Genomic DNA, 144,179 nt, shown 5'->3' with positions numbered 1-144,179 from the left:
TGTAATGAGATGCGCAGTGTAAATGCCCCTGTAATGAGATGCGCAGTGTAAATGCCCCTGTAATGAGATGCTCAGTGTAAATTCCCCTGTAATGAGATGCGCAGTGTAAATGCCCCTGTAATGAGATGCGCAGTGTAAATGCCCCTGTAATGAGATGCGCAGTGTAAAGACCCTTGTAATGAGATGTGCAATGTAAAGGCCCCTGTAATGAGATGCGCAGTGTAAAGGCCCCTGTAATGAGATGCGCCGTGTAAAGGCCCCTGTAATGAGATGCGCCGTGTAAAGGACCCTGTAATGAGATGCGCCGTGTAAAGGCCCCTGTAATGAGATGCGCCGTGTAAAGGCCCCTGTAATGAGATGCGCAATGTAAATGCCCCTGTAATGAGATGCGCAGTGTAAATGCCCCGTAATGGGATGCCCAGTGTAAATGCCCCTTAATGAGATGCGCAGTGTAAATGCCCCTGTAATGAGATGCGCAGTGTAAATGCCCCTGTAATGACATGCGCAGTGTAAATGCCCCTGTAATGAGATGCGCAGTGTAAATGCCCCTGTAATGACATGCGCAGTGTAAATGCCCCTGTAATGAGATGCGCAGTGTAAATGCCCCTGTAATGAGATGCGCAGTGTAAATGCCCCTGTAATGAGATGCGCAGTGTAAATGCCCCTGTAATGAGATGCGCAGTGTAAATGCCCCGTAATGAGATGCGCAGTGTAAATGACCCTGTAATGAGATGCGCAGTGTAAATGCCCCTGTAATGAGATGCGCCGTGTAAATGCCCCTGTAATGAGATGCGCCGTGTAAATGCCCCTGTAATGAGATGCGCAGTGTAAATGCCCCTGTAATGAGATGCGCAGTGTAAATGCCCCTGTAATGAGATGCGCAGTGTAAATGCCCCTGTAATGAGATGCGCAGTGTAAATGCCCCTGTAATGAGATGCTCAGTGTAAATTCCCCTGTAATGAGATGCGCAGTGTAAATGCCCCTGTAATGAGATGCGCAGTGTAAAGACCCTTGTAATGAGATGCGCAATGTAAAGGCCCCTGTAATGAGATGCGCAGTGTAAAGGCCCCTGTAATGAGATGCGCTGTGTAAAGGACCCTGTAATGAGATGCGCCGTGTAAAGGCCCCTGTAATGAGATGCGCAGTGTAAATGCCTCTGTAATGAGATGCGCCGTGTAAAGGCCCCTGTAATGAGATGCGCAGTGTAAATGCCTCTGTAATGAGATGCGCAGTGTAAATGCCCCGTAATGAGATGCGCAGTGTAAATGCCCCTGTAATGAGATGCGCCGTGTAAATGCCCCTGTAATGAGATGCGCCGTGTAAATGCCCCTGTAATGAGATGCGCCGTGTAAATGCCCCTGTAATGAGATGCGCCGTGTAAATGCCCCTGTAATGAGATGCGCCGTGTAAATGCCCCTGTAATGAGATGCGCAGTGTAAATGCCCCTGTAATGAGATGCGCAGTGTAAATGCCCCTGTAATGAGATGCGCAGTGTAAATGCCCCTGTAATGAGATGCGCAGTGTAAATGCCCATGTAATGAGATGCGCAGTGTAAATGCCCCTGTAATGAGATGCGCAGTGTAAAGACCCTTGTAATGAGATGCGCAATGTAAAGGCCCCTGTAATGAGATGCGCAGTGTAAAGGCCCCTGTAATGAGATGCGCTGTGTAAAGGCCCCTGTAATGAGATGCGCCGTGTAAAGGCCCCTGTAATGAGATGTGCAATGTAAATGCCCCTGTAATGAGATGCACAGTGTAAATGCCCCGTAATGGGATGCCCAGTGTAAATGCCCCTTAATGAGATGCACAGTGTAAATGCCCTGTAATGAGATGCGCAGTGTAAATGCCCCGTAATGAGATGCACAGTGTAAATGCCCCTGTAATGACATGCGCAGTGTAAATGCCCCTGTAATGAGATGCGCAGTGTAAATGCCCCTGTAATGAGAAGCGCAGTGTAAATGCCCCTGTAATGAGATGCGCAGTGTAAATGCCACTGTAATGAGATGCGCAGTGTAAAGGCCCTTGTAATGAGATGCGCAGTGTAAAGGCCCCTGTAATGAGATGCGCAGTGTAAAGGCCCCTGTAATGAGATGTGCTGTGTAAAGGCCCCTGTAATGAGATGCGCCGTGTAAAGGCCCCTGTAATGAGATGCGCCGTGTAAAGGCCCCTCTAATGAGATGCGCCGTGTAAAGGCCCCTGTAATGAGATGCGCAATGTAAAGCCTCTGTAATGAGATGCGCAGTGTAAATGCCCCTGTAATGAGATGCGCAGTGTAAATGCCCCTGTAATGAGATGCGCAGTGTAAATGCCCCTGTAATGAGATGCGCAGTGTAAATGCCCCTGTAATAAGATGCGCAGTGTAAATGCCCCTGTAATGAGATGCGCCGTGTAAATGCCCCTGTAATGAGATGCGCAGTGTAAATGCCCCTGTAATGAGATGCGCAGTGTAAATGCCTCTGTAATGAGATGCGCAGTGTAAAGGCCCCTGTAATGAGATGCGCAGTGTAAATGCCCCTGTAATGAGATGCGCAGTGTAAATGCCCCTGTAATGAGATGCGCAGTATAAATGCCCCTGTAATGAGATGCGCAGTTTAAATGCCCCTGTAATGAGATGCGCAGTTTAAATGCCCCTGTAATGAGATGCGCAGTGTAAATGCCCCTGTAATGAGATGCGCAGTGTAAAGACCCTTGTAATGAGATGTGCAATGTAAAGGCCCCTGTAATGAGATGCGCAGTGTAAAGGCCCCTGTAATGAGATGCGCTGTGTAAAGGACCCTGTAATGAGATGCGCCGTGTAAAGGCCCCTGTAATGAGATGCGCCGTGTAAAGGCCCCTGTAATGAGATGCGCAATGTAAATGCCCCTGTGATGAGATGCGCAGTGTAAATGCCCCGTAATGGGATGCCCAGTGTAAATGCCCCTTAATGAGATGCGCAGTGTAAATGCCCCTGTAATGAGATGCGCAGTGTAAATGCCCCTGTAATGACATGCGCAGTGTATGTGCCCCTGTAATGAGATGCGCAGTGTAAATGCCCCTGTAATGAGATGCGCAGTGTAAATGCCCCTGTAATGAGATGCGCAGTGTAAATGCCCCTGTAATGAGATGCGCAGTGTAAATGCCCCGTAATGAGATGCGCAGTGTAAATGACCCTGTAATGAGATGCGCAGTGTAAATGCCCCTGTAATGAGATGCGCCGTGTAAATGCCCCTGTAATGAGATGCGCCGTGTAAATGCCCCTGTAATGAGATGCGCAGTGTAAATGCCCCTGTAATGAGATGCGCAATGTAAATGCCCCTGTAATGAGATGCGCAGTGTAAATGCCCCTGTAATGAGATGCGCAGTGTAAATGCCCCTGTAATGAGATGCGCAGTGTAAATGCCCCTGTAATGAGATGCGCAGTGTAAAGACCCTTGTAATGAGATGCGCAATGTAAAGGCCCCTGTAATGAGATGCGCAGTGTAAAGGCCCCTGTAATGAGATGCGCTGTGTAAAGGCCCCTGTAATGAGATGCGCCGTGTAAAGGACCCTGTAATGAGATGCGCCGTGTAAAGGCCCCTGTAATGAGATGCGCAGTGTAAATGCCCCTGTAATGAGATGCGCAGTGTAAATGCCCCTGTAATGAGATGCGCCGTGTAAATTCCCCTGTAATGAGATGCGCCGTGTAAATGCCCCTGTAATGAGATGCGCAGTGTAAATGCCCCTGTAATGAGATGCGCAGTGTAAATGCCCCTGTAATGAGATGCGCAGTGTAAATGCCCCTGTAATGAGATGCGCAGTGTAAATGCCCCTGTAATGAGATGCGCAGTGTAAATGCCCCTGTAATGAGATGCGCAGTGTAAATGCCCCTGTAATGAGATGCGCAGTGTAAAGACCCTTGTAATGAGATGTGCAATGTAAAGGCCCCTGTAATGAGATGCGCAGTGTAAAGGCCCCTGTAATGAGATGCGCAATGTAAATGCCCCTGTAATGAGATGCGCAGTGTAAATGCCCCTGTAATGACATGCGCAGTGTAAATGCCCCTGTAATGAGATGCGCAGTGTAAATGCCCCTGTAATGAGATGCGCAGTGTAAATGCCCCTGTAATGAGATGCGCAGTGTAAATGCCCCTGTAATGAGATGCGCAGTGTAAATGCCCCGTAATGAGATGCACAGTGTAAATGACCCTGTAATGAGATGCGCAGTGTAAATGCCCCTGTAATGAGATGCGCCGTGTAAATGCCCCTGTAATGAGATGCGCCGTGTAAATGCCCCTGTAATGAGATGCGCAGTGTAAATGCCCCTGTAATGAGATGCGCAGTGTAAATGCCCCTGTAATGAGATGCGCAGTGTAAATGCCCCTGTAATGAGATGCGCAGTGTAAATGCCCCTGTAATGAGATGCTCAGTGTAAATGCCCCTGTAATGAGATGCGCAGTGTAAATGCCCCTGTAATGAGATGCGCAGTGTAAATGCCCCTGTAATGAGATGCGCAGTGTAAAGACCCTTGTAATGAGATGCGCAATGTAAAGGCCCCTGTAATGAGATGCGCAGTGTAAAGGCCCCTGTAATGAGATGCGCTGTGTAAAGGCCCCTGTAATGAGATGCGCCGTGTAAAGGACCCTGTAATGAGATGCGCCGTGTAAAGGCCCCTGTAATGAGATGCGCCGTGTAAAGGACCCTGTAATGAGATGCGCCGTGTAAAGGCCCCTGTAATGAGATGCGCAGTGTAAATGCCTCTGTAATGAGATGCGCAGTGTAAATGCCCCGTAATGAGATGCGCAGTGTAAATGCCCCTGTAATGAGATGCGCAGTGTAAATGCCCCTGTAATGAGATGCGCCGTGTAAATGCCCCTGTAATGAGATGCGCCGTGTAAATGCCCCTGTAATGAGATGCGCAGTGTAAATGCCCCTGTAATGAGATGCGCAGTGTAAATGCCCCTGTAATGAGATGCGCAGTGTAAATGCCCCTGTAATGAGATGCGCAGTGTAAATGCCCCTGTAATGAGATGCGCAGTGTAAATGCCCCTGTAATGAGATGCGCAGTGTAAATGCCCCTGTAATGAGATGCGCAGTGTAAATGCCCCTGTAATGAGATGCGCAATGTAAAGACCCTTGTAATGAGATGCGCAATGTAAAGGCCCCTGTAATGAGATGCGCAGTGTAAAGGCCCCTGTAATGAGATGCGCAATGTAAATGCCCCTGTAATGAGATGCGCAGTGTAAATGCCCCGTAATGGGATGCCCAGTGTAAATGCCCCTTAATGAGATGCACAGTGTAAATGCCCTGTAATGAGATGCGCAGTGTAAATGCCCCGTAATGAGATGCACAGTGTAAATGCCCCTGTAATGACATGCGCAGTGTAAATGCCCCTGTAATGAGATGCGCAGTGTAAATGCCCCTGTAATGAGATGCGCAGTGTAAATGCCCCTGTAATGAGAAGCGCAGTGTAAATGCCCCTGTAATGAGATGCGCAGTGTAAATGCCACTGTAATGAGATGCGCAGTGTAAAGGCCCTTGTAATGAGATGCGCAGTGTAAAGGCCCCTGTAATGAGATGCGCAGTGTAAAGGCCCCTGTAATGAGATGTGCTGTGTAAAGGCCCCTGTAATGAGATGCGCCATGTAAAGGCCCCTGTAATGAGATGCGCCGTGTAAAGGCCCCTCTAATGAGATGCGCCGTGTAAAGGCCCCTGTAATGAGATGCGCAATGTAAAGCCCCTGTAATGAGATGCGCAGTGTAAATGCCCCGTAATGGGATGCCCAGTGTAAATGCCCTTAATGAGATGCACAGTGTAAATGCCATGTAATGAGATGCGCAGTGTAAATGCCCCGTAATGAGATGCACAGTGTAAATTCCCCTGTAATGACATGCGCAGTGTAAATGCCCCTGTAATGACATGCGCAGTGTAAATGCCCCTGTAATGACATGCGCAGTGTAAATTCCCCGTAATGAGATGCGCAGTGTAAAGGACCTTGTAATGAGATGCGCAGTGTAAATGCCCCTGTAATGAGATGCGCAGTGTAAATGCCCCTGTAATGAGATGCGCAGTGTAAATGCCCCTGTATTGAGATGCGCAGTGTAAATGCCCCTGTAATGAGATGCTCAGTGTAAATTCCCCTGTAATGAGATGCGCAGTGTAAATGCCCCTGTAATGAGATGCGCAGTGTAAATGCCCCTGTAATGAGATGCGCAGTGTAAAGACCCTTGTAATGAGATGCGCAATGTAAAGGCCCCTGTAATGAGATGCGCAGTGTAAATGCCCCGTAATGGGATGCCCAGTGTAAATGCCCTTAATGAGATGCACAGTGTAAATGCCATGTAATGAGATGCGCAGTGTAAATGCCCCGTAATGAGATGCACAGTGTAAATTCCCCTGTAATGACATGCGCAGTGTAAATGCCCCTGTAATGACATGCGCAGTGTAAATGCCCCTGTAATGACATGCGCAGTGTAAATTCCCCGTAATGAGATGCGCAGTGTAAAGGACCTTGTAATGAGATGCGCAGTGTAAATGCCCCTGTAATGAGATGCGCAGTGTAAATGCCCCTGTAATGAGATGCGCAGTGTAAATGCCCCTGTAATGAGATGCGCAGTGTAAATGCCCCTGTAATGAGATGCTCAGTGTAAATTCCCCTGTAATGAGATGCGCAGTGTAAATGCCCCTGTAATGAGATGCGCAGTGTAAATGCCCCTGTAATGAGATGCGCAGTGTAAAGACCCTTGTAATGAGATGCGCAATGTAAAGGCCCCTGTAATGAGATGCGCAGTGTAAAGGCCCCTGTAATGAGATGCGCTGTGTAAAGGCCCCTGTAATGAGATGCGCCGTGTAAAGGACCCTGTAATGAGATGCGCCGTGTAAAGGCCCCTGTAATGAGATGCGCAGTGTAAATGCCTCTGTAATGAGATGCGCAGTGTAAATGCCCCGTAATGGTATGCGCAGTGTAAATGCCCCTGTAATGAGATGCGCAGTGTAAATGCCCCTGTAATGAGATGCGCCGTGTAAATGCCCCTGTAATGAGATGCGCCGTGTAAATGCCCCTGTAATGAGATGCGCAGTGTAAATGCCCCTGTAATGAGATGCGCAGTGTAAATGCCCCTGTAATGAGATGCGCAGTGTAAATGCCCCTGTAATGAGATGCGCAGTGTAAATGCCCCTGTAATGAGATGCGCAGTGTAAATGCCCCTGTAATGAGATGCGCAGTGTAAATGCCCCTGTAATGAGATGCGCAGTGTAAATGCCCCTGTAATGAGATGCGCAGTGTAAATGCCCCTGTAATGAGATGCGCAGTGTAAAGACCCTTGTAATGAGATGCGCAATGTAAAGGCCCCTGTAATGAGATGCGCAGTGTAAAGGCCCCTGTAATGAGATGCGCAATGTAAATGCCCCTGTAATGAGATGCGCAGTGTAAATGCCCCTGTAATGACATGCGCAGTGTAAATGCCCCTGTAATGAGATGCGCAGTGTAAATGCCCCTGTAATGAGATGCGCAGTGTAAATGCCCCTGTAATGAGATGCGCAGTGTAAATGCCCTTGTAATGAGATGCGCAGTGTAAATGCCCCGTAATGAGATGCGCAGTGTAAATGACCCTGTAATGAGATGCGCAGTGTAAATGCCCCTGTAATGAGATGCGCCGTGTAAATGCCCCTGTAATGAGATGCGCCGTGTAAATGCCCCTGTAATGAGATGCGCAGTGTAAATGCCCCTGTAATGAGATGCGCAGTGTAAATGCCCCTGTAATGAGATGCGCAGTGTAAATGCCCCTGTAATGAGATGCGCAGTGTAAATGCCCCTGTAATGAGATGCGCAGTGTAAATGCCCCTGTAATGAGATGCTCAGTGTAAATTCCCCTGTAATGAGATGCGCAGTGTAAATGCCCCTGTAATGAGATGCGCAGTGTAAATGCCCCTGTAATGAGATGCGCAGTGTAAATGCCCCTGTAATGAGATGCGCAGTGTAAAGACCCTTGTAATTAGATGCGCAATGTAAAGGCCCCTGTAATGAGATGCGCAGTGTAAAGGCCCCTGTAATGAGATGCGCTGTGTAAAGGCCCCTGTAATGAGATGCGCCGTATAAAGGACCCTGTAATGAGATGCGCCGTGTAAAGGCCCCTGTAATGAGATGCGCAGTGTAAATGCCTCTGTAATGAGATGCGCAGTGTAAATGCCCCGTAATGAGATGCGCAGTGTAAATGCCCCTGTAATGAGATGCGCAGTGTAAATGCCCCTGTAATGAGATGCGCCGTGTAAATGCCCCTGTAATGAGATGCGCCGTGTAAATGCCCCTGTAATGAGATGTGCAGTGTAAATGCCCCTGTAATGAGATGCGCAGTGTAAATGCCCCTGTAATGAGATGCGCAGTGTAAATGCCCCTGTAATGAGATGCGCAGTGTAAAGACCCTTGTAATGAGATGCGCAATGTAAAGGCCCCTGTAATGAGATGCGCAGTGTAAAGGCCCCTGTAATGAGATGCGCCGTGTAAAGGCCCCTGTAATGAGATGCGCAATGTAAATGCCCCTGTAATGAGATGCGCAGTGTAAATGCCCCGTAATGGGATGCCCAGTGTAAATGCCCCTTAATGAGATGCACAGTGTAAATGCCCTGTAATGAGATGCGCAGTGTAAATGCCCCGTAATGAGATGCACAGTGTAAATGCCCCTGTAATGACATGCGCAGTGTAAATGCCCCTGTAATGAGATGCGCAGTGTAAATGCCCCTGTAATGAGATGCGCAGTGTAAATGCCCCTGTAATGAGAAGCGCAGTGTAAATGCCCCTGTAATGAGATGCGCAGTGTAAATGCCACTGTAATGAGATGCGCAGTGTAAAGGCCCTTGTAATGAGATGCGCAGTGTAAAGGCCCCTGTAATGAGATGCGCAGTGTAAAGGCCCCTGTAATGAGATGTGCTGTGTCAAGGCCCCTGTAATGAGATGCGCCATGTAAAGGCCCCTGTAATGAGATGCGCCGTGTAAAGGCCCCTCTAATGAGATGCGCCGTGTAAAGGCCCCTGTAATGAGATGCGCAATGTAAAGCCCCTGTAATGAGATGCGCAGTGTAAATGCCCCTGTAATGAGATGCGCAGTGTAAATGCCCCTGTAATGAGATGCGCAGTGTAAATGCCCCTGTAATGAGATGCGCAGTGTAAATGCCCCTGTAATGAGATGCGCAGTGTAAATGCCCCTGTAATGAGATGCGCAGTGTAAATGCCCCTGTAATGAGATGCGCAGTGTAAATGCCCCTGTAATGAGATGCGCAGTGTAAATGCCCCTGTAATGAGATGCGCAGTGTAAATGCCCCTGTAATGAGATGCGCAGTGTAAATGCCCCTGTAATGAGATGCGCAGTGTAAATGCCCCTGTAATGAGATGTGCAATGTAAAGGCCCCTGTAATGAGATGCGCAGTGTAAAGGCCCCTGTAATGAGATGCGCAATGTAAATGCCCCTGTAATGAGATGCGCAATGTAAATGCCCCTGTAATGAGATGCGCAGTGTAAATGCCCCTGTAATGACATGCGCAGTGTAAATGCCCCTGTAATGAGATGCGCAGTGTAAATGCCCCTGTAATGAGATGCGCAGTGTAAATGCCCCTGTAATGAGATGCGCAGTGTAAATGCCCCTGTAATGAGATGCGCAGTGTAAATGCCCCGTAATGAGATGCGCAGTGTAAATGACCCTGTAATGAGATGCGCAGTGTAAATGCCCCTGTAATGAGATGCGCCGTGTAAATGCCCCTGTAATGAGATGCGCCGTGTAAATGCCCCTGTAATGAGATGCGCAGTGTAAATGCCCCTGTAATGAGATGCGCAGTGTAAATGCCCCTGTAATGAGATGCGCAGTGTAAATGCCCCTGTAATGAGATGCGCAGTGTAAATGCCCCTGTAATGAGATGCTCAGTGTAAATGCCCCTGTAATGAGATGCGCAGTGTAAATGCCCCTGTAATGAGATGCGCAGTGTAAATGCCCCTGTAATGAGATGCGCAGTGTAAAGACCCTTGTAATGAGATGCGCAATGTAAAGGCCCCTGTAATGAGATGCGCAGTGTAAAGGCCCCTGTAATGAGATGCGCTGTGTAAAGGCCCCTGTAATGAGATGCGCCGTGTAAAGGACCCTGTAATGAGATGCGCCGTGTAAAGGCCCCTGTAATGAGATGCGCAGTGTAAATGCCTCTGTAATGAGATGCGCAGTGTAAATGCCCCGTAATGAGATGCGCAGTGTAAATGCCCCTGTAATGAGATGCGCAGTGTAAATGCCCCTGTAATGAGATGCGCCGTGTAAATGCCCCTGTAATGAGATGCGCCGTGTAAATGCCCCTGTAATGAGATGCGCAGTGTAAATGCCCCTGTAATGAGATGCGCAGTGTAAATGCCCCTGTAATGAGATGCGCAGTGTAAATGCCCCTGTAATGAGATGCGCAGTGTAAATGCCCCTGTAATGAGATGCGCAGTGTAAATGCCCCTGTAATGAGATGCGCAGTGTAAATGCCCCTGTAATGAGATGCGCAGTGTAAATGCCCCTGTAATGAGATGCGCAATGTAAAGACCCTTGTAATGAGATGCGCAATGTAAAGGCCCCTGTAATGAGATGCGCAGTGTAAAGGCCCCTGTAATGAGATGCGCAATGTAAATGCCCCTGTAATGAGATGCGCAGTGTAAATGCCCCGTAATGGGATGCCCAGTGTAAATGCCCCTTAATGAGATGCACAGTGTAAATGCCCTGTAATGAGATGCGCAGTGTAAATGCCCCGTAATGAGATGCACAGTGTAAATGCCCCTGTAATGACATGCGCAGTGTAAATGCCCCTGTAATGAGATGCGCAGTGTAAATGCCCCTGTAATGAGATGCGCAGTGTAAATGCCCCTGTAATGAGAAGCGCAGTGTAAATGCCCCTGTAATGAGATGCGCAGTGTAAATGCCACTGTAATGAGATGCGCAGTGTAAAGGCCCTTGTAATGAGATGCGCAGTGTAAAGGCCCCTGTAATGAGATGCGCCATGTAAAGGCCCCTGTAATGAGATGCGCCGTGTAAAGGCCCCTCTAATGAGATGCGCCGTGTAAAGGCCCCTGTAATGAGATGCGCAATGTAAAGCCCCTGTAATGAGATGCGCAGTGTAAATGCCCCGTAATGGGATGCCCAGTGTAAATGCCCTTAATGAGATGCACAGTGTAAATGCCATGTAATGAGATGCGCAGTGTAAATGCCCCGTAATGAGATGCACAGTGTAAATTCCCCTGTAATGACATGCGCAGTGTAAATGCCCCTGTAATGACATGTGCAGTGTAAATGCCCCTGTAATGACATGCGCAGTGTAAATTCCCCGTAATGAGATGCGCAGTGTAAAGGACCTTGTAATGAGATGCGCAGTGTAAATGCCCCTGTAATGAGATGCGCAGTGTAAATGCCCCTGTAATGAGATGCGCAGTGTAAATGCCCCTGTATTGAGATGCGCAGTGTAAATGCCCCTGTAATGAGATGCTCAGTGTAAATTCCCCTGTAATGAGATGCGCAGTGTAAATGCCCCTGTAATGAGATGCGCAGTGTAAATGCCCCTGTAATGAGATGCGCAGTGTAAAGACCCTTGTAATGAGATGCGCAATGTAAAGGCCCCTGTAATGAGATGCGCAGTGTAAATGCCCCGTAATGGGATGCCCAGTGTAAATGCCCTTAATGAGATGCACAGTGTAAATGCCATGTAATGAGATGCGCAGTGTAAATGCCCCGTAATGAGATGCACAGTGTAAATTCCCCTGTAATGACATGCGCAGTGTAAATGCCCCTGTAATGACATGCGCAGTGTAAATGCCCCTGTAATGACATGCGCAGTGTAAATTCCCCGTAATGAGATGCGCAGTGTAAAGGACCTTGTAATGAGATGCGCAGTGTAAATGCCCCTGTAATGAGATGCGCAGTGTAAATGCCCCTGTAATGAGATGCGCAGTGTAAATGCCCCTGTAATGAGATGCGCAGTGTAAATGCCCCTGTAATGAGATGCTCAGTGTAAATTCCCCTGTAATGAGATGCGCAGTGTAAATGCCCCTGTAATGAGATGCGCAGTGTAAATGCCCCTGTAATGAGATGCGCAGTGTAAAGACCCTTGTAATGAGATGCGCAATGTAAAGGCCCCTGTAATGAGATGCGCAGTGTAAAGGCCCCTGTAATGAGATGCGCTGTGTAAAGGCCCCTGTAATGAGATGCGCCGTGTAAAGGACCCTGTAATGAGATGCGCCGTGTAAAGGCCCCTGTAATGAGATGCGCAGTGTAAATGCCCCTGTAATGAGATGCGCAGTGTAAATGCCCCTGTAATGAGATGCGCAGTGTAAATGCCCCTGTAATGAGATGCGCAGTGTAAATGCCCCTGTAATGAGATGCTCAGTGTAAATTCCCCTGTAATGAGATGCGCAGTGTAAATGCCCCTGTAATGAGATGCGCAGTGTAAATGCCCCTGTAATGAGATGCGCAGTGTAAAGACCCTTGTAATGAGATGCGCAGTGTAAAGGCCCCTGTAATGAGATGCGCAGTGTAAAGGCCCCTGTAATGAGATGCGCTGTGTAAAGGCCCCTGTAATGAGATGCGCCGTGTAAAGGACCCTGTAATGGTATGCGCAGTGTAAATGCCCCTGTAATGAGATGCGCAGTGTAAATGCCCCTGTAATGAGATGCGCCGTGTAAATGCCCCTGTAATGAGATGCGCCGTGTAAATGCCCCTGTAATGAGATGCGCAGTGTAAATGCCCCTGTAATGAGATGCGCAGTGTAAATGCCCCTGTAATGAGATGCGCAGTGTAAATGCCCCTGTAATGAGATGCGCAGTGTAAATGCCCCTGTAATGAGATGCGCAGTGTAAATGCCCCTGTAATGAGATGCGCAGTGTAAAGACCCTTGTAATGAGATGCGCAATGTAAAGGCCCCTGTAATGAGATGCGCAGTGTAAAGGCCCCTGTAATGAGATGCGCAATGTAAATGCCCCTGTAATGAGATGCGCAGTGTAAATGCCCCTGTAATGACATGCGCAGTGTAAATGCCCCTGTAATGAGATGCGCAGTGTAAATGCCCCTGTAATGAGATGCGCAGTGTAAATGCCCCTGTAATGAGATGCGCAGTGTAAATGCCCTTGTAATGAGATGCGCAGTGTAAATGCCCCGTAATGAGATGCGCAGTGTAAATGACCCTGTAATGAGATGCGCAGTGTAAATGCCCCTGTAATGAGATGCGCCGTGTAAATGCCCCTGTAATGAGATGCGCCGTGTAAATGCCCCTGTAATGAGATGCGCAGTGTAAATGCCCCTGTAATGAGATGCGCAGTGTAAATGCCCCTGTAATGAGATGCGCAGTGTAAATGCCCCTGTAATGAGATGCGCAGTGTAAATGCCCCTGTAATGAGATGCTCAGTGTAAATTCCCCTGTAATGAGATGCGCAGTGTAAATGCCCCTGTAATGAGATGCGCAGTGTAAATGCCCCTGTAATGAGATGCGCAGTGTAAATGCCCCTGTAATGAGATGCGCAGTGTAAAGACCCCTGTAATGAGATGCGCAGTGTAAAGACCCTTGTAATGAGATGCGCAATGTAAAGGCCCCTGTAATGAGATGCGCAGTGTAAAGGCCCCTGTAATGAGATGCGCTGTGTAAAGGCCCCTGTAATGAGATGCGCCGTATAAAGGACCCTGTAATGAGATGCGCCGTGTAAAGGCCCCTGTAATGAGATGCGCAGTGTAAATGCCTCTGTAATGAGATGCGCAGTGTAAATGCCCCGTAATGAGATGCGCAGTGTAAATGCCCCTGTAATGAGATGCGCAGTGTAAATGCCCCTGTAATGAGATGCGCCGTGTAAATGCCCCTGTAATGAGATGCGCCGTGTAAATGCCCCTGTAATGAGATGTGCAGTGTAAATGCCCCTGTAATGAGATGCGCAGTGTAAATGCCCCTGTAATGAGATGCGCAGTGTAAATGCCCCTGTAATGAGATGCGCAGTGTAAAGACCCTTGTAATGAGATGCGCAATGTAAAGGCCCCTGTAATGAGATGCGCAGTGTAAAGGCCCCTGTAATGAGATGCGCTGTGTAAAGGCCCCTGTAATGAGATGCGCAGTGTAAATGCCCCTGTAATGAGATGCGCAGTGTAAAGACCCTTGTAATGAGATGCACAATGTAAAGGCCCCTGTAATGAGATGCGCAGTGTAAAGGCCCCTGTAATGAGATGCGCTGTGTAAAGGCCCCTGTAATGAGATGCGCCGTATAAAGGACCCTGTAATGAGATGCGCCGTGTAAAGGCCCCTGTAATGAGATGCGCAGTGTAAATGCCCCTGTAATGAGATGCGCAGTGTAAATGCCCCTGTAATGAGATGCGCCGTGTAAATGCCCCTGTAATGAGATGCGCCGTGTAAATGCCCCTGTAATGAGATGCGCAGTGTAAATGCCCCTGTAATGAGATGCGCAGTGTAAATGCCCCTGTAATGAGATGCGCAGTGTAAATGCCCCTGTAATGAGATGCGCAGTGTAAATGCCCCTGTAATGAGATGCGCAGTGTAAATGCCCCTGTAATGAGATGCGCAGTGTAAAGACCCTTGTAATGAGATGCGCAATGTAAAGGCCCCTGTAATGAGATGCGCAGTGTAAAGGCCCCTGTAATGAGATGCGCAATGTAAATGCCCCTGTAATGAGATGCGCAGTGTAAATGCCCCTGTAATGACATGCGCAGTGTAAATGCCCCTGTAATGAGATGCGCAGTGTAAATGCCCCTGTAATGAGATGCGCAGTGTAAATGCCCCTGTAATGAGATGCGCAGTGTAAATGCCCTTGTAATGAGATGCGCAGTGTAAATGCCCCGTAATGAGATGCGCAGTGTAAATGACCCTGTAATGAGATGCGCAGTGTAAATGCCCCTGTAATGAGATGCGCCGTGTAAATGCCCCTGTAATGAGATGCGCCGTGTAAATGCCCCTGTAATGAGATGCGCAGTGTAAATGCCCCTGTAATGAGATGCGCAGTGTAAATGCCCCTGTAATGAGATGCGCAGTGTAAATGCCCCTGTAATGAGATGCGCAGTGTAAATGCCCCTGTAATGAGATGCTCAGTGTAAATTCCCCTGTAATGAGATGCGCAGTGTAAATGCCCCTGTAATGAGATGCGCAGTGTAAATGCCCCTGTAATGAGATGCGCAGTGTAAATGCCCCTGTAATGAGATGCGCAGTGTAAAGACCCTTGTAATGAGATGCGCAATGTAAAGGCCCCTGTAATGAGATGCGCAGTGTAAAGGCCCCTGTAATGAGATGCGCTGTGTAAAGGCCCCTGTAATGAGATGCGCCGTATAAAGGACCCTGTAATGAGATGCGCCGTGTAAAGGCCCCTGTAATGAGATGCGCAGTGTAAATGCCTCTGTAATGAGATGCGCAGTGTAAATGCCCCGTAATGAGATGCGCAGTGTAAATGCCCCTGTAATGAGATGCGCAGTGTAAATGCCCCTGTAATGAGATGCGCCGTGTAAATGCCCCTGTAATGAGATGCGCCGTGTAAATGCCCCTGTAATGAGATGTGCAGTGTAAATGCCCCTGTAATGAGATGCGCAGTGTAAATGCCCCTGTAATGAGATGCGCAGTGTAAATGCCCCTGTAATGAGATGCGCAGTGTAAAGACCCTTGTAATGAGATGCGCAATGTAAAGGCCCCTGTAATGAGATGCGCAGTGTAAAGGCCCCTGTAATGAGATGCGCTGTGTAAAGGCCCCTGTAATGAGATGCGCAGTGTAAATGCCCCTGTAATGAGATGCGCAGTGTAAAGACCCTTGTAATGAGATGCGCAATGTAAAGGCCCCTGTAATGAGATGCGCAGTGTAAAGGCCCCTGTAATGAGATGCGCTGTGTAAAGGCCCCTGTAATGAGATGCGCCGTATAAAGGACCCTGTAATGAGATGCGCCGTGTAAAGGCCCCTGTAATGAGATGCGCAGTGTAAATGCCTCTGTAATGAGATGCGCAGTGTAAATGCCCCGTAATGAGATGTGCAGTGTAAATGCCCCTGTAATGAGATGCGCAGTGTAAATGCCCCTGTAATGAGATGCGCCGTGTAAATGCCCCTGTAATGAGATGCGCCGTGTAAATGCCCCTGTAATGAGATGTGCAGTGTAAATGCCCCTGTAATGAGATGCGCAGTGTAAATGCCCCTGTAATGAGATGCGCAGTGTAAATGCCCCTGTAATGAGATGCGCAGTGTAAAGACCCTTGTAATGAGATGCGCAATGTAAAGGCCCCTGTAATGAGATGCGCAGTGTAAAGGCCCCTGTAATGAGATGCGCTGTGTAAAGGCCCCTGTAATGAGATGCGCCGTGTAAAGGCCCCTGTAATGAGATGCGCAATGTAAATGCCCCTGTAATGAGATGCGCAGTGTAAATGCCCCGTAATGGGATGCCCAGTGTAAATGCCCCTTAATGAGATGCACAGTGTAAATGCCCTGTAATGAGATGCGCAGTGTAAATGCCCCGTAATGAGATGCACAGTGTAAATGCCCCTGTAATGACATGCGCAGTGTAAATGCCCCTGTAATGAGATGCGCAGTGTAAATGCCCCTGTAATGAGATGCGCAGTGTAAATGCCCCTGTAATGAGAAGCGCAGTGTAAATGCCCCTGTAATGAGATGCGCAGTGTAAATGCCACTGTAATGAGATGCGCAGTGTAAAGGCCCTTGTAATGAGATGCGCAGTGTAAAGGCCCCTGTAATGAGATGCGCAGTGTAAAGGCCCCTGTAATGAGATGTGCTGTGTCAAGGCCCCTGTAATGAGATGCGCCATGTAAAGGCCCCTGTAATGAGATGCGCCGTGTAAAGGCCCCTCTAATGAGATGCGCCGTGTAAAGGCCCCTGTAATGAGATGCGCAATGTAAAGCCCCTGTAATGAGATGCGCAGTGTAAATGCCCCTGTAATGAGATGCGCAGTGTAAATGCCCCTGTAATGAGATGCGCAGTGTAAATGCCCCTGTAATGAGATGCGCAGTGTAAATGCCCCTGTAATAAGATGCGCAGTGTAAATGCCCCTGTAATGAGATGCGCCGTGTAAATGCCCCTGTAATGAGATGCGCAGTGTAAATGCCCCTGTAATGAGATGCGCAGTGTAAATGCCCCTGTAATGAGATGCGCAGTGTAAAGGCCCCTGTAATGAGATGCGCAGTGTAAATGCCCCTGTAATGAGATGCGCAGTTTAAATGCCCCTGTAATGAGATGCGCAGTGTAAATGCCCCTGTAATGAGATGCGCAGTGTAAAGACCCTTGTAATGAGATGTGCAATGTAAAGGCCCCTGTAATGAGATGCGCAGTGTAAAGGCCCCTGTAATGAGATGCGCTGTGTAAAGGCCCCTGTAATGAGATGCGCCGTGTAAAGGACCCTGTAATGAGATGCGCCGTGTAAAGGCCCCTGTAATGAGATGCGCCGTGTAAAGGCCCCTGTAATGAGATGCGCAATGTAAATGCCCCTGTAATGAGATGCGCAGTGTAAATGCCCCGTAATGGGATGCCCAGTGTAAATGCCCCTTAATGAGATGCGCAGTGTAAATGCCCCTGTAATGAGATGCGCAGTGTAAATGCCCCTGTAATGACATGCGCAGTGTAAATGCCCCTGTAATGAGATGCGCAGTGTAAATGCCCCTGTAATGAGATGCGCAGTGTAAATGCCCCTGTAATGAGATGCGCAGTGTAAATGCCCCTGTAATGAGATGCGCAGTGTAAATGCCCCGTAATGAGATGCGCAGTGTAAATGACCCTGTAATGAGATGCGCAGTGTAAATGCCCCTGTAATGAGATGCGCCGTGTAAATGCCCCTGTAATGAGATGCGCCGTGTAAATGCCCCTGTAATGAGATGCGCAGTGTAAATGCCCCTGTAATGAGATGCGCAGTGTAAATGCCCCTGTAATGAGATGCGCAGTGTAAATGCCCCTGTAATGAGATGCGCAGTGTAAATGCCCCTGTAATGAGATGCTCAGTGTAAATTCCCCTGTAATGAGATGCGCAGTGTAAATGCCCCTGTAATGAGATGCGCAGTGTAAATGCCCCTGTAATGAGATGCGCAGTGTAAAGACCCTTGTAATGAGATGCGCAATGTAAAGGCCCCTGTAATGAGATGCGCAGTGTAAAGGCCCCTGTAATGAGATGCGCTGTGTAAAGGCCCCTGTAATGAGATGCGCCGTGTAAAGGACCCTGTAATGAGATGCGCCGTGTAAAGGCCCCTGTAATGAGATGCGCAGTGTTAATGCCTCTGTAATGAGATGCGCAGTGTAAATGCCCCGTAATGAGATGCGCAGTGTAAATGCCCCTGTAATGAGATGCGCCGTGTAAATGCCCCTGTAATGAGATGCGCTGTGTAAATGCCCCTGTAATGAGATGCGCAGTGTAAATGCCCCTGTAATGAGATGCGCAGTGTAAATGCCCCTGTAATGAGATGCGCAGTGTAAATGCCCCTGTAATGAGATGCGCAGTGTAAATGCCCCTGTAATGAGATGCGCAGTGTAAATGCCCCTGTAATGAGATGCGCAGTGTAAATGCCCCTGTAATGAGATGCGCAGTGTAAAGACCCTTGTAATTAGATGCGCAATGTAAAGGCCCCTGTAATGAGATGCGCAGTGTAAAGGCCCCTGTAATGAGATGCGCAATGTAAATGCCCCTGTAATGAGATGCGCAGTGTAAATGCCCCTGTAATGACATGCGCAGTGTAAATGCCCCTGTAATGAGATGCGCAGTGTAAATGCCCCTGTAATGAGATGCGCAGTGTAAATGCCCCTGTAATGAGATGCGCAGTGTAAATGCCCCTGTAATGAGATGCGCAGTGTAAATGCCCCGTAATGAGATGCGCAGTGTAAATGACCCTGTAATGAGATGCGCAGTGTAAAGGCCCCTGTAATGAGATGCGCTGTGTAAAGGCCCCTGTAATGAGATGCGCCGTGTAAAGGACCCTGTAATGAGATGCGCCGTGTAAAGGCCCCTGTAATGAGATGCGCCGTGTAAAGGCCCCTGTAATGAGATGCGCAATGTAAATGCCCCTGTAATGAGATGCGCAGTGTAAATGCCCCTTAATGAGATGCGCAGTGTAAATGCCCCTGTAATGAGATGCGCAGTGTAAATGCCCCTGTAATGACATGCGCAGTGTAAATGCCCCTGTAATGAGATGCGCAGTGTAAATGCCCCTGTAATGAGATGCGCAGTGTAAATGCCCCTGTAATGAGATGCGCAGTGTAAATGCCCCTGTAATGAGATGCGCAGTGTAAATGCCCCGTAATGAGATGCGCAGTGTAAATGACCCTGTAATGAGATGCGCAGTGTAAATGCCCCTGTAATGAGATGCGCCGTGTAAATGCCCCTGTAATGAGATGCGCCGTGTAAATGCCCCTGTAATGAGATGTGCAGTGTAAATGCCCCTGTAATGAGATGCGCAGTCTAAATGCCCCTGTAATGAGATGCGCAGTGTAAATGCCCCTGTAATGAGATGCGCAGTGTAAATGCCCCTGTAATGAGATGCTCAGTGTAAATTCCCCTGTAATGAGATGCGCAGTGTAAATGCCCCTGTAATGAGATGCGCAGTGTAAATGCCCCTGTAATGAGATGCGCAGTGTAAAGACCCTTGTAATGAGATGCGCAATGTAAAGGCCCCTGTAATGAGATGCGCAGTGTAAAGGCCCCTGTAATGAGATGCGCTGTGTAAAGGCCCCTGTAATGAGATGCGTCGTGTAAAGGCCCCTGTAATGAGATGCGCAGTGTAAATGCCTCTGTAATGAGATGCGCAGTGTAAATGCCCCGTAATGAGATGCGCAGTGTAAATGCCCCTGTAATGAGATGCGCAGTGTAAATGCCCCTGTAATGAGATGCGCCGTGTAAATGCCCCTGTAATGAGATGCGCCGTGTAAATGCCCCTGTAATGAGATGCGCAGTGTAAATGCCCCTGTAATGAGATGCGCAGTGTAAATGCCCCTGTAATGAGATGCGCAGTGTAAATGCCCCTGTAATGAGATGCGCAGTGTAAATGCCCCTGTAATGAGATGCGCAGTGTAAATGCCCCTGTAATGAGATGCGCAGTGTAAATGCCCCTGTAATGAGATGCGCAGTGTAAATGCCCCTGTAATGAGATGCGCAGTGTAAAGACCCTTGTAATGAGATGCGCAATGTAAAGGCCCCTGTAATGAGATGCGCAGTGTAAAGGCCCCTGTAATGAGATGCGCTGTGTAAAGGCCCCTGTAATGAGATGCGCCGTGTAAAGGCCCCTGTAATGAGATGCGCAATGTAAAGCCCCTGTAATGAGATGCGCAGTGTAAATGCCCCGTAATGGGATGCCCAGTGTAAATGCCCTTAATGAGATGCACAGTGTAAATGCCCCGTAATGAGATGCACAGTGTAAATTCCCCTGTAATGACATGCGCAGTGTAAATGCCCCTGTAATGACATGCGCAGTGTAAATGCCCCTGTAATGACATGCGCAGTGTAAATTCCCCGTAATGAGATGCGCAGTGTAAAGGACCTTGTAATGAGATGCGCAGTGTAAATGCCCCGTAATGAGCTGCACAGTGTAAATTCCCCTGTAAAGACATGCGCAGTGTAAATGCCCCTGTAATGACATGCGCAGTGTAAATGCCCCTGTAATGACATGCGCAGTGTAAATTCCCCGTAATGAGATGCGCAGTGTAAAGGACCCTGTAATGAGATGCGCAGTGTAAAAGCCCCGTAATGAGATGCGCAGTGTAAAGGCCCCTGTAATGAGATGCGCAGTGTAAATGCCCCTGTAATGAGATGCGCCGTGTAAATGCCCCTGTAATGAGATGCGCAGTGTAAATGCCCCTGTAATGAGATGCGCAGTGTAAATGCCCCTGTAATGAGATGCGCAGTGTAAAGGCCCCTGTAATGAGATGCGCAGTGTAAATGCCTCTGTAATGAGATGCGCAGTGTAAAGGCCCCTGTAATGAGATGCGCAGTGTAAATGCCCCTGTAATGAGATGCTCAGTGTAAATTCCCCAGTAATGAGATGCGCAGTGTAAATGCCCCTGTAATGAGATGCGCCGTGTAAAGGACCCTGTAATGAGATGCGCCGTGTAAAGGCCCCTGTAATGAGATGCGCAATGTAAATGCCCCTGTAATGAGATGCGCAGTATAAATGCCCCTGTAATGAGATGCGCAGTTTAAATGCCCCTGTAATGAGATGCGCAGTTTAAATGCCCCTGTAATGAGATGCGCAGTGTAAATGCCCCTGTAATGAGATGCGCAGTGTAAAGACCCTTGTAATGAGATGTGCAATGTAAAGGCCCCTGTAATGAGATGCGCAGTGTAAAGGCCCCTGTAATGAGATGCGCTGTGTAAAGGCCCCTGTAATGAGATGCGCCGTGTAAAGGACCCTGTAATGAGATGCGCCGTGTAAAGGCCCCTGTAATGAGATGCGCCGTGTAAAGGCCCCTGTAATGAGATGCGCAATGTAAATGCCCCTGTAATGAGATGCGCAGTGTAAATGCCCCGTAATGGGATGCCCAGTGTAAATGCCCCTTAATGAGATGCGCAGTGTAAATGCCCCTGTAATGAGATGCGCAGTGTAAATGCCCCTGTAATGACATGCGCAGTGTAAATGCCCCTGTAATGAGATGCGCAGTGTAAATGCCCCTGTAATGAGATGCGCAGTGTAAATGCCCCTGTAATGAGATGCGCAGTGTAAATGCCCCGTAATGAGATGCGCAGTGTAAATGACCCCGTAATGAGATGCGCAGTGTAAATGCCCCTGTAATGAGATGCGCCGTGTAAATGCCCCTGTAATGAGATGCGCCGTGTAAATGCCCCTGTAATGAGATGCGCAGTGTAAATGCCCCTGTAATGAGATGCGCAGTGTAAATGCCCCTGTAATGAGATGCGCAGTGTAAATGCCCCTGTAATGAGATGCGCAGTGTAAATGCCCCTGTAATGAGATGCGCAGTGTAAATGCCCCTGTAATGAGATGCGCAGTGTAAATGCCCCTGTAATGAGATGCGCAGTGTAAATGCCCCTGTAATGAGATGCTCAGTGTAAATTCCCCTGTAATGAGATGCGCAGTGTAAATGCCCCTGTAATGAGATGCGCAGTGTAAATGCCCCTGTAATGAGATGCGCAGTGTAAAGACCCTTGTAATGAGATGCGCAATGTAAAGGCCCCTGTAATGAGATGCGCAGTGTAAAGGCCCCTGTAATTAGATGCGCTGTGTAAAGGCCCCTGTAATGAGATGCGCCGTGTAAAGGACCCTGTAATGAGATGCGCCGTGTAAAGGCCCCTGTAATGAGATGCGCAGTGTAAATGCCCCGTAATGAGATGCGCAGTGTAAATGCCCCTGTAATGAGATGCGCTGTGTAAATGCCCCTGTAATGAGATGCGCCGTGTAAATGCCCCTGTAATGAGATGCGCCGTGTAAATGCCCCTGTAATGAGATGCGCAGTGTAAATGCCCCTGTAATGAGATGCGCAGTGTAAATGCCCCTGTAATGAGATGCGCAGTGTAAATGCCCCTGTAATGAGATGCGCAGTGTAAATGCCCCTGTAATGAGATGCGCAGTGTAAATGCCCCTGTAATGAGATGCGCAGTGTAAATGCCCCTGTAATGAGATGCGCAGTGTAAAGACCCTTGTAATGAGATGCGCAATGTAAAGGCCCCTGTAATGAGATGCGCAGTGTAAAGGCCCCTGTAATGAGATGCGCAATGTAAATGCCCCTGTAATGAGATGCGCAGTGTAAATGCCCCTGTAATGACATGCGCAGTGTAAATGCCCCTGTAATGAGATGCGCAGTGTAAATGCCCCTGTAATGAGATGCGCAGTGTAAATGCCCCTGTAATGAGATGCGCAGTGTAAATGCCCCGTAATGAGATGCGCAGTGTAAATGACCCTGTAATGAGATGCGCAGTGTAAATGCCCCTGTAATGAGATGCGCCGTGTAAATGCCCCTGTAATGAGATGCGCCGTGTAAATGCCCCTGTAATGAGATGCGCCGTGTAAATGCCCCTGTAATGAGATGCGCCGTGTAAATGCCCCTGTAATGAGATGCGCAGTGTAAATGCCCCTGTAATGAGATGCGCAGTGTAAATGCCCCTGTAATGAGATGCTCAGTGTAAATTCCCCTGTAATGAGATGCGCAGTGTAAATGCCCCTGTAATGAGATGCGCAGTGTAAATGCCCCTGTAATGAGATGCGCAGTGTAAAGACCCTTGTAATGAGATGCGCAATGTAAAGGCCCCTGTAATGAGATGCGCAGTGTAAAGGCCCCTGTAATGAGATGCGCTGTGTAAAGGCCCCTGTAATGAGATGCGCCGTGTAAAGGACCCTGTAATGAGATGCGCCGTGTAAAGGCCCCTGTAATGAGATGCGCAGTGTAAATGCCTCTGTAATGAGATGCGCAGTGTAAATGCCCCGTAATGAGATGCGCAGTGTAAATGCCTCTGTAATGAGATGCGCAGTGTAAATGCCCCTGTAATGAGATGCGCCGTGTAAATGCCCCTGTAATGAGATGCGCCGTGTAAATGCCCCTGTAATGAGATGCGCAGTGTAAATGCCCCTGTAATGAGATGCGCAGTGTAAATGCCCCTGTAATGAGATGCGCAGTGTAAATGCCCCTGTAATGAGATGCGCAGTGTAAATGCCCCTGTAATGAGATGCGCAGTGTAAATGCCCCTGTAATGAGATGCGCAGTGTAAAGACCCTTGTAATGAGATGCGCAATGTAAAGGCCCCTGTAATGAGATGCGCAGTGTAAAGGCCCCTGTAATGAGATGCGCTGTGTAAAGGCCCCTGTAATGAGATGCGCCGTGTAAAGACCCCTGTAATGAGATGCGCAATGTAAATGCCCCTGTAATGAGATGCGCAGTGTAAATGCCCCGTAATGGGATGCCCAGTGTAAATGCCCCTTAATGAGATGCACAGTGTAAATGCCCTGTAATGAGATGCGCAGTGTAAATGCCCCGTAATGAGATGCACAGTGTAAATGCCCCTGTAATGACATGCGCAGTGTAAATGCCCCTGTAATGAGATGCGCAGTGTAAATGCCCCTGTAATGAGATGCGCAGTGTAAATGCCCCTGTAATGAGAAGCGCAGTGTAAATGCCCCTGTAATGAGATGCGCAGTGTAAATGCCACTGTAATGAGATGCGCAGTGTAAAGGCCCTTGTAATGAGATGCGCAGTGTAAAGGCCCCTGTAATGAGATGCGCAGTGTAAAGGCCCCTGTAATGAGATGTGCTGTGTAAAGGCCCCTGTAATGAGATGCGCCATGTAAAGGCCCCTGTAATGAGATGCGCCGTGTAAAGGCCCCTGTAATGAGATGCGCAATGTAAAGCCCCTGTAATGAGATGCGCAGTGTAAATGCCCCTGTAATGAGATGCGCAGTGTAAATGCCCCTGTAATGAGATGCGCAGTGTAAATGCCCCTGTAATGAGATGCGCAGTGTAAATGCCCCTGTAATAAGATGCGCAGTGTTAATGCCCCTGTAATGAGATGCGCCGTGTAAATGCCCCTGTAATGAGATGCGCAGTGTAAATGCCCCTGTAATGAGATGCGCAGTGTAAATGCCCCGTAATGGGATGCCCAGTGTAAATGCCCCTTAATGAGATGCACAGTGTAAATGCCCTGTAATGAGATGCGCAGTGTAAATGCCCCGTAATGAGATGCACAGTGTAAATGCCCCTGTAATGACATGCGCAGTGTAAATGCCCCTGTAATGAGATGCGCAGTGTAAATGCCCCTGTAATGAGATGCGCAGTGTAAATGCCCCTGTAATGAGAAGCGCAGTGTAAATGCCCCTGTAATGAGATGCGCAGTGTAAATGCCACTGTAATGAGATGCGCAGTGTAAAGGCCCTTGTAATGAGATGCGCAGTGTAAAGGCCCCTGTAATGAGATGCGCAGTGTAAAGGCCCCTGTAATGAGATGTGCTGTGTAAAGGCCCCTGTAATGAGATGCGCCATGTAAAGGCCCCTGTAATGAGATGCGCCGTGTAAAGGCCCCTCTAATGAGATGCGCCGTGTAAAGGCCCCTGTAATGAGATGCGCAATGTAAAGCCCCTGTAATGAGATGCGCAGTGTAAATGCCCCTGTAATGAGATGCGCCATGTAAAGGCCCCTGTAATGAGATGCGCCGTGTAAAGGCCCCTCTAATGAGATGCGCCGTGTAAAGGCCCCTGTAATGAGATGCGCAATGTAAAGCCCCTGTAATGAGATGCGCAGTGTAAATGCCCCTGTAATGAGATGCGCAGTGTAAATGCCCCTGTAATGAGATGCGCAGTGTAAATGCCCCTGTAATGAGATGCGCAGTGTAAATGCCCCTGTAATAAGATGCGCAGTGTAAATGCCCCTGTAATGAGATGCGCCGTGTAAATGCCCCTGTAATGAGATGCGCAGTGTAAATGCCCCTGTAATGAGATGCGCAGTGTAAATGCCCCTGTAATGAGATGCTCAGTGTAAATTCCCCTGTAATGAGATGCGCAGTGTAAATGCCCCTGTAATGAGATGCGCAGTGTAAATGCCCCTGTAATGAGATGCGCAGTGTAAAGACCCTTGTAATGAGATGCGCAATGTAAAGGCCCCTGTAATGAGATGCGCAGTGTAAAGGCCCCTGTAATGAGATGCGCCGTGTAAAGGCCCCTGTAATGAGATGCGCCGTGTAAAGGACCCTGTAATGAGATGCGCCGTGTAAAGGCTCCTGTAATGAGATGCGCAGTGTAAATGCCTCTGTAATGAGATGCGCAGTGTAAATGCCCCGTAATGAGATGCGCAGTGTAAATGCCCCTGTAATGAGATGCGCAGTGTAAATGCCCCTGTAATGAGATGCGCCGTGTAAATGCCCCTGTAATGAGATGCGCCGTGTAAATGCCCCTGTAATGAGATGCGCAGTGTAAATGCCCCGTAATGAGATGCGCAGTGTAAATGCCCCTGTAATGAGATGCGCAGTGTAAATGCCCCTGTAATGAGATGCGCAGTGTAAATGCCCCTGTAATGAGATGCGCAGTGTAAATGCCCCTGTAATGAGATGCCCAGTGTAAATGCCCCTGTAATGAGATGCACAGTGTAAATGCCCCGTAATGAGATGCGCAGTGTAAAGGACCCTGTAATGAGATGCGCAGTGTAAATGCCCCTGTAATGAGATGTGCAGTGTAAATGCCCCTGTAATGAGATGCGCAGTGTAAATGCCCCTGTAATGAGATGCGCAGTGTAAATGCCCCTGTAATGAGATGCGCAGTGTAAATGCCCCTGTTATGAGATGCGCAGTTTAAATGCCCCTGTAATGAGATGCGCAGTGTAAATGCCACTTTAATGAGATGCGCAGTGTAAAGACCCTTGTAATGAGATGCGCAATGTAAAGGCCCCTGTAATGAGATGCGCAGTGTAAAGGCCCCTGTAATGAGATGCGCTGTGTAAAGGCCCCTGTAATGAGATGCGCCGTGTAAAGGCCCCTGTAATGAGATGCGCCGTGTAAAGGCCCCTGTAATGAGATGCGCCGTGTAAAGGCCCCTGTAATGAGATGCGCAATGTAAATGCCCCTGTAATGAGATGCGCAGTGTAAATGCCCCGTAATGGGATACCCAGTGTAAATGCCCCTTAATGAGATGCGCCATGTAAAGGCCCCTGTAATGAGATGCGCCGTGTAAAGGCACCTGTAATGAGATGCGCAGTGTAAATGCCCCGTAATGGGATGCTCAGTGTAAATGTCCCTTAATGAGATGCACAGTGTAAATGCCCTGTAATGAGATGCGCAGTGTAAATGCCCTGTAATGAGATGCGCAGTGTAAATGCCCCGTAATAAGATGCACAGTGTAAATTCCCCTGTTATGACATGCGCAGTGTAAATGCCCCTGTAATGACATGCGCAGTGTAAATGCCCCTGTAATGACATGCGCAGTGTAAATGCCCCTGTAATGAGATGCGCAGTGTAAATGCCCTTGTAATGTGATGCGCAGTGTAAATGCCCCTGTAATGAGATGCGCAGTGTAAATGCTCCTGTAATGAGATGCGCAGTGTAAATGCCCCGTAATGAGATGCGCAGTGTAAATGCCCCTGTAAGGAGATGCGCAGTGTAAATGCCCCTGTAATGAGATGCGCAGTGTAAATGCCCCTGTAATGAGATGCGCAGTGTAAATGCCCCTGTAAGGAGATGCGCAGTGTAAATGCCCCTGTAATGAGATGCGCAGTGTAAATGCCCCTGTAATGAGATGCGCAGTGTAAAGGCCCCTGTAATGAGATGCCCAGTGTAAATGCCCCTGTAATGAGATGCGCAGTGTAAATGCCCCGTAATGATATGCGCAGTGTAAATGCCCCTGTAATGAGATGCGCAGTGTAAATGCCCCTGTAATGAGATGCGCAGTTTAAATGCCCCTGTAATGAGATGCGCAATGTAAAGGCCTCTGTAATTAGATGCGCAGTGTAAATGCCCCTGTAATGAGATGCGCAGTGTAAAGGCCCCTGTAATGAGATGCGCAGTGTAAAGGCCCCTGTAATGAGATGCACCGTGTAAAGGCCCCTGTAATGAGATGCGCCGTGTAAAGGCCCCTGTAATGAGATGCGCCGTGTAAAGGCCGCTGTAATGAGATGCGCCGTGTAAATGCCCCTGTAATGAGATGCGCAATGTAAATGCCCCTGTAATGAGATGCGCAGTGTAAATGCCCCGTAATGGGATGCCCAGTGTAAATGCCCCTTAATGAGATGCACAGTGTAAATGCCCTGTAATGAGATGCGCAGTGTAAATGCCCCGTAATGAGATGCACAGGTAAATGCCCCTGTAATGACATGCGCAGTGTAAATGCCCCTGTAATGACATGCGCAGTGTAAATGCCCCTGTAATGAGATGCGCAGTGTAAATGCCCCTGTAATGAGATGCGCAGTGTAAATGCCCCTGTAATGAGAAGCGCAGTGTAAATGCCCCTGTAATGAGATGCGCAGTGTAAATGCCACTGTAATGAGATGCGCAGTGTAAAGGCCCTTGTAATGACATGCGCAGTGTAAATGCCCCTGTAATGAGATGCGCAGTGTAAATGCCCCTGTAATGAGATGCGCAGTGTAAATGCCCCTGTAATGAGATGCGCAGTGTAAATGCCCCTGTAATAAGATGCTTAGTGTAAATGCCCCTGTAATGAGATGCGCCGTGTAAATGCCCCTGTAATGAGATGCGCAGTGTAAATGCCCCTGTAATGAGATGCGCAGTGTAAATGCCCCTGTAATGAGATGCGCAGTGTAAAGGCCCCTGTAATGAGATGCGCAGTGTAAATGCCCCTGTAATGAGATGCGCAGTGTAAATGCCCCTGTAATGAGATGCGCAGTATAAATGCCCCTGTAATGAGATGCGCAGTATAAATGCCCCTGTAATGAGATGCGCAGTTTAAATGCCCCTGTAATGAGATGCGCAGTTTAAATGCCCCTGTAATGAGATGCGCAGTGTAAATGCCCCTGTAATGAGATGCGCAGTGTAAAGACCCTTGTAATGAGATGTGCAATGTAAAGGCCCCTGTAATGAGATGCGCAGTGTAAAGGCCCCTGTAATGAGATGCGCTGTGTAAAGGCCCCTGTAATGAGATGCGCCGTGTAAAGGACCCTGTAATGAGATGCGCCGTGTACAGGCCCCTGTAATGAGATGCGCCGTGTAAAGGCCCCTGTAATGAGATGCGCAATGTAAATGCCCCTGTAATGAGATGCGCAGTGTAAATGCCCCGTAATGGGATGCCCAGTGTAAATGCCCCTTAATGAGATGCGCAGTGTAAATGCCCCTGTAATGAGATGCGCAGTGTAAATGCCCCTGTAATGACATGCGCAGTGTAAATGCCCCTGTAATGAGATGCGCAGTGTAAATGCCCCTGTAATGAGATGCGCAGTGTAAATGCCCCTGTAATGAGATGCGCAGTGTAAATGCCCCTGTAATGAGATGCGCAGTGTAAATGCCCCGTAATGAGATGCGCAGTGTAAATGACCCTGTAATGAGATGCGCAGTGTAAATGCCCCTGTAATGAGATGCGCCGTGTAAATGCCCCTGTAATGAGATGCGCCGTGTAAATGCCCCTGTAATGAGATGCGCAGTGTAAATGCCCCTGTAATGAGATGCGCAGTGTAAATGCCCCTGTAATGAGATGCGCAGTGTAAATGCCCCTGTAATGAGATGCGCAGTGTAAATGCCCCTGTAATGAGATGCTCAGTGTAAATTCCCCTGTAATGAGATGCGCAGTGTAAATGCCCCTGTAATGAGATGCGCAGTGTAAATGCCCCTGTAATGAGATGCGCAGTGTAAATGCCCCTGTAATGAGATGCGCAGTGTAAAGACCCTTGTAATGAGATGCGCAATGTAAAGGCCCCTGTAATGAGATGCGCAGTGTAAAGGCCCCTGTAATGAGATGCGCTGTGTAAAGGCCCCTGTAATGAGATGCGCCGTGTAAAGGACCCTGTAATGAGATGCGCCGTGTAAAGGCCCCTGTAATGAGATGCGCAGTGTAAATGCCTCTGTAATGAGATGCGCAGTGTAAATGCCCCGTAATGAGATGCGCAGTGTAAATGCCCCTGTAATGAGATGCGCAGTGTAAATGCCCCTGTAATGAGATGCGCCGTGTAAATGCCCCTGTAATGAGATGCGCAGTGTAAATGCCCCTGTAATGAGATGCGCAGTGTAAATGTCCCTGTAATGAGATGCGCAGTGTAAATGCCCCTGTAATGAGATGCGCAGTGTAAATGCCCCTGTAATGAGATGCGCAGTGTAAATGCCCCTGTAATGAGATGCGCAGTGTAAAGACCCTTGTAATGAGATGCGCAATGTAAAGGCCCCTGTAATGAGATGCGCAATGTAAATGCCCCTGTAATGAGATGCGCAATGTAAATGCCCCTGTAATGAGATGCGCAGTGTAAATGCCCCTGTAATGACATGCGCAGTGTAAATGCCCCTGTAATGAGATGCGCAGTGTAAATGCCCCTGTAATGAGATGCGCAGTGTAAATGCCCCTGTAATGAGATGCGCAGTGTAAATGCCCCGTAATGAGATGCGCAGTGTAAATGACCCTGTAATGAGATGCGCAGTGTAAATGCCCCTGTAATGAGATGCGCCGTGTAAATGCCCCTGTAATGAGATGCGCCGTGTAAATGCCCCTGTAATGAGATGCGCAGTGTAAATGCCCCTGTAATGAGATGCGCAGTGTAAATGCCCCTGTAATGAGATGCGCAGTGTAAATGCCCCTGTAATGAGATGCGCCGTGTAAATGCCCATGTAATGAGATGCTCAGTGTAAATTCCCCTGTAATGAGATGCGCAGTGTAAATGCCCCTGTAATGAGATGCGCAGTGTAAATGCCCCTGTAATGAGATGCGCAGTGTAAAGACCCTTGTAATGAGATGCGCAATGTAAAGGCCCCTGTAATGAGATGCGCAGTGTAAAGGCCCCTGTAATGAGATGCGCTGTGTAAAGGCCCCTGTAATGAGATGCGCCGTGTAAAGGACCCTGTAATGAGATGCGCCGTGTAAAGGCCCCTGTAATGAGATGCGCAGTGTAAATGCCTCTGTAATGAGATGCGCAGTGTAAATGCCCCGTAATGAGATGCGCAGTGTAAATGCCCCTGTAATGAGATGCGCAGTGTAAATGCCCCTGTAATGAGATGCGCCGTGTAAATGCCCCTGTAATGAGATGCGCCGTGTAAATGCCCCTGTAATGAGATGCGCAGTGTAAATGCCCCTGTAATGAGATGCGCAGTGTAAATGCCCCTGTAATGAGATGCGCAGTGTAAATGCCCGTGTAATGAGATGCGCAGTGTAAATGCCCCTGTAATGAGATGCGCAGTGTAAATGCCCCTGTAATGAGATGCGCAGTGTAAAGACCCTTGTAATGAGATGCGCAATGTAAAGGCCCCTGTAATGAGATGCGCAGTGTAAAGGCCCCTGTAATGAGATGCGCTGTGTAAAGGCCCCTGTAATGAGATGCGCCGTGTAAAGGCCCCTGTAATGAGATGCGCAATGTAAATGCCCCTGTAATGAGATGCGCAGTGTAAATGCCCCGTAATGGGATGCCCAGTGTAAATGCCCCTTAATGAGATGCACAGTGTAAATGCCCTGTAATGAGATGCGCAGTGTAAATGCCCCGTAATGAGATGCACAGTGTAAATGCCCCTGTAATGACATGCGCAGTGTAAATGCCCCTGTAATGAGATGCGCAGTGTAAATGCCCCTGTAATGAGATGCGCAGTGTAAATGCCCCTGTAATGAGAAGCGCAGTGTAAATGCCCCTGTAATGAGATGCGCAGTGTAAATGCCACTGTAATGAGATGCGCAGTGTAAAGGCCCTTGTAATGAGATGCGCAGTGTAAAGGCCCCTGTAATGAGATGCGCAGTGTAAAGGCCCCTGTAATGAGATGTGCTGTGTAAAGGCCCCTGTAATGAGATGCGCCATGTAAAGGCCCCTGTAATGAGATGCGCCGTGTAAAGGCCCCTCTAATGAGATGCGCCGTGTAAAGGCCCCTGTAATGAGATGCGCAATGTAAAGCCCCTGTAATGAGATGCGCAGTGTAAATGCCCCTGTAATGAGATGCGCAGTGTAAATGCCCCTGTAATGAGATGCGCAGTGTAAATGCCCCTGTAATGAGATGCGCAGTGTAAATGCCCCTGTAATGAGATGCGCAGTGTAAATGCCCCTGTAATGAGATGCGCAGTGTAAATGCCCCTGTAATAAGATGCGCAGTGTAAATGCCCCTGTAATGAGATGCACCGTGTAAATGCCCCTGTAATGAGATGCGCAGTGTAAATGCCCCTGTAATGAGATGCGCAGTGTAAATGCCCCTGTAATGAGATGCGCAGTGTAAATGCCCCTGTAATGAGATGCGCAGTGTAAAGGCCCCTGTAATGAGATGCGCAGTGTAAATGCCCCTGTAATGAGATGCGCAGTATAAATGCCCCTGTAATGAGATGCGCAGTTTAAATGCCCCTGTAATGAGATGCGCAGTTTAAATGCCCCTGTAATGAGATGCGCAGTGTAAATGCCCCTGTAATGAGATGCGCAGTGTAAAGACCCTTGTAATGAGATGTGCAATGTAAAGGCCCCTGTAATGAGATGCGCAGTGTAAAGGCCCCTGTAATGAGATGCGCTGTGTAAAGGCCCCTGTAATGAGATGCGCCGTGTAAAGGACCCTGTAATGAGATGCGCCGTGTAAAGGCCCCTGTAATGAGATGCGCCGTGTAAAGGCCCCTGTAATGAGATGCGCAATGTAAATGCCCCTGTAATGAGATGCGCAGTGTAAATGCCCCGTAATGGGATGCCCAGTGTAAATGCCCCTTAATGAGATGCGCAGTGTAAATGCCCCTGTAATGAGATGCGCAGTGTAAATGCCCCTGTAATGACATGCGCAGTGTAAATGCCCCTGTAATGAGATGCGCAGTGTAAATGCCCCTGTAATGAGATGCGCAGTGTAAATGCCCCTGTAATGAGATGCGCAGTGTAAATGCCCCTGTAATGAGATGCGCAGTGTAAATGCCCCGTAATGAGATGCGCAGTGTAAATGACCCTGTAATGAGATGCGCAGTGTAAATGCCCCTGTAATGAGATGCGCCGTGTAAATGCCCCTGTAATGAGATGCGCCGTGTAAATGCCCCTGTAATGAGATGCGCAGTGTAAATGCCCCTGTAATGAGATGCGCAGTGTAAATGCCCCTGTAATGAGATGCGCAGTGTAAATGCCCCTGTAATGAGATGCGCAGTGTAAATGCCCCTGTAATGAGATGCTCAGTGTAAATTCCCCTGTAATGAGATGCGCAGTGTAAATGCCCCTGTAATGAGATGCGCAGTGTAAATGCCCCTGTAATGAGATGCGCAGTGTAAAGACCCTTGTAATGAGATGCGCAATGTAAAGGCCCCTGTAATGAGATGCGCAGTGTAAAGGCCCCTGTAATGAGATGCGCTGTGTAAAGGCCCCTGTAATGAGATGCGCCGTGTAAAGGACCCTGTAATGAGATGCGCCGTGTAAAGGCCCCTGTAATGAGATGCGCAGTGTAAATGCCTCTGTAATGAGATGCGCAGTGTAAATGCCCCGTAATGAGATGCGCAGTGTAAATGCCCCTGTAATGAGATGCGCAGTGTAAATGCCCCTGTAATGAGATGCGCCGTGTAAATGCCCCTGTAATGAGATGCGCCGTGTAAATGCCCCTGTAATGAGATGCGCAGTGTAAATGCCCCTGTAATGAGATGCGCAGTGTAAAGACCCTTGTAATGAGATGCGCAATGTAAAGGCCCCTGTAATGAGATGCGCAGTGTAAAGGCCCCTGTAATGAGATGCGCTGTGTAAAGGCCCCTGTAATGAGATGCGCCGTGTAAAGGCCCCTGTAATGAGATGCGCAATGTAAATGCCCCTGTAATGAGATGCGCAGTGTAAATGCCCCGTAATGGGATGCCCAGTGTAAATGCCCCTTAATGAGATGCACAGTGTAAATGCCCTGTAATGAGATGCGCAGTGTAAATGCCCCGTAATGAGATGCACAGTGTAAATGCCCCTGTAATGACATGCGCAGTGTAAATGCCCCTGTAATGAGATGCGCAGTGTAAATGCCCCTGTAATGAGATGCGCAGTGTAAATGCCCCTGTAATGAGAAGTGCAGTGTAAATGCCCCTGTAATGAGATGCGCAGTGTAAATGCCACTGTAATGAGATGCGCAGTGTAAAGGCCCTTGTAATGAGATGCGCAGTGTAAAGGCCCCTGTAATGAGATGCGCAGTGTAAAGGCCCCTGTAATGAGATGTGCTGTGTAAAGGCCCCTGTAATGAGATGCGCCATGTAAAGGCCCCTGTAATGAGATGCGCCGTGTAAAGGCCCCTCTAATGAGATGCGCCGTGTAAAGGCCCCTGTAATGAGATGCGCAATGTAAAGCCCCTGTAATGAGATGCGCAGTGTAGTGTAAATGCCCCTGTAATGAGATGCGCAGTGTAAATGCCCCTGTAATGAGATGCGCAGTGTAAATGCCCCTGTAATGAGATGCGCAGTGTAAATGCCCCTGTAATGAGATGCGCAGTGTAAATGCCCCTGTAATAAGATGCGCAGTGTAAATGCCCCTGTAATGAGATGCGCCGTGTAAATGCCCCTGTAATGAGATGCGCAGTGTAAATGCCCCTGTAATGAGATGCGCAGTGTAAATGCCCCTGTAATGAGATGCGCAGTGTAAATGCCCCTGTAATGAGATGCGCAGTGTAAAGGCCCCTGTAATGAGATGCGCAGTGTAAATGCCCCTGTAATGAGATGCGCAGTATAAATGCCCCTGTAATGAGATGCGCAGTTTAAATGCCCCTGTAATGAGATGCGCAGTTTAAATGCCCCTGTAATGAGATGCGCAGTGTAAATGCCCCTGTAATGAGATGCGCAGTGTAAAGACCCTTGTAATGAGATGTGCAATGTAAAGGCCCCTGTAATGAGATGCGCAGTGTAAAGGCCCCTGTAATGAGATGCGCTGTGTAAAGGCCCCTGTAATGAGATGCGCCGTGTAAAGGACCCTGTAATGAGATGCGCCGTGTAAAGGCCCCTGTAATGAGATGCGCCGTGTAAAGGCCCCTGTAATGAGATGCGCCGTGTAAAGGCCCCTGTAATGAGATGCGCAATGTAAATGCCCCTGTAATGAGATGCGCAGTGTAAATGCCCCGTAATGGGATGCCCAGTGTAAATGCCCCTTAATGAGATGCGCAGTGTAAATGCCCCTGTAATGAGATGCGCAGTGTAAATGCCCCTGTAATGACATGCGCAGTGTAAATGCCCCTGTAATGAGATGCGCAGTGTAAATGCCCCTGTAATGAGATGCGCAGTGTAAATGCCCCTGTAATGAGATGCGCAGTGTAAATGCCCCTGTAATGAGATGCGCAGTGTAAATGCCCCGTAATGAAATGCGCAGTGTAAATGACCCTGTAATGAGATGCGCAGTGTAAATGCCCCTGTAATGAGATGCGCCGTGTAAATGCCCCTGTAATGAGATGCGCCGTGTAAATGCCCCTGTAATGAGATGCGCAGTGTAAATGCCCCTGTAATGAGATGCGCAGTGTAAATGCCCCTGTAATGAGATGAAAGAGCTTTCAGCACACTCATTTTCTACTACTACTGTAAGACCTAAGGAAGGTCCCACAGTCAGTAAATAAGGCTACTAACAATTGGTCATGAGGGATCTGTGCTTGTACCTTTTCTCATCTCAGTACTAAAAGAATCTAGAGGCCGTTGACCTGTTAAAGTGAGCTCCCTATCATGTTTTCTTTCAACATGCTTCCTTTATATTCTTCTTGTTTATTGCTCAGTATATTATTTTCGCAATTACACTTTTTCCGTTCGTGGTATATGCCAAGTACAGATGATGCAAGTACCCCAGATCATATTAAGCACAAAAAAATCCCAGTCAGCAGATCACAAATTCTGCTTCGGGTGGGTCAATCAGTTTGATTTTGGTCCTCTGTAGATATGTTTCTTGTTTTATGTATAGCCTGGCCTTCGGCAGCTATTGCTAATTCTGGGCCTTTCCTCTGTCAGTCCTGTTAGAACGGGCAGTGGAAAGGTTCATTCCTTCAGTTAGCCTGTTTGTGAGTTTCAGCTCTGAAGTATTGTAGCAATATTCAGAGGCGGGCCTAAGCAACCTTTGAGCATGTTAATCCAAAGGGTGGATATGGGTTGGAACACCCCCGGATGTGTGTGTGAGACAATCGTTATCCAGCTTTGAGTTGTAATGATTCAAAGTTAGAGACACTCCCTGAGGATATTCAAATTGAGACATGTCTCCAAAAATATAGTATGTTTGTTAGTGATCAGGAGTTAGTCTTCAGAGAGAGCTGAGAGAGATAGCAAGCCAAGAAGAGTTCTCTCCCTCCTTCCCCACCTGGGTGAGGAGGGAGGGGAATTTAAGCTGCCATGAGCAGAGGGGCAGAGATTACTCCAAGCCTGTGATATCATGCTGTATGCTGTCTGCACATCTATGCTGCTCTGAATAAAGATCCACAGAAAAGAAGCTGCTGTGTGTGTCCCTGTGTATGGAGAATGGAGTGTCAGTGGGGGTCTCTCCTCTGTAGACCCAGGGGATCCCTGCTGGCTGGAGGCACTGTGCACCCTGAGAGAACAAGGTAACCTGTCCCACACCACACCTCCTGTCCCTGTCCTGGGTTCTCCCCACAACACCGCGGAGCACTCAGCCCTCCTGTTTACCAGCAGGTCACAGCACCCAGACCACTCAGTGACCAGAAGGAGTGTACCCCCAATCTCATGTCAGGTGGGGTACCATAGAAGGGTTACATATGTATTAGGTGGTAGAGCCTGATTGGGTCGTCATGGATCATATCCTCTGCGGCATTGCTTTCAGCTTTTAACTGCTCACTGTTGAGGTATATGCTGGATCTAGATACGATATTGCCAGGCTTCAGGGGTTTTCTGTCCTCCACACAATCTTGAGCATCTATATGGCAGGCTTTCTTTTTTTTATTTTTCCTGGGCTTTTTAGGGCTGAGGTCCAGTGCTGCATAACACACTTGTTCCTCAAATTCCACCTGAAGAATATAGTAAACAAATAAAATAAAAGGAAAATGTGATCAACAGTCTTTCTTTCAAAGTTTGTAATAAAATAATAATAAAATATGCCAATTTATGTCTGTAGAACAAAAAAAAATCAAAGTAACATCTCTTCCAAGGTAGAAAAAATGGGGAATCTTTTTCCTTGAAAAAGCACCATAGGTGGCGTGAAATGCGTGGGTGGAGTTTTTTCACTGTCTTTATGTTTTTTATGTAGCCTAATAAATTGTTTTTAATTTTCTATGGCTGGTGGGTTTCCCCATTTTTTTCTACCTTGGAGCAGCTGTTACTTTGATCCTTTTTTGTTCTGTCTACTTTTTTGATCGAGGAAACGCCACCGGGGGCAAACCGGAGGACGCACACAGTTTAGCAGCAGCCATGCTAGCAGCTTCAATCCAAAGGAGTCACAGGGCGGTGCTTAATAGTGAGTAGAGGCTACTCACACCGGCTTAACCGAGGACTCAGGGATTTTTGCTTATAGCTCTATAAAACATCTCCCTTATACATTATGTCTCCTCCTGTTCTCCAGTACAATTCGATTTGATATAGCTGCAGCAGACCTTCCGTTATAACCCGATTTTTCTCCTCACGTGCCACCTGACTTCCTCTTTCTTTCTTCGTCTGCTTTCTGGGTAAACTTTATAGCTATCTGACTCTCCTTATCTGCTACCAACCAGGCTATGTGCATTATGATGGCACGTGCCAGATACAAAGCCTACCAGTTACAGCACATGGAACATAACGTTCCTAGCAGCACCCTCTTTGGAATGTTCGAGAGGATCCAAACCATGACTATGGTTTTTATACATAAAGTAAACCTTCCAAGTTTGGTTGCCCTAGGTCTTATAGTTTGGCGTGCATAATGAGAGAGAGAGAGAGAGAGAGAGAGAGAGAGAGAGAGAGAGAGAGAGAGAGAGAGAGAAGAGAGAGAAGAGAGAGAATAGATATTGCTTTTAAAACGCTTTTATTCCTTAATCTGACCAGTCAAGACTTTCTACCACATCAGCCTCACCAATGTATACATCTTCCTTTACCTCATCCAGGCTGTGTCAAGCGTATAGTAATGATTACACATTGAAAATGTGAAGCTGTTCAGAGTTCTCTACTGTGATCAGAGTATTCGTGTATGTTTGTGTCTTGCTTGAAAATATAAAATAGAAGACAGCACCTGGAATTCTTCTGTTTCTCTCTTGGGGTGTTGCCATCTGTTCATAACAACATTCATCTATGCGCCCATAAAAAGAAAAAAAAATGATTAAATGCTTTTTTTTTTTTTTTTTTTTTAAAGGCTAAAGACCTAATAACTTTAATAAAGAAGAAAGCAGATTTAAGCTGATACCACCATAAATCTCTTTAAATCACAGAATAGTAATCTACTGCAGTTTTAACTTGTGTTAATAAGAACGGCATAGAATTGGCATTATCTGGTGATGTAACCTCAATGTTGATGACATCAGTCAACATTTGTATTAGGTTCTTTTGTACGTGCACACACAGGGTCCCTGTGATCTGCTGCAGCTGACATAATTAGAAATGGCTATATGTCAAAGTTATTGGTTTATATATAAAAAAATAAATAAGGGGTGGGTACATTTACAAATGTTATCTCTAAGTACTGTCTGTGTAAAAATGGTACCAAGAAAATGGACTGAATCTGAAAATTGCCGATCCTTGGACGCCTGATGGGAGCTTTGTTACAAGATTAATTACTGATCATTACCCTCTTAGCAATAATGTCCCCCCTGCAGAGGAAATCCAAGCCGTTTGTTTTGTTGTTTTCTTTAATTTTTTTAAATACAGAATTCAAGCAGGGGGTCTCCGGAGTGGAACCCCATTAATTTCACATCTGGGGACCCCCTGCTTCCAGAGGTACTTACCTCCGTGGTGGGTGCCGGAAGCCACTCCAGGGTTCACATTACGACTGCTTTTCAAAGCTCGCGAGCCAATAGGAAGCCGTAATGTCATCAGGTGCAACTTCCTATTGGCCCATGTGATCGGGGGCTTTAAACTGCAGAAAACTGCAGGAGATACAGGCACCCCCTTCGGAGGACAGTATCTTCGGAAGCAGGGGGACCCCAGAGCTGAAATTAACGGGGTTCTGCTCCCGAGACCGTCTGCTTCATTCTTGTATTAAAGAAATGAAGGGGGGGGGGGGCGGTTTGGATCTGTCCTCTAAAACCTCATCTGAAAATGATTTAGATCAATGCAGAGAGAAGCTTTACTATTAGCAATTAAAAGGGATATTGAAATACTGTATATATATACATACATACACTGGTTGTGGGGCAATAACCTGTCTGTGATTGAGAATGTGTGCTTGTCCGTTACATCCTCAGTAGATTATTATTCTCTTTGTCTACACTCTGATTTTTCCCTGTAAATAATCTTCTATTCATTTACCTCCTATTTTGAATATACGTCTTAATGTAGTACTGTACTTTTATTGCTGCAATCCTATTATATGTAGCCCTGGTAAGAAATGGTGCTATAGTTCTATCCTTCTCCTGGTATAATCCCTGGTAAGGGCAGGTTGCCTGGAGTTATAATGGGTTCCCCCCACTTCAAGCACTTGCCCTGAGTGGTGGAGGTAGGTCACCTGACCCTGTGTCAAAGCAAGAGACACAGGGGCGGTGCCTGCTGAGATCATAAAAGAGCAGTGCATTTCCTATTTAGTGTGTTCTGTTCTGTCAGTCTGAGAGTAGTGAGTGAGTGAGTTAGTGAGGAGAGGAGTGATCAGCTCATGAGTAGAGCTGAAATAGCTGTAGTTAGTGAGGTGGACCAAATACCTCTCACCCTGCTTAGGGGGTGAGGGAAGAGCTAGCCCCACTCTGGATGCCCTTTGGGTCCAGAGTGACGGCAGGGAACATCATAAGGGAGAACAGTTAGTGGACTGTGCATCAACTGTACCTGTCGGCTGCTGCTGCTGCCCAAGAGAATAAAGAGACTGCTGCTTTTAAAGATAATCCGTGTGTGAGACTGGAATCTCTCATCCCTGTGGGGAATCTCTGTGGTAAGGATTCCTCCCCGCATTCCTGGGGCTTACTATAGATGGAGGCGCTTGTTACGCCGGTGCTGCCCGCAGACCAGACCCGTCCCCTGAGCTGAAGGGGGAAGTGGTAATACACGCACCCGCAGCAAAGGGAGCGTGTCCGTAGTGTGGTATGAAGCGTTGCCAGGCCAGGTGTAGTAAGGTAGACAATACTTGCCGGTACCGGTTGTAGAGATAGAGTGAATGATGCCTTTCCGAAGTCAGGGAGTGGAGAGTGGAGATAGGTCGTAGTCCAAGCCGAGTTCAAGGGGTTACCAGAGTGAGCGTTGTCCAAGGAGTGCCGAGATCGAGAGCCAGAGGCGTAGTCGTACGAGCTGCGTCAGAACCTGTGAAAACACTGAGAGAATCCAGAAGTACTTCCATACAGAGACTATGTCGAGCAAAGACTGAGCAGAGAGGAGCTAGATAAAGCAGGAAGGTCTAATTAGGAACGGAGGCGGGACAGGAAGAGCTACAGGGAGACACTGCAGATTGGTGCAGGCATAACAGGCCAGGTGAGTCTTGTTAGTAACCTGAGTATGCCCGTGCAGTGTGCGGGGGCGGAGCCTGAGGTCCGGGGGACGGGAATAAGAGTGTGCAGACTGAGCTTGCTCCGTAACTCGTGTACGCGTGTGAACAGAGCCAGTGGATGGTGCAGGTGTGCGTGCAGGAGGGCGTGGGCGCGCCCGGCGCTGTGCAGAGGAATCGCCGAGGGGAGTGATTCCGCGACGCGTGTTGAAGGCCATCTTCCATTCATCCCCCTTCCTGATGCGCACCAGGTTATAGGCACCATGTAGATCTAACTTGGAAAAAATCTTGGCCCCCTGTAATTTATCGAACAGTTCGGTAATAAGGGGAAGGGGTAACGATTTTTAATAGTGATGTGGTTTAAACCCCTGTAGTCGATGCAAGGCCTCAACGATCCGTCCTTTTTCTTGACGAAGAAAAACCCAGCCCCTGCTGGGGAATTGGAGTGACGAATAAAGCCTTTCTTGAGATTCTCCTGGATATATTCATCCATAGCGTGAGATTCTGGTAACGACAAGGGGTAGGTCTTGGACTTGGGTAGGGAGTAGAGTTTTGGGAAGCAAGGAGCACAGCTGAAGTAGAAGTCTGCAGGGAGAATCCTGTAGAAAAAATGAATAAAGGGCACAACTCCGTGCTAAAACTGAGGGTGATTTATTGGATAAATGCACAGGGACAGAAACACAGCCCACAACCGACATGTTTCGTCCCACGGGACTTTATCAAGGTGTACCACATCACTATACCTCCTTACCTTTAATACACCCGTTTTGCGCCAAAATCGCCCAACCGAGTACACTGCGCATGCGCGCCGGCGAAGCGTCGCATCTCTGTGACATCGCCTCCCCTCTGGCACTAGTCCTAGAGTCAGAGACCACGTCACTGGGATGCGTCCGTTTCCACCCTGGAACGCATGCCAGCTGTGCTCCTATTGGGCGAAGGCGGAAGAGGGATGAAAGCTACATTTTTTTACACTCAACAACTTTATTAATGTTAAAAAAAGAGACAAACATATTTTGCCCATAGCTAAACTTTGCAAACAGACACAGTGCTACTTTAGTTTAGGATTACATTAAAAACAAACACTAATCACATTGAATAACCTTTGATAAATAAAGAGAAAGAAGATGTTTTAAGCAGTCACAAAGCTACATTTAGACTTCAATCATTTTAGAAGACTATATTCTAATCTAAGTAGATAAGTGTATTTAGGGAAGTGTATATGTTAAGGGGGGTAAGCAGGGTAAACCATATCTGCGGTAGTCGCGCTGACTGACCGCTAGGTCCCATGTTCATGTCCCCCCTTGACCTAGTATTATATACATGCTGGAATTATTTATAGAAGTTCCTATCTACCTATATGCTGTAATACAGCTTGTGAGTCCATACACTTGTATGAGCGTCAATCTCTACGTTTATACATATTGGGTAGGGAGTAACCGGGAACTAGATCGATCGGACAATCGTAAGTCCTGTGTGGCGGCAAGAGGTCTGACTGTACCTTATTGAAAACGTCCCGGAATTGATGGTAAATGGAAGGTAGAATAACTTCGGGAACAGAGGTATTGGCCAGCAGTTGATGAGTCTCGTCTGACCTCGGCCTCCAGGAAATGGGAGCAGAGGAAGTCCAGTCAATGAGAGGATTGTTAAGCTGTAGCCAAGGAAGACCAAGGGTGATGGGTATCCCAGGAGCGTGAGTGGCATCGAGAACTAAGATCTCCTTGTGCAGATGTGAGGACAGAAGCAAGGGAGCCGTCTCTAAGGAGATGTGGGCCGGGGTAAGAGGACGTCCATCGATACAGACGAGTGCGATGGGAACCTTCTTTCTCACGAGTGGTATGCGGTTTAACCTGGCGAATTCAAGATCCACGAAGTTTCCTCCAGCTCCTGAGTCAATGAAAGCGGCGGTAGAAGTCTTGAACTTATCGCCTGAAAGGGAGACTCTAAGTCTGTGGTTCCGAGAGGGGGTAACCAGGCTCACTAATAAAGGTCAAGCCACTTGGCTGCCAGAATGCCCTGCTTCAGCACAGACCAGAAAGGCATTGTGATAAGCGTATCCCCGGTATAGTCAGGGGTTAATGGGAGTCGTCCCCGTCCCCCCAGTATACGGCCAGAACCATGGACCCGGTACTTGTGGTTCGGATTCTCTCCAACCAGCCATAATGTTGTGAGAGTGAAATTATGTCTATGTCCAGCTTTGGTACATTAGAAGCAACTCTGAAACTTAACCTAAGCGTTTTTCGAAGCTACTTTTTGGCTAACTTCTTATAGGAAGGTCTAGGAGCTCTGAAAATGAACGTGCGCGTCTTTCACTCTTCCCGAGGGACTTAGAAGAATTGTGTGATATTTTTTATTAAAATGGTGTATAAGGGTATATATATAAATATATTTTATGCACTGTATATGAGCTGGCGATTTCTAAGTCTGTGGTTCCGAGAGGGGGTAACCAGGCTCACTAATAAAGGTCAAGCCACTTGGCTGCCAGAATGCCCTGCTTCAGCACAGACCAGAAAGGCATTGTGATAAGCGTATCCCCGGTATAGTCAGGGGTTAATGGGAGTCGTCCCCGTCCCCCCAGTATACGGCCAGAACCATGGACCCGGTACTTGTGGTTCGGACTCTCTCCAACCAGCCATAATGTTGTGAGAGTGAAATTATGTCTAAGTCCAGCTTTGGTACATTAGAAGCAACTCTGAAACTTAACCTAAGCGTTTTTCGAAACTACTTTTTGGCTAACTTCTTATAGGAAGGTCTAGGAGCTCTGAAAATGAACGTGCGCGTCTTTCACTCTTCCCGAGGGACTTAGAAGAAATTTGTGATATTTTTTATTAAAATGGTGTATAAGGGTATATATATAAATATATTTTATGCACTGTATATGAGCTGGCGATTTCTAAGTCTGTGGTTCCGAGAGGGGGTAACCAGGCTCACTAATAAAGGTCAAGCCACTTGGCTGCCAGAATGCCCTGCTTCAGCACAGACCAGAAAGGCATTGTGATAAGCGTATCCCCGGTATAGTCAGGGGTTAATGGGAGTCGTCCCCGTCCCCCCAGTATACGGCCAGAACCATGGACCCGGTACTTGTGGTTCGGACTGTCTCCAACCAGCCATAATGTTGTGAGAGTGAAATTATGTCTAAGTCCAGCTTTGGTACATTAGAAGCAACTCTGAAACTTAACCTAAGCGTTTTTCGAAACGACTTTTTGGCTAACTTCTTATAGGAAGGTCTAGGAGCTCTGAAAATGAACGTGCGCGTCTTTCACTCTTCCCGAGTGACTTAGAAGAATTTTGTGATATTTTTTATTAAATGGTGTATAAGGGTATATATATAAATATATTTTATGCACTGTATATGAGCTGGCGATTTCTAAGTCTGTGGTTCCGAGAGGGGGTAACCAGGCTCACTAATAAAGGTCAAGCCACTTGGCTGCCAGAATGCCGTGCTTCAGCACAGACCAGAAAGGCATTGTGATTAGCGTATCCCCGGTATAGTCAGGGGTTAATGGGAGTCGTCCCCGTCCCCCCCAGTATACGGCCAGAACCATGGACCCGGTACTTGTGGTTAGGACTGTCTCCAACAAGCCATAATGTTGTGAGAGTGAAATTATGTCTAAGTCCAGCTTTGGTACATTAGAAGCAACTCTGAAACTTAACCTAAGCGTTTTTCGAAGCTACTTTTTGGCTAACTTCTTATAGGAAGGTCTAGGAGCTCTGAAAATGAACGTGCGCGTCTTTCACTCTTCCCGAGGGACTTAGAAGAATTTTGTGATATTTTTTATTAAAATGGTGTATAAGGGTATATATATAAATATATTTTATGCACTGTATATGAGCTGGCGATTTCTAAGTCTGTGGTTCCGAGAGGGGGTAACCAGGCTCACTAATAAAGGTCAAGCCACTTGGCTGCCAGAATGCCCTGCTTCAGCACAGACCAGAAAGGCATTGTGATAAGCGTATCCCCGGTATAGTCAGGGGTTAATGGGAGTCGTCCCCGTCCCCCCAGTATACGGCCAGAACCATGGACCCGGTACTTGTGGTTCGGACTCTCTCCAACCAGCCATAATGTTGTGAGAGTGAAATTATGTCTAAGTCCAGCTTTGGTACATTAGAAGCAACTCTGAAACTTAACCTAAGCGTTTTTCGAAACTACTTTTTGGCTAACTTCTTATAGGAAGGTCTAGGAGCTCTGAAAATGAACGTGCGCGTCTTTCACTCTTCCCGAGGGACTTAGAAGAAATTTGTGATATTTTTTATTAAAATGGTGTATAAGGGTATATATATAAATATATTTTATGCACTGTATATGAGCTGGCGATTTCTAAGTCTGTGGTTCCGAGAGGGGGTAACCAGGCTCACTAATAAAGGTCAAGCCACTTGGCTGCCAGAATGCCCTGCTTCAGCACAGACCAGAAAGGCATTGTGATAAGCGTATCCCCGGTATAGTCAGGGGTTAATGGGAGTCGTCCCCGTCCCCCCAGTATACGGCCAGAACCATGGACCCGGTACTTGTGGTTCGGACTGTCTCCAACCAGCCATAATGTTGTGAGAGTGAAATTATGTCTAAGTCCAGCTTTGGTACATTAGAAGCAACTCTGAAACTTAACCTAAGCGTTTTTCGAAACTACTTTTTGGCTAACTTCTTATAGGAAGGTCTAGGAGCTCTGAAAATGAACGTGCGCGTCTTTCACTCTTCCCGAGTGACTTAGAAGAATTTTGTGATATTTTTTATTAAATGGTGTATAAGGGTATATATATAAATATATTTTATGCACTGTATATGAGCTGGCGATTTCTAAGTCTGTGGTTCCGAGAGGGGGTAACCAGGCTCACTAATAAAGGTCAAGCCACTTGGCTGCCAGAATGCCGTGCTTCAGCACAGACCAGAAAGGCATTGTGATTAGCGTATCCCCGGTATAGTCAGGGGTTAATGGGAGTCGTCGTCGTCCCCCCCAGTATACGGCCAGAACCATGGACCCGGTACTTGTGGTTCGGACTCTCTCCAACCAGCCATAATGTTGTGAGAGTGAAATTATGTCTAAGTCCAGCTTTGGTACATTAGAAGCAACTCTGAAACTTAACCTAAGCGTTTTTCGAAACTACTTTTTGGCTAACTTCTTATAGGAAGGTCTAGGAGCTCTGAAAATGAACGTGCGCGTCTTTCACTCTTCCCGAGGGACTTAGAAGAAATTTGTGATATTTTTTATTAAAATGGTGTATAAGGGTATATATATAAATATATTTTATGCACTGTATATGAGCTGGCGATTTCTAAGTCTGTGGTTCCGAGAGGGGGTAACCAGGCTCACTAATAAAGGTCAAGCCACTTGGCTGCCAGAATGCCCTGCTTCAGCACAGACCAGAAAGGCATTGTGATAAGCGTATCCCCGGTATAGTCAGGGGTTAATGGGAGTCGTCCCCGTCCCCCCAGTATACGGCCAGAACCATGGACCCGGTACTTGTGGTTCGGACTGTCTCCAACCAGCCATAATGTTGTGAGAGTGAAATTATGTCTAAGTCCAGCTTTGGTACATTAGAAGCAACTCTGAAACTTAACCTAAGCGTTTTTCGAAACGACTTTTTGGCTAACTTCTTATAGGAAGGTCTAGGAGCTCTGAAAATGAACGTGCGCGTCTTTCACTCTTCCCGAGTGACTTAGAAGAATTTTGTGATATTTTTTATTAAATGGTGTATAAGGGTATATATATAAATATATTTTATGCACTGTATATGAGCTGGCGATTTCTAAGTCTGTGGTTCCGAGAGGGGGTAACCAGGCTCACTAATAAAGGTCAAGCCACTTGGCTGCCAGAATGCCGTGCTTCAGCACAGACCAGAAAGGCATTGTGATTAGCGTATCCCCGGTATAGTCAGGGGTTAATGGGAGTCGTCCCCGTCCCCCCCAGTATACGGCCAGAACCATGGACCCGGTACTTGTGGTTAGGACTGTCTCCAACAAGCCATAATGTTGTGAGAGTGAAATTATGTCTAAGTCCAGCTTTGGTACATTAGAAGCAACTCTGAAACTTAACCTAAGCGTTTTTCGAAGCTACTTTTTGGCTAACTTCTTATAGGAAGGTCTAGGAGCTCTGAAAATGAACGTGCGCGTCTTTCACTCTTCCCGAGGGACTTAGAAGAATTTTGTGATATTTTTTATTAAAATGGTGTATAAGGGTATATATATAAATATATTTTATGCACTGTATATGAGCTGGCGATTTCTAAGTCTGTGGTTCCGAGAGGGGGTAACCAGGCTCACTAATAAAGGTCAAGCCACTTGGCTGCCAGAATGCCCTGCTTCAGCACAGACCAGAAAGGCATTGTGATAAGCGTATCCCCGGTATAGTCAGGGGTTAATGGGAGTCGTCCCCGTCCCCCCAGTATACGGCCAGAACCATGGACCCGGTACTTGTGGTTCGGACTCTCTCCAACCAGCCATAATGTTGTGAGAGTGAAATTATGTCTAAGTCCAGCTTTGGTACATTAGAAGCAACTCTGAAACTTAACCTAAGCGTTTTTCGAAACTACTTTTTGGCTAACTTCTTATAGGAAGGTCTAGGAGCTCTGAAAATGAACGTGCGCGTCTTTCACTCTTCCCGAGGGACTTAGAAGAAATTTGTGATATTTTTTATTAAAATGGTGTATAAGGGTATATATATAAATATATTTTATGCACTGTATATGAGCTGGCGATTTCTAAGTCTGTGGTTCCGAGAGGGGGTAACCAGGCTCACTAATAAAGGTCAAGCCACTTGGCTGCCAGAATGCCCTGCTTCAGCACAGACCAGAAAGGCATTGTGATAAGCGTATCCCCGGTATAGTCAGGGGTTAATGGGAGTCGTCCCCGTCCCCCCAGTATACGGCCAGAACCATGGACCCGGTACTTGTGGTTCGGACTGTCTCCAACCAGCCATAATGTTGTGAGAGTGAAATTATGTCTAAGTCCAGCTTTGGTACATTAGAAGCAACTCTGAAACTTAACCTAAGCGTTTTTCGAAACTACTTTTTGGCTAACTTCTTATAGGAAGGTCTAGGAGCTCTGAAAATGAACGTGCGCGTCTTTCACTCTTCCCGAGTGACTTAGAAGAATTTTGTGATATTTTTTATTAAATGGTGTATAAGGGTATATATATAAATATATTTTATGCACTGTATATGAGCTGGCGATTTCTAAGTCTGTGGTTCCGAGAGGGGGTAACCAGGCTCACTAATAAAGGTCAAGCCACTTGGCTGCCAGAATGCCGTGCTTCAGCACAGACCAGAAAGGCATTGTGATTAGCGTATCCCCGGTATAGTCAGGGGTTAATGGGAGTCGTCGTCGTCCCCCCCAGTATACGGCCAGAACCATGGACCCGGTACTTGTGGTTCGGACTGTCTCCAACAAGCCATAATGTTGTGAGAGTGAAATTATGTCTAAGTCCAGCTTTGGTACATTAGAAGCAACTCTGAAACTTAACCTAAGCGTTTTTCGAAGCTACTTTTTGGCTAACTTCTTATAGGAAGGTCTAGGAGCTCTGAAAATGAACGTGCGCGTCTTTCACTCTTCCCGAGGGACTTAGAAGAATTTTGTGATATTTTTTATTAAATGGTGTATAAGGGTATATATATAAATATATTTTATGCACTGTATATGAGCTGGCGATTTCTAAGTCTGTGGTTCCGAGAGGGGGTAACCAGGCTCACTAATAAAGGTCAAGCCACTTGGCTGCCAGAATGCCCTGCTTCAGCACAGACCAGAAAGGCATTGTGATAAGCGTATCCCCGGTATAGTCAGGGGTTAATGGGAGTCGTCCCCGTCCCCCCAGTATACGGCCAGAACCATGGACCCGGTACTTGTGGTTCGGACTGTCTCCAACCAGCCATAATGTTGTGAGAGTGAAATTATGTCTAAGTCCAGCTTTGGTACATTAGAAGCAACTCTGAAACTTAACCTAAGCGTTTTTCGAAGCTACTTTTTGGCTAACTTCTTATAGGAAGGTCTAGGAGCTCTGAAAATGAACGTGCGCGTCTTTCACTCTTCCCGAGGGACTTAGAAGAATTTTGTGATATTTTTTATTAAAATGGTGTATAAGGGTATATATATAAATATATTTTATGCACTGTATATGAGCTGGCGATTTCTAAGTCTGTGGTTCCGAGAGGGGGTAACCAGGCTCACTAATAAAGGTCAAGCCACTTGGCTGCCAGAATGCCCTGCTTCAGCACAGACCAGAAAGGCATTGTGATAAGCGTATCCCCGGTATAGTCAGGGGTTAATGGGAGTCGTCCCCGTCCCCCCAGTATACGGCCAGAACCATGGACCCGGTACTTGTGGTTCGGACTCTCTCCAACCAGCTATAATGTTGTGAGAGTGAAATTATGTCTAAGTCCAGCTTTGGTACATTAGAAGCAACTCTGAAACTTAACCTAAGCGTTTTTCGAAGCTACTTTTTGGCTAACTTCTTATAGGAAGGTCTAGGAGCTCTGAAAATGAACGTGCGCGTCTTTCACTCTTCCCGAGGGACTTAGAAGAATTTTGTGATATTTTTTATTAAAATGGTGTATAAGGGTATATATATAAATATATTTTATGCACTGTATATGAGCTGGCGATTTCTAAGTCTGTGGTTCCGAGAGGGGGTAACCAGGCTCACTAATAAAGGTCAAGCCACTTGGCTGCCAGAATGCCCTGCTTCAGCACAGACCAGAAAGGCATTGTGATAAGCGTATCCCCGGTATAGTCAGGGGTTAATGGGAGTCGTCCCCGTCCCCCCAGTATACGGCCAGAACCATGGACCCGGTACTTGTGGTTCGGACTGTCTCCAACCAGCCATAATGTTGTGAGAGTGAAATTATGTCTAAGTCCAGCTTTGGTACATTAGAAGCAACTCTGAAACTAAACCTAAGCGTTTTTCGAAGCTACTTTTTGGCTAACTTCTTATAGGAAGGTCTAGGAGCTCTGAAAATCAACGTGCGCGTCTTTCACTCTTCCCGAGGGACTTAGAAGAATTTTGTGATATTTTTTATTAAATGGTGTATAAGGGTATATATATAAATATATTTTATGCACTGTATATGAGCTGGCGATTTCTAAGTCTGTGGTTCCGAGAGGGGGTAACCAGGCTCACTAATAAAGGTCAAGCCACTTGGCTGCCAGAATGCCCTGCTTCAGCACAGACCAGAAAGGCATTGTGATAAGCGTATCCCCGGTATAGTCAGGGGTTAATGGGAGTCGTCCCCGTCCCCCCAGTATACGGCCAGAACCATGGACCCGGTACTTGTGGTTCGGACTGTCTCCAACCAGCCATAATGTTGTGAGAGTGAAATTATGTCTAAGTCCAGCTTTGGTACATTAGAAGCAACTCTGAAACTTAACCTAAGCGTTTTTCGAAGCTACCTTTTGGCTAACTTCTTATAGGAAGGTCTAGGAGCTCTGAAAATGAACTTGCGCGTCTTTCACTCTTCCCGAGGGACTTAGAAGAATTTTGTGATATTTTTTATTAAATGGTGTATAAGGGTATATATATAAATATATTTTATGCACTGTATATGAGCTGGCGATTTCTAAGTCTGTGGTTCCGAGAGGGGGTAACCAGGCTCACTAATAAAGGTCAAGCCACTTGGCTGCCAGAATGCCGTGCTTCAGCACAGACCAGAAAGGCATTGTGATAAGCGTATCCCCGGTATAGTCAGGGGTTAATGGGAGTCCCCCCCGTCCCCCCAGTATACGGCCAGAACCATGGACCCGGTACTTGTGGTTCGGACTGTCTCCAACCAGCCATAATGTTGTGAGAGTGAAATTATGTCTAAGTCCAGCTTTGGTACATTAGAAGCAACTCTGAAACTTAACCTAAGCGTTTTTCGAAACTACTTTTTGGCTAACTTCTTATAGGAAGGTCTAGGAGCTCTGAAAATGAACGTGCGCGTCTTTCACTCTTCCCGAGTGACTTAGAAGAATTTTGTGATATTTTTTTATTAAATGGTGTATAAGGGTATATATATAAATATATTTTATGCACTGTATATGAGCTGGCGATTTCTAAGTCTGTGGTTCCGAGAGGGGGTAACCAGGCTCACTAATAAAGGTCAAGCCACTTGGCTGCCAGAATGCCGTGCTTCAGCACAGACCAGAAAGGCATTGTGATTAGCGTATCCCCGGTATAGTCAGGGGTTAATGGGAGTCGTCCCCGTCCCCCCCAGTATACGGCCAGAACCATGGACCCGGTACTTGTGGTTCGGACTGTCTCCAACAAGCCATAATGTTGTGAGAGTGAAATTATGTCTAAGTCCAGCTTTGGTACATTAGAAGCAACTCTGAAACTTAACCTAAGCGTTTTTCGAAGCTACTTTTTGGCTAACTTCTTATAGGAAGGTCTAGGAGCTCTGAAAATGAACGTGCGCGTCTTTCACTCTTCCCGAGGGACTTAGAAGAATTTTGTGATATTTTTTATTAAATGGTGTATAAGGGTATATATATAAATATATTTTATGCACTGTATATGAGCTGGCGATTTCTAAGTCTGTGGTTCCGAGAGGGGGTAACCAGGCTCACTAATAAAGGTCAAGCCACTTGGCTGCCAGAATGCCCTGCTTCAGCACAGACCAGAAAGGCATTGTGATAAGCGTATCCCCGGTATAGTCAGGGGTTAATGGGAGTCGTCCCCGTCCCCCCAGTATACGGCCAGAACCATGGACCCGGTACTTGTGGTTCGGACTCTCTCCAACCAGCTATAATGTTGTGAGAGTGAAATTATGTCTAAGTCCAGCTTTGGTACATTAGAAGCAACTCTGAAACTTAACCTAAGCGTTTTTCGAAGCTACTTTTTGGCTAACTTCTTATAGGAAGGTCTAGGAGCTCTGAAAATGAACGTGCGCGTCTTTCACTCTTCCCGAGGGACTTAGAAGAATTTTGTGATATTTTTTATTAAAATGGTGTATAAGGGTATATATATAAATATATTTTATGCACTGTATATGAGCTGGCGATTTCTAAGTCTGTGGTTCCGAGAGGGGGTAACCAGGCTCACTAATAAAGGTCAAGCCACTTGGCTGCCAGAATGCCCTGCTTCAGCACAGACCAGAAAGGCATTGTGATAAGCGTATCCCCGGTATAGTCAGGGGTTAATGGGAGTCGTCCCCGTCCCCCCAGTATACGGCCAGAACCATGGACCCGGTACTTGTGGTTCGGACTGTCTCCAACCAGCCATAATGTTGTGAGAGTGAAATTATGTCTAAGTCCAGCTTTGGTACATTAGAAGCAACTCTGAAACTAAACCTAAGCGTTTTTCGAAGCTACTTTTTGGCTAACTTCTTATAGGAAGGTCTAGGAGCTCTGAAAATCAACGTGCGCGTCTTTCACTCTTCCCGAGGGACTTAGAAGAATTTTGTGATATTTTTTATTAAATGGTGTATAAGGGTATATATATAAATATATTTTATGCACTGTATATGAGCTGGCGATTTCTAAGTCTGTGGTTCCGAGAGGGGGTAACCAGGCTCACTAATAAAGGTCAAGCCACTTGGCTGCCAGAATGCCCTGCTTCAGCACAGACCAGAAAGGCATTGTGATAAGCGTATCCCCGGTATAGTCAGGGGTTAATGGGAGTCGTCCCCGTCCCCCCAGTATACGGCCAGAACCATGGACCCGGTACTTGTGGTTCGGACTGTCTCCAACCAGCCATAATGTTGTGAGAGTGAAATTATGTCTAAGTCCAGCTTTGGTACATTAGAAGCAACTCTGAAACTTAACCTAAGCGTTTTTCGAAGCTACCTTTTGGCTAACTTCTTATAGGAAGGTCTAGGAGCTCTGAAAATGAACTTGCGCGTCTTTCACTCTTCCCGAGGGACTTAGAAGAATTTTGTGATATTTTTTATTAAATGGTGTATAAGGGTATATATATAAATATATTTTATGCACTGTATATGAGCTGGCGATTTCTAAGTCTGTGGTTCCGAGAGGGGGTAACCAGGCTCACTAATAAAGGTCAAGCCACTTGGCTGCCAGAATGCCGTGCTTCAGCACAGACCAGAAAGGCATTGTGATAAGCGTATCCCCGGTATAGTCAGGGGTTAATGGGAGTCGTCCCCGCCCCCCCAGTATACGGCCAGAACCATGGACCCGGTACTTGTGGTTCGGACTGTCTCCAACCAGCCATAATGTTGTGAGAGTGAAATTATGTCTAAGTCCAGCTTTGGTACATTAGAAGCAACTCTGAAACTTAACCTAAGCGTTTTTCGAAGCTACTTTTTGGCTAACTTCTTATAGGAAGGTCTAGGAGCTCTGAAAATGAACTTGCGCGTCTTTCACTCTTCCCGAGGGACTTAGAAGAATTTTGTGATATTTTTTATTAAAATGGTGTATAAGGGTATATATATAAATATATTTTATGCACTGTATATGAGCTGGCGATTTCTAAGTCTGTGGTTCCGAGAGGGGGTAACCAGGCTCACAAATAAAGGTCAAGCCACTTGGCTGCCAGAATGCCCTGCTTCAGCACAGACCAGAAAGGCATTGTGATAAGCGTATCCCCGGTATAGTCAGGGGTTAATGGGAGTCGTCCCCGTCCCCCCAGTATACGGCCAGAACCATGGACCCGGTACTTGTGGTTCGGACTGTCTCCAACCAGCCATAATGTTGTGAGAGTGAAATTATGTCTAAGTCCAGCTTTGGTACATTAGAAGCAACTCTGAAACTTAACCTAAGCGTTTTTCGAAGCTACTTTTTGGCTAACTTCTTATAGGAAGGTCTAGGAGCTCTGAAAATGAACGTGCGCGTCTTTCACTCTTCCCGAGGGACTTAGAAGAATTTTGTGATATTTTTTATTAAAATGGTGTATAAGGGTATATATATATAAATATATTTTATGCACTGTATATGAGCTGGCGATTTCTAAGTCTGTGGTTCCGAGAGGGGGTAACCAGGCTCACTAATAAAGGTCAAGCCACTTGGCTGCCAGAATGCCCTGCTTCAGCACAGACCAGAAAGGCATTGTGATAAGCGTATCCCCGGTATAGTCAGGGGTTAATGGGAGTCGTCCCCGTCCCCCCAGTATACGGCCAGAACCATGGACCCGGTACTTGTGGTTCGGACTCTCTCCAACCAGCCATAATGTTGTGAGAGTGAAATTATGTCTAAGTCCAGCTTTGGTACATTAGAAGCAACTCTGAAACTTAACCTAAGCGTTTTTCGAAGCTACTTTTTGGCTAACTTCTTATAGGAAGGTCTAGGAGCTCTGAAAATGAACGTGCGCGTCTTTCACTCTTCCCGAGTGACTTAGAAGAATTTTGTGATATTTTTTATTAAATGGTGTATAAGGGTATATATATAAATATATTTTATGCACTGTATATGAGCTGGCGATCTCTAAGTCTGTGGTTCCGAGAGGGGGTAACCAGGCTCACTAATAAAGGTCAAGCCACTTGGCTGCCAGAATGCCCTGCTTCAGCACAGACCAGAAAGGCATTGTGATAAGCGTATCCCCGGTATAGTCAGGGGTTAATGGGAGTCGTCCCCGTCCCCCCAGTATAAGGCCAGAACCATGGACCCGGTACTTGTGGTTCGGACTGTCTCCAACCAGCCATAATGTTGTGAGAGTGAAATTATGTCTAAGTCCAGCTTTGGTACATTAGAAGCAACTCTGAAACTTAACCTAAGCGTTTTTCGAAGCTACTTTTTGGCTAACTTCTTATAGGAAGGTCTAGGAGCTCTGAAAATGTACGTGCGCGTCTTTCACTCTTCCCGAGGGACTTAGAAGAATTTTGTGATATTTTTTATTAAATGGTGTATAAGGGTATATATATAAATATATTTTATGCACTGTATATGAGCTGGCGATTTCTAAGTCTGTGGTTCCGAGAGGGGGTAACCAGGCTCACTAATAAAGGTCAAGCCACTTGGCTGCCAGAATGCCCTGCTTCAGCACAGACCAGAAAGGCATTGTGATAAGCGTATCCCCGGTATAGTCAGGGGTTAATGGGAGTCGTCCCCGTCCCCCCAGTATACGGCCAGAACCATGGACCCGGTACTTGTGGTTCGGACTGTCTCCAACCAGCCATAATGTTGTGAGAGTGAAATTATGTCTAAGTCCAGCTTTGGTACATTAGAAGCAACTCTGAAACTTAACCTAAGCGTTTTTCGAAGCTACTTTTTGGCTAACTTCTTATAGGAAGGTCTAGGAGCTCTGAAAATGAACGTGCGCGTCTTTCACTCTTCCCGAGGGACTTAGAAGAATTTTGTGATATTTTTTATTAAATGGTGTATAAGGGTATATATATAAATATATTTTATGCACTGTATATGAGCTGGCGATCTCTAAGTCTGTGGTTCCGAGAGGGGGTAACCAGGCTCACTAATAAAGGTCAAGCCACTTGGCTGCCAGAATGCCCTGCTTCAGCACAGACCAGAAAGGCATTGTGATAAGCGTATCCCCGGTATAGTCAGGGGTTAATGGGAGTCGTCCCCGTCCCCCCAGTATAAGGCCAGAACCATGGACCCGGTACTTGTGGTTCGGACTGTCTCCAACCAGCCATAATGTTGTGAGAGTGAAATTATGTCTAAGTCCAGCTTTGGTACATTAGAAGCAACTCTGAAACTTAACCTAAGCGTTTTTCGAAGCTACTTTTTGGCTAACTTCTTATAGGAAGGTCTAGGAGCTCTGAAAATGTACGTGCGCGTCTTTCACTCTTCCCGAGGGACTTAGAAGAATTTTGTGATATTTTTTATTAAATGGTGTATAAGGGTATATATATAAATATATTTTATGCACTGTATATGAGCTGGCGATTTCTAAGTCTGTGGTTCCGAGAGGGGGTAACCAGGCTCACTAATAAAGGTCAAGCCACTTGGCTGCCAGAATGCCCTGCTTCAGCACAGACCAGAAAGGCATTGTGATAAGCGTATCCCCGGTATAGTCAGGGGTTAATGGGAGTCGTCCCCGTCCCCCCAGTATACGGCCAGAACCATGGACCCGGTACTTGTGGTTCGGACTGTCTCCAACCAGCCATAATGTTGTGAGAGTGAAATTATGTCTAAGTCCAGCTTTGGTACATTAGAAGCAACTCTGAAACTTAACCTAAGCGTTTTTCGAAGCTACTTTTTGGCTAACTTCTTATAGGAAGGTCTAGGAGCTCTGAAAATGAACGTGCGCGTCTTTCACTCTTCCCGAGGGACTTAGAAGAATTTTGTGATATTTTTTATTAAAATGGTGTACTGTATAAGGGAATATATATAAATATATTTTATGCACTGTATATGAGCTGGCGATTTCTAAGTCTGTGGTTCCGAGAGGGGGTAACCAGGCTCACTAATAAAGGTCAAGCCACTTGGCTGCCAGAATGCCCTGCTTCAGCACAGACCAGAAAGGCATTGTGATAAGCGTATCCCCGGTATAGTCAGGGGTTAATGGGAGTCGTCCCCGTCCCCCCAGTATACGGCCAGAACCATGGACCCGGTACTTGTGGTTCGGACTGTCTCCAACCAGCCATAATGTTGTGAGAGTGAAATTATGTCTAAGTCCAGCTTTGGTACATTAGAAGCAACTCTGAAACTAAACCTAAGCGTTTTTCGAAGCTACTTTTTGGCTAACTTCTTATAGGAAGGTCTAGGAGCTCTGAAAATCAACGTGCGCGTCTTTCACTCTTCCCGAGGGACTTAGAAGAATTTTGTGATATTTTTTATTAAATGGTGTATAAGGGTATATATATAAATATATTTTATGCACTGTATATGAGCTGGCGATTTCTAAGTCTGTGGTTCCGAGAGGGGGTAACCAGGCTCACTAATAAAGGTCAAGCCACTTGGCTGCCAGAATGCCCTGCTTCAGCACAGACCAGAAAGGCATTGTGATAAGCGTATCCCCGGTATAGTCAGGGGTTAATGGGAGTCGTCCCCGTCCCCCCAGTATACGGCCAGAACCATGGACCCGGTACTTGTGGTTCGGACTGTCTCCAACCAGCCATAATGTTGTGAGAGTGAAATTATGTCTAAGTCCAGCTTTGGTACATTAGAAGCAACTCTGAAACTTAACCTAAGCGTTTTTCGAAGCTACTTTTTGGCTAACTTCTTATAGGAAGGTCTAGGAGCTCTGAAAATGAACTTGCGCGTCTTTCACTCTTCCCGAGGGACTTAGAAGAATTTTGTGATATTTTTTATTAAATGGTGTATAAGGGTATATATATAAATATATTTTATGCACTGTATATGAGCTGGCGATTTCTAAGTCTGTGGTTCCGAGAGGGGGTAACCAGGCTCACTAATAAAGGTCAAGCCACTTGGCTGCCAGAATGCCGTGCTTCAGCACAGACCAGAAAGGCATTGTGATAAGCGTATCCCCGGTATAGTCAGGGGTTAATGGGAGTCGTCCCCGCCCCCCCAGTATACGGCCAGAACCATGGACCCGGTACTTGTGGTTCGGACTGTCTCCAACCAGCCATAATGTTGTGAGAGTGAAATTATGTCTAAGTCCAGCTTTGGTACATTAGAAGCAACTCTGAAACTTAACCTAAGCGTTTTTCGAAGCTACTTTTTGGCTAACTTCTTATAGGAAGGTCTAGGAGCTCTGAAAATGAACGTGCGCGTCTTTCACTCTTCCCGAGGGACTTAGAAGAATTTTGTGATATTTTTTATTAAAATGGTGTACTGTATAAGGGAATATATATAAATATATTTTATGCACTGTATATGAGCTGGCGATTTCTAAGTCTGTGGTTCCGAGAGGGGGTAACCAGGCTCACTAATAAAGGTCAAGCCACTTGGCTGCCAGAATGCCCTGCTTCAGCACAGACCAGAAAGGCATTGTGATAAGCGTATCCCCGGTATAGTCAGGGGTTAATGGGAGTCGTCCCCGTCCCCCCAGTATACGGCCAGAACCATGGACCCGGTACTTGTGGTTCGGACTGTCTCCAACCAGCCATAATGTTGTGAGAGTGAAATTATGTCTAAGTCCAGCTTTGGTACATTAGAAGCAACTCTGAAACTAAACCTAAGCGTTTTTCGAAGCTACTTTTTGGCTAACTTCTTATAGGAAGGTCTAGGAGCTCTGAAAATCAACGTGCGCGTCTTTCACTCTTCCCGAGGGACTTAGAAGAATTTTGTGATATTTTTTATTAAATGGTGTATAAGGGTATATATATAAATATATTTTATGCACTGTATATGAGCTGGCGATTTCTAAGTCTGTGGTTCCGAGAGGGGGTAACCAGGCTCACTAATAAAGGTCAAGCCACTTGGCTGCCAGAATGCCCTGCTTCAGCACAGACCAGAAAGGCATTGTGATAAGCGTATCCCCGGTATAGTCAGGGGTTAATGGGAGTCGTCCCCGTCCCCCCAGTATACGGCCAGAACCATGGACCCGGTACTTGTGGTTCGGACTGTCTCCAACCAGCCATAATGTTGTGAGAGTGAAATTATGTCTAAGTCCAGCTTTGGTACATTAGAAGCAACTCTGAAACTTAACCTAAGCGTTTTTCGAAGCTACTTTTTGGCTAACTTCTTATAGGAAGGTCTAGGAGCTCTGAAAATGAACTTGCGCGTCTTTCACTCTTCCCGAGGGACTTAGAAGAATTTTGTGATATTTTTTATTAAATGGTGTATAAGGGTATATATATAAATATATTTTATGCACTGTATATGAGCTGGCGATTTCTAAGTCTGTGGTTCCGAGAGGGGGTAACCAGGCTCACTAATAAAGGTCAAGCCACTTGGCTGCCAGAATGCCGTGCTTCAGCACAGACCAGAAAGGCATTGTGATAAGCGTATCCCCGGTATAGTCAGGGGTTAATGGGAGTCGTCCCCGCCCCCCCAGTATACGGCCAGAACCATGGACCCGGTACTTGTGGTTCGGACTGTCTCCAACCAGCCATAATGTTGTGAGAGTGAAATTATGTCTAAGTCCAGCTTTGGTACATTAGAAGCAACTCTGAAACTTAACCTAAGCGTTTTTCGAAGCTACTTTTTGGCTAACTTCTTATAGGAAGGTCTAGGAGCTCTGAAAATGAACTTGCGCGTCTTTCACTCTTCCCGAGGGACTTAGAAGAATTTTGTGATATTTTTTATTAAAATGGTGTATAAGGGTATATATATAAATATATTTTATGCACTGTATATGAGCTGGCGATTTCTAAGTCTGTGGTTCCGAGAGGGGGTAACCAGGCTCACAAATAAAGGTCAAGCCACTTGGCTGCCAGAATGCCCTGCTTCAGCACAGACCAGAAAGGCATTGTGATAAGCGTATCCCCGGTATAGTCAGGGGTTAATGGGAGTCGTCCCCGTCCCCCCAGTATACGGCCAGAACCATGGACCCGGTACTTGTGGTTCGGACTGTCTCCAACCAGCCATAATGTTGTGAGAGTGAAATTATGTCTAAGTCCAGCTTTGGTACATTAGAAGCAACTCTGAAACTTAACCTAAGCGTTTTTCGAAGCTACTTTTTGGCTAACTTCTTATAGGAAGGTCTAGGAGCTCTGAAAATGAACGTGCGCGTCTTTCACTCTTCCCGAGGGACTTAGAAGAATTTTGTGATATTTTTTATTAAAATGGTGTATAAGGGTATATATATAAATATATTTTATGCACTGTATATGAGCTGGCGATTTCTAAGTCTGTGGTTCCGAGAGGGGGTAACCAGGCTCACTAATAAAGGTCAAGCCACTTGGCTGCCAGAATGCCCTGCTTCAGCACAGACCAGAAAGGCATTGTGATAAGCGTATCCCCGGTATAGTCAGGGGTTAATGGGAGTCGTCCCCGTCCCCCCAGTATACGGCCAGAACCATGGACCCGGTACTTGTGGTTCGGACTCTCTCCAACCAGCCATAATGTTGTGAGAGTGAAATTATGTCTAAGTCCAGCTTTGGTACATTAGAAGCAACTCTGAAACTTAACCTAAGCGTTTTTCGAAGCTACTTTTTGGCTAACTTCTTATAGGAAGGTCTAGGAGCTCTGAAAATGAACGTGCGCGTCTTTCACTCTTCCCGAGTGACTTAGAAGAATTTTGTGATATTTTTTATTAAATGGTGTATAAGGGTATATATATAAATATATTTTATGCACTGTATATGAGCTGGCGATTTCTAAGTCTGTGGTTCCGAGAGGGGGTAACCAGGCTCACTAATAAAGGTCAAGCCACTTGGCTGCCAGAATGCCCTGCTTCAGCACAGACCAGAAAGGCATTGTGATAAGCGTATCCCCGGTATAGTCAGGGGTTAATGGGAGTCGTCCCCGTCCCCCCAGTATAAGGCCAGAACCATGGACCCGGTACTTGTGGTTCGGACTGTCTCCAACCAGCCATAATGTTGTGAGAGTGAAATTATGTCTAAGTCCAGCTTTGGTACATTAGAAGCAACTCTGAAACTTAACCTAAGCGTTTTTCGAAGCTACTTTTTGGCTAACTTCTTATAGGAAGGTCTAGGAGCTCTGAAAATGTACGTGCGCGTCTTTCACTCTTCCCGAGGGACTTAGAAGAATTTTGTGATATTTTTTATTAAATGGTGTATAAGGGTATATATATAAATATATTTTATGCACTGTATATGAGCTGGCGATTTCTAAGTCTGTGGTTCCGAGAGGGGGTAACCAGGCTCACTAATAAAGGTCAAGCCACTTGGCTGCCAGAATGCCCTGCTTCAGCACAGACCAGAAAGGCATTGTGATAAGCGTATCCCCGGTATAGTCAGGGGTTAATGGGAGTCGTCCCCGTCCCCCCAGTATACGGCCAGAACCATGGACCCGGTACTTGTGGTTCGGACTGTCTCCAACCAGCCATAATGTTGTGAGAGTGAAATTATGTCTAAGTCCAGCTTTGGTACATTAGAAGCAACTCTGAAACTTAACCTAAGCGTTTTTCGAAGCTACTTTTTGGCTAACTTCTTATAGGAAGGTCTAGGAGCTCTGAAAATGAACGTGCGCGTCTTTCACTCTTCCCGAGGGACTTAGAAGAATTTTGTGATATTTTTTATTAAAATGGTGTACTGTATAAGGGAATATATATAAATATATTTTATGCACTGTATATGAGCTGGCGATTTCTAAGTCTGTGGTTCCGAGAGGGGGTAACCAGGCTCACTAATAAAGGTCAAGCCACTTCAACAGGTCAACAGGAAGGGAGAAAAAGTACTTTCTACCCATTTTTAGGTTCAGCGGTAAAACGGCAAGTTTCTATGGAACTGCATCTCGGCTTGTGACTGTGGTTTTCCCGGTCACACAAAAATGCTGAAATTCGACTTATACAGTGTTTTTGCTTATTAAACTTGATGAATTCTCTCCTCTTGACTGTAGAATAGTGTGTAAAGCAAAGCACAATACATTCCTATGTGTAGAAGCAAAGATATACGCGATTTCACAATGTGTTCCCAAAACAGCTGTGAGCAACTTTTTTACACAACGTTAACAACACATTTGAAGCTCAATATTTCATGGGCTGAAGCGGGGAAGATAGAAAACGTGTGCCCTGTAAAGGCGAAGTCTGTGGCATTAACAGGAAGGGAGAAAAAGTACTTTCTACCCATTTTTAGGTTCAGCGGTAAAATGGCAAGTTTCTATGGAACTGCATCTCGGCTTGTGACTGTGGTTTTCCCGGTCACACAAAAATGCTGAAATTCGACTTATACAGTGTTTTTGCTTATTAAACTTGATGAATTCTCTCCTCTTGACTGTAGAATAGTGTGTAAAGCAAAGCACAATACATTCCTATGTGTAGAAGCAAAGATATACGCGATTTCACAATGTGTTCCCAAAACAGCTGTGAGCAACTTTTTTACACAACGTTAACAACACATTTGAAGCTCAATATTTCATGGGCTGAAGCGGGGAAGATAGAAAACGTGTGCCCTGTAAAGGCGAAGTCTGTGGCATTAACAGGAAGGGAGAAAAAGTACTTTCTACCCATTTTTAGGTTCAGCGGTAAAATGGCAAGTTTCTATGGAACTGCATCTCGGCTTGTGACTGTGGTTTTCCCGGTCACACAAAAATGCTGAAATTCGACTTATACAGTGTTTTTGCTTATTAAACTTGATGAATTCTCTCCTCTTGACTGTAGAATAGTGTGTAAAGCAAAGCACAATACATTGCTATGTGTAGAAGCAAAGATATACGCGATTTCACAATGTGTTCCTAGAACAGCTGTGAGCAACTTTTTTACACCACGTTAACAACACATTTGAAGCTCAATATTTCATAGGCTGAAGCGGGGAAGATAGAAAACGTGTGCCCTGTAAAGGCGAAGTCTGTGGCATTAACAGGAAGGGAGAAAAAGTACTTTCTACCCATTTTTAGGTTCAGCGGTAAAATGGCAAGTTTCTATGGAACTGCATCTCGGCTTGTGACTGTGGTTTTCACGGTCACACAAAAATGCTGAAATTCGACTTATACAGTGTTTTTGCTTATTAAACTTGATGAATTCTCTCCTCTTGACTGTAGAATAGTGTGTAAAGCAAAGCATAATACATTCCTATGTGTAGAAGCAAAGATATACGCGATTTCACAATGTGTTCCCAAAACAGCTGTGAGCAACTTTTTTACACAACGTTAACAACACATTTGAAGCTCAATATTTCATGGGCTGAAGCGGGGAAGATAGAAAACGTGTGCCCTGTAAAGGCGAAGTCTGTGGCATTAACAGGAAGGGAGAAAAAGTACTTTCTACCCATTTTTAGGTTCAGCGGTAAAATGGCAAGTTTCTATGGAACTGCATCTCGGCTTGTGACTGTGGTTTTCCCGGTCACACAAAAATGCTGAAATTCGACTTATACAGTGTTTTTGCTTATTAAACTTGATGAATTCTCTCCTCTTGACTGTAGAATAGTGTGTAAAGCAAAGCACAATACATTCCTATGTGTAGAAGAAAAGATATACGCGATTTCACAATGTGTTCCTAGAACAGCTGTGAGCAACTTTTTTACACAAAGTTAACAACACATTTGAAGCTCAATATTTCATGGGCTGAAGCGGGGAAGATAGAAAACGTGTGCCCTGTAAAGGCGAAGTCTGTGGCATTAACAGGAAGGGAGAAAAAGTACTTTCTACCCATTTTTAGGTTCAGCGGTAAAATGGCAAGTTTCTATGGAACTGCATCTCGGCTTGTGACTGTGGTTTTCCCGGTCACACAAAAATGCTGAAATTCGACTTATACAGTGTTTTTGCTTATTAAACTTGATGAATTCTCTCCTCTTGACTGTAGAATAGTGTGTAAAGCAAAGCACAATACATTCATATGTGTTGAAGCAAAGATATACGCGATTTCACAATGTGTTCCTAGAACAACTGTGAGCAACTTTTTTACACAATGTTAACAACACATTTGAAGCTCAATATTTCATGGGCTGAAGCGAGGAAGATAGAAAACGTGTGCCCTGTAAAGGCGAAGTCTGTGGCATTAACAGGAAGGGTAAAAAAGTACTTTCTACCCATTTTTAGGTTCAGCGGTAAAATGGCAAGTTTCTATGGAACTGCATCTCGGCTTGTGACTGTGGTTTTCCGGGTCACACAATAATGCTGAAAATCGACTTATACAGTGTTTTTGCTAATTAAACTTGATGAATTCTCTCCTCTTGACTGTAGAATAGTGTGTAAAGCAAAGCACAATACATTGTTATGTGTAGAAGCAAAGATATACGCGATTTCACAATGTGTTCCTAGAACAGCTGTGAGCAACTTTTTTACACAATGTTAACAACACATTTGAAGCTCAATATTTCATGGGCTGAAGCGGGGAAGATAGAAAACGTGTGCCCTGTAAAGGCGAAGTCTGTGGCATTAACAAGAAGGGAGAAAAAGTACTTTCTACCCATTTTTAGGTTCAGCGGTAAAATGGCAAGTTTCTATGGAACTGCATCTCGGATTGTGACTGTGGTTTTCCCGGTCACACAAAAATGCTGAAATTCGACTTATACAGTGTTTTTGCTAATTAAACTTGATGAATTCTCTCCTCTTGACTGTAGAATGGTGTGTTAAGCAAAGCACAATACATTCCTATGTGTAGAAGCAAAGATATACGCGATTTCACAATGTGTTCCTAGAACAGCTGTGAGCAACTTTTTTACACCACGTTAACAACACATTTGAAGCTCAATATTTCATGGGCTGAAGCGGGGAAGATAGAAAACGTGTGCCCTGTAAAGGCGAAGTCTGTGGCATTAACAGGAAGGGAGAAAAAGTACTTTCTACCCATTTTTAGGTTCAGCGGTAAAATGGCAAGTTTCTATGGAACTGCATCTCGGCTTGTGACTGTGGTTTTCCCGGTCACACAAAAATGCTGAAATTCGACTTATACAGTGTTTTTGCTTATTAAACTTGATGAATTCTCTCCTCTTGACTGTAGAATAGTGTGTAAAGCAAAGCACAATACATTGCTATGTGCAGAAGCAAAAATATACGCGATTTCACAATGTGTTCCTAGAACAGCTGTGAGCAACTTTTTTACACCACGTTAACAACACATTTGAAGCTCAATATTTCATGGGCTGAAGCGGGGAAGATAGAAAACGTGTGCCCTGTAAAGGCGAAGTCTGTGGCATTAACAGGAAGGGAGAAAAAGTACTTTCTACCCATTTTTAGGTTCAGCGGTAAAATGGCAAGTTTCTATGGAACTGCATCTCGGCTTGTGACTGTGGTTTTCCCGGTCACACAAAAATGCTGAAATTCGACTTATACAGTGTTTTTGCTTATTAAACTTGATGAATTCTCTCCTCTTGACTGTAGAATAGTGTGTAAAGCAAAGCACAATACATTGCTATGTGCAGAAGCAAAAATATACGCGATTTCACAATGTGTTCCTAGAACAGCTGTGAGCAACTTTTTTACACCACGTTAACAACACATTTGAAGCTCAATATTTCATGGGCTGAAGCGGGGAAGATAGAAAACGTGTGCCCTGTAAAGGCGAAGTCTGTGGCATTAACAGGAAGGGAGAAAAAGTACTTTCTACCCATTTTTAGGTTCAGCGGTAAAACGGCAAGTTTCTATGGAACTGCATCTCGGCTTGTGACTGTGGTTTTCCCGGTCACACAAAAATGCTGAAATTCGACTTATACAGTGTTTTTGCTTATTAAACTTGATGAATTCTCTCCTCTTGACTGTAGAATAGTGTGTAAAGCAAAGCACAATACATTCCTATGTGTAGAAGCAAAGATATACGCGATTTCACAATGTGTTCCCAAAACAGCTGTGAGCAACTTTTTTACACAACGTTAACAACACATTTGAAGCTCAATATTTCATGGGCTGAAGCGGGGAAGATAGAAAACGTGTGCCCTGTAAAGGCGAAGTCTGTGGCATTAACAGGAAGGGAGAAAAAGTACTTTCTACCCATTTTTAGGTTCAGCGGTAAAATGGCAAGTTTCTATGGAACTGCATCTCGGCTTGTGACTGTGGTTTTCCCGGTCACACAAAAATGCTGAAATTCGACTTATACAGTGTATTTGTTTATTAAACTTGATGAATTCTCTCCTCTTGACTGTAGAATAGTGTGTAAAGCAAAGCACAATACATTGCTATGTGTAGAAGCAAAGATATACGCGATTTCACAATGTGTTCCTAGAACAGCTGTGAGCAACTTTTTTACACCACGTTAACAACACATTTGAAGCTCAATATTTCATGGGCTGAAGCGGGGAAGATAGAAAACGTGTGCCCTGTAAAGGCGAAGTCTGTGGCATTAACAGGAAGGGAGAAAAAGTACTTTCTACCCATTTTTAGGTTCCGCGGTAAAATGGCAAGTTCCTATGGAACTGAATCTCGGCTTGTGACTGTGGTTTTCCCGGTCACACAAAAATGCTGAAATTCGACTTATACAGAGTTTTTGCTTATTAAACTTGATGGATTCTCTCCTCTTGACTGCAGAATAATGTGTAAAGCAAAGCACAATACATTGCTATGTGTAGAAGCAAAGATATACGCGATTTCACAATGTGTTCCTAGAACAGCTGTGAGCAACTTTTTTACACAACGTTAACAACACATTTGAAGCTCAATATTTCATGGGCTGAAGCGGGGAAGATAGAAAACGTGTGCCCTGTAAAGGCGAAGTCTGTGGCATTAACAGGAAGGGAGAAAAAGTACTTTCTACCCATTTTTAGGTTCAGCGGTAAAATGGCAAGTTTCTATGGAACTGCATCTCGGCTTGTGACTGTGGTTTTCCCGGTCACACAAAAATGCTGAAATTCGACTTATACAGTGTTTTTGCTTATTAAACTTGATGAATTCTCTCCTCTTGACTGTAGAATAGTGTGTAAAGCAAAGCACAATACATTCCTATGTGTTGAAGCAAAGATATACGCGATTTCACAATGTGTTCCTAGAACAGCTGTGAGCAACTTTTTTACACAATGTTAACAACACATTTGAAGCTCAATATTTCATGGGCTGAAGCGGGGAAGATAGAAAACGTGTGCCCTGTAAAGGCGAAGTCTGTGGCATTAACAGGAAGGGAGAAAAAGTACTTTCTACCCATTTTTAGGTTCAGCGGTAAAACGGCAAGTTTCTATGGAACTGCATCTCGTCTTGTGACTGTGGTTTTCCCGGTCACACAAAAATGCTGAAATTCGACTTATACAGTGTTTTTGCTTATTAAACTTGATGAATTCTCTCCTCTTGACTGTAGAATAGTGTGTAAAGCAAAGCACAATACATTCCTATGTGTTGAAGCAAAGATATACGCGATTTCACAATGTGTTCCTAGAACAGCTGTGAGCAACTTTTTTACACAAAGTTAACAACACATTTGAAGCTCAATATTTCATGGGCTGAAGCGGGGAAGATAGAAAACGCTTTGGACTGTCTCCAACCAGCCATAATGTTGTGAGAGTGAAATTATGTCTAAGTCCAGCTTTGGTACATTAGAAGCAACTCTGAAACTTAACCTAAGCGTTTTTCGAAGCTACTTTTTGGCTAACTTCTTATAGGAAGTTCTAGGAGCTCTGAAAATGAACGTGCGCGTCTTTCACTCTTCCCGAGGGACTTAGAAGAATTTTGTGATATTTTTTATTAAATGGTGTATAAGGGTATATATATATAAATATATTTTATGCACTGTATATGAGCTGGCGATTTCTAAGTCTGTGGTTCCGAGAGGGGGTAACCAGGCTCACTAATAAAGGTCAAGCCACTTGGCTGCCAGAATGCCCTGCTTCAGCACAGACCAGAAAGGCATTGTGATAAGCGTATCCCCGGTATAGTCAGGGGTTAATGGGAGTCGTCCCCGTCCCCCCAGTATACGGCCAGAACCATGGACCCGGTACTTGTGGTTCGGACTCTCTCCAACCAGCCATAATGTTGTGAGAGTGAAATTATGTCTAAGTCCAGCTTTGGTACATTAGAAGCAACTCTGAAACTTAACCTAAGCGTTTTTCGAAGCTACTTTTTGGCTAACTTCTTATAGGAAGGTCTAGGAGCTCTGAAAATGAACGTGCGCGTCTTTCACTCTTCCCTAGGGACTTAGAAGAAATTTGTGATATTTTTTATTAAAATGGTGTATAAGGGTATATATATAAATATATTTTATGCACTGTATATGAGCTGGCGATTTCTAAGTCTGTGGTTCCGAGAGGGGGTAACCAGGCTCACTAATAAAGGTCAAGCCACTTGGCTGCCAGAATGCCCTGCTTCAGCACAGACCAGAAAGGCATTGTGATAAGCGTATCCCCGGTATAGTCAGGGGTTAATGGGAGTCGTCCCCGTCCCCCCAGTATACGGCCAGAACCATGGACCCGGTACTTGTGGTTCGGACTGTCTCCAACCAGCCATAATGTTGTGAGAGTGAAATTATGTCTAAGTCCAGCTTTGGTACATTAGAAGCAACTCTGAAACTTAACCTAAGCGTTTTTCGAAGCTACTTTTTGGCTAACTTCTTATAGGAAGTTCTAGGAGCTCTGAAAATGAACGTGCGCGTCTTTCACTGTTCCCGAGGGACTTAGAAGAATTTTGTGATATTTTTTATTAAATGGTGTATAAGGGTATATATATATAAATATATTTTATGCACTGTATATGAGCTGGCGATTTCTAAGTCTGTGGTTCCGAGAGGGGGTAACCAGGCTCACTAATAAAGGTCAAGCCACTTGGCTGCCAGAATGCCCTGCTTCAGCACAGACCAGAAAGGCATTGTGATAAGCGTATCCCCGGTATAGTCAGGGGTTAATGGGAGTCGTCCCCGTCCCCCCAGTATACGGCCAGAACCATGGACCCGGTACTTGTGGTTCGGACTGTCTCCAACCAGCCATAATGTTGTGAGAGTGAAATTATGTCTAAGTCCAACTTTGGTACATTAGAAGCAACTCTGAAACTTAACCTAAGCGTTTTTCGAAGCTACTTTTTGGCTAACTTCTTATAGGAAGGTCTAGGAGCTCTGAAAATGAACGTGCGCGTCTTTCACTCTTCCCGAGGGACTTAGAAGAATTTTGTGATATTTTTTATTAAATGGTGTATAAGGGTATATATATAAATATATTTTATGCACTGTATATGAGCTGGCGATTTCTAAGTCTGTGGTTCCGAGAGGGTGTAACCAGGCTCACTAATAAAGGTCAAGCCACTTGGCTGCCAGAATGCCCTGCTTCAGCACAGACCAGAAAGGCATTGTGATAAGCGTATCCCCGGTAATGTCAGGGGTTAATGGGAGTCGTCCCCATCCCCCCAGTATACGGCCAGAACCATGGACCCGGTACTTGTGGTTCGGACTCTCTCCAACCAGCCATAATGTTGTGAGAGTGAAATTATGTCTAAGTCCAGCTTTGGTACATTAGAAGCAACTCTGAAACTTAACCTAAGCGTTTTTCGAAGCTACTTTTTGGCTAACTTCTTATAGGAAGGTCTAGGAGCTCTGAAAATGAACGTGCGCGTCTTTCACTCTTCCCTAGGGACTTAGAAGAAATTTGTGATATTTTTTATTAAAATGGTGTATAAGGGTATATATATAAATATATTTTATGCACTGTATATGAGCTGGCGATTTCTAAGTCTGTGGTTCCGAGAGGGGGTAACCAGGCTCACTAATAAAGGTCAAGCCACTTGGCTGCCAGAATGCCCTGCTTCAGCACAGACCAGAAAGGCATTGTGATAAGCGTATCCCCGGTATAGTCAGGGGTTAATGGGAGTCGTCCCCGTCCCCCCAGTATACGGCCAGAACCATGGACCCGGTACTTGTGGTTCGGACTGTCTCCAACCAGCCATAATGTTGTGAGAGTGAAATTATGTCTAAGTCCAGCTTTGGTACATTAGAAGCAACTCTGAAACTTAACCTAAGCGTTTTTCGAAGCTACTTTTTGGCTAACTTCTTATAGGAAGTTCTAGGAGCTCTGAAAATGAACGTGCGCGTCTTTCACTCTTCCCGAGGGACTTAGAAGAATTTTGTGATATTTTTTATTAAATGGTGTATAAGGGTATATATATATAAATATATTTTATGCACTGTATATGAGCTGGCGATTTCTAAGTCTGTGGTTCCGAGAGGGGGTAACCAGGCTCACTAATAAAGGTCAAGCCACTTGGCTGCCAGAATGCCGTGCTTCAGCACAGACCAGAAAGGCATTGTGATAAGCGTATCACCGGTATAGTCAGGGGTTAATGGGAGTCGTCCCCGTCCCCCCAGTATACGGCCAGAACCATGGACCCGGTACTTGTGGTTCGGACTCTCTCCAACCAGCCATAATGTTGTGAGAGTGAAATTATGTCTAAGTCCAGCTTTGGTACATTAGAAGCAACTCTGAAACTTAACCTAAGCGTTTTTCGAAGCTACTTTTTGGCTAACTTCTTATAGGAAGGTCTAGGAGCTCTGAAAATGAACGTGCGCGTCTTTCACTCTTCCCGAGGGACTTAGAAGAATTTTGTGATATTTTTTATTAAAATGGTGTACTGTATAAGGGAATATATATAAATATATTTTATGCACTGTATATGAGCTGGCGATTTCTAAGTCTGTGGTTCCGAGAGGGGGTAACCAGGCTCACTAATAAAGGTCAAGCCACTTCAACAGGTCAACAGGAAGGGAGAAAAAGTACTTTCTACCCATTTTTAGGTTCAGCGGTAAAACGGCAAGTTTCTATGGAACTGCATCTCGGCTTGTGACTGTGGTTTTCCCGGTCACACAAAAATGCTGAAATTCGACTTATACAGTGTTTTTGCTTATTAAACTTGATGAATTCTCTCCTCTTGACTGTAGAATAGTGTGTAAAGCAAAGCACAATACATTCCTATGTGTAGAAGCAAAGATATACGCGATTTCACAATGTGTTCCCAAAACAGCTGTGAGCAACTTTTTTACACAACGTTAACAACACATTTGAAGCTCAATATTTCATGGGCTGAAGCGGGGAAGATAGAAAACGTGTGCCCTGTAAAGGCGAAGTCTGTGGCATTAACAGGAAGGGAGAAAAAGTACTTTCTACCCATTTTTAGGTTCAGCGGTAAAATGGCAAGTTTCTATGGAACTGCATCTCGGCTTGTGACTGTGGTTTTCCCGGTCACACAAAAATGCTGAAATTCGACTTATACAGTGTTTTTGCTTATTAAACTTGATGAATTCTCTCCTCTTGACTGTAGAATAGTGTGTAAAGCAAAGCACAATACATTCCTATGTGTAGAAGCAAAGATATACGCGATTTCACAATGTGTTCCCAAAACAGCTGTGAGCAACTTTTTTACACAACGTTAACAACACATTTGAAGCTCAATATTTCATGGGCTGAAGCGGGGAAGATAGAAAACGTGTGCCCTGTAAAGGCGAAGTCTGTGGCATTAACAGGAAGGGAGAAAAAGTACTTTCTACCCATTTTTAGGTTCAGCGGTAAAATGGCAAGTTTCTATGGAACTGCATCTCGGCTTGTGACTGTGGTTTTCCCGGTCACACAAAAATGCTGAAATTCGACTTATACAGTGTTTTTGCTTATTAAACTTGATGAATTCTCTCCTCTTGACTGTAGAATAGTGTGTAAAGCAAAGCACAATACATTGCTATGTGTAGAAGCAAAGATATACGCGATTTCACAATGTGTTCCTAGAACAGCTGTGAGCAACTTTTTTACACCACGTTAACAACACATTTGAAGCTCAATATTTCATGGGCTGAAGCGGGGAAGATAGAAAACGTGTGCCCTGTAAAGGCGAAGTCTGTGGCATTAACAGGAAGGGAGAAAAAGTACTTTCTACCCATTTTTAGGTTCAGCGGTAAAATGGCAAGTTTCTATGGAACTGCATCTCGGCTTGTGACTGTGGTTTTCCCGGTCACACAAAAATGCTGAAATTCGACTTATACAGTGTTTTTGCTTATTAAACTTGATGAATTCTCTCCTCTTGACTGTAGAATAGTGTGTAAAGCAAAGCATAATACATTCCTATGTGTAGAAGCAAAGATATACGCGATTTCACAATGTGTTCCCAAAACAGCTGTGAGCAACTTTTTTACACAACGTTAACAACACATTTGAAGCTCAATATTTCATGGGCTGAAGCGGGGAAGATAGAAAACGTGTGCCCTGTAAAGGCGAAGTCTGTGGCATTAACAGGAAGGGAGAAAAAGTACTTTCTACCCATTTTTAGGTTCAGCGGTAAAATGGCAAGTTTCTATGGAACTGCATCTCGGCTTGTGACTGTGGTTTTCCCGGTCACACAAAAATGCTGAAATTCGACTTATACAGTGTTTTTGCTTATTAAACTTGATGAATTCTCTCCTCTTGACTGTAGAATAGTGTGTAAAGCAAAGCACAATACATTCCTATGTGTAGAAGAAAAGATATACGCGATTTCACAATGTGTTCCTAGAACAGCTGTGAGCAACTTTTTTACACAAAGTTAACAACACATTTGAAGCTCAATATTTCATGGGCTGAAGCGGGGAAGATAGAAAACGTGTGCCCTGTAAAGGCGAAGTCTGTGGCATTAACAGGAAGGGAGAAAAAGTACTTTCTACCCATTTTTAGGTTCAGCGGTAAAATGGCAAGTTTCTATGGAACTGCATCTCGGCTTGTGACTGTGGTTTTCCCGGTCACACAAAAATGCTGAAATTCGACTTATACAGTGTTTTTGCTTATTAAACTTGATGAATTCTCTCCTCTTGACTGTAGAATAGTGTGTAAAGCAAAGCACAATACATTCATATGTGTTGAAGCAAAGATATACGCGATTTCACAATGTGTTCCTAGAACAACTGTGAGCAACTTTTTTACACAATGTTAACAACACATTTGAAGCTCAATATTTCATGGGCTGAAGCGAGGAAGATAGAAAACGTGTGCCCTGTAAAGGCGAAGTCTGTGGCATTAACAGGAAGGGTAAAAAAGTACTTTCTACCCATTTTTAGGTTCAGCGGTAAAATGGCAAGTTTCTATGGAACTGCATCTCGGCTTGTGACTGTGGTTTTCCGGGTCACACAATAATGCTGAAAATCGACTTATACAGTGTTTTTGCTAATTAAACTTGATGAATTCTCTCCTCTTGACTGTAGAATAGTGTGTAAAGCAAAGCACAATACATTGTTATGTGTAGAAGCAAAGATATACGCGATTTCACAATGTGTTCCTAGAACAGCTGTGAGCAACTTTTTTACACAATGTTAACAACACATTTGAAGCTCAATATTTCATGGGCTGAAGCGGGGAAGATAGAAAACGTGTGCCCTGTAAAGGCGAAGTCTGTGGCATTAACAAGAAGGGAGAAAAAGTACTTTCTACCCATTTTTAGGTTCAGCGGTAAAATGGCAAGTTTCTATGGAACTGCATCTCGGATTGTGACTGTGGTTTTCCCGGTCACACAAAAATGCTGAAATTCGACTTATACAGTGTTTTTGCTAATTAAACTTGATGAATTCTCTCCTCTTGACTGTAGAATGGTGTGTAAAGCAAAGCACAATACATTCCTATGTGTAGAAGCAAAGATATACGCGATTTCACAATGTGTTCCTAGAACAGCTGTGAGCAACTTTTTTACACCACGTTAACAACACATTTGAAGCTCAATATTTCATGGGCTGAAGCGGGGAAGATAGAAAACGTGTGCCCTGTAAAGGCGAAGTCTGTGGCATTAACAGGAAGGGAGAAAAAGTACTTTCTACCCATTTTTAGGTTCAGCGGTAAAATGGCAAGTTTCTATGGAACTGCATCTCGGCTTGTGACTGTGGTTTTCCCGGTCACACAAAAATGCTGAAATTCGACTTATACAGTGTTTTTGCTTATTAAACTTGATGAATTCTCTCCTCTTGACTGTAGAATAGTGTGTAAAGCAAAGCACAATACATTGCTATGTGCAGAAGCAAAAATATACGCGATTTCACAATGTGTTCCTAGAACAGCTGTGAGCAACTTTTTTACACCACGTTAACAACACATTTGAAGCTCAATATTTCATGGGCTGAAGCGGGGAAGATAGAAAACGTGTGCCCTGTAAAGGCGAAGTCTGTGGCATTAACAGGAAGGGAGAAAAAGTACTTTCTACCCATTTTTAGGTTCAGCGGTAAAACGGCAAGTTTCTATGGAACTGCATCTCGGCTTGTGACTGTGGTTTTCCCGGTCACACAAAAATGCTGAAATTCGACTTATACAGTGTTTTTGCTTATTAAACTTGATGAATTCTCTCCTCTTGACTGTAGAATAGTGTGTAAAGCAAAGCACAATACATTCCTATGTGTAGAAGCAAAGATATACGCGATTTCACAATGTGTTCCCAAAACAGCTGTGAGCAACTTTTTTACACAACGTTAACAACACATTTGAAGCTCAATATTTCATGGGCTGAAGCGGGGAAGATAGAAAACGTGTGCCCTGTAAAGGCGAAGTCTGTGGCATTAACAGGAAGGGAGAAAAAGTACTTTCTACCCATTTTTAGGTTCAGCGGTAAAATGGCAAGTTTCTATGGAACTGCATCTCGGCTTGTGACTGTGGTTTTCCCGGTCACACAATAATGCTGAAAATCGACTTATACAGTGTTTTTGCTTATTAAACTTGATGAATTCTCTCCTCTTGACTGTAGAATAGTGTGTAAAGCAAAGCACAATACATTGCTATGTGTAGAAGCAAAGATATACGCGATTTCACAATGTGTTCCTAGAACAGCTGTGAGCAACTTTTTTACACAATGTTAACAACACATTTGAAGCTCAATATTTCATGGGCTGAAGCGGGGAAGATAGAAAACGTGTGCCCTGTAAAGGCGAAGTCTGTGGCATTAACAGGAAGGGAGAAAAAGTACTTTCTACCCATTTTTAGGTTCAGCGGTAAAATGGCAAGTTTCTATGGAACTGCATCTCGGCTTGTGACTGTGGTTTTCCCGGTCACACAAAAATGCTGAAATTCGACTTATACAGTGTTTTTGCTTATTAAACTTGATGAATTCTCTCCTCTTGACTGTAGAATAGTGTGTAAAGCAAAGCACAATACATTGCTATGTGCAGAAGCAAAAATATACGCGATTTCACAATGTGTTCCTAGAACAGCTGTGAGCAACTTTTTTACACCACGTTAACAACACATTTGAAGCTCAATATTTCATGGGCTGAAGCGGGGAAGATAGAAAACGTGTGCCCTGTAAAGGCGAAGTCTGTGGCATTAACAGGAAGGGAGAAAAAGTACTTTCTACCCATTTTTAGGTTCAGCGGTAAAATGGCAAGTTTCTATGGAACTGCATCTCGGCTTGTGACTGTGGTTTTCCCGGTCACACAAAAATGCTGAAATTCGACTTATACAGTGTTTTTGCTTATTAAACTTGATAAATTCTCTCCTCTTGACTGTAGAATAGTGTGTAAAGCAAAGCACAATACATTCCTATGTGTAGAAGCAAAGATATACGCGATTTCACAATGTGTTCCTAGAACAGCTGTGAGCAACTTTTTTACACCACGTTAACAACACATTTGAAGCTCAATATTTCATGGGCTGAAGCGGGGAAGATAGAAAACGTGTGCCCTGTAAAGGCGAAGTCTGTGGCATTAACAGGAAGGGAGAAAAAGTACTTTCTACCCATTTTTAGGTTCAGCGGTAAAACGGCAAGTTTCTATGGAACTGCATCTCGGCTTGTGACTGTGGTTTTCCCGGTCACACAAAAATGCTGAAATTCGACTTATACAGTGTTTTTGCTTATTAAACTTGATGAATTCTCTCCTCTTGACTGTAGAATAGTGTGTAAAGCAAAGCACAATACATTTCTATGTGTAGAAGCAAAGATATACGCGATTTCACAATGTGTTCCCAAAACATCTGTGAGCAACTTTTTTACACAACGTTAACAACACATTTGAAGCTCAATATTTCATGGGCTGAAGCGAGGAAGATAGAAAACGTGTGCCCTGTAAAGGCGAAGTCTGTGGCATTAACAGGAAGGGTAAAAAAGTACTTTCTACCCATTTTTAGGTTCAGCGGTAAAATGGCAAGTTTCTATGGAACTGCATCTCGGCTTGTGACTGTGGTTTTCCGGGTCACACAATAATGCTGAAAATCGACTTATACAGTGTTTTTGCTAATTAAACTTGATGAATTCTCTCCTCTTGACTGTAGAATAGTGTGTAAAGCAAAGCACAATACATTGTTATGTGTAGAAGCAAAGATATACGCGATTTCACAATGTGTTCCTAGAACAGCTGTGAGCAACTTTTTTACACAATGTTAACAACACATTTGAAGCTCAATATTTCATGGGCTGAAGCGGGGAAGATAGAAAACGTGTGCCCTGTAAAGGCGAAGTCTGTGGCATTAACAAGAAGGGAGAAAAAGTACTTTCTACCCATTTTTAGGTTCAGCGGTAAAATGGCAAGTTTCTATGGAACTGCATCTCGGATTGTGACTGTGGTTTTCCCGGTCACACAAAAATGCTGAAATTCGACTTATACAGTGTTTTTGCTAATTAAACTTGATGAATTCTCTCCTCTTGACTGTAGAATGGTGTGTAAAGCAAAGCACAATACATTCCTATGTGTAGAAGCAAAGATATACGCGATTTCACAATGTGTTCCTAGAACAGCTGTGAGCAACTTTTTTACACCACGTTAACAACACATTTGAAGCTCAATATTTCATGGGCTGAAGCGGGGAAGATAGAAAACGTGTGCCCTGTAAAGGCGAAGTCTGTGGCATTAACAGGAAGGGAGAAAAAGTACTTTCTACCCATTTTTAGGTTCAGCGGTAAAATGGCAAGTTTCTATGGAACTGCATCTCGGCTTGTGACTGTGGTTTTCCCGGTCACACAAAAATGCTGAAATTCGACTTATACAGTGTTTTTGCTTATTAAACTTGATGAATTCTCTCCTCTTGACTGTAGAATAGTGTGTAAAGCAAAGCACAATACATTGCTATGTGCAGAAGCAAAAATATACGCGATTTCACAATGTGTTCCTAGAACAGCTGTGAGCAACTTTTTTACACCACGTTAACAACACATTTGAAGCTCAATATTTCATGGGCTGAAGCGGGGAAGATAGAAAACGTGTGCCCTGTAAAGGCGAAGTCTGTGGCATTAACAGGAAGGGAGAAAAAGTACTTTCTACCCATTTTTAGGTTCAGCGGTAAAATGGCAAGTTTCTATGGAACTGCATCTCGGCTTGTGACTGTGGTTTTCCCGGTCACACAAAAATGCTGAAATTCGACTTATACAGTGTTTTTGCTTATTAAACTTGATGAATTCTCTCCTCTTGACTGTAGAATAGTGTGTAAAGCAAAGCACAATACATTCCTATGTGTAGAAGCAAAGATATACGCGATTTCACAATGTGTTCCCAAAACAGCTGTGAGCAACTTTTTTACACAACGTTAACAACACATTTGAAGCTCAATATTTCATGGGCTGAAGCGGGGAAGATAGAAAACGTGTGCCCTGTAAAGGCGAAGTCTGTGGCATTAACAGGAAGGGAGAAAAAGTACTTTCTACCCATTTTTAGGTTCAGCGGTAAAATGGCAAGTTTCTATGGAACTGCATCTCGGCTTGTGACTGTGGTTTTCCCGGTCACACAATAATGCTGAAAATCGACTTATACAGTGTTTTTGCTTATTAAACTTGATGAATTCTCTCCTCTTGACTGTAGAATAGTGTGTAAAGCAAAGCACAATACATTGCTATGTGTAGAAGCAAAGATATACGCGATTTCACAATGTGTTCCTAGAACAGCTGTGAGCAACTTTTTTACACCACGTTAACAACACATTTGAAGCTCAATATTTCATGGGCTGAAGCGGGGAAGATAGAAAACGTGTGCCCTGTAAAGGCGAAGTCTGTGGCATTAACAGGAAGGGAGAAAAAGTACTTTCTACCCATTTTTAGGTTCAGCGGTAAAATGGCAAGTTTCTATGGAACTGCATCTCGGCTTGTGACTGTGGTTTTCCCGGTCACACAAAAATGCTGAAATTCGACTTATACAGTGTTTTTGCTTATTAAACTTGATAAATTCTCTCCTCTTGACTGTAGAATAGTGTGTAAAGCAAAGCACAATACATTCCTATGTGTAGAAGCAAAGATATACGCGATTTCACAATGTGTTCCTAGAACAGCTGTGAGCAACTTTTTTACACCACGTTAACAACACATTTGAAGCTCAATATTTCATGGGCTGAAGCGGGGAAGATAGAAAACGTGTGCCCTGTAAAGGCGAAGTCTGTGGCATTAACAGGAAGGGAGAAAAGGTACTTTCTACCCATTTTTAGGTTCAGCGGTAAAACGGCAAGTTTCTATGGAACTGCATCTCGGCTTGTGACTGTGGTTTTCCCGGTCACACAAAAATGCTGAAATTCGACTTATACAGTGTTTTTGCTTATTAAACTTGATGAATTCTCTCCTCTTGACTGTAGAATAGTGTGTAAAGCAAAGCACAATACATTTCTATGTGTAGAAGCAAAGATATACGCGATTTCACAATGTGTTCCCAAAACATCTGTGAGCAACTTTTTTACACAACGTTAACAACACATTTGAAGCTCAATATTTCATGGGCTGAAGCGGGGAAGATAGAAAACGTGTGCCCTGTAAAGGCGAAGTCTGTGGCATTAACAGGAAGGGAGAAAAAGTACTTTCTACCCATTTTTAGGTTCAGCGGTAAAATGGCAAGTTTCTATGGAACTGCATCTCGGCTTGTGACTGTGGTTTTCCCGGTCACACAAAAATGCTGAAATTCGACTTATACAGTGTTTTTGCTTATTAAACTTGATGAATTCTCTCCTCTTGACTGTAGAATAGTGTGTAAAGCAAAGCACAATACATTCCTATGTGTAGAAGCAAAGATATACGCGATTTCACAATGTGTTCCTAGAACAGCTGTGAGCAACTTTTTTACACAACGTTAACAACACATTTGAAGCTCAATATTTCATGGGCTGAAGCGGGGAAGATAGAAAACGTGTGCCCTGTAAAGGCGAAGTCTGTGGCATTAACAGGAAGGGAGAAAAAGTACTTTCTACCCATTTTTAGCATCAGCGGTAAAATGGCAAGTTTCTATGGAACTGCATCTCGTCTTGTGACTGTGGTTTTTCCGGTCACACAAAAATGCTGAAATTCGACTTATACAGTGTTTTTGCTTATTAAACTTGATGAATTCTCTCCTCTTGACTGTAGAATAGTGTGTAAAGCAAAGCACAATACATTCCTATGTGTAGAAGCAAAGATATACGCGATTTCACAATGTGTTCCCAAAACAGCTGTGAGCAACTTTTTTACACAACGTTAACAACACATTTGAAGCTCAATATTTCATGGGCTGAAGCGGGGAAGATAGAAAACGTGTGCCCTGTAAAGGCGAAGTCTGTGGCATTAACAGGAAGGGAGAAAAAGTACTTTCTACCCATTTTTAGGTTCAGCGGTAAAATGGCAAGTTTCTATGGAACTGCATCTCGGCTTGTGACTGTGGTTTTCCCGGTCACACAAAAATGCTGAAATTCGACTTATACAGTGTTTTTGCTTATTAAACTTGATGAATTCTCTCCTCTTGACTGTAGAATAGTGTGTAAAGCAAAGCACAATACATTGCTATGTGTAGAAGCAAAGATATACGCGATTTCACAATGTGTTCCTAGAACAGCTGTGAGCAACTTTTTTACACCACGTTAACAACACATTTGAAGCTCAATATTTCATGGGCTGAAGCGGGGAAGATAGAAAACGTGTGCCCTGTAAAGGCGAAGTCTGTGGCATTAACAGGAAGGGAGAAAAAGTACTTTCTACCCATTTTTAGGTTCAGCGGTAAAATGGCAAGTTTCTATGGAACTGCATCTCGGCTTGTGACTGTGGTTTTCCCGGTCACACAAAAATGCTGAAATTCGACTTATACAGTGTTTTTGCTTATTAAACTTGATGAATTCTCTCCTCTTGACTGTAGAATAGTGTGTAAAGCAAAGCACAATACATTGCTATGTGTAGAAGCAAAGATATACGCGATTTCACAATGTGTTCCTAGAACAGCTGTGAGCAACTTTTTTACACCACGTTAACAACACATTTGAAGCTCAATATTTCATGGGCTGAAGCGGGGAAGATAGAAAACGTGTGCCCTGTAAAGGCGAAGTCTGTGGCATTAACAGGAAGGGAGAAAAAGTACTTTCTACCCATTTTTAGGTTCCGCGGTAAAATGGCAAGTTCCTATGGAACTGAATCTCGGCTTGTGACTGTGGTTTTCCCGGTCACACAAAAATGCTGAAATTCGACTTATACAGAGTTTTTGCTTATTAAACTTGATGGATTCTCTCCTCTTGACTGCAGAATAATGTGTAAAGCAAAGCACAATACATTGCTATGTGTAGAAGCAAAGATATACGCGATTTCACAATGTGTTCCTAGAACAGCTGTGAGCAACTTTTTTACACAACGTTAACAACACATTTGAAGCTCAATATTTCATGGGCTGAAGCGGGGAAGATAGAAAACGTGTGCCCTGTAAAGGCGAAGTCTGTGGCATTAACAGGAAGGGAGAAAAAGTACTTTCTACCCATTTTTAGGTTCAGCGGTAAAATGGCAAGTTTCTATGGAACTGCATCTCGGCTTGTGACTGTGGTTTTCCCGGTCACACAAAAATGCTGAAATTCGACTTATACAGTGTTTTTGCTTATTAAACTTGATGAATTCTCTCCTCTTGACTGTAGAATAGTGTGTAAAGCAAAGCACAATACATTCCTATGTGTTGAAGCAAAGATATACGCGATTTCACAATGTGTTCCTAGAACAGCTGTGAGCAACTTTTTTACACAATGTTAACAACACATTTGAAGCTCAATATTTCATGGGCTGAAGCGGGGAAGATAGAAAACGTGTGCCCTGTAAAGGCGAAGTCTGTGGCATTAACAGGAAGGGAGAAAAAGTACTTTCTACCCATTTTTAGGTTCAGCGGTAAAATGGCAAGTTTCTATGGAACTGCATCTCGGCTTGTGACTGTGGTTTTCCCGGTCACACAAAAATGCTGAAATTCGACTTATACAGTGTTTTTGCTTATTAAACTTGATGAATTCTCTCCTCTTGACTGTAGAATAGTGTGTAAAGCAAAGCACAATACATTCCTATGTGTTGAAGCAAAGATATACGCGATTTCACAATGTGTTCCTAGAACAGCTGTGAGCAACTTTTTTACACAAAGTTAACAACACATTTGAAGCTCAATATTTCATGGGCTGAAGCGGGGAAGATAGAAAACGCTTTGGACTGTCTCCAACCAGCCATAATGTTGTGAGAGTGAAATTATGTCTAAGTCCAGCTTTGGTACATTAGAAGCAACTCTGAAACTTAACCTAAGCGTTTTTCGAAGCTACTTTTTGGCTAACTTCTTATAGGAAGTTCTAGGAGCTCTGAAAATGAACGTGCGCGTCTTTCACTCTTCCCGAGGGACTTAGAAGAATTTTGTGATATTTTTTATTAAATGGTGTATAAGGGTATATATATATAAATATATTTTATGCACTGTATATGAGCTGGCGATTTCTAAGTCTGTGGTTCCGAGAGGGGGTAACCAGGCTCACTAATAAAGGTCAAGCCACTTGGCTGCCAGAATGCCCTGCTTCAGCACAGACCAGAAAGGCATTGTGATAAGCGTATCCCCGGTATAGTCAGGGGTTAATGGGAGTCGTCCCCGTCCCCCCAGTATACGGCCAGAACCATGGACCCGGTACTTGTGGTTCGGACTCTCTCCAACCAGCCATAATGTTGTGAGAGTGAAATTATGTCTAAGTCCAGCTTTGGTACATTAGAAGCAACTCTGAAACTTAACCTAAGCGTTTTTCGAAGCTACTTTTTGGCTAACTTCTTATAGGAAGGTCTAGGAGCTCTGAAAATGAACGTGCGCGTCTTTCACTCTTCCCTAGGGACTTAGAAGAAATTTGTGATATTTTTTATTAAAATGGTGTATAAGGGTATATATATAAATATATTTTATGCACTGTATATGAGCTGGCGATTTCTAAGTCTGTGGTTCCGAGAGGGGGTAACCAGGCTCACTAATAAAGGTCAAGCCACTTGGCTGCCAGAATGCCCTGCTTCAGCACAGACCAGAAAGGCATTGTGATAAGCGTATCCCCGGTATAGTCAGGGGTTAATGGGAGTCGTCCCCGTCCCCCCAGTATACGGCCAGAACCATGGACCCGGTACTTGTGGTTCGGACTGTCTCCAACCAGCCATAATGTTGTGAGAGTGAAATTATGTCTAAGTCCAGCTTTGGTACATTAGAAGCAACTCTGAAACTTAACCTAAGCGTTTTTCGAAGCTACTTTTTGGCTAACTTCTTATAGGAAGTTCTAGGAGCTCTGAAAATGAACGTGCGCGTCTTTCACTGTTCCCGAGGGACTTAGAAGAATTTTGTGATATTTTTTATTAAATGGTGTATAAGGGTATATATATATAAATATATTTTATGCACTGTATATGAGCTGGCGATTTCTAAGTCTGTGGTTCCGAGAGGGGGTAACCAGGCTCACTAATAAAGGTCAAGCCACTTGGCTGCCAGAATGCCCTGCTTCAGCACAGACCAGAAAGGCATTGTGATAAGCGTATCCCCGGTATAGTCAGGGGTTAATGGGAGTCGTCCCCGTCCCCCCAGTATACGGCCAGAACCATGGACCCGGTACTTGTGGTTCGGACTGTCTCCAACCAGCCATAATGTTGTGAGAGTGAAATTATGTCTAAGTCCAGCTTTGGTACATTAGAAGCAACTCTGAAACTTAACCTAAGCGTTTTTCGAAGCTACTTTTTGGCTAACTTCTTATAGGAAGGTCTAGGAGCTCTGAAAATGAACGTGCGCGTCTTTCACTCTTCCCGAGGGACTTAGAAGAATTTTGTGATATTTTTTATTAAATGGTGTATAAGGGTATATATATAAATATATTTTATGCACTGTATATGAGCTGGCGATTTCTAAGTCTGTGGTTCCGAGAGGGTGTAACCAGGCTCACTAATAAAGGTCAAGCCACTTGGCTGCCAGAATGCCCTGCTTCAGCACAGACCAGAAAGGCATTGTGATAAGCGTATCCCCGGTAATGTCAGGGGTTAATGGGAGTCGTCCCCATCCCCCCAGTATACGGCCAGAACCATGGACCCGGTACTTGTGGTTCGGACTCTCTCCAACCAGCCATAATGTTGTGAGAGTGAAATTATGTCTAAGTCCAGCTTTGGTACATTAGAAGCAACTCTGAAACTTAACCTAAGCGTTTTTCGAAGCTACTTTTTGGCTAACTTCTTATAGGAAGGTCTAGGAGCTCTGAAAATGAACGTGCGCGTCTTTCACTCTTCCCTAGGGACTTAGAAGAAATTTGTGATATTTTTTATTAAAATGGTGTATAAGGGTATATATATAAATATATTTTATGCACTGTATATGAGCTGGCGATTTCTAAGTCTGTGGTTCCGAGAGGGGGTAACCAGGCTCACTAATAAAGGTCAAGCCACTTGGCTGCCAGAATGCCCTGCTTCAGCACAGACCAGAAAGGCATTGTGATAAGCGTATCCCCGGTATAGTCAGGGGTTAATGGGAGTCGTCCCCGTCCCCCCAGTATACGGCCAGAACCATGGACCCGGTACTTGTGGTTCGGACTGTCTCCAACCAGCCATAATGTTGTGAGAGTGAAATTATGTCTAAGTCCAGCTTTGGTACATTAGAAGCAACTCTGAAACTTAACCTAAGCGTTTTTCGAAGCTACTTTTTGGCTAACTTCTTATAGGAAGTTCTAGGAGCTCTGAAAATGAACGTGCGCGTCTTTCACTCTTCCCGAGGGACTTAGAAGAATTTTGTGATATTTTTTATTAAATGGTGTATAAGGGTATATATATATAAATATATTTTATGCACTGTATATGAGCTGGCGATTTCTAAGTCTGTGGTTCCGAGAGGGGGTAACCAGGCTCACTAATAAAGGTCAAGCCACTTGGCTGCCAGAATGCCGTGCTTCAGCACAGACCAGAAAGGCATTGTGATAAGCGTATCCCCGGTATAGTCAGGGGTTAATGGGAGTCGTCCCCGTCCCCCCAGTATACGGCCAGAACCATGGACCCGGTACTTGTGGTTCGGACTCTCTCCAACCAGCCATAATGTTGTGAGAGTGAAATTATGTCTAAGTCCAGCTTTGGTACATTAGAAGCAACTGTGAAACTTAACCTAAGCGTTTTTCGAAGCTACTTTTTGGCTAACTTCTTATAGGAAGGTCTAGGAGCTCTGAAAATGAACGTGCGCGTCTTTCACTCTTCCCGAGGGACTTAGAAGAATTTTGTGATATTTTTTATTAAAATGGTGTATAAGGGTATATATATAAATATATTTTATGCACTGTATATGAGCTGGCGATTTCTAAGTCTGTGGTTCCGAGAGGGGGTAACCAGGCTCACTAATAAAGGTCAAGCCACTTGGCTGCCAGAATGCCGTGCTTCAGCACAGACCAGAAAGGCATTGTGATAAGCATATCCCCGGTATAGTCAGGGGTTAATGGGAGTCGTCCCCGTCCCCCCAGTATACGGCCAGAACCATGGACCCGGTACTTGTGGTTCGGACTGTCTCCAACCAGCCATAATGTTGTGAGAGTGAAATTATGTCTAAGTCCAGCTTTGGTACATTAGAAGCAACTCTGAAACTTAACCTAAGCGTTTTTCGAAGCTACTTTTTGGCTAACTTCTTATAGGAAGGTCTAGGAGCTCTGAAAATGAACGTGCGCGTCTTTCACTCTTCCCGAGGGACTTAGAAGAATTTTGTGATATTTTTTATTAAAATGGTGTATAAGGGTATATATATAAATATATTTTATGCACTGTATATGAGCTGGCGATTTCTAAGTCTGTGGTTCCGAGAGGGGGTAACCAGGCTCACTAATAAAGGTCAAGCCACTTGGCTGCCAGAATGCCCTGCTTCAGCACAGACCAGAAAGGCATTGTGATAAGCGTATCACCGGTATAGTCAGGGGTTAATGGGAGTCGTCCCCGTCCCCCCAGTATACGGCCAGAACCATGGACCCGGTACTTGTGGTTCGGACTCTCTCCAACCAGCCATAATGTTGTGAGAGTGAAATTATGTCTAAGTCCAGCTTTGGTACATTAGAAGCAACTCTGAAACTTAACCTAAGCGTTTTTCGAAGCTACTTTTTGGCTAACTTCTTATAGGAAGGTCTAGGAGCTCTGAAAATGAACGTGCGCGTCTTCCACTCTTCCCGAGGGACTTAGAAGAATTTTGTGATATTTTTTATTAAAATGGTGTATAAGGGTATATATATAAATATATTTTATGCACTGTATATGAGCTGGCGATTTCTAAGTCTGTGGTTCCGAGAGGGGGTGACCAGGCTCACTAATAAAGGTCAAGCCACTTGGCTGCCAGAATGCCCTGCTTCAGCACAGACCAGAAAGGCATTGTGATAAGCGTATCCCCGGTATAGTCAGGGGTTAATGGGAGTCGTCCCCGTCCCCCCAGTATACGTCCAGAACCATGGACCCGGTACTTGTGGTTCGGACTGTCTCCAACCAGCCATAATGTTGTGAGAGTGAAATTATGTCTAAGTCCAGCTTTGGTACATTAGAAGCAACTCTGAAACTTAACCTAAGCGTTTTTCGAAGCTACTTTTTGGCTAACTTCTTATAGGAAGGTCTAGGAGCTCTGAAAATGAACGTGCGCGTCTTTCACTCTTCTAGAGGGACTTAGAAGAATTTTGTGATATTTTTTATTAAAATGGTGTATAAGGGTATATATATAAATATATTTTATGCACTGTATATGAGCTGGCGATTTCTAAGTCTGTGGTTCCGAGAGGGGGTAACCAGGCTCACTAATAAAGGTCAAGCCACTTGGCTGCCAGAATGCCCTGCTTCAGCACAGACCAGAAAGGCATTGTGATAAGCGTATCACCGGTATAGTCAGGGGTTAATGGGAGTCGTCCCCGTCCCCCCAGTATACGGCCAGAACCATGGACCCGGTACTTGTGGTTCGGACTCTCTCCAACCAGCCATAATGTTGTGAGAGTGAAATTATGTCTAAGTCCAGCTTTGGTACATTAGAAGCAACTCTGAAACTTAACCTAAGCGTTTTTCGAAGCTACTTTTTGGCTAACTTCTTATAGGAAGGTCTAGGAGCTCTGAAAATGAACGTGCGCGTCTTTCACTCTTCCCGAGGGACTTAGAAGAATTTTGTGATATTTTTTATTAAATGGTGTATAAGGGTATATATATAAATATATTTTATGCACTGTATATGAGCTGGCGATTTCTAAGTCTGTGGTTCCGAGAGGGGGTTACCAGGCTCACTAATAAAGGTCAAGCCACTTGGCTGCCAGAATGCCCTGCTTCAGCACAGACCAGAAAGGCATTGTGATAAGCGTATCCCCGGTATAGTCAGGGGTTAATGGGAGTCGTCCCCGTCCCCCCAGTATACGGCCAGAACCATGGACCCGGTACTTGTGGTTCGGACTGTCTCCAACCAGCCATAATGTTGTGAGAGTGAAATTATGTCTAAGTCCAGCTTTGGTACATTAGAAGCAACTCTGAAACTTAACCTAAGCGTTTTTCGAAGCTACTTTTTGGCTAACTTCTTATAGGAAGGTCTAGGAGCTCTGAAAATGAACGTGCGCGTCTTCCACTCTTCCCGAGGGACTTAGAAGAATTTTGTGATATTTTTTATTAAAATGGTGTATAAGGGTATATATATAAATATATTTTATGCACTGTATATGAGCTGGCGATTTCTAAGTCTGTGGTTCCGAGAGGGGGTGACCAGGCTCACTAATAAAGGTCAAGCCACTTGGCTGCCAGAATGCCCTGCTTCAGCACAGACCAGAAAGGCATTGTGATAAGCGTATCCCCGGTATAGTCAGGGGTTAATGGGAGTCGTCCCCGTCCCCCCAGTATACGGCCAGAACCATGGACCCGGTACTTGTGGTTCGGACTGTCTCCAACCAGCCATAATGTTGTGAGAGTGAAATTATGTCTAAGTCCAGCTTTGGTACATTAGAAGCAACTCTGAAACTTAACCTAAGCGTTTTTCGAAGCTACTTTTTGGCTAACTTCTTATAGGAAGTTCTAGGAGCTCTGAAAATGAACGTGCGCGTCTTTCACTGTTCCCGAGGGACTTAGAAGAATTTTGTGATATTTTTTATTAAATGGTGTATAAGGGTATATATATATAAATATATTTTATGCACTGTATATGAGCTGGCGATTTCTAAGTCTGTGGTTCCGAGAGGGGGTAACCAGGCTCACTAATAAAGGTCAAGCCACTTGGCTGCCAGAATGCCCTGCTTCAGCACAGACCAGAAAGGCATTGTGATAAGCGTATCCCCGGTATAGTCAGGGGTTAATGGGAGTCGTCCCCGTCCCCCCAGTATACGGCCAGAACCATGGACCCGGTACTTGTGGTTCGGACTGTCTCCAACCAGCCATAATGTTGTGAGAGTGAAATTATGTCTAAGTCCAGCTTTGGTACATTAGAAGCAACTCTGAAACTTAACCTAAGCGTTTTTCGAAGCTACTTTTTGGCTAACTTCTTATAGGAAGGTCTAGGAGCTCTGAAAATGAACGTGCGCGTCTTTCACTCTTCCCGAGGGACTTAGAAGAATTTTGTGATATTTTTTATTAAATGGTGTATAAGGGTATATATATAAATATATTTTATGCACTGTATATGAGCTGGCGATTTCTAAGTCTGTGGTTCCGAGAGGGTGTAACCAGGCTCACTAATAAAGGTCAAGCCACTTGGCTGCCAGAATGCCCTGCTTCAGCACAGACCAGAAAGGCATTGTGATAAGCGTATCCCCGGTAATGTCAGGGGTTAATGGGAGTCGTCCCCATCCCCCCAGTATACGGCCAGAACCATGGACCCGGTACTTGTGGTTCGGACTCTCTCCAACCAGCCATAATGTTGTGAGAGTGAAATTATGTCTAAGTCCAGCTTTGGTACATTAGAAGCAACTCTGAAACTTAACCTAAGCGTTTTTCGAAGCTACTTTTTGGCTAACTTCTTATAGGAAGGTCTAGGAGCTCTGAAAATGAACGTGCGCGTCTTTCACTCTTCCCTAGGGACTTAGAAGAAATTTGTGATATTTTTTATTAAAATGGTGTATAAGGGTATATATATAAATATATTTTATGCACTGTATATGAGCTGGCGATTTCTAAGTCTGTGGTTCCGAGAGGGGGTAACCAGGCTCACTAATAAAGGTCAAGCCACTTGGCTGCCAGAATGCCCTGCTTCAGCACAGACCAGAAAGGCATTGTGATAAGCGTATCCCCGGTATAGTCAGGGGTTAATGGGAGTCGTCCCCGTCCCCCCAGTATACGGCCAGAACCATGGACCCGGTACTTGTGGTTCGGACTGTCTCCAACCAGCCATAATGTTGTGAGAGTGAAATTATGTCTAAGTCCAGCTTTGGTACATTAGAAGCAACTCTGAAACTTAACCTAAGCGTTTTTCGAAGCTACTTTTTGGCTAACTTCTTATAGGAAGTTCTAGGAGCTCTGAAAATGAACGTGCGCGTCTTTCACTCTTCCCGAGGGACTTAGAAGAATTTTGTGATATTTTTTATTAAATGGTGTATAAGGGTATATATATAAATATATTTTATGCACTGTATATGAGCTGGCGATTTCTAAGTCTGTGGTTCCGAGAGGGGGTAACCAGGCTCACTAATAAAGGTCAAGCCACTTGGCTGCCAGAATGCCGTGCTTCAGCACAGACCAGAAAGGCATTGTGATAAGCGTATCCCCGGTATAGTCAGGGGTTAATGGGAGTCGTCCCCGTCCCCCCAGTATACGGCCAGAACCATGGACCCGGTACTTGTGGTTCGGACTCTCTCCAACCAGCCATAATGTTGTGAGAGTGAAATTATGTCTAAGTCCAGCTTTGGTACATTAGAAGCAACTCTGAAACTTAACCTAAGCGTTTTTCGAAGCTACTTTTTGGCTAACTTCTTATAGGAAGGTCTAGGAGCTCTGAAAATGAACGTGCGCGTCTTTCACTCTTCCCGAGGGACTTAGAAGAATTTTGTGATATTTTTTATTAAAATGGTGTATAAGGGTATATATATAAATATATTTTATGCACTGTATATGAGCTGGCGATTTCTAAGTCTGTGGTTCCGAGAGGGGGTAACCAGGCTCACTAATAAAGGTCAAGCCACTTGGCTGCCAGAATGCCGTGCTTCAGCACAGACCAGAAAGGCATTGTGATAAGCATATCCCCGGTATAGTCAGGGGTTAATGGGAGTCGTCCCCGTCCCCCCAGTATACGGCCAGAACCATGGACCCGGTACTTGTGGTTCGGACTGTCTCCAACCAGCCATAATGTTGTGAGAGTGAAATTATGTCTAAGTCCAGCTTTGGTACATTAGAAGCAACTCTGAAACTTAACCTAAGCGTTTTTCGAAGCTACTTTTTGGCTAACTTCTTATAGGAAGGTCTAGGAGCTCTGAAAATGAACGTGCGCGTCTTTCACTCTTCCCGAGGGACTTAGAAGAATTTTGTGATATTTTTTATTAAAATGGTGTATAAGGGTATATATATAAATATATTTTATGCACTGTATATGAGCTGGCGATTTCTAAGTCTGTGGTTCCGAGAGGGGGTAACCAGGCTCACTAATAAAGGTCAAGCCACTTGGCTGCCAGAATGCCCTGCTTCAGCACAGACCAGAAAGGCATTGTGATAAGCGTATCACCGGTATAGTCAGGGGTTAATGGGAGTCGTCCCCGTCCCCCCAGTATACGGCCAGAACCATGGACCCGGTACTTGTGGTTCGGACTCTCTCCAACCAGCCATAATGTTGTGAGAGTGAAATTATGTCTAAGTCCAGCTTTGGTACATTAGAAGCAACTCTGAAACTTAACCTAAGCGTTTTTCGAAGCTACTTTTTGGCTAACTTCTTATAGGAAGGTCTAGGAGCTCTGAAAATGAACGTGCGCGTCTTCCACTCTTCCCGAGGGACTTAGAAGAATTTTGTGATATTTTTTATTAAAATGGTGTATAAGGGTATATATATAAATATATTTTATGCACTGTATATGAGCTGGCGATTTCTAAGTCTGTGGTTCCGAGAGGGGGTGACCAGGCTCACTAATAAAGGTCAAGCCACTTGGCTGCCAGAATGCCCTGCTTCAGCACAGACCAGAAAGGCATTGTGATAAGCGTATCCCCGGTATAGTCAGGGGTTAATGGGAGTCGTCCCCGTCCCCCCAGTATACGTCCAGAACCATGGACCCGGTACTTGTGGTTCGGACTGTCTCCAACCAGCCATAATGTTGTGAGAGTGAAATTATGTCTAAGTCCAGCTTTGGTACATTAGAAGCAACTCTGAAACTTAACCTAAGCGTTTTTCGAAGCTACTTTTTGGCTAACTTCTTATAGGAAGGTCTAGGAGCTCTGAAAATGAACGTGCGCGTCTTTCACTCTTCCCGAGGGACTTAGAAGAATTTTGTGATATTTTTTATTAAAATGGTGTATAAGGGTATATATATAAATATATTTTATGCACTGTATATGAGCTGGCGATTTCTAAGTCTGTGGTTCCGAGAGGGGGTAACCAGGCTCACTAATAAAGGTCAAGCCACTTGGCTGCCAGAATGCCCTGCTTCAGCACAGACCAGAAAGGCATTGTGATAAGCGTATCACCGGTATAGTCAGGGGTTAATGGGAGTCGTCCCCGTCCCCCCAGTATACGGCCAGAACCATGGACCCGGTACTTGTGGTTCGGACTGTCTCCAACCAGCCATAATGTTGTGAGAGTGAAATTATGTCTAAGTCCAGCTTTGGTACATTAGAAGCAACTCTGAAACTTAACCTAAGCGTTTTTCGAAGCTACTTTTTGGCTAACTTCTTATAGGAAGGTCTAGGAGCTCTGAAAATGAACGTGCGCGTCTTTCACTCTTCCCGAGGGACTTAGAAGAATTTTGTGATATTTTTTATTAAATGGTGTATAAGGGTATATATATAAATATATTTTATGCACTGTATATGAGCTGGCGATTTCTAAGTCTGTGGTTCCGAGAGGGGGTTACCAGGCTCACTAATAAAGGTCAAGCCACTTGGCTGCCAGAATGCCCTGCTTCAGCACAGACCAGAAAGGCATTGTGATAAGCGTATCCCCGGTATAGTCAGGGGTTAATGGGAGTCGTCCCCGTCCCCCCAGTATACGGCCAGAACCATGGACCCGGTACTTGTGGTTCGGACTGTCTCCAACCAGCCATAATGTTGTGAGAGTGAAATTATGTCTAAGTCCAGCTTTGGTACATTAGAAGCAACTCTGAAACTTAACCTAAGCGTTTTTCGAAGCTACTTTTTGGCTAACTTCTTATAGGAAGGTCTAGGAGCTCTGAAAATGAACGTGCGCGTCTTCCACTCTTCCCGAGGGACTTAGAAGAATTTTGTGATATTTTTTATTAAAATGGTGTATAAGGGTATATATATAAATATATTTTATGCACTGTATATGAGCTGGCGATTTCTAAGTCTGTGGTTCCGAGAGGGGGTGACCAGGCTCACTAATAAAGGTCAAGCCACTTGGCTGCCAGAATGCCCTGCTTCAGCACAGACCAGAAAGGCATTGTGATAAGCGTATCCCCGGTATAGTCAGGGGTTAATGGGAGTCGTCCCCGTCCCCCCAGTATACGTCCAGAACCATGGACCCGGTACTTGTGGTTCGGACTGTCTCCAACCAGCCATAATGTTGTGAGAGTGAAATTATGTCTAAGTCCAGCTTTGGTACATTAGAAGCAACTCTGAAACTTAACCTAAGCGTTTTTCGAAGCTACTTTTTGGCTAACTTCTTATAGGAAGGTCTAGGAGCTCTGAAAATGAACGTGCGCGTCTTTCACTCTTCCCGAGGGACTTAGAAGAATTTTGTGATATTTTTTATTAAAATGGTGTATAAGGGTATATATATAAATATATTTTATGCACTGTATATGAGCTGGCGATTTCTAAGTCTGTGGTTCCGAGAGGGGGTAACCAGGCTCACTAATAAAGGTCAAGCCACTTGGCTGCCAGAATGCCCTGCTTCAGCACAGACCAGAAAGGCATTGTGATAAGCGTATCACCGGTATAGTCAGGGGTTAATGGGAGTCGTCCCCGTCCCCCCAGTATACGGCCAGAACCATGGACCCGGTACTTGTGGTTCGGACTGTCTCCAACCAGCCATAATGTTGTGAGAGTGAAATTATGTCTAAGTCCAGCTTTGGTACATTAGAAGCAACTCTGAAACTTAACCTAAGCGTTTTTCGAAGCTACTTTTTGGCTAACTTCTTATAGGAAGGTCTAGGAGCTCTGAAAATGAACGTGCGCGTCTTTCACTCTTCCCGAGGGACTTAGAAGAATTTTGTGATTTTTTATTAAATGGTGTATAAGGGTATATATATAAATATATTTTATGCACTGTATATGAGCTGGCGATTTCTAAGTCTGTGGTTCCGAGAGGGGGTTACCAGGCTCACTAATAAAGGTCAAGCCACTTGGCTGCCAGAATGCCCTGCTTCAGCACAGACCAGAAAGGCATTGTGATAAGCGTATCCCCGGTATAGTCAGGGGTTAATGGGAGTCGTCCCCGTCCCCCCAGTATACGGCCAGAACCATGGACCCGGTACTTGTGGTTCGGACTGTCTCCAACCAGCCATAATGTTGTGAGAGTGAAATTATGTCTAAGTCCAGCTTTGGTACATTAGAAGCAACTCTGAAACTTAACCTAAGCGTTTTTCGAAGCTACTTTTTGGCTAACTTCTTATAGGAAGGTCTAGGAGCTCTGAAAATGAACGTGCGCGTCTTTCACTCTTCCCGAGGGACTTAGAAGAATTTTGTGATATTTTTTATTAAATGGTGTATAAAGGTATATATATAAATATATTTTATGCACTGTATATGAACTGGCGATTTCTAAGTCTGTGGTTCCGATTGGGGGTAACCAGGCTCACTAATAAAGGTCAAGCCACTTGGCTGCCAGAATGCCCTGCTTCAGCACAGACCAGAAAGGCATTGTGATAAGCGTATCCCCGGTATAGTCAGGGGTTAATGGGAGTCGTCCCCGTCCCCCCAGTATACGGCCAGAACCATGGACCCGGTACTTGTGGTTCGGACTCTCTCCAACCAGCCATAATGTTGTGAGAGTGAAATTATGTCTAAGTCCAGCTTTGGTACATTAGAAGCAACTCTGAAACTTAACCTAAGCGTTTTTCGAAGCTACTTTTTGGCTAACTTCTTATAGGAAGGTCTAGGAGCTCTGAAAATGAACGTGCGCGTCTTTCACTCTTCCCGAGGGACTTAGAAGAATTTTGTGATATTTTTTATTAAATGGTGTATAAGGGTATATATATAAATATATTTTATGCACTGTATATGAGCTGGCGATTTCTAAGTCTGTGGTTCCGAGAGGGGGTAACCAGGCTCACTAATAAAGGTCAAGCCACTTGGCTGCCAGAATGCCGTGCTTCAGCACAGACCAGAAAGGCATTGTGATAAGCGTACTTGAAACATGACCCCATCTCATCTCATCCCCCTGACTCTGGATACAAAACATTCATGTATTCGTTTGCAACTTTTCATACAATTTGCTTGCACCATTTCAGAGAAATTAAATATTTAAAATGGAAATAAATTGGTAACTGCAGTAACAAACAACACTGTACATGCTAATAGTACATCCATGTAAGCAGTACATACATGCTCAGGAGTTGTTTTTTTGGATCGGTATATACTTGTCATTATCCACTTCAACCATTTTAATTCCCCCCTTTTAAATTATTGTACTGGTTGATGTGTATGTATATATATATATATCTATATATATATAGATATATATATATATATAGATATATATATATATAAATATCTATATATATATATATATATTTCTACCATTATCACCTACAGTACAGTAGCATACAGTGCTCCCACTGCAGCAAGGGATTCTGGGAAATGACATGCAATGTTTACTCGCTCATCCCACAACGTGGCGGTATCAAATATAGCGTTTTCCCAGTTATTATATCCCTGCAGGATGTAGGATAATCCCAGCCAAACCCACATACTTACTACATTCCCGTTATGTCACATGTATTATTTCCTGTGAAGGAAGCGCTATGTATATTCCCATTATGGTCACAAATTGGACGATACTGTATTTCCATTATGTCTCCTATTATTTTCCCATGATATCTCATAGAATACTGTCATCCAAAACCACATCATTATTGAATGATTGAAAATGATGCCTCCGTTTTATGTCAAGATTGTCTTGACACTTAGACCCCCAAGATTTCAATAGCGCCTCACTTAAAAGATGACATTATTTTTGATTCAAATGAACTTTTATGGTGCAGAAGCCGCATGGTGCCTGTGCCTACAGTGTATGTATTTGTCAGTGTGTCTCTATCTGCATTTCTGTCTCTTGCTGGCCGCCAGCCTGTGTGATGATGTCAGCCTGTCTGTGATGTAAGAGAGACATTGTGATATCATCACATACTGTAGGCAGGATGGCAGGTGTAAAGCTTCTAAAAGAGAGAGGGAGGGAGAGAGGTAGAGGAGAGAGAGGGAGAAAGAGGGAGAGAGAGAGCAAGCAGCTCCTCCCTCCCATGCAAATGACTGGAGGCAGAGGAGTAGAGGGACAGAAGCCTGTGCTGCTTGTAATGGGACAGGATTTGGGGTGCTGTTTCATGCTCTATCTCCCTCCCTCCCACTGTCTCAGGTGCAGAAAGTTTTCAAGGGAGAGAGGAAAGGAAGAGGAAAATGGAAGCTGAGGAGAGCTGGTCCTGTCCCCCTTGTTGGTAAAGAGGGGGCATCCAGAAAGAGGTAAGGAGATAGTTTTATTTTAATTCAAGAAGGAGTGCCTGGTGGCGAAGCTGGTGTGCTCTGTCACACTACAGACCCCTCCCTGTGTGTGTGCGTGCGTGCGTGCGTGCGTCTGCAGGGGGTATCTGTCCCATCCATAGATATCAGGGGTACTGCAGCTGCTGCTGCTGTTCAAACTTTTGCTTTAGGCCCATTCCTTTGATGTTAATAAGCGTTTCTAGTACAATCTTTTTCGCTCTGTTCACCCACATCTTTACATTACCTCGTGTGTGTGTGTGTGTGTGTGTGTATGTGTATGTGTGTGTACGTGTGTATAGCATGTGTTTGAAACACTATACTGTATCTGCATAGAAAAAAAGCCTTCTTTTAGTAATGTACAGTTCAAATACTGTATGAACATGACCCCATCTCATCTCATCCCCCTGACTCTGGATACAAAACATTCATGTATTCGTTTGCAACTTTTCATACAATTTGCTTGCACCATTTCAGAGAAATTAAATATTTAAAATGGAAATAAATTGGTAACTGCAGTAACAAACAACACTGTACATGCTAATAGTACATCCATGTAAGCAGTACATACATGCTCAGGAGTTGTTTTTTTGGATCGGTATATACTTGTCATTATCCACTTCAACCATTTTAATTCCCCCCTTTTAAATTATTGTACTGGTTGATGTGTATGTATATATATATATATATATATATATATATATATATAGATATATATCTATATATCTATATATATATATATATATATATATATATTTCAACCATTATCACCTACAGTACAGTAGCATACAGTGCTCCCACTGCAGCAAGGGATTCTGGGAAATGACATGCAATGTTTACTCGCTCATCCCACAACGTGGCGGTATCAAATATAGCGTTTTCCCAGTTATTATATCCCTGCAGGATGTAGGATAATCCCAGCCAAACCCACATACTTACTACATTCCCGTTATGTCACATGTATTATTTCCTGTGAAGGAAGCGCTATGTATATTCCCATTATGGTCACAAATTGGACGATACTGTATTTCCATTATGTCTCCTATTATTTTCCCATGATATCTCATAGAATACTGTCATCCAAAACCACATCATTATTGAATGATTGAAAATGATGCCTCCGTTTTATGTCAAGATTGTCTTGACACTTAGACCCCCAAGATTTCAATAGCGCCTCACTTAAAAGATGACATTATTTTTGATTCAAATGAACTTTTATGGTGCAGAAGCCGCATGGTGCCTGTGCCTACAGTGTATGTATTTGTCAGTGTGTCTCTATCTGCATTTCTGTCTCTTGCTGGCCGCCAGCCTGTGTGATGATGTCAGCCTGTCTGTGATGTAAGAGAGACATTGTGATATCATCACATACTGTAGGCAGGATGGCAGGTGTAAAGCTTCTAAAAGAGAGAGGGAGGGAGAGAGGGAGAGGAGAGAGAGGGAGAAAGAGGGAGAGAGAGAGCAAGCAGCTCCTCCCTCCCATGCAAATGACTGGAGGCAGAGGAGTAGAGGGACAGAAGCCTGTGCTGCTTGTAATGGGACAGGATTTGGGGTGCTGTTTCATGCTCTATCTCCCTCCCTCCCACTGTCTCAGGTGCAGAAAGTTTTCAAGGGAGAGAGGAAAGGAAGAGGAAAATGGAAGCTGAGGAGAGCTGGTCCTGTCCCTCTTGTTGGTAAAGAGGGGGCATCCAGAAAGAGGTAAGGAGATAGTTTTATTTTAATTCAAGAAGGAGTGCCTGGTGGCGAAGCTGGTGTGCTCTGTCACACTACAGACCCCTCCCTGTGTGTGTGCGTGCGTGCGTGCGTGCGTCTGCAGGGGGTATCTGTCCCATCCATAGATATCAGGGGTACTGCAGCTGCTGCTGCTGTTCAAACTTTTGCTTTAGGCCCATTCCTTTGATGTTAATAAGCGTTTCTAGTACAATCTTTTTCGCTCTGTTCACCCACATCTTTACATTACCTCGTGTGTGTGTGTGTGTGTGTGTGTATGTGTATGTGTGTGTACGTGTGTATAGCATGTGTTTGAAACACTATACTGTATCTGCATAGAAAAAAAGCCTTCTTTTAGTAATGTACAGTTCAAATACTGTATGAACATGACCCCATCTCATCTCATCCCCCTGACTCTGGATACAAAACATTCATGTATTCGTTTGCAACTTTTCATACAATTTGCTTGCACCATTTCAGAGAAATTAAATATTTAAAATGGAAATAAATTGGTAACTGCAGTAACAAACAACACTGTACATGCTAATAGTACATCCATGTAAGCAGTTGTTTTTTTGGATCGGTATATACTTGTCATTATCCACTTCAACCATTTTAATTCCCCCCTTTTAAATTATTGTACTGGTTGATGTGTATGTATATATATATATATAGATATATATAGATATATATATATATATAGATATATAGATATATATCTATATATATATATATATTTCAACCATTATCACCTACAGTACAGTAGCATACAGTGCTCCCACTGCAGCAAGGGATTCTGGGAAATGACATGCAATGTTTACACGCTCATCCCCACTTTTTCTCCCTTCCTGTTAATGCCACAGACTTCGCCTTTACAGGGCACACGTTTTCTATCTTCCCCGCTTCAGCCCATGAAATATTGAGCTTCAAATGTGTTGTTAACATTGTGTAAAAAAGTTGCTCACAGCTGTTCTAGGAACACATTGTGAAATCGCGTATATGTTTGCTTCTACACATAGCAATGTATTGTGCTTTGCTTTACACACTATTCTACAGTCAAGAGGAGAGAATTCATCAAGTTTAATAAGCAAAAACACTGTATATGTCGAATTTCAGCATTTTTGTGTGACCGGGAAAACCACAGTCACAAGCCGAGATGCAGTTCCATAGAAACTTGCCATTTTACCGCTGAACCTAAAAATGGGTAGAAAGTACTTTTTCTCCCTTCCTGTTAATGCCACAGACTTCGCCTTTACAGGGCACACGTTTTCTATCTTCCCCGCTTCAGCCCATGAAATATTGAGCTTCAAATGTGTTGTTAACTTTGTGTAAAAAAGTTGCTCACAGCTGTTCTAGGAACACATTGTGAAATCGCGTATATCTTTGCTTCTACACATAGGAATGTATTGTGCTTTGCTTTACACACTATTCTACAGTCAAGAGGAGAGAATTCATCAAGTTTAATTAGCAAAAACACTGTATAAGTCGAATTTCAGCATTTTTGTGTGACCGGGAAAACCACAGTCACAATCCGAGATGCAGTTCCATAGAAACTTGCCATTTTACCGCTGAACCTAAAAATGGGTAGAAAGTACTTTTTCTCCCTTCCTGTTAATGCCACAGACATCGCCTTTACAGGGCACACGTTTTCTATCTTCCCCGCTTCAGCCCATGAAATATTGAGCTTCAAATGTGTTGTTAACGTTGTGTAAAAAAGTTGCTCACAGCTGTTTTGGGAACACATTGTGAAATCGCGTATATCTTTGCTTCTACACATAGCAATGTATTGTGCTTTGCTTTACACATTATTCTGCAGTCAAGAGGAGAGAATCCATCAAGTTTAATAAGCAAAAACTCTGTATAAGTCGAATTTCAGCATTTTTGTGTGACCGGGAAAACCACAGTCACAAGCCGAGATGCAGTTCCATAGGAACTTGCCATTTTACCGCGGAACCTAAAAATGGGTAGAAAGTACTTTTTCTCCCTTCCTGTTAATGCCACAGACTTCGCCTTTACAGGGCACACGTTTTCTATCTTCCCCGCTTCAGCCCATGAAATATTGAGCTTCAAATGTGTTGTTAACGTGGTGTAAAAAAGTTGCTCACAGCTGTTCTAGGAACACATTGTGAAATCGCGTATATCTTTGCTTCTACACATAGCAATGTATTGTGCTTTGCTTTACACACTATTCTACAGTCAAGAGGAGAGAATTCATCAAGTTTAATAAGCAAAAACTCTGTATAAGTCGAATTTCAGCATTTTTGTGTGACCGGGAAAACCACAGTCACAAGCCGAGATGCAGTTCCATAGAAACTTGCCATTTTACCGCTGAACCTAAAAATGGGTAGAAAGTACTTTTTCTCCCTTCCTGTTAATGCCACAGACTTCGCCTTTACAGGGCACACGTTTTCTATCTTCCCCGCTTCAGCCCATGAAATATTGAGCTTCAAATGTGTTGTTAACGTTGTGTAAAAAAGTTGCTCACAGATGTTTTTGGAACACATTGTGAAATCGCGTATATCTTTGCTTCTACACATAGAAATGTATTGTGCTTTGCTTTACACACTATTCTACAGTCAAGAGGAGAGAATTCATCAAGTTTAATAAGCAAAAACACTGTATAAGTCGAATTTCAGCATTTTTGTGTGACCGGGAAAACCACAGTCACAAGCCGAGATGCAGTTCCATAGAAACTTGCCATTTTACCGCTGAACCTAAAAATGGGTAGAAAGTACTTTTTCTCCCTTCCTGTTAATGCCACAGACTTCGCCTTTACAGGGCACACGTTTTCTATCTTCCCCGCTTCAGCCCATGAAATATTGAGCTTCAAATGTGTTGTTAACGTGGTGTAAAAAAGTTGCTCACAGCTGTTCTAGGAACACATTGTGAAATCGCGTATATCTTTGCTTCTACACATAGCAATGTATTGTGCTTTGCTTTACACACTATTCTACAGTCAAGAGGAGAGAATTCATCAAGCTTAATAAGCAAAAACACTGTATAAGTCGAATTTCAGCATTTTTGTGTGACCGGGAAAACCACAGTCACAAGCCGAGATGCAGTTCCATAGAAACTTGCCATTTTACCGCTGAACCTAAAAATGGGTAGAAAGTACTTTTTCTCCCTTCCTGTTAATGCCACAGACTTCGCCTTTACAGGGCACACGTTTTCTATCTTCCCCGCTTCAGCCCATGAAATATTGAGCTTCAAATGTGTTGTTAACGTTGTGTAAAAAAGTTGCTCACAGCTGTTTTGGGAACACATTGTGAAATCGCGTATATCTTTGCTTCTACACATAGGAATGTATTGTGCTTTGCTTTACACACTATTCTACAGTCAAGAGGAGAGAATTCATCAAGTTTAATAAGCAAAAACACTGTATAAGTCGAATTTCAGCATTTTTGTGTGACCGGGAAAACCACAGTCACAAGACGAGATGCAGTTCCATAGAAACTTGCCGTTTTACCGCTGAACCTAAAAATGGGTAGAAAGTACTTTTTCTCCCTTCCTGTTAATGCCACAGACTTCGCCTTTACAGGGCACACGTTTTCTATCTTCCCCGCTTCAGCCCATGAAATATTGAGCTTCAAATGTGTTGTTAACGTGGTGTAAAAAAGTTGCTCACAGCTGTTCTAGGAACACATTGTGAAATCGCGTATATTTTTGCTTCTGCACATAGCAATGTATTGTGCTTTGCTTTACACACTATTCTACAGTCAAGAGGAGAGAATTCATCAAGTTTAATAAGCAAAAACACTGTATAAGTCGAATTTCAGCATTTTTGTGTGACCGGGAAAACCACAGTCACAAGCCGAGATGCAGTTCCATAGAAACTTGCCATTTTACCGCTGAACCTAAAAATGGGTAGAAAGTACTTTTTCTCCCTTCCTGTTAATGCCACAGACTTCGCCTTTACAGGGCACACGTTTTCTATCTTCTCCGCTTCAGCCCATGAAATATTGAGCTTCAAATGTGTTGTTAACGTGGTGTAAAAAAGTTGCTCACAGCTGTTCTAGGAACACATTGTGAAATCGCGTATATCTTTGCTTCTACACATAGGAATGTATTGTGCTTTGCTTTACACACCATTCTACAGTCAAGAGGAGAGAATTCATCAAGTTTAATTAGCAAAAACACTGTATAAGTCGAATTTCAGCATTTTTGTGTGACCGGGAAAACCACAGTCACAATCCGAGATGCAGTTCCATAGAAACTTGCCATTTTACCGCTGAACCTAAAAATGGGTAGAAAGTACTTTTTCTCCCTTCCTGTTAATGCCACAGACTTCGCCTTTACAGGGCACACGTTTTCTATCTTCCCCGCTTCAGCCCATGAAATATTGAGCTTCAAATGTGTTGTTAACATTGTGTAAAAAAGTTGCTCACAGCTGTTCTAGGAACACATTGTGAAATCGCGTATATCTTTGCTTCTACACATAGCAATGTATTGTGCTTTGCTTTACACACTATTCTACAGTCAAGAGGAGAGAATTCATCAAGTTTAATAAGCAAAAACACTGTATAAGTCGATTTTCAGCATTATTGTGTGACCGGGAAAACCACAGTCACAAGCCGAGATGCAGTTCCATAGAAACTTGCCATTTTACCGCTGAACCTAAAAATGGGTAGAAAGTACTTTTTCTCCCTTCCTGTTAATGCCACAGACTTCGCCTTTACAGGGCACACGTTTTCTATCTTCCCCGCTTCAGCCCATGAAATATTGAGCTTCAAATGTGTTGTTAACGTTGTGTAAAAAAGTTGCTCACAGCTGTTCTAGGAACACATTGTGAAATCGCGTATATCTTTGCTTCTACACATAGGAATGTATTGTGCTTTGCTTTACACACTATTCTACAGTCAAGAGGAGAGAATTCATCAAGTTTAATAAGCAAAAACACTGTATAAGTCGAATTTCAGCATTTTTGTGTGACCGGGAAAACCACAGTCACAAGCCGAGATGCAGTTCCATAGAAACTTGCCATTTTACCGCTGAACCTAAAAATGGGTAGAAAGTACTTTTTCTCCCTTCCTGTTAATGCCACAGACTTCGCCTTTACAGGGCACACATTTTCTATCTTCCCCGCTTCAGCCCATGAAATATTGAGCTTCAAATGTGTTGTTAACGTTGTGTAAAAAAGTTGCTCACAGATGTTTTGGGAACACATTGTGAAATCGCGTATATCTTTGCTTCTACACATAGAAATGTATTGTGCTTTGCTTTACACACTATTCTACAGTCAAGAGGAGAGAATTCATCAAGTTTAATAAGCAAAAACACTGTATAAGTCGAATTTCAGCATTTTTGTGTGACCGGGAAAACCACAGTCACAAGACGAGATGCAGTTCCATAGAAACTTGCCGTTTTACCGCTGAACCTAAAAATGGGTAGAAAGTACTTTTTCTCCCTTCCTGTTAATGCCACAGACTTCGCCTTTACAGGGCACACGTTTTCTATCTTCCCCGCTTCAGCCCATGAAATATTGAGCTTCAAATGTGTTGTTAACGTGGTGTAAAAAAGTTGCTCACAGCTGTTCTAGGAACACATTGTGAAATCGCGTATATTTTTGCTTCTGCACATAGCAATGTATTGTGCTTTGCTTTACACACTATTCTACAGTCAAGAGGAGAGAATTCATCAAGTTTAATAAGCAAAAACACTGTATAAGTCGAATTTCAGCATTTTTGTGTGACCGGGAAAACCACAGTCACAAGCCGAGATGCAGTTCCATAGAAACTTGCCATTTTACCGCTGAACCTAAAAATGGGTAGAAAGTACTTTTTCTCCCTTCCTGTTAATGCCACAGACTTCGCCTTTACAGGGCACACGTTTTCTATCTTCCCCGCTTCAGCCCATGAAATATTGAGCTTCAAATGTGTTGTTAACGTGGTGTAAAAAAGTTGCTCACAGCTGTTCTAGGAACACATTGTGAAATCGCGTATATCTTTGCTTCTACACATAGGAATGTATTGTGCTTTGCTTTACACACCATTCTACAGTCAAGAGGAGAGAATTCATCAAGTTTAATTAGCAAAAACACTGTATAAGTCGAATTTCAGCATTTTTGTGTGACCGGGAAAACCACAGTCACAATCCGAGATGCAGTTCCATAGAAACTTGCCATTTTACCGCTGAACCTAAAAATGGGTAGAAAGTACTTTTTCTCCCTTCCTGTTAATGCCACAGACTTCGCCTTTACAGGGCACACGTTTTCTATCTTCCCCGCTTCAGCCCATGAAATATTGAGCTTCAAATGTGTTGTTAACATTGTGTAAAAAAGTTGCTCACAGCTGTTCTAGGAACACATTGTGAAATCGCGTATATCTTTGCTTCTACACATAGCAATGTATTGTGCTTTGCTTTACACACTATTCTACAGTCAAGAGGAGAGAATTCATCAAGTTTAATAAGCAAAAACACTGTATAAGTCGATTTTCAGCATTATTGTGTGACCGGGAAAACCACAGTCACAAGCCGAGATGCAGTTCCATAGAAACTTGCCATTTTACCGCTGAACCTAAAAATGGGTAGAAAGTACTTTTTCTCCCTTCCTGTTAATGCCACAGACTTCGCCTTTACAGGGCACACGTTTTCTATCTTCCCCGCTTCAGCCCATGAAATATTGAGCTTCAAATGTGTTGTTAACGTTGTGTAAAAAAGTTGCTCACAGCTGTTCTAGGAACACATTGTGAAATCGCGTATATCTTTGCTTCTACACATAGGAATGTATTGTGCTTTGCTTTACACACTATTCTACAGTCAAGAGGAGAGAATTCATCAAGTTTAATAAGCAAAAACACTGTATAAGTCGAATTTCAGCATTTTTGTGTGACCGGGAAAACCACAGTCACAAGCCGAGATGCAGTTCCATAGAAACTTGCCATTTTACCGCTGAACCTAAAAATGGGTAGAAAGTACTTTTTCTCCCTTCCTGTTAATGCCACAGACTTCGCCTTTACAGGGCACACATTTTCTATCTTCCCCGCTTCAGCCCATGAAATATTGAGCTTCAAATGTGTTGTTAACGTTGTGTAAAAAAGTTGCTCACAGATGTTTTGGGAACACATTGTGAAATCGCGTATATCTTTGCTTCTACACATAGAAATGTATTGTGCTTTGCTTTACACACTATTCTACAGTCAAGAGGAGAGAATTCATCAAGTTTAATAAGCAAAAACACTGTATAAGTCGAATTTCAGCATTTTTGTGTGACCGGGAAAACCACAGTCACAAGACGAGATGCAGTTCCATAGAAACTTGCCGTTTTACCGCTGAACCTAAAAATGGGTAGAAAGTACTTTTTCTCCCTTCCTGTTAATGCCACAGACTTCGCCTTTACAGGGCACACGTTTTCTATCTTCCCCGCTTCAGCCCATGAAATATTGAGCTTCAAATGTGTTGTTAACGTGGTGTAAAAAAGTTGCTCACAGCTGTTCTAGGAACACATTGTGAAATCGCGTATATCTTTGCTTCTACACATAGGAATGTATTGTGCTTTGCTTTACACACTATTCTACAGTCAAGAGGAGAGAATTTATCAAGTTTAATAAGCAAAAACACTGTATAAGTCGAATTTCAGCATTTTTGTGTGACCGGGAAAACCACAGTCACAAGCCGAGATGCAGTTCCATAGAAACTTGCCATTTTACCGCTGAACCTAAAAATGGGTAGAAAGTACTTTTTCTCCCTTCCTGTTAATGCCACAGACTTCGCCTTTACAGGGCACACGTTTTCTATCTTCCCCGCTTCAGCCCATGAAATATTGAGCTTCAAATGTGTTGTTAACGTTGTGTAAAAAAGTTGCTCACAGCTGTTTTGGGAACACATTGTGAAATCGCGTATATCTTTGCTTCTACACATAGGAATGTATTGTGCTTTGCTTTACACACTATTCTACAGTCAAGAGGAGAGAATTCATCAAGTTTAATAAGCAAAAACACTGTATAAGTCGAATTTCAGCATTTTTGTGTGACCGGGAAAACCACAGTCACAAGCCGAGATGCAGTTCCATAGAAACTTGCCGTTTTACCGCTGAACCTAAAAATGGGTAGAAAGTACTTTTTCTCCCTTCCTGTTAATGCCACAGACTTCGCCTTTACAGGGCACACGTTTTCTATCTTCCCCGCTTCAGCCCATGAAATATTGAGCTTCAAATGTGTTGTTAACGTGGTGTAAAAAAGTTGCTCACAGCTGTTCTAGGAACACATTGTGAAATCGCGTATATTTTTGCTTCTGCACATAGCAATGTATTGTGCTTTGCTTTACACACTATTCTACAGTCAAGAGGAGAGAATTCATCAAGTTTAATAAGCAAAAACACTGTATAAGTCGAATTTCAGCATTTTTGTGTGACCGGGAAAACCACAGTCACAAGCCGAGATGCAGTTCCATAGAAACTTGCCATTTTACCGCTGAACCTAAAAATGGGTAGAAAGTACTTTTTCTCCCTTCCTGTTAATGCCACAGACTTCGCCTTTACAGGGCACACGTTTTCTATCTTCCCCGCTTCAGCCCATGAAATATTGAGCTTCAAATGTGTTGTTAACGTGGTGTAAAAAAGTTGCTCACAGCTGTTCTAGGAACACATTGTGAAATCGCGTATATCTTTGCTTCTACACATAGGAATGTATTGTGCTTTGCTTTACACACCATTCTACAGTCAAGAGGAGAGAATTCATCAAGTTTAATAAGCAAAAACACTGTATAAGTCGATTTTCAGCATTATTGTGTGACCGGGAAAACCACAGTCACAAGCCGAGATGCAGTTCCATAGAAACTTGCCATTTTACCGCTGAACCTAAAAATGGGTAGAAAGTACTTTTTTACCCTTCCTGTTAATGCCACAGACTTCGCCTTTACAGGGCACACGTTTTCTATCTTCCTCGCTTCAGCCCATGAAATATTGAGCTTCAAATGTGTTGTTAACATTGTGTAAAAAAGTTGCTCACAGTTGTTCTAGGAACACATTGTGAAATCGCGTATATCTTTGCTTCAACACATAGGAATGTATTGTGCTTTGCTTTACACACTATTCTACAGTCAAGAGGAGAGAATTCATCAAGTTTAATAAGCAAAAACACTGTATAGGTCGAATTTCAGCATTTTTGTGTGACCGGGAAAACCACAGTCACAAGCCGAGATGCAGTTCCATAGAAACTTGCCATTTTACCGCTGAACCTAAAAATGGGTAGAAAGTACTTTTTCTCCCTTCCTGTTAATGCCACAGACTTCGCCTTTACAGGGCACACGTTTTCTATCTTCCCCGCTTCAGCCCATGAAATATTGAGCTTCAAATGTGTTGTTAACTTTGTGTAAAAAAGTTGCTCACAGCTGTTCTAGGAACACATTGTGAAATCGCGTATATCTTTTCTTCTACACATAGGAATGTATTGTGCTTTGCTTTACACACTATTCTACAGTCAAGAGGAGAGAATTCATCAAGTTTAATAAGCAAAAACACTGTATAAGTCGAATTTCAGCATTTTTGTGTGACCGGGAAAACCACAGTCACAAGCCGAGATGCAGTTCCATAGAAACTTGCCATTTTACCGCTGAACCTAAAAATGGGTAGAAAGTACTTTTTCTCCCTTCCTGTTAATGCCACAGACTTCGCCTTTACAGGGCACACGTTTTCTATCTTCCCCGCTTCAGCCCATGAAATATTGAGCTTCAAATGTGTTGTTAACGTGGTGTAAAAAAGTTGCTCACAGCTGTTCTAGGAACACATTGTGAAATCGCGTATATCTTTGCTTCTACACATAGGAATGTATTGTGCTTTGCTTTACACACCATTCTAAAGTCAAGAGGAGAGAATTCATGAAGTTTAATTAGCAAAAACACTGTATAAGTCGAATTTCAGCATTTTTGTGTGACCGGGAAAACCACAGTCACAATCCGAGATGCAGTTCCATAGAAACTTGCCATTTTACCGCTGAACCTAAAAATGGGTAGAAAGTACTTTTTCTCCCTTCCTGTTAATGCCACAGACTTCGCCTTTACAGGGCACACGTTTTCTATCTTCCCCGCTTCAGCCCATGAAATATTGAGCTTCAAATGTGTTGTTAACATTGTGTAAAAAAGTTGCTCACAGCTGTTCTAGGAACACATTGTGAAATCGCGTATATCTTTGCTTCTACACATAACAATGTATTGTGCTTTGCTTTACACACTATTCTACAGTCAAGAGGAGAGAATTCATCAAGTTTAATAAGCAAAAACACTGTATAAGTCGAATTTCAGCATTTTTGTGTGACCGGGAAAACCACAGTCACAAGCCGAGATGCAGTTCCATAGAAACTTGCCATTTTACCGCTGAACCTAAAAATGGGTAGAAAGTACTTTTTCTCCCTTCCTGTTAATGCCACAGACTTCGCCTTTACAGGGCACACGTTTTCTATCTTCCCCGCTTCAGCCCATGAAATATTGAGCTTCAAATGTGTTGTTAACGTGGTGTAAAAAAAGTTGCTCACAGCTGGTCTAGGAACACATTGTGAAATCGCGTATATCTTTGCTTCTACACATAGGAATGTATTGTGCTTTGCTTTACACACCATTCTACAGTCAAGAGGAGAGAATTCATCAAGTTTAATTAGCAAAAACACTGTATAAGTCGAATTTCAGCATTTTTGTGTGACCGGGAAAACCACAGTCACAATCCGAGATGCAGTTCCATAGAAACTTGCCATTTTACCGCTGAACCTAAAAATGGGTAGAAAGTACTTTTTCTCCCTTCCTGTTAATGCCACAGACTTCGCCTTTACAGGGCACACGTTTTCTATCTTCCCCGCTTCAGCCCATGAAATATTGAGCTTCAAATGTGTTGTTAACGTTGTGTAAAAAAGTTGCTCACAGCTGTTCTAGGAACACATTGTGAAATCGCGTATATCTTTGCTTCTACACATAACAATGTATTGTGCTTTGCTTTACACACTATTCTACAGTCAAGAGGAGAGAATTCATCAAGTTTAATAAGCAAAAACACTGTATAAGTCGATTTTCAGCATTATTGTGTGACCGGGAAAACCACAGTCACAAGCCGAGATGCAGTTCCATAGAAACTTGCCATTTTACCGCTGAACCTAAAAATGGGTAGAAAGTACTTTTTTACCCTTCCTGTTAATGCCACAGACTTCGCCTTTACAGGGCACACGTTTTCTATCTTCCTCGCTTCAGCCCATGAAATATTGAGCTTCAAATGTGTTGTTAACATTGTGTAAAAAAGTTGCTCACAGTTGTTCTAGGAACACATTGTGAAATCGCGTATATCTTTGCTTCAACACATAGGAATGTATTGTGCTTTGCTTTACACACTATTCTACAGTCAAGAGGAGAGAATTCATCAAGTTTAATAAGCAAAAACACTGTATAAGTCGAATTTCAGCATTTTTGTGTGACCGGGAAAACCACAGTCACAAGCCGAGATGCAGTTCCATAGAAACTTGCCATTTTACCGCTTAACCTAAAAATGGGTAGAAAGTACTTTTTCTCCCTTCCTGTTAATGCCACAGACTTCGCCTTTACAGGGCACACGTTTTCTATCTTCCCCGCTTCAGCCCATGAAATATTGAGCTTCAAATGTGTTGTTAACTTTGTGTAAAAAAGTTGCTCACAGCTGTTCTAGGAACACATTGTGAAATCGCGTATATCTTTTCTTCTACACATAGGAATGTATTGTGCTTTGCTTTACACACTATTCTACAGTCAAGAGGAGAGAATTCATCAAGTTTAATAAGCAAAAACACTGTATAAGTCGAATTTCAGCATTTTTGTGTGACCGGGAAAACCACAGTCACAAGCCGAGATGCAGTTCCATAGAAACTTGCCATTTACCGCTGAACCTAAAAATGGGTAGAAAGTACTTTTTCTCCCTTCCTGTTAATGCCACAGACTTCGCCTTTACAGGGCACACGTTTTCTATCTTCCCCGCTTCAGCCCATGAAATATTGAGCTTCAAATGTGTTGTTAACATTGTGTAAAAAAGTTGCTCACAGCTGTTCTAGGAACACATTGTGAAATCGCGTATATCTTTGCTTCTACACATAACAATGTATTGTGCTTTGCTTTACACACTATTCTACAGTCAAGAGGAGAGAATTCATCAAGTTTAATAAGCAAAAACACTGTATAAGTCGAATTTCAGCATTTTTGTGTGACCGGGAAAACCACAGTCACAAGCCGAGATGCAGTTCCATAGAAACTTGCCATTTTACCGCTGAACCTAAAAATGGGTAGAAAGTACTTTTTCTCCCTTCCTGTTAATGCCACAGACTTCGCCTTTACAGGGCACACGTTTTCTATCTTCCCCGCTTCAGCCCATGAAATATTGAGCTTCAAATGTGTTGTTAACGTGGTGTAAAAAAAGTTGCTCACAGCTGGTCTAGGAACACATTGTGAAATCGCGTATATCTTTGCTTCTACACATAGGAATGTATTGTGCTTTGCTTTACACACCATTCTACAGTCAAGAGGAGAGAATTCATCAAGTTTAATTAGCAAAAACACTGTATAAGTCGAATTTCAGCATTTTTGTGTGACCGGGAAAACCACAGTCACAATCCGAGATGCAGTTCCATAGAAACTTGCCATTTTACCGCTGAACCTAAAAATGGGTAGAAAGTACTTTTTCTCCCTTCCTGTTAATGCCACAGACTTCGCCTTTACAGGGCACACGTTTTCTATCTTCCCCGCTTCAGCCCATGAAATATTGAGCTTCAAATGTGTTGTTAACGTTGTGTAAAAAAGTTGCTCACAGCTGTTTTGGGAACACATTGTGAAATCGCGTATATCTTTGCTTCTACACATAGGAATGTATTGTGCTTTGCTTTACACACTATTCTACAGTCAAGAGGAGAGAATTCATCAAGTTTAATAAGCAAAAACACTGTATAAGTCGAATTTCAGCATTTTTGTGTGACCGGGAAAACCACAGTCACAAGCCGAGATGCAGTTCCATAGAAACTTGCCATTTTACCGCTGAACCTAAAAATGGGTAGAAAGTACTTTTTCTCCCTTCCTGTTAATGCCACAGACTTCGCCTTTACAGGGCACACGTTTTCTATCTTCCCCGCTTCAGCCCATGAAATATTGAGCTTCAAATGTGTTGTTAACGTGGTGTAAAAAAGTTGCTCACAGCTGTTCTAGGAACACATTGTGAAATCGCGTATATCTTTGCTTCTACACATAACAATGTATTGTGCTTTGCTTTACACACTATTCTACAGTCAAGAGGAGAGAATTCATCAAGTTTAATAAGCAAAAACACTGTATAAGTCGAATTTCAGCATTTTTGTGTGACCGGGAAAACCACAGTCACAAGCCGAGATGCAGTTCCATAGAAACTTGCCATTTTACCGCTGAACCTAAAAATGGGTAGAAAGTACTTTTTCTCCCTTCCTGTTAATGCCACAGACTTCGCCTTTACAGGGCACACGTTTTCTATCTTCCCCGCTTCAGCCCATGAAATATTGAGCTTCAAATGTGTTGTTAACGTGGTGTAAAAAAAGTTGCTCACAGCTGGTCTAGGAACACATTGTGAAATCGCGTATATCTTTGCTTCTACACATAGGAATGTATTGTGCTTTGCTTTACACACCATTCTACAGTCAAGAGGAGAGAATTCATCAAGTTTAATTAGCAAAAACACTGTATAAGTCGAATTTCAGCATTTTTGTGTGACCGGGAAAACCACAGTCACAATCCGAGATGCAGTTCCATAGAAACTTGCCATTTTACCGCTGAACCTAAAAATGGGTAGAAAGTACTTTTTCTCCCTTCCTGTTAATGCCACAGACTTCGCCTTTACAGGGCACACGTTTTCTATCTTCCCCGCTTCAGCCCATGAAATATTGAGCTTCAAATGTGTTGTTAACGTTGTGTAAAAAAGTTGCTCACAGCTGTTTTGGGAACACATTGTGAAATCGCGTATATCTTTGCTTCTACACATAGGAATGTATTGTGCTTTGCTTTACACACTATTCTACAGTCAAGAGGAGAGAATTCATCAAGTTTAATAAGCAAAAACACTGTATAAGTCGAATTTCAGCATTTTTGTGTGACCGGGAAAACCACAGTCACAAGCCGAGATGCAGTTCCATAGAAACTTGCCATTTTACCGCTGAACCTAAAAATGGGTAGAAAGTACTTTTTCTCCCTTCCTGTTAATGCCACAGACTTCGCCTTTACAGGGCACACGTTTTCTATCTTCCCCGCTTCAGCCCATGAAATATTGAGCTTCAAATGTGTTGTTAACGTGGTGTAAAAAAGTTGCTCACAGCTGTTCTAGGAACACATTGTGAAATCGCGTATATCTTTGCTTCTACACATAGCAATGTATTGTGCTTTGCTTTACACACTATTCTACAGTCAAGAGGAGAGAATTCATCAAGTTTAATAAGCAAAAACACTGTATATGTCGAATTTCAGCATTTTTGTGTGACCGGGAAAACCACAGTCACAAGCCGAGATGCAGTTCCATAGAAACTTGCCATTTTACCGCTGAACCTAAAAATGGGTAGAAAGTACTTTTTCTCCCTTCCTGTTAATGCCACAGACTTCGCCTTTACAGGGCACACGTTTTCTATCTTCCCCGCTTCAGCCCATGAAATATTGAGCTTCAAATGTGTTGTTAACGTTGTGTAAAAAAGTTGCTCACAGCTGTTTTGGGAACACATTGTGAAATCGCGTATATCTTTGCTTCTACACATAACAATGTATTGTGCTTTGCTTTACACACTATTCTACAGTCAAGAGGAGAGAATTCATCAAGTTTAATAAGCAAAAACACTGTATAAGTCGATTTTCAGCATTATTGTGTGACCGGGAAAACCACAGTCACAAGCCGAGATGCAGTTCCATAGAAACTTGCCATTTTACCGCTGAACCTAAAAATGGGTAGAAAGTACTTTTTCTCCCTTCCTGTTAATGCCACAGACTTCGCCTTTACAGGGCACACGTTTTCTATCTTCCCCGCTTCAGCCCATGAAATATTGAGCTTCAAATGTGTTGTTAACTTTGTGTAAAAAAGTTGCTCACAGCTGTTCTAGGAACACATTGTGAAATCGCGTATATCTTTTCTTCTACACATAGGAATGTATTGTGCTTTGCTTTACACACTATTCTACAGTCAAGAGGAGAGAATTCATCAAGTTTAATAAGCAAAAACACTGTATAAGTCGAATTTCAGCATTTTTGTGTGACCGGGAAAACCACAGTCACAAGCCGAGATGCAGTTCCATAGAAACTTGCCATTTTACCGCTGAACCTAAAAATGGGTAGAAAGTACTTTTTCTCCCTTCCTGTTAATGCCACAGACTTCGCCTTTACAGGGCACACGTTTTCTATCTTCCCCGCTTCAGCCCATGAAATATTGAGCTTCAAATGTGTTGTTAACGTGGTGTAAAAAAGTTGCTCACAGCTGTTCTAGGAACACATTGTGAAATCGCGTATATCTTTGCTTCTACACATAGGAATGTATTGTGCTTTGCTTTACACACCATTCTACAGTCAAGAGGAGAGAATTCATCAAGTTTAATAAGCAAAAACACTGTATAAGTCGATTTTCAGCATTATTGTGTGACCGGGAAAACCACAGTCACAAGCCGAGATGCAGTTCCATAGAAACTTGCCATTTTACCGCTGAACCTAAAAATGGGTAGAAAGTACTTTTTTACCCTTCCTGTTAATGCCACAGACTTCGCCTTTACAGGGCACACGTTTTCTATCTTCCTCGCTTCAGCCCATGAAATATTGAGCTTCAAATGTGTTGTTAACATTGTGTAAAAAAGTTGCTCACAGTTGTTCTAGGAACACATTGTGAAATCGCGTATATCTTTGCTTCTACACATACACTGGCGACACACTTTATTCGAGCTTGGCTAGTCCCACGAATTCGGGTATACCCGGGTGTATTGAGGTTTGTGACTGTTTTCTGCCCGAGTGCATTGAGTTATTTTCCAAGCAGGGATTGAAGCATTACATTCCCTCTGGCTGCAATACTGCACAGTATATATATATATACTGCATTACAATTCAGGAATTTATGCCATCTGGTAGACACGCGAAGCATTGCAGCCTATTAAATCCTAATCATTATCATTTAACAGATCAGCCGCCCGTCAGCCAGGCATGAACCCAGGCTGGGAAGGCAAATGCAACGGGGCTTGTCAGAGGTGAGGAGCGGCGCATTCCAGGTATCTGCCAGGTACATACCGGGTATTTGCTCGAATAAAGTGTGTCGGTGCAGTAGGAATGTATTGTGCTTTGCTTTACACACTATTCTACAGTCAAGAGGAGAGAATTCATCAAGTTTAATAAGCAAAAACACTGTATAAGTCGAATTTCAGCATTTTTGTGTGACCGGGAAAACCACAGTCACAAGCCGAGATGCAGTTCCATAGAAACTTGCCATTTTACCGCTGAACCTAAAAATGGGTAGAAAGTACTTTTTCTCCCTTCCTGTTAATGCCACAGACTTCGCCTTTACAGGGCACACGTTTTCTATCTTCCCCGCTTCAGCCCATGAAATATTGAGCTTCAAATGTGTTGTTAACGTGGTGTAAAAAAGTTGCTCACAGCTGTTCTAGGAACACATTGTGAAATCGCGTATATCTTTGCTTCTACACATAGCAATGTATTGTGCTTTGCTTTACACACTATTCTACAGTCAAGAGGAGAGAATTCATCAAGTTTAATAAGCAAAAACACTGTATAAGTCGAATTTCAGCATTTTTGTGTGACCGGGAAAACCACAGTCACAAGCCGAGATGCAGTTCCATAGAAACTTGCCATTTTACCGCTGAACCTAAAAATGGGTAGAAAGTACTTTTTCTCCCTTCCTGTTAATGCCACAGACTTCGCCTTTACAGGGCACACGTTTTCTATCTTCCCCGCTTCAGCCCATGAAATATTGAGCTTCAAATGTGTTGTTAACGTTGTGTAAAAAAGTTGCTCACAGCTGTTTTGGGAACACATTGTGAAATCGCGTATATCTTTGCTTCTACACATAGGAATGTATTGTGCTTTGCTTTACACACTATTCTACAGTCAAGAGGAGAGAATTCATCAAGTTTAATAAGCAAAAACACTGTATAAGTCGAATTTCAGCATTTTTGTGTGACCGGGAAAACCACAGTCACAAGCCGAGATGCAGTTCCATAGAAACTTGCCATTTTACCGCTGAACCTAAAAATGGGTAGAAAGTACTTTTTCTCCCTTCCTGTTAATGCCACAGACTTCGCCTTTACAGGGCACACGTTTTCTATCTTCCTCGCTTCAGCCCATGAAATATTGAGCTTCAAATGTGTTGTTAACATTGTGTAAAAAAGTTGCTCACAGCTGTTCTAGGAACACATTGTGAAATCGCGTATATCTTTGCTTCAACACATAGGAATGTATTGTGCTTTGCTTTACACACTATTCTACAGTCAAGAGGAGAGAATTCATCAAGTTTAATAAGCAAAAACACTGTATAAGTCGAATTTCAGCATTTTTGTGTGACCGGGAAAACCACAGTCACAAGATGAGATGCAGTTCCATAGAAACTTGCCATTTTACCGCTGAACCTAAAAATGGGTAGAAAGTACTTTTACTCCCTTCCTGTTAATGCCACAGACTTCGCCTTTACAGGGCACACGTTTTCTATCTTCCCCGCTTCAGCCCATGAAATATTGAGCTTCAAATGTGTTGTTAACTTTGTGTAAAAAAGTTGCTCACAGCTGTTCTAGGAACACATTGTGAAATCGCGTATATCTTTTCTTCTACACATAGGAATGTATTGTGCTTTGCTTTACACACTATTCTACAGTCAAGAGGAGAGAATTCATCAAGTTTAATAAGCAAAAACACTGTATAAGTCGAATTTCAGCATTTTTGTGTGACCGGGAAAACCACAGTCACAAGCCGAGATGCAGTTCCATAGAAACTTGCCATTTTACCGCTGAACCTAAAAATGGGTAGAAAGTACTTTTTCTCCCTTCCTGTTAATGCCACAGACTTCGCCTTTACAGGGCACACGTTTTCTATCTTCCCCGCTTCAGCCCATGAAATATTGAGCTTCAAATGTGTTGTTAACGTTGTGTAAAAAAGTTGCTCACAGCTGTTTTGGGAACACATTGTGAAATCGCGTATATCTTTGCTTCTACACATAGGAATGTATTGTGCTTTGCTTTACACACTATTCTACAGTCAAGAGGAGAGAATTCATCAAGTTTAATAAGCAAAAACACTGTATAAGTCGAATTTCAGCATTTTTGTGTGACCGGGAAAACCACAGTCACAAGCCGAGATGCAGTTCCATAGAAACTTGCCATTTTACCGCTGAACCTAAAAATGGGTAGAAAGTACTTTTTCTCCCTTCCTGTTAATGCCACAGACTTCGCCTTTACAGGGCACACGTTTTCTATCTTCCCCGCTTCAGCCCATGAAATATTGAGCTTCAAATGTGTTGTTAACGTGGTGTAAAAAAGTTGCTCACAGCTGTTTTGGGAACACATTGTGAAATCGCGTATATCTTTGCTTCTACACATAGGAATGTATTGTGCTTTGCTTTACACACTATTCTACAGTCAAGAGGAGAGAATTCATCAAGTTTAATAAGCAAAAACACTGTATAAGTCGAATTTCAGCATTTTTGTGTGACCGGGAAAACACAGTCACAAGCCGAGATGCAGTTCCATAGAAACTTGCCATTTTACCGCTGAACCTAAAAATGGGTAGAAAGTACTTTTTCTCCCTTCCTGTTAATGCCACAGACTTCGCCTTTACAGGGCACACGTTTTCTATCTTCCCCGCTTCAGCCCATGAAATATTGAGCTTCAAATGTGTTGTTAACGTGGTGTAAAAAAGTTGCTCACAGCTGTTCTAGGAACACATTGTGAAATCGCGTATATCTTTGCTTCTACACATAGCAATGTATTGTGCTTTGCTTTACACACTATTCTACAGTCAAGAGGAGAGAATTCATCAAGTTTAATAAGCAAAAACACTGTATAAGTCGAATTTCAGCATTTTTGTGTGACCGGGAAAACCACAGTCACAAGCCGAGATGCAGTTCCATAGAAACTTGCCATTTTACCGCTGAACCTAAAAATGGGTAGAAAGTACTTTTTTACCCTTCCTGTTAATGCCACAGACTTCGCCTTTACAGGGCACACGTTTTCTATCTTCCTCGCTTCAGCCCATGAAATATTGAGCTTCAAATGTGTTGTTAACATTGTGTAAAAAAGTTGCTCACAGTTGTTCTAGGAACACATTGTGAAATCGCGTATATCTTTGCTTCTACACATACAGTAGGAATGTATTGTGCTTTGCTTTACACACTATTCTACAGTCAAGAGGAGAGAATTCATCAAGTTTAATAAGCAAAAACACTGTATAAGTCGAATTTCAGCATTTTTGTGTGACCGGGAAAACCACAGTCACAAGCCGAGATGCAGTTCCATAGAAACTTGCCATTTTACCGCTGAACCTAAAAATGGGTAGAAAGTACTTTTTCTCCCTTCCTGTTAATGCCACAGACTTCGCCTTTACAGGGCACACGTTTTCTATCTTCCCCGCTTCAGCCCATGAAATATTGAGCTTCAAATGTGTTGTTAACGTGGTGTAAAAAAGTTGCTCACAGCTGTTCTAGGAACACATTGTGAAATCGCGTATATCTTTGCTTCTACACATAGCAATGTATTGTGCTTTGCTTTACACACTATTCTACAGTCAAGAGGAGAGAATTCATCAAGTTTAATAAGCAAAAACACTGTATAAGTCGAATTTCAGCATTTTTGTGTGACCGGGAAAACCACAGTCACAAGCCGAGATGCAGTTCCATAGAAACTTGCCATTTTACCGCTGAACCTAAAAATGGGTAGAAAGTACTTTTTCTCCCTTCCTGTTAATGCCACAGACTTCGCCTTTACAGGGCACACGTTTTCTATCTTCCCCGCTTCAGCCCATGAAATATTGAGCTTCAAATGTGTTGTTAACGTTGTGTAAAAAAGTTGCTCACAGCTGTTTTGGGAACACATTGTGAAATCGCGTATATCTTTGCTTCTACACATAGGAATGTATTGTGCTTTGCTTTACACACTATTCTACAGTCAAGAGGAGAGAATTCATCAAGTTTAATAAGCAAAAACACTGTATAAGTCGAATTTCAGCATTTTTGTGTGACCGGGAAAACCACAGTCACAAGCCGAGATGCAGTTCCATAGAAACTTGCCATTTTACCGCTGAACCTAAAAATGGGTAGAAAGTACTTTTTCTCCCTTCCTGTTAATGCCACAGACTTCGCCTTTACAGGGCACACGTTTTCTATCTTCCTCGCTTCAGCCCATGAAATATTGAGCTTCAAATGTGTTGTTAACATTGTGTAAAAAAGTTGCTCACAGCTGTTCTAGGAACACATTGTGAAATCGCGTATATCTTTGCTTCAACACATAGGAATGTATTGTGCTTTGCTTTACACACTATTCTACAGTCAAGAGGAGAGAATTCATCAAGTTTAATAAGCAAAAACACTGTATAAGTCGAATTTCAGCATTTTTGTGTGACCGGGAAAACCACAGTCACAAGATGAGATGCAGTTCCATAGAAACTTGCCATTTTACCGCTGAACCTAAAAATGGGTAGAAAGTACTTTTACTCCCTTCCTGTTAATGCCACAGACTTCGCCTTTACAGGGCACACGTTTTCTATCTTCCCCGCTTCAGCCCATGAAATATTGAGCTTCAAATGTGTTGTTAACTTTGTGTAAAAAAGTTGCTCACAGCTGTTCTAGGAACACATTGTGAAATCGCGTATATCTTTTCTTCTACACATAGGAATGTATTGTGCTTTGCTTTACACACTATTCTACAGTCAAGAGGAGAGAATTCATCAAGTTTAATAAGCAAAAACACTGTATAAGTCGAATTTCAGCATTTTTGTGTGACCGGGAAAACCACAGTCACAAGCCGAGATGCAGTTCCATAGAAACTTGCCATTTTACCGCTGAACCTAAAAATGGGTAGAAAGTACTTTTTCTCCCTTCCTGTTAATGCCACAGACTTCGCCTTTACAGGGCACACGTTTTCTATCTTCCCCGCTTCAGCCCATGAAATATTGAGCTTCAAATGTGTTGTTAACGTTGTGTAAAAAAGTTGCTCACAGCTGTTTTGGGAACACATTGTGAAATCGCGTATATCTTTGCTTCTACACATAGGAATGTATTGTGCTTTGCTTTACACACTATTCTACAGTCAAGAGGAGAGAATTCATCAAGTTTAATAAGCAAAAACACTGTATAAGTCGAATTTCAGCATTTTTGTGTGACCGGGAAAACCACAGTCACAAGCCGAGATGCAGTTCCATAGAAACTTGCCATTTTACCGCTGAACCTAAAAATGGGTAGAAAGTACTTTTTCTCCCTTCCTGTTAATGCCACAGACTTCGCCTTTACAGGGCACACGTTTTCTATCTTCCCCGCTTCAGCCCATGAAATATTGAGCTTCAAATGTGTTGTTAACGTGGTGTAAAAAAGTTGCTCACAGCTGTTTTGGGAACACATTGTGAAATCGCGTATATCTTTGCTTCTACACATAGGAATGTATTGTGCTTTGCTTTACACACTATTCTACAGTCAAGAGGAGAGAATTCATCAAGTTTAATAAGCAAAAACACTGTATAAGTCGAATTTCAGCATTTTTGTGTGACCGGGAAAACACAGTCACAAGCCGAGATGCAGTTCCATAGAAACTTGCCATTTTACCGCTGAACCTAAAAATGGGTAGAAAGTACTTTTTCTCCCTTCCTGTTAATGCCACAGACTTCGCCTTTACAGGGCACACGTTTTCTATCTTCCCCGCTTCAGCCCATGAAATATTGAGCTTCAAATGTGTTGTTAACGTGGTGTAAAAAAGTTGCTCACAGCTGTTCTAGGAACACATTGTGAAATCGCGTATATCTTTGCTTCTACACATAGCAATGTATTGTGCTTTGCTTTACACACTATTCTACAGTCAAGAGGAGAGAATTCATCAAGTTTAATAAGCAAAAACACTGTATAAGTCGAATTTCAGCATTTTTGTGTGACCGGGAAAACCACAGTCACAAGCCGAGATGCAGTTCCATAGAAACTTGCCATTTTACCGCTGAACCTAAAAATGGGTAGAAAGTACTTTTTCTCCCTTCCTGTTAATGCCACAGACTTCGCCTTTACAGGGCACACGTTTTCTATCTTCCCCGCTTCAGCCCATGAAATATTGAGCTTCAAATGTGTTGTTAACGTTGTGTAAAAAAGTTGCTCACAGCTGTTTTGGGAACACATTGTGAAATCGCGTATATCTTTGCTTCTACACATAGGAATGTATTGTGCTTTGCTTTACACACTATTCTACAGTCAAGAGGAGAGAATTCATCAAGTTTAATAAGCAAAAACACTGTATAAGTCGAATTTCAGCATTTTTGTGTGACCGGGAAAACCACAGTCACAAGCCGAGATGCAGTTCCATAGAAACTTGCCATTTTACCGCTGAACCTAAAAATGGGTAGAAAGTACTTTTTCTCCCTTCCTGTTAATGCCACAGACTTCGCCTTTACAGGGCACACGTTTTCTATCTTCCTCGCTTCAGCCCATGAAATATTGAGCTTCAAATGTGTTGTTAACATTGTGTAAAAAAGTTGCTCACAGCTGTTCTAGGAACACATTGTGAAATCGCGTATATCTTTGCTTCAACACATAGGAATGTATTGTGCTTTGCTTTACACACTATTCTACAGTCAAGAGGAGAGAATTCATCAAGTTTAATAAGCAAAAACACTGTATAAGTCGAATTTCAGCATTTTTGTGTGACCGGGAAAACCACAGTCACAAGATGAGATGCAGTTCCATAGAAACTTGCCATTTTACCGCTGAACCTAAAAATGGGTAGAAAGTACTTTTACTCCCTTCCTGTTAATGCCACAGACTTCGCCTTTACAGGGCACACGTTTTCTATCTTCCCCGCTTCAGCCCATGAAATATTGAGCTTCAAATGTGTTGTTAACTTTGTGTAAAAAAGTTGCTCACAGCTGTTCTAGGAACACATTGTGAAATCGCGTATATCTTTTCTTCTACACATAGGAATGTATTGTGCTTTGCTTTACACACTATTCTACAGTCAAGAGGAGAGAATTCATCAAGTTTAATAAGCAAAAACACTGTATAAGTCGAATTTCAGCATTTTTGTGTGACCGGGAAAACCACAGTCACAAGCCGAGATGCAGTTCCATAGAAACTTGCCATTTTACCGCTGAACCTAAAAATGGGTAGAAAGTACTTTTTCTCCCTTCCTGTTAATGCCACAGACTTCGCCTTTACAGGGCACACGTTTTCTATCTTCCCCGCTTCAGCCCATGAAATATTGAGCTTCAAATGTGTTGTTAACGTTGTGTAAAAAAGTTGCTCACAGCTGTTTTGGGAACACATTGTGAAATCGCGTATATCTTTGCTTCTACACATAGGAATGTATTGTGCTTTGCTTTACACACTATTCTACAGTCAAGAGGAGAGAATTCATCAAGTTTAATAAGCAAAAACACTGTATAAGTCGAATTTCAGCATTTTTGTGTGACCGGGAAAACCACAGTCACAAGACGAGATGCAGTTCCATAGAAACTTGCCATTTTACCGCTGAACCTAAAAATGGGTAGAAAGTACTTTTTCTCCCTTCCTGTTAATGCCACAGACTTCGCCTTTACAGGGCACACGTTTTCTATCTTCCCCGCTTCAGCCCATGAAATATTGAGCTTCAAATGTGTTGTTAACGTGGTGTAAAAAAGTTGCTCACAGCTGTTCTAGGAACACATTGTGAAATCGCGTATATCTTTGCTTCTACACATAGCAATGTATTGTGCTTTGCTTTACACACTATTCTACAGTCAAGAGGAGAGAATTCATCAAGTTTAATAAGCAAAAACACTGTATAAGTCGAATTTCAGCATTTTTGTGTGACCGGGAAAACCACAGTCACAAGCCGAGATGCAGTTCCATAGAAACTTGCCATTTTACCGCTGAACCTAAAAATGGGTAGAAAGTACTTTTTCTCCCTTCCTGTTAATGCCACAGACTTCGCCTTTACAGGGCACACGTTTTCTATCTTCCCCGCTTCAGCCCATGAAATATTGAGCTTCAAATGTGTTGTTAACGTTGTGTAAAAAAGTTGCTCACAGCTGTTTTGGGAACACATTGTGAAATCGCGTATATCTTTGCTTCTACACATAGGAATGTATTGTGCTTTGCTTTACACACTATTCTACAGTCAAGAGGAGAGAATTCATCAAGTTTAATAAGCAAAAACACTGTATAAGTCGAATTTCAGCATTTTTGTGTGACCGGGAAAACCACAGTCACAAGCCGAGATGCAGTTCCATAGAAACTTGCCATTTTACCGCTGAACCTAAAAATGGGTAGAAAGTACTTTTTCTCCCTTCCTGTTAATGCCACAGACTTCGCCTTTACAGGGCACACGTTTTCTATCTTCCCCGCTTCAGCCCATGAAATATTGAGCTTCAAATGTGTTGTTAACGTTGTGTAAAAAAGTTGCTCACAGCTGTTTTGGGAACACATTGTGAAATCGCGTATATCTTTGCTTCTACACATAGGAATGTATTGTGCTTTGCTTTACACACTATTCTACAGTCAAGAGGAGAGAATTCATCAAGTTTAATAAGCAAAAACACTGTATAAGTCGAATTTCAGCATTTTTGTGTGACCGGGAAAACCACAGTCACAAGCCGAGATGCAGTTCCATAGAAACTTGCCATTTTACCGCTGAACCTAAAAATGGGTAGAAAGTACTTTTTCTCCCTTCCTGTTAATGCCACAGACTTCGCCTTTACAGGGCACACGTTTTCTATCTTCCCCGCTTCAGCCCATGAAATATTGAGCTTCAAATGTGTTGTTAACGTTGTGTAAAAAAGTTGCTCACAGCTGTTTTGGGAACACATTGTGAAATCGCGTATATCTTTGCTTCTACACATAGGAATGTATTGTGCTTTGCTTTACACACTATTCTACAGTCAAGAGGAGAGAATTCATCAAGTTTAATAAGCAAAAACACTGTATAAGTCGAATTTCAGCATTTTTGTGTGACCGGGAAAACCACAGTCACAAGACGAGATGCAGTTCCATAGAAACTTGCCATTTTACCGCTGAACCTAAAAATGGGTAGAAAGTACTTTTTCTCCCTTCCTGTTAATGCCACAGACTTCGCCTTTACAGGGCACACGTTTTCTATCTTCCCCGCTTCAGCCCATGAAATATTGAGCTTCAAATGTGTTGTTAACGTGGTGTAAAAAAGTTGCTCACAGCTGTTCTAGGAACACATTGTGAAATCGCGTATATCTTTGCTTCTACACATAGCAATGTATTGTGCTTTGCTTTACACACTATTCTACAGTCAAGAGGAGAGAATTCATCAAGTTTAATAAGCAAAAACACTGTATAAGTCGAATTTCAGCATTTTTGTGTGACCGGGAAAACCACAGTCACAAGCCGAGATGCAGTTCCATAGAAACTTGCCATTTTACCGCTGAACCTAAAAATGGGTAGAAAGTACTTTTTCTCCCTTCCTGTTAATGCCACAGACTTCGCCTTTACAGGGCACACGTTTTCTATCTTCCCCGCTTCAGCCCATGAAATATTGAGCTTCAAATGTGTTGTTAACGTGGTGTAAAAAAGTTGCTCACAGCTGTTCTAGGAACACATTGTGAAATCGCGTATATCTTTGCTTCTACACATAGCAATGTATTGTGCTTTGCTTTACACACTATTCTACAGTCAAGAGGAGAGAATTCATCAAGTTTAATAAGCAAAAACACTGTATAAGTCGAATTTCAGCATTTTTGTGTGACCGGGAAAACCACAGTCACAAGCCGAGATGCAGTTCCATAGAAACTTGCCGTTTTACCGCTGAACCTAAAAATGGGTAGAAAGTACTTTTTCTCCCTTCCTGTTGACCTGTTGAAGTGGCTTGACCTTTATTAGTGAGCCTGGTTACCCCCTCTCGGAACCACAGACTTAGAAATCGCCAGCTCATATACAGTGCATAAAATATATTTATATATATACCCTTATACACCATTTTAATAAAAAATATCACAAAATTCTTCTAAGTCCCTCGGGAAGAGTGAAAGACGCGCACGTTCATTTTCAGAGCTCCTAGACCTTCCTATAAGAAGTTAGCCAAAAAGTAGCTTCGAAAAACGCTTAGGTTAAGTTTCAGAGTTGCTTCTAATGTACCAAAGCTGGACTTAGACATAATTTCACTCTCACAACATTATGGCTTGTTGGAGACAGTCCGAACCACAAGTACCGGGTCCATGGTTCTGGCCGTATACTGGGGGGGACGGGGACGACTCCCATTAACCCCTGACTATACCGGGGATACGCTAATCACAATGCCTTTCTGGTCTGTGCTGAAGCACGGCATTCTGGCAGCCAAGTGGCTTGACCTTTATTAGTGAGCCTGGTTACCCCCTCTCGGAACCACAGACTTAGAAATCGCCAGCTCATATACAGTGCATAAAATATATTTATATATATACCCTTATACACCATTTAATAAAAAATATCACAAAATTCTTCTAAGTCCCTCGGGAAGAGTGAAAGACGCGCACGTTCATTTTCAGAGCTCCTAGACCTTCCTATAAGAAGTTAGCCAAAAAGTAGTTTCGAAAAACGCTTAGGTTAAGTTTCAGAGTTGCTTCTAATGTACCAAAGCTGGACTTAGACATAATTTCACTCTCACAACATTATGGCTGGTTGGAGAGAGTCCGAACCACAAGTACCGGGTCCATGGTTCTGGCCGTATACTGGGGGGACGGGGACGACTCCCATTAACCCCTGACTATACCGGGGATACGCTTATCACAATGCCTTTCTGGTCTGTGCTGAAGCAGGGCATTCTGGCAGCCAAGTGGCTTGACCTTTATTAGTGAGCCTGGTTACCCCCTCTCGGAACCACAGACTTAGAAATCGCCAGCTCATATACAGTGCATAAAATATATTTATATATATACCCTTATACACCATTTTAATAAAAAATATCACAAAATTCTTCTAAGTCCCTCGGGAAGAGTGAAAGACGCGCACGTTCATTTTCAGAGCTCCTAGACCTTCCTATAAGAAGTTAGCCAAAAAGTAGCTTCGAAAAACGCTTAGGTTAAGTTTCAGAGTTGCTTCTAATGTACCAAAGCTGGACTTAGACATAATTTCACTCTCACAACATTATGGCTGGTTGGAGAGAATCCGAACCACAAGTACCGGGTCCATGGTTCTGGCCGTATACTGGGGGGACGGGGACGACTCCCATTAACCCCTGACTATACCGGGGATACGCTTATCACAATGCCTTTCTGGTCTGTGCTGAAGCAGGGCATTCTGGCAGCCAAGTGGCTTGACCTTTATTAGTGAGCCTGGTTACCCCCTCTCGGAACCACAGACTTAGAGTCTCCCTTTCAGGCGATAAGTTCAAGACTTCTACCGCCGCTTTCATTGACTCAGGAGCTGGAGGAAACTTCGTGGATCTTGAATTCGCCAGGTTAAACCGCATACCACTCGTGAGAAAGAAGGTTCCCATCGCACTCGTCTGTATCGATGGACGTCCTCTTACCCCGGCCCACATCTCCTTAGAGACGGCTCCCTTGCTTCTGTCCTCACATCTGCACAAGGAGATCTTAGTTCTCGATGCCACTCACGCTCCTGGGATACCCATCACCCTTGGTCTTCCTTGGCTACAGCTTAACAATCCTCTCATTGACTGGACTTCCTCTGCTCCCATTTCCTGGAGGCCGAGGTCAGACGAGACTCATCAACTGCTGGCCAATACCTCTGTTCCCGAAGTTATTCTACCTTCCATTTACCATCAATTCCGGGACGTTTTCAATAAGGTACAGTCAGACCTCTTGCCGCCACACAGGACTTACGATTGTCCGATCGATCTAGTTCCCGGTTACTCCCTACCCAATATGTATAAACGTAGAGATTGACGCTCATACAAGTGTATGGACTCACAAGCTGTATTACAGCATATAGGTAGATAGGAACTTCTATAAATAATTCCAGCATGTATATAATACTAGGTCAAGGGGGGACATGAACATGGGACCTAGCGGTCAGTCAGCGCGACTACCGCAGATATGGTTTACCCTGCTTACCCCCCTTAACATATACACTTCCCTAAATACACTTATCTACTTAGATTAGAATATAGTCTTCTAAAATGATTGAAGTCTAAATGTAGCTTTGTGACTGCTTAAAACATCTTCTTTCTCTTTATTTATCAAAGGTTATTCAATGTGATTAGTGTTTGTTTTTAATGTAATCCTAAACTAAAGTAGCACTGTGTCTGTTTGCAAAGTTTAGCTATGGGCAAAATATGTTTGTCTCTTTTTTTAACATTAATAAAGTTGTTGAGTGTAAAAAAATGTAGCTTTCATCCCTCTTCCGCCTTCGCCCAATAGGAGCACAGCTGGCATGCGTTCCAGGGTGGAAACGGACGCATCCCAGTGACGTGGTCTCTGACTCTAGGACTAGTGCCAGAGGGGAGGCGATGTCACAGAGATGCGACGCTTCGCCGGCGCGCATGCGCAGTGTACTCGGTTGGGCGATTTTGGCGCAAAACGGGTGTATTAAAGGTAAGGAGGTATAGTGATGTGGTACACCTTGATAAAGTCCCGTGGGACGAAACATGTCGGTTGTGGGCTGTGTTTCTGTCCCTGTGCATTTATCCAATAAATCACCCTCAGTTTTAGCACGGAGTTGTGCCCTTTATTCATTTTTTCTACAGGATTCTCCCTGCAGACTTCTACTTCAGCTGTGCTCCTTGCTTCCCAAAACTCTACTCCCTACCCAAGTCCAAGACCTACCCCTTGTCGTTACCAGAATCTCACGCTATGGATGAATATATACAGGAGAATCTCAAGAAAGGCTTTATTCGTCACTCCAATTCCCCAGCAGGGGCTGGGTTTTTCTTCGTCAAGAAAAAGGACGGATCGTTGAGGCCTTGCATCGACTACAGGGGTTTAAACCACATCACTATTAAAAATCGTTACCCCTTCCCCTTATTACCGAACTGTTCGATAAATTACAGGGGGCCAAGATTTTTTCCAAGTTAGATCTACATGGTGCCTATAACCTGGTGCGCATCAGGAAGGGGGATGAATGGAAGATGGCCTTCAACACGCGTCGCGGAATCACTCCCCTCGGCGATTCCTCTGCACAGCGCCGGGCGCGCCCACGCCCTCCTGCACGCACACCTGCACCATCCACTGGCTCTGTTCACACGCGTACACGAGTTACGGAGCAAGCTCAGTCTGCACACTCTTATTCCCGTCCCCCGGACCTCAGGCTCCGCCCCCGCACACTGCACGGGCATACTCAGGTTACTAACAAGACTCACCTGGCCTGTTATGCCTGCACCAATCTGCAGTGTCTCCCTGTAGCTCTTCCTGTCCCGCCTCCGTTCCTAATTAGACCTTCCTGCTTTATCTAGCTCCTCTCTGCTCAGTCTTTGCTCGACATAGTCTCTGTATGGAAGTACTTCTGGATTCTCTCAGTGTTTTCACAGGTTCTGACGCAGCTCGTACGACTACGCCTCTGGCTCTCGATCTCGGCACTCCTTGGACAACGCTCACTCTGGTAACCGCTTGAACTCGGCTTGGACTACGACCTATCTCCACTCTCCACTCCCTGACTTCGGAAAGGCATCATTCACTCTATCTCTACAACCGGTACCGGCAAGTATTGTCTACCTTACTACACCTGGCCTGGCAACGCTTCATACCACACTACGGACACGCTCCCTTTGCTGCGGGTGCGTGTATTACCACTTCCCCCTTCAGCTCAGGGGACGGGTCTGGTCTGCGGGCAGCACCGGCGTAACAAGCGCCTCCATCTATAGTAAGCCCCAGGAATGCGGGGAGGAATCCTTACCACAGAGATTCCCCACAGGGATGAGAGATTCCAGTCTCACACACGGATTATCTTTAAAAGCAGCAGTCTCTTTATTCTCTTGGGCAGCAGCAGCAGCAGCCGACAGGTACAGTTGATGCACAGTCCACTAACTGTTCTCCCTTATGATGTTCCCTGCCGTCACTCTGGACCCAAAGGGCATCCAGAGTGGGGCTAGCTCTTCCCTCACCCCCTAAGCAGGGTGAGAGGTATTTGGTCCACCTCACTAACTACAGCTATTTCAGCTCTACTCATGAGCTGATCACTCCTCTCCTCACTAACTCACTCACTCACTACTCTCAGACTGACAGAACAGAACACACTAAATAGGAAATGCACTGCTCTTTTATGATCTCAGCAGGCACCGCCCCTGTGTCTCTTGCTTTGACACAGGGTCAGGTGACCTACCTCCACCACTCAGGGCAAGTGCTTGAAGTGGGGGGAACCCATTATAACTCCAGGCAACCTGCCCTTACCAGGGATTATACCAGGAGAAGGATAGAACTATAGCACCATTTCTTACCAGGGCTACATATAATAGGATTGCAGCAATAAAAGTACAGTACTACATTAAGACGTATATTCAAAATAGGAGGTAAATGAATAGAAGATTATTTACAGGGAAAAATCAGAGTGTAGACAAAGAGAATAATAATCTACTGAGGATGTAACGGACAAGCACACATTCTCAATCACAGACAGGTTATTGCCCCACAACCAGTGTATGTATGTATATATATACAGTATTTCAATATCCCTTTTAATTGCTAATAGTAAAGCTTCTCTCTGCATTGATCTAAATCATTTTCAGATGAGGTTTTAGAGGACAGATCCAAACCGCCCCCCCCCCCTTCATTTCTTTAATACAAGAATGAAGCAGACGGTCTCGGGAGCAGAACCCCGTTAATTTCAGCTCTGGGGTCCCCCTGCTTCCGAAGATACTGTCCTCCGAAGGGGGTGCCTGTATCTCCTGCAGTTTTCTGCAGTTTAAAGCCCCCGATCACATGGGCCAATAGGAAGTTGCACCTGATGACATTACGGCTTCCTATTGGCTCGCGAGCTTTGAAAAGCAGTCGTAATGTGAACCCTGGAGTGGCTTCCGGCACCCACCACGGAGGTAAGTACCTCTGGAAGCAGGGGGTCCCCAGATGTGAAATTAATGGGGTTCCACTCCGGAGACCCCCTGCTTGAATTCTGTATTTAAAAAAATTAAAGAAAACAACAAAACAAACGGCTTGGATTTCCTCTGCAGGGGGGACATTATTGCTAAGAGGGTAATGATCAGTAATTAATCTTGTAACAAAGCTCCCATCAGGCGTCCAAGGATCGGCAATTTTCAGATTCAGTCCATTTTCTTGGTACCATTTTTACACAGACAGTACTTAGAGATAACATTTGTAAATGTACCCACCCCTTATTTATTTTTTTATATATAAACCAATAACTTTGACATATAGCCATTTCTAATTATGTCAGCTGCAGCAGATCACAGGGACCCTGTGTGTGCACGTACAAAAGAACCTAATACAAATGTTGACTGATGTCATCAACATTGAGGTTACATCACCAGATAATGCCAATTCTATGCCGTTCTTATTAACACAAGTTAAAACTGCAGTAGATTACTATTCTGTGATTTAAAGAGATTTATGGTGGTATCAGCTTAAATCTGCTTTCTTCTTTATTAAAGTTATTAGGTCTTTAGCCTTTAAAAAAAAAAAAAAAAAAAGCATTTAATCATTTTTTTTTCTTTTTATGGGCGCATAGATGAATGTTGTTATGAACAGATGGCAACACCCCAAGAGAGAAACAGAAGAATTCCAGGTGCTGTCTTCTATTTTATATTTTCAAGCAAGACACAAACATACACGAATACTCTGATCACAGTAGAGAACTCTGAACAGCTTCACATTTTCAATGTGTAATCATTACTATACGCTTGACACAGCCTGGATGAGGTAAAGGAAGATGTATACATTGGTGAGGCTGATGTGGTAGAAAGTCTTGACTGGTCAGATTAAGGAATAAAAGCGTTTTAAAAGCAATATCTATTCTCTCTCTTCTCTCTCTTCTCTCTCTCTCTCTCTCTCTCTCTCTCTCTCTCTCTCTCTCTCTCTCTCTCTCATTATGCACGCCAAACTATAAGACCTAGGGCAACCAAACTTGGAAGGTTTACTTTATGTATAAAAACCATAGTCATGGTTTGGATCCTCTCGAACATTCCAAAGAGGGTGCTGCTAGGAACGTTATGTTCCATGTGCTGTAACTGGTAGGCTTTGTATCTGGCACGTGCCATCATAATGCACATAGCCTGGTTGGTAGCAGATAAGGAGAGTCAGATAGCTATAAAGTTTACCCAGAAAGCAGACGAAGAAAGAAAGAGGAAGTCAGGTGGCACGTGAGGAGAAAAATCGGGTTATAACGGAAGGTCTGCTGCAGCTATATCAAATCGAATTGTACTGGAGAACAGGAGGAGACATAATGTATAAGGGAGATGTTTTATAGAGCTATAAGCAAAAATCCCTGAGTCCTCGGTTAAGCCGGTGTGAGTAGCCTCTACTCACTATTAAGCACCGCCCTGTGACTCCTTTGGATTGAAGCTGCTAGCATGGCTGCTGCTAAACTGTGTGCGTCCTCCGGTTTGCCCCCGGTGGCGTTTCCTCGATCAAAAAAGTAGACAGAACAAAAAAGGATCAAAGTAACAGCTGCTCCAAGGTAGAAAAAAATGGGGAAACCCACCAGCCATAGAAAATTAAAAACAATTTATTAGGCTACATAAAAAACATAAAGACAGTGAAAAAACTCCACCCACGCATTTCACGCCACCTATGGTGCTTTTTCAAGGAAAAAGATTCCCCATTTTTTCTACCTTGGAAGAGATGTTACTTTGATTTTTTTTTGTTCTACAGACATAAATTGGCATATTTTATTATTATTTTATTACAAACTTTGAAAGAAAGACTGTTGATCACATTTTCCTTTTATTTTATTTGTTTACTATATTCTTCAGGTGGAATTTGAGGAACAAGTGTGTTATGCAGCACTGGACCTCAGCCCTAAAAAGCCCAGGAAAAATAAAAAAAAGAAAGCCTGCCATATAGATGCTCAAGATTGTGTGGAGGACAGAAAACCCCTGAAGCCTGGCAATATCGTATCTAGATCCAGCATATACCTCAACAGTGAGCAGTTAAAAGCTGAAAGCAATGCCGCAGAGGATATGATCCATGACGACCCAATCAGGCTCTACCACCTAATACATATGTAACCCTTCTATGGTACCCCACCTGACATGAGATTGGGGGTACACTCCTTCTGGTCACTGAGTGGTCTGGGTGCTGTGACCTGCTGGTAAACAGGAGGGCTGAGTGCTCCGCGGTGTTGTGGGGAGAACCCAGGACAGGGACAGGAGGTGTGGTGTGGGACAGGTTACCTTGTTCTCTCAGGGTGCACAGTGCCTCCAGCCAGCAGGGATCCCCTGGGTCTACAGAGGAGAGACCCCCACTGACACTCCATTCTCCATACACAGGGACACACACAGCAGCTTCTTTTCTGTGGATCTTTATTCAGAGCAGCATAGATGTGCAGACAGCATACAGCATGATATCACAGGCTTGGAGTAATCTCTGCCCCTCTGCTCATGGCAGCTTAAATTCCCCTCCCTCCTCACCCAGGTGGGGAAGGAGGGAGAGAACTCTTCTTGGCTTGCTATCTCTCTCAGCTCTCTCTGAAGACTAACTCCTGATCACTAACAAACATACTATATTTTTGGAGACATGTCTCAATTTGAATATCCTCAGGGAGTGTCTCTAACTTTGAATCATTACAACTCAAAGCTGGATAACGATTGTCTCACACACACATCCGGGGGTGTTCCAACCCATATCCACCCTTTGGATTAACATGCTCAAAGGTTGCTTAGGCCCGCCTCTGAATATTGCTACAATACTTCAGAGCTGAAACTCACAAACAGGCTAACTGAAGGAATGAACCTTTCCACTGCCCGTTCTAACAGGACTGACAGAGGAAAGGCCCAGAATTAGCAATAGCTGCCGAAGGCCAGGCTATACATAAAACAAGAAACATATCTACAGAGGACCAAAATCAAACTGATTGACCCACCCGAAGCAGAATTTGTGATCTGCTGACTGGGATTTTTTTGTGCTTAATATGATCTGGGGTACTTGCATCATCTGTACTTGGCATATACCACGAACGGAAAAAGTGTAATTGCGAAAATAATATACTGAGCAATAAACAAGAAGAATATAAAGGAAGCATGTTGAAAGAAAACATGATAGGGAGCTCACTTTAACAGGTCAACGGCCTCTAGATTCTTTTAGTACTGAGATGAGAAAAGGTACAAGCACAGATCCCTCATGACCAATTGTTAGTAGCCTTATTTACTGACTGTGGGACCTTCCTTAGGTCTTACAGTAGTAGTAGAAAATGAGTGTGCTGAAAGCTCTTTCATCTCACTGGTAAAGATGTTTGCAGTAGTGTGAAACATGAATACAACTGCACAAAAGAGCGTTCAATAATGCCAGCCTTGATTACACATCCAAAGCGAAGTAAATATATTGCAATAAGACTGTTTTGTATCGGTCTTCGTTTGGAAGGACTGTAATACTTACTAAAAATGAACAGTGCAGTATACGGAAAAATGGTTGTAGATAACTTTGTATAAAATGATTTCATATATAAACAAGTACATATACATGTGCTGGATTATATGAATATATTAAGATGCTGGAAGAACCACTGTGTGAATTTACAAATAACCTATATATGTTTTTTTATATTTAAGGACCTGAAGAATCCAGTTCTCCATGTTAATTTGTTGGTAAAATCTGTGTTTATTTATTTTGTTTTTCCAGTGCTCTCCTTTGTATATATTAAAAAAAAAAATTAAGGGACACATCTGAATTAGGTGCCTGTCTGTGCACTTTTTTTTGTGGTTCCCATTGTGTCTTTTTTCTTTATCTCATAGCTTAGTGATGAAAGTTATAGGAAGGGGTGCTTAACAGTCAGTACAATTCTTCTTTTTTTTTTTTTTTACGGTGATTAGTTTATAATTTTTCACTTACAACAAAAATTCTTATGCATAGTTTATTAATCTATTTCAAGTTTTCATTGCTGCAACAGATAATAATGGGGTCCATATGCAGTAAAGCGCAGAGATTCTCAAATGTCCCCATCTTGTGGGCAACTGCATTGTTAGTAAACATTTGGAAGATACACACACACACACACACACACACACACACACACACACACACACACACACACACACACACACACACACACACACACACACACACACACACACACACACACACAGTATATAGCAAATGAAAATATAAATTGTGAGCACATTCACATGTCTTAGACAGGTCTGCAACCCCGCCTTTCAACCATTATCACCTAACATACAGTGCTTCCACTGCAGCAAGGGATTCTGGGAAATTACATGCAAATGAGCACACAATGTGTCACCTTTTGCCTGAAATCCATTTACATGGACCCCATATAAGCAAATGCTCTGCTGTTCACACAGCTTTTACGCACAGCATGGGATTAGATGCAAAGCCAGTCAAACCACGCACAGACATGCTTCAACCTTAATGGGTCTCATCAATGTGAGGTTTGTTGTACTGGCTTTGCAATTTTCAAGGCTGGGTGGATTTACCTAACACATTTTAAGTCATGGTGGGTGAAAAAGGCAACAAAAAATCTCCAGCGTTAGCATATAGCCAATAAAGAATATCACTTGTGAGCACATTCATATCCCAGAATCCCTTGCTGCAGTGGAAGCACTGTATGCTAGATGATAATGGTGAAAGGCAGGTTTGTAGACCTGTCTAAGACATGTGATTGTGCTCACAAGTGATATTCTTTATTGGCTATATGCTAACGATGGAGGTTTTTTGTTGCCTTTTTCACCCACCAAAACTTAAAATGTGCACACACACCACTACAAAGGAAAAGGGGGGAGAAGCTGGTACAAATTAACAGGGTCTGAAAGGGGGCCCGGGACCCGACTATATTGCATGTTTTCGCTTTCTCGGTAGTATCATTATTTGTCACTCCTTGCTGCCGCCCTCCTTCTCCTTCTGAACCGCAGTATTAAATGACATCAGAACGTCGTGTTATCATGGCAACGCGACACCGTCACGGTGACGTCAGCGGCGTCATTTTACGCTGTGGTTCAGATGGAGAAGGAGGCCGTAAGCAAAGAGGCGGCCACACATCTAAGTGCGGGAGAGAAAAGAGCTGCTAAGTGTCCCGGAAAAAAACATTTCACCGGGGCCCGAACTCACTCTTGGCAGCCCAGCATGTATCTACGATTAACCATATATACCGTACAATACCCAGGCAGGAACTTGGATAAAGGACACAGCACACTGAGTGAATCAAAAAAGTTTGTATTGTGGTCAAGAAATGATACCAATGTTTTGGTCAGCTATGGGGCCTTCATCAGCAGACGGAGACGTTGGTACCATAAATAAGTAAGATAAAAGTGACAGACCTCAGCAGAAAGTTGTGTGGAGAGAATATGAAAGGCTTCAGGGATAATCACTGTTGAGTCAAGGTCTGATGCATCTGAACTTCATAAAGAAACATAGAAACCTTAGAACCTTAGAACAACACTCCATTCCATTACTCATTGTACTATGACCTGCACGGTATTGTGATGTCATTTCACCCATTCAATATGTTCTCAGAGGATACCAGTAACTCAGACTAATCCACGGAGGAAACTTGGATTCACTTTACTATTTGGGATTACACATGGACTACCTGATTCCCACTCAGATTTTGTGATTGATACTACTGTAACCCCCTGTATCTGCTATCAGCACAGGACATGGCCCCTTTAAGAATTACATTCCACTGGACCATGTGACTGTGCTTAGCCAGTGGAGTGACAGTTGGAAAGGGAGCCGAGGGAGTGAGGCTACTACAGAGAGAGATTAGGGAGCCCGGCTGTGCATGAATTACACCAGGTTGGAGTGGGTGAGCTAACCCACAAAGGATTTAAACTGCAGTTATATTGCCATCAGTTTGATCTTTATGAAGCACCAGGCCTGCAACACACACACAGTTTATGAGCTGCAACGATTGTGCTAGCGCACCAGGATCTACAGGCCAGTACCCCATGATTGGGAGGCCAGACAGAAATAAAAGTTATTATTTGTTTGCACAGCGTTCGCACTGTTGGTATAGTTTGCTTAAATATGTGTATGGAGTGATTCTGAGATTAAGTCACCGTACTAATTCATATGAGATATGCAACACCACAAATTATAGCTATGAGAATATAAAAATTGTTATAATTCATTACCACTGTGTTGTATCTTGTCACTACAGTCTCACACAACATGTAGCTCACACTATAAGAATTAAACAATAACCCATAGGACTCAGGCTCCCACCTCAGTGATAGGCCATATAATCTGAGGTAAAATAAAGAGGGGTTATATGTATATAATATATATATATATTTTTTTTAATTCTCAATATATTTTAATACATAACACAAAAAAAAGCACACGCTTCATAGCGCGTAACTGTGTACAAAAATGGGTAAATTTATTAAGGAGAGTGTCCTTAGGAGATACACTTACAAAAGGTTAAAATAACATGTACATTGGAGAGAAACTGTATGGGGCGTCATCTACAGGAGCAGGGGGGGGGGTGGGGGGCATAGTGATACTGTGCATCTGGTGTAGCTGCATCTGACTCCTGCCACGAGCCCTGCAGCGTTTCAAGTGCTCAAAAGAGCTTCCTTCTGTAATGCACCGTTGGAAATACAGGCAGAGCAGCTGAAAGGTAACGAGAACACAGTACCTCCTCCCACACGCCCGCCTGAGATGACGTCACCATGTCTCTACGCGTTTCGTCACGTTGCGTGACTTCCTCAGGAGTTGATTGGTTGATGTGTCATAGCCAGTTTTATAGGGCAAAGTCCACGTAAACACGGCGAAAAAAGCTCAAAGAAGACTGGAATCAGCTCTGCTGATTCAACACACAATCGAAAACGGCTAATAGTATGATATTATTGTTAGAAAAATGATATAATCAATACTAAAATCGCATAAAATGCACTGTGTGCTATACAAAACTAACAAAAACAAACCAGTATAAATATTAAAGGTGGATACATTAGTGATAAATATAAAAATAAACACTAGCAATAAAAATCGGTGTATATATAATACCCGTAAATATAGCATAAACTAATCTAATCATTAGATCTTCAGTGGTGATAGAAAATAAATGCACTGTGGTATACAGCTACTTGAAGTAAAATTTATAATATTTGCAGTCCACCTACAATCAATGAGAAGCATTGATTTAATTATTTTGTCGAGGGAGTTTATGATTTTTCGATTAACTGGGTCAAAGTTACAAGATTATACAAAAATTGTGACAAGTTTTAGAAGTAGATAAAAAGGAATCTGTACGTTGCTTTGTATAGGGTTCCTGAAAGATTACGGGTAGATTTGGAACAGATATTAGCACGCATTAAAGAACTGCATCCGTTATAATAAAAAACAAAGAGAATATCCACCCAAGTTAAACTTCGTATCTCTGACCAACATTGTGTATATTTGTCAAGAGTTGGAAAACTTCAGAAGAATGTCAAATATTGAAAAGACCCAGAGCTAGATATTTATCCTGATCCCCTTCACCCATGATGTGATCAATGAAAAGTGTATGACCTAGATCTATATACAGATGAGGCGCGATACAAGTTCCCCGTGCATCACGTGGTGGACCGCGGCTCAAGTGCGGCCAAGCACGATCACAGCCCAGCGCAGAGGTAATTTCCCTAGAATTTTTAACGTTGCTGCCTATATCTATACTGTATATATTTGTTTATTCTCTAATTAAGTTTACGTCAAACCACTTATTTTGCTTAGGGAGTGTACAAAATACATATTGGGTGTTATTCATTCAATTGAGATGGAGCCGATAGAGGCACTATGGCACACAAACTCCCATGGATGTCAATGGCAATTTCCACTCGATGGTGCCATTACAGATGAATTAATAACCCCCATTGTCCCATCTGTAACCCCAGGGGATGCTATGTACAATAATGGTTGTGTTACCACTTATATAGTAATATTCTTTGCAAGTACCTAAGCAACTGAAGGTTCACATATCAACAAAATAACACTGCTGTACTAAAACCATGACGACACAGCACTGGTTGTTCCAAGAACAGTCTGACATTGATTGACCTGCTAAATCTGAAAGGAATTTCAAGATTAACTAAACCCTAGTATCTCTGCCTATGAAAAGAATATGAAAACCAGAAACAGGCACTCAAAACATTAATATTTGACATTTCAGTTACTGTACCAAAGTAATCTTTATCAAGCCTTAATGAATAAGCACAAGCAAAGCTCCCTTCATTACACCTTCTTCAATGTTATGGTTAGAGGTCCAAGAAAAATCAAGGTCTTGGCAATTAAAGATTGAATGCGTAATTGAGAAGACTCCCACCCCCTCATTAAGAGGTCCTTGATGAAAATAAAATTTTACTTAAAAGAAGTTAAAGCAGACATGTTTTAAAGTCTGATTACATTTGTTTAAACAAAGACCATTTCATTGCTACATTTTCATTATACCGCTCAACCCCCTTATAACGCTTTTCTTGGGGTCCAAAGAATCACATCGCGCTATAAGCAGATCGCGTTAGAAATAATGTATAATTGTATGCATTGTACAAGAAAGTATTTAAGATATCAATAATCGTGTTAAGTATTCATAAATAAGAAAAGTGGGAGCCACGCTTGCATCGCGGTATAAGCAGATTCGCGTTGTAACGGATCGCCTTATAATGGGGTTGAGCTGTATATATGTTTTGGTAAACTAGGATTGTGCATGTAAAGGCAGGCTACAGATTAAAAAAACAATACATTATGAGGCAAAGTAATACATTTTACACCTACGGAAGGGAATGCCAAACCAGTTTACATTCTTGCACCCAATACAAAATCCTTAGAATAATTCAAGGAGAACAAGTTATTGTAAAAAGTATGCCCTCTAACAGCCAGGTATATTTTATGCATCATTCAGTGTTGAATGAACGTGACTTGTTGCTAAATGCTGGCCTTATATATGGTGAGAACATATAGTAGAGGACTTGCTATACAGGTGTAGTGTGTTAGGATCGTGCAGTAAACTTCAATTTCAGGAAATATAACTTTCTTGCTTTTTTTTGAGAACATGAATATTTTCACAAAATCTGGACATACAAAAACAATAACTATACAAGACGAAGTATTTTATATAGTAAACCACAAAGTTTAATGACAGTTCCACAATATTAACTCACAAAAACATTACATTGAACAAATACTGTATAAAAGTAACCATATACAGGTTTAGTGAACACAACCATACTGTTGAAAATATTTACATCTTTCAGCATAAATGTTGAGGTTTCCATAGTATTTGTATAACTGGGCAATCGGTGTTTTAAAATAATAATAAAAAAATTTAAAAAAAAGAAAAGAATCGCCACAATATTTAAAATAAGTATTACATTTGGATAAAACGGATCTAAATAGAAATGTTTTTACAATTAAGAAACAGTTGAACTAGACACACTAAGTGGCAGTTAAAATAAAAAAAAAACATGTACATTACAGGAATATCCCGTTATCAGTTACACAATTGCCTCGATTAAAAATGTATCCTAACATTAAAACCATGCTTTTCAACTCAACTGAATTTACTTGCTAATTGGAAGTAAAAAAAGGATAAAATGCGGCGAATTCAGATTTCCCCAAATCTGCATTTCAAATCCACTTAACACGTTAGTAATATAGCTGAGACTTCCTATCCACACAAAAGGTTTACAGGTTTATTCTCAGTCGGCACACGAAATACGCGTCAAGAATGGAAATGTTGGATTCCGTGATGTTACGGCGCATCTCATGACATGACCAACTGAGTTCTATGACAACATTTTCACGTGCGTATTATAGCTCCTGGGAGATAGGCGATGGAGAGCAATATCCACCTTCACCTACATAAGGGACAATGCAGAAACTGGAGATGTACAGCTGTGGACTCCCGTTGTAAAATGTGCAGATGCTTAATACAGGTGTAGCTAAACTAAATTTACCTATAAGCTAGGAAAGCCACAGGCTTGTGACCACAGCGTTCCCCGGCAGCAGGCATCGATAGTGCCTAGGGACAGATACAAGGAATGAACCCTCTCCCACAGGAAGCCGTGGCTTTTACCTTCCCTGGAGCCTAGGGATGTTTGTTTTTTTTCTGCCGTGGCTCCAGGAATGCTAGATTTGCCTACATTTGTAGGCAACCTAAAAGGACTTTAATGATTTACTCTTAGGATAAAATGCAACCAGCAAAGGGATTGCTTAAGCATGAATCAGTACAAAAATATACATATTTCAAAAATGATCTTGCAGTTCTCAGCAGCCGAGTCAATATCTTACTTGTAGCTCAATTTCCTGTAGATGCTAAAAAGAAGAGCAGTATTTTAGAAATCTTTAATATCCCATAACTCTTCACAAATACAAAGAGATGAAAAAGACAAATACAGGGGGTCTCTAATGCTGTTACTTCTTCACCCCCCCCCCCCCCATATCTGGCATTCACTAATCTACCAGGATCTATGGAGCATGTGGTTAACTTAATTTATCATAACTAGAATGTACACAACTTTCACGTTAACCCTTAAGAGAAGTTTCAACAGTTTATACATTGGCAGGTTCTACGTATTCTATTTTAATGTCGCGACTGGAGATAAAAATGTTACACAAATGAGCAAAACTGGTCAATTTGGGACTTCCGCCACAAACAAATAATTAGTGACATTTCCAAATATTCGCCACGCTTTACAAATGTATTATTTACTACAAGCTCTGGTGAGATGCCATCTTCAGCAAAATGTACGTGAAATTAGTTACTGTAAATACAATCTGTGCGGCACAGAGACAGAAATACACCACATGCCTAACTGGAGTCAGAGTTGGTAGTAATACTGTAGTATTTGTGTATGAATGGGAGTCTTCTGGGCTGCATATTTCCATAAGGGAAACAGTAAAAATCCTGATGAACAATAGGCCTCAGCCCCTAGGAGAGTGCAAGAGAACCTGCCACGCCCTGGCTACTTTTCCCCCACTTCACAACTGCCACTTCAATGTGAGGAGCGTAGGGGGGATGGAAACTGAATGCAGAACACGGATCTCAGTCTCGCGATCCCTCTGAGCTCAAGCACAGTGCTAGGACATGTCAGTAGGGACCACCACAACCTGTTAGAGCCACCAAGAGAACCATATGATACCTCTAGCACCGATTGACTATATATATATATATATATATATATATATATATATATATATATATATATATATATATATATATGAACAGATGGCATTCTCGTGTATAAAAGTGATTGTAGGTGCTTGTCCCATAATAAGCAGATAGACAAAAGTATCCTCACCGGGCAGACTTTGTAGCAGGCTTTCCAGAAAGAACGAGACCGCACATCAGGCAACCTGAATTCCAAGATGTATTGCAGGTAAGTGGCACAAACACCCGACGTTTCGGTCCAGTTTGTAGGACCGAAACGTTGGGTGTTTGTACCACTTACCTGCAATACATCTTGGAATTCAGGTTGCCTGGTGTGTGGTCTCGTTATTTCTGGAAAGCCTGCTACAAAGTCTGCCCCATATAGTTACTGGAGTAATAATTATGATTCAACATTTAATTATTATTCAATTGAATTTATATAGTCACAATATAGTAAATATTGCTTTTGTGTGCGGTATGATGAACACATTTAGTAAGGTTAATACCCTGGTTAAGTTCTGCCTTGCGTCTGTGTCAAAAGCTTAGGTTCCAAGTGCAGGCCCATGTACTAAAATATATAAGGGAATGCCGGCTCTCTAATTCTTTATATGAAAATGACAGCTGGGGCGACCAAGACGGATCGCGTGTACTCAGATTTGCAATTCTAAGGACGTTCTCTCCAAAGGATCCATTAAAACCAGATTTAAATGGAGTTACCATGGGGTTGGTATGTCTTTACAACTACAGGCTAGCAAGAATTAAATGTTTTGTACAGTATGTGTTGGTGTACAAACCAATGTACGTGGTTGTTATAATGATATTCTACACATTTTTACATGTAACCAGTTGCAGATACATTAATTTCACCCACAAATTACATTTAATATGTATATATCTGAGGGGTTATCTGGAATATGATGGTGCTGGTTAAGTACTTGGAGAGACTTATGGAGTCTTTTATACTCTGATTAAAGTCGAAATAAATGAAAGTCCTCGATTTCAGGTCATAAATGTGTCCCCGGTCAAGGGAAAGTGATAAACAATCAAGACACTCCCCTACAGACTTGTAAAGGTATTTAGAGACCCGTTTTGTGGTTGATCCCTTTCATACACTCAAGCATCTACGTGACATTTATCAACATGGCTTTCTTTCTATTGTACTCTTTTTCCATAGGAGAAATTCTCTACCCGCAGATTAGTGAAGTGCTCAGGGACGAGAATGCGGTAAACACTCCCTAATTGGAATGCATGTTAAATGTGGTGAGAGATAATATAATGTGTACAGTTGCATTTATGCTTGTACTGTACTTCTTTTACATCTGACATTCAGCTCTCGTGACATGTTTTACAGGAACATTTATCACGACTCCATATATTAACCAAACTGTGATGGTAATAACAACAGCCAAACCAGGATTTGATACTAAACATTGTGCCTTTAAAAACAAAAAACAGAAACAATGCACATTTATGCTTTCAAACAAATAGTTAAGAAATGAAAAAACACATGGATTTTTACTGGCTGCTCAACAGCTAAATCAGGTTTCAAATTAAACTAAGGAGTACTGAAGAAAGCTTATGTTACTAAATCCTTTGTTCCATTTTTTAGAAGTTACCGTCATTTCACCATACCTGGTGTTGGTCCTTTGTACTCTTCTAGGTGAGCTCCAAGTATTGGGACCTCTTGGGCTCCAGCTGTATCCCCTCTGAGCCAAAGAACCTTGAAGCAGAATGAAAATTCATATACCGAGATTTGGTCATAGGAATGACAGGCTGTCGTAATTTACTTCTGTTGTAAACATGTTGTTTTCATTGGAATTAGACAGTCAATACACATTTGAAGTGAGATAATATCATAGGTAAGTTGGCAAGAGAAAACTGTGCTGTGATGAGTAACAAAATAATACCTATAACAGAAAACCTGCTGCACTGCACCTTCCTATATCGATGTTCTCTCTTGGTCATCATACCATAAATATGTCAGTATATCTACTCGTTCCATACTCAAAAATAATTCAAAACGTGTGTGAAGTCTGCTTCTCAACAGGTTAACTACAGATTTGACAATCAATTAGGTAAGATTGTTTTTCTCTGTACCTGTTCCCAAATCTCTGTCACCCAGAGTACACCAAATTATTGTAAAATGAACTTGCACTGCAAATTGATAATGAAATACATTGCTAAGTGTTCTAAACAACTTACCAGAGGCACTTGGACTCAGAGATAATGTACGATTTGAAAGAGCAGGATATTCATTCTGCAAATCAAATAGTTCTATATTATGCAAAGCACAGACTTATTATTTCTTACCTTAACTACTAAACATTGCTAATAAACATTATTTGAATTTAAACCGGTCACCAAAAGAACAGGAAATTTGGCATACTTTCTAGGAGCACGTGCCGTCCGACTTAAGAATGTAAACTGGCGATGCAATAAGGATTAAGCAATATAACATTGTCTCTTCAACTTTGTTAGCCCTTCACAGTTTAAAGTACAAAATTGAGACCACTGCAACATTAAAAAAAAAAAAAAAAGCTGTGTGTGCTGAGCACGCGCATAGTAAGTGAAACTTCTTTGACTTTTGTCACATAAATTGTATTTGTGTTGGTGATGTTTTAATTAAAAATCAAAATACAATTTCAGTTACAAAACGCAAATAAATTTGACTTAGAATGCGCGTGCTCGGCACACATCCCATGTATTAGCTATTTGCACTAAGTGTGAATTCCTTGTGTGTATGTGTGTCAGTGTGTGTGTCAGTCAGTCAGTGTGTGTGTGTGTATGTCAGTCAGTCAGTCAGTGTGTGTGTCAGTCAGTGTGTGTGTGTGTGTCAGTCAGTGTGTGTGTATGTGTGTCAGTCAGTGTGTATGTGTAAGTCAGTGTGTGTGTCAGTCAGTGTTTGGGTGGGTCAGAGTGTGCGGGGGGGTGTGGGTGAGTCAGTCAGTGTGCGGGGAGGGGTGGGTGAGTCAGTCAGTGTGCGGGGAGGGGTGGGTCAGTCAGTCAGTGTGTGGGGAGGTGTGGGTGAGTCAGTCAGTGTGCGGGGAGGGGTGGGTCAGTCAGTCAGTGTGCGGGGAGGTGTGGGTGGGTCAGTCAGTCAGTGTGCGGGGAGGTGTGGGTGGGTCAGTCAGTCAGTGTGCGGGGAGGTGTGGGTGGGTCAGTCAGTCAGTGTGCGGGGAGGTGTGGGTGGGTCAGTCAGTCAGTGTGCGGGGAGGTGTGGGTGGGTCAGTCAGTCAGTGTGCGGGGAGGTGTGGGTGGGTCAGTCAGTCAGTGTGCGGGGAGGTGTGGGTGGGTCAGTCAGTCAGTGTGCGGGGAGGTGTGGGTGGGTCAGTCAGTCAGTGTGCGGGGAAGTGTGGGTGGGTGGGTCAGTCAGTCAGTGTGCGGGGAAGTGTGGGTGGGTGGGTCAGTCAGTCATTGTGCGTGGAGGTGTGTGTGGGTGGGTCAGTCAGACAGACAGTGTGCGGGGAGGTGTGGGTGGGTCAGTCAGTGAGTGTGCGGGGAGGTGTGGGTGGGTCAGTCAGTCAGTCAGTGTGCGGGGAGGTGTGGGTCAGTCAGTCAGTCAGTGTGCGGGGAGGTGTGGGTGGGTCAGTCAGTGTGTGGGGGGGTGGGTGGGTCAGTCAGTGTGTCAGTCAGTGTGTGGGGGGGGGTGGGTGGGTCAGTCAGTGTGTGGGGGGGGGTGGGTGGGTCAGTCAGTGTGTGGGGGGTTCAGTCAGTGTGTGGGGGGCGGGGGTGGGTGGGTCAGTCAGTGTGTGGGGGGGTGGGTGGGTCAGTCAGTGTGTGGGGGGGGTGGGTGGGTCAGTCAGTGTGTGGGGGGGTGGGTGAGTCAGTGTGTAGGGGGGTGGGTGGGTCAGTCAGTGTGTGTTCAGTCAGTGTGTGGGGGGGTGGGTGGGTCAGTCAGTGTGGGGGGGGGGTGGGTGGGTCAGTCAGTGTGTGGGGGGGGGGTGGGTGGGTCAGTCAGTGTGTGGGGGGGGTAGGTGGGTCAGTCAGTGTGTGGGGGGTGGGTGGGTCAGTCAGTGTGTGCGGGGAGGTGTGGGTGGGTCAGTCAGTCAGTGTGTGGGGAGGTGTGGGTGGGTCAGTCAGTCAGTGTGCGGGGAGGTGTGGGTGGGTCAGTCAGTCAGTGTGCGGGGAGGTGTGGGTGGGTCAGTCAGTCAGTGTGCGGGGAGGTGTGGGTGGGTCAGTCAGTCAGTGTGCGGGGAGGTGTGGGTGGGTCAGTCAGTCAGTGTGCGGGGAGGTGTGGGTGGGTCAGTCAGTCAGTGTGCGGGGAGGTGTGGGTGGGTCAGTCAGTCAGTGTGCGGGGAAGTGTGGGTGGGTGGGTCAGTCAGTCAGTGTGCGGGGAAGTGTGGGTGGGTGGGTCAGTCAGTCATTGTGCGTGGAGGTGTGTGTGGGTGGGTCAGTCAGACAGACAGTGTGCGGGGAGGTGTGGGTGGGTCAGTCAGTCAGTGTGCGGGGAGGTGTGGGTGGGTCAGTCAGTCAGTCAGTGTGCGGGGAGGTGTGGGTGGGTCAGTCAGTGTGTGGGGGGGTGGGTGGGTCAGTCAGTGTGTGGGGGGGGTGGGTGGCTCAGTCAGTGTGTGGGGGGGGGTGGGTGGGTCAGTCAGTGTGTGGGGGGTTCAGTCAGTGTGTGGGGGGGGTGGGTGGGTCAGTCAGTGTGTGGGGGGGTGGGTGGGTCAGTCAGTGTGTGGGGGGGTGGGTGGGTCAGTCAGTGTGTGGGGGGGTGGGTGAGTCAGTGTGTAGGGGGGGTGGGTGGGTCAGTCAGTGTGTGGGGGGGTGGGTGGGTCAGTCAGTGTGTGGGGGGGGTGGGTGGGTCAGTCAGTGTGGGGGGGGGGTTGGTGGGTCAGTCAGTGTGTGGGGGGGGGTGGGTGGGTCAGTCAGTGTGTGGGGGGGGGGGGGTGGGTCAGTCAGTGTGTGGGGGGGTGGGTGGGTCAGTAAGTGTGTGGGGGGGGGGGGGGTGGGTCAGTCAGTGTGTGGGGGGGGTGGGTGCGTCAGTCAGTGTGTGGGGGGGGGGTCAGTCAGTGTGTGGGGGGGGTGGGTGGGTCAGTCAGTGTGTGGGGGTGGGTGGGTCAGTCAGTGTGTGGGGGGGTGGGTGGGTCAGTCAGTGTGTGGGGGGGGGTGGGTCAGTCAGTGTGTGGGGGGGGGGGTGGGTGGGTCAGTCAGTGTGTGTGTGGGGGGGGGGGTCAGTCAGTGTGTGTGGGGGGGGGGGGGTCAGTCAGTGTGTGTGGGGGGGGGCGGGTGGGTCAGTCAGTGTGTGGGGGGGGTGGGTGGGTCAGTCAGTGTGTGGGGGGGGTGGGTGGGTCAGTCAGTGTGTGGGGGGGGGTCAGTCAGTGTGTGGGGGGGTGGGTGGGTCAGTCAGTGTGTGGGGGGGGGTGGGGGGGTCAGTCAGTGACGGGGGTGGGTGGGTGGGTCAGTCAGTGTGTGGGGGGGGTGTGGGGGTCAGTCAGTGTGTGGGGGGGGTGGGGGGGGTCAGTCAGTGTGTGTGGGGGGGGTCAGTCAGTGGGTGGGGTCAGTCAGTGTGTGGGGGAGGGGGTCAGTGAGTGTGTGGGGGTGTGTGTCAGTGTGTGTGTCAGTCAGTGTGTATGTGTGTGTGTGTATGTGAGTCAGTGTGTGTGTATGTGAGTCAGTATGTGTGTATGTGTCAGTGTGTATGTGTCAGTGTGTATGTATGTGTGTGTGTGTGTGTGTGTCCTGCCCCCCTTTCTCCTGACTCTCCCCAGCACACTTGTCCTCCCCCCAGCACACTTGTCCTCCCCCCAGCACCCTTATCCTTTCCCTGCACCCAGACCCTTTCAGCATTCCCCCCCCCCCGTTCCTACCAGATCGCGTCACAGAGGAGATGGAGGCAGTGTCGGCGGGGGGAGAGGGAGAAGCGCGTCATCGTCAGCTGGAGCCAACTCGGAGGCTTCTGATGGTGCTGTGGGGGACGTGGGGGACGCAGCGCACTCATCACCCCCCTCCTCCCCCCCCCGTTTCCGGAGCAGTTCTATGCCTCGGCCGGGGCATGCACCGGGAGGAGAGGCCGCAGGAGATCAGTGCCTGCATAGAGCCCCGGGGAGCAGTGTGGGCTTCAGTGTCCCTGTGAGGAGAGTCATGGCGTCTCGAGCGTCGCCATGACTACCGGGCATGCGCAGCATATCAATGGGTGGGGAACGGGCGGGGAATCAGCGGCGCCGTCACAACTGCGCATGCGCGGCATGGCAGCGGCCGTTTGGAGCGCCGCATTTGTCACGATGTGTGGGGGGGGTGGGGCTGGGGGGGGGAGGGGGCTTAGGGGGGGGAGCGATTAGGAGCGGCGCCGGCGGCGATCTGATTTGTGGAGCGGGTGTGATGTCAGTGTTGGGGTCGGGCTGAGCCAGAACACAGCCCGGCCTCAACTGCCAGCACTGACGTCACATCCGTTTCATTTCTGTCTCCACAATTCTTTTTTGCCCCATCACGAATGAGGTGCCACTAAGGAAGTTTCACTTCAAAAAAAGTTTGCACTCACTATAATCAGTTTTTCTCAACAATCTTCTCAGGACAACTCAAATGTTAGGAATAACAAATTAATTACCAAGCATGTGTGCAATTATATTAAATATGAATGTGTGATGGATATAACCAGCCAATAGCCTAGCTAAGGTGCCCAAGTGAGAAGATTGAGAGAAAGTGTCGCAGACACACACAATTACAAGTTGCTATAAAACTACTTCAGAGCAATTTGCAGTCAGCTCTGAAGTGGGATCCAGCAGAACTTTCTAATGCACTAATTTGCACAGAACGATAGCCTACAAAGTGAAAAAAGATCCCAGCTCTGCAAGCTGAGGCAAAGAGACTAGTAACAGGCACTGGCATTCACGGACCGTTCTACTCCAAAAAGCTCAAATGGCTAAAATTCAACTAAAGCGTATTTTTGGAACAAAGGATCAGAGTTACAGTTTTGATTTGATTCAATAAGGTGGGTGGGGAGGGAGAGAACCCATACACTGCACTATATCCAGGAGGAAGATTAGAAAACAGACTTTGGCTTAGTCAGTATGCACTCTGTTCTAGAACCATAACAGTA

Source organism: Ascaphus truei, unplaced genomic scaffold, assembly GCF_040206685.1.
Source record: "Ascaphus truei isolate aAscTru1 unplaced genomic scaffold, aAscTru1.hap1 HAP1_SCAFFOLD_455, whole genome shotgun sequence".
NCBI lineage: Eukaryota > Metazoa > Chordata > Amphibia > Anura > Ascaphidae > Ascaphus > Ascaphus truei.
This window is presented reverse-complemented; position numbering follows the sequence as displayed.